This window comes from Amia ocellicauda, chromosome 11, assembly GCF_036373705.1.
Source record: "Amia ocellicauda isolate fAmiCal2 chromosome 11, fAmiCal2.hap1, whole genome shotgun sequence".
Taxonomy (NCBI): Eukaryota; Metazoa; Chordata; class Actinopteri; order Amiiformes; family Amiidae; genus Amia; species Amia ocellicauda.
The window spans coordinates 22579960-22724138 of record NC_089860.1 but is presented as its reverse complement, the minus strand read 5'-3'; the positions used below and the strand labels follow the sequence as shown (position 1 = coordinate 22724138).

The 144179-nt window shown below is 36.6% G+C and overlaps 2 protein-coding genes across 4 annotated transcripts in view; both read left to right on the top strand.

The window, feature by feature from the left end:
* gabra1 (gamma-aminobutyric acid type A receptor subunit alpha1) overlaps positions 1-23396 on the top strand; it is a 24505-nt gene extending 1109 nt beyond the window's left edge. For both annotated transcript variants that reach the window (XM_066716991.1, XM_066716992.1), the window contains 9 exons: positions 1129-1229; positions 4184-4296; positions 5736-5803; positions 8815-9035; positions 9768-9850; positions 10546-10689; positions 11760-11912; positions 17627-17829; positions 19080-23396. In XM_066716991.1, coding sequence (XP_066573088.1) covers positions 1129-1229; positions 4184-4296; positions 5736-5803; positions 8815-9035; positions 9768-9850; positions 10546-10689; positions 11760-11912; positions 17627-17829; positions 19080-19391 — 1398 coding nt within the window. In that variant the 3' untranslated portion in view covers positions 19392-23396. The remainder of the gene's footprint in view (positions 1-1128; positions 1230-4183; positions 4297-5735; positions 5804-8814; positions 9036-9767; positions 9851-10545; positions 10690-11759; positions 11913-17626; positions 17830-19079) is intronic.
* Positions 23397-60627: 37231 nt separating this feature from the next.
* On the top strand, positions 60628-100426 carry gabrg2 (gamma-aminobutyric acid type A receptor subunit gamma2). Of its 2 annotated transcripts, none has more exons than XM_066716990.1 (10): positions 60628-61162; positions 72737-72885; positions 75377-75444; positions 77258-77478; positions 78461-78543; positions 79871-80008; positions 90884-91036; positions 93217-93422; positions 94678-94701; positions 98871-100426. In XM_066716990.1, the coding sequence occupies exons 1-10, from the start codon at positions 61047-61049 to the stop codon at positions 99147-99149; spliced, it is 1437 nt and encodes a 478-aa protein (XP_066573087.1). In that variant the 5' UTR covers positions 60628-61046; the 3' UTR covers positions 99150-100426. The 2 variants fall into 2 exon arrangements, with proteins under 2 accessions (XP_066573087.1, XP_066573086.1); XM_066716989.1 differs by having other exon boundaries at positions 98868-100426.
* The last annotated feature ends 43753 nt before the right edge of the window (positions 100427-144179 follow it).

The following is a 144179-nucleotide window of genomic DNA, read 5'->3' as shown; positions in this document are numbered from 1 at the left end:
TGGCATGATGTTTTTTTTTCTCTATTGATTCATGTGAAATTAATTGCATGTAATCCTTAAGGCGTCTTTATAATGTGTTAAAGTGTGAATGCAGTTCAATGGCATCTTCAGTAAAAGGGTTTTTCATCCGCACCGTTGTCTTTGTTGAATGCATTGCCGGGGTAGTTTTCAGCCTGGGCAAATATAGGGTAAAATGATATATAATAATGGACGGGGATGCAAACGACAGCATTTACGCATCTGTGATTGCTAGTTGCTGTTTTCAACTCTATGCACGGTATATGCGTATAGTAACGAACGAGGTGACATTTTCAAATAGTTATTTGTCAGATGGATTAGGTGTCTTGTCAATGTGCTTGTGTTTATTTTCTTGTATCGCCTGTTAATACGACATGTATTATCCCCCTCAATTGCATAACCCCTTCGAAGGATGCAATTATGAAAATGCGTCTCTCTTCAATATACGCAGGTTACTAATAATGCCTTGGCTGAAAGGATATATATATTTTTTTCTTCTTCTTCTTCTTCTTCTTCTTCTTCTTCTTCTTCTTCTTGTCTCGTTGTGATACCAGATTCCTCAATAGCTGTTAAAGGGTACCGTGTCAACCACCGCTCTGATACATTATACTTACAGCAAACATTTGGAAAGATGAATTCATTTATGACACCATTTACACTAAATGCTAACAGATTTGGAGTCAGATGGTGTGTATGTAAGTGGCACATGGTTTGATTATAAAGTGTGTCCTTTGCAATGTAACTGTGACACTGTTGTGATTCAAAGGAGCTGGTTAAAAACCCACATCAGCTATACATGTAAGAGCAGGACACGTTTGTATTTCCATTTGAAAGATATTGCATCTTTGTTACAAGTGGGATAACACTGAAATGCAACCCTTCCAGCTGCTGATCTCTGGTAGGTTCAAAATGAAAGTTACCTGTCCATGCTGTTTGGTTAATAACATGGTGTTTAAATGGCTGTCTTCTAGGAAAGTACATTTGCTTCCATGTGGCGTTATGTGACATTCTCTTGATTGCCAAATGATGTGTTGTTTTCTTTTTGGAAATTAACAAATTGTTTTTGGTGTTTACTGTATTATGAAATATACCTTATTTTTTTTCTTACAGTGTAATTCTCAGCTATCAGAAACAATGATGGGACGAACTGGCATATTCACGAAATGCACATGGGCCTTCCTTCTAATAGTACATGTGCTCTTTGGAAAAAGGTAACCATTCTTAACAATCATTAAATACCCATGAATAAGAATATATCCTAGTGAATTCAGTGTTTGGATGTAACAACATGAAATACTGTACAGGCTGGTCTGGTTACAAAGAGGATATTAATCCTCTCTAAGTCCCAGATAAAGCAAAATTAAAGTAGATTTAGTGAACAGCACAATCATTTTCAAGAGAGTTCATTATGTTTTACTGCCAAGCTTTTCAGCAAACAGTTTAGTATACAGCTTGATATTGCATGCTGATAATATATTTTATTCTATTCCTCCTTCATCATCATCATCATAATTATAATAAATAATAATAATACAAATAATAGCAATAATTATAATAATAATACAAATAGTGTGAGTATTCATTATGTGTTAGTAGTGTGTCATGAATGTGGTTACAAATTGTTACTCAAAAAATCATATTGAAATATAGCTAATCATTATTATTAAATCAGTTAAAGTTAACTTGTGTTATACTGCTTTTTAATAATAAAAAAGAGAGAGAAAAAAAACTGCATTGCCATCTTTCCTGGATAGGCCTGCATTTGAAGGTAGTGCATAATTCCAGTAGGGATGATCCAGAAAGGGGTGCACAATAATTATAACACACAAATAAAGGTTTTAAGGTTTAAAGAAAACATAAAACTACTACACATACATGTGTGTGTATGCATGTGTATAATATACATATACACATGTATATATACACGTGTTTGTGCATTATGAAACTAATAAACAAAATAATAAGTCTAAAAAGAATGTTAATTTCTCTGCTGCCTTTTGAAATGATTTAGTATGCTTCTTGTTTTGTTTGTTTTTAATTTATTGTAATACATAGTATAACTATCTTGGTGTTATGTAAACTATATACTATTTCTACTTCAATATAAGCCTTAACCTTGGGAATAATCAAGTATTAGCATTGCAATTTTGACAGAAAATTCCCCTCGCAAATACATTTCACTTTTTATGGAGACGCAGGACAATCAAGTTTACTAGTTTATTCTAGTTTAGTAGGTACTAGATACATAATTGTTTGGGTTAATTCTGTTAGCTTTTTTGTTGTTGTTGTACTACAATAAACAGAGAAATGTGAAACACCTACACATCTTTTAATTTAGTGGAAATGTGACTGAAAAACAAGAGTTCACAGGAAATATGCTCTGTGCAGCCTCTTGCAGTGTTGCTGTGCGGATGACCTGTAGATGGAGTTGGTGTACAATGTTTTATAAGGAAGTAGCCTCAGTTGATAAATATTTGTATGACTTTCTCCTTCTCAATTTCCTGAAATGTATTCTTTGGATTATGTATTTTAATTGTTTGTACGTCAGTGTGCTTTAAGGGAGCTTCTTACTTTAATGTCAAATTTCTTTTAATTTACCAAAATAGTATGTATTCAGTAAATCAAAGAAATTTGGAAAAGTCTATTTACTGTTTACAATCTGTAAAATGCAAATATGACATAAACATAGTTTGTTTGCTTATTTACAAATACAGACTTTATACTTTATACTTTATTTAAGTATCTTTGTTTTGGTCAAAATTGAAACAGTGAAAGTCATTTAATATTAAATTGATTGATTTTTGAAAAATGCAGTATAAAACTGTAATTGTGTTATTGTAGTGTTGTGTAAGGTAACATATTATTACATATTGTACTTTATTGTATTTTTAAGGGTTTTAAAATTAGAATTGGGATCTCCACAGTTTAACATGCAAAATAAATTTGTTGGTGTCAGATAATACATTTGCAACATAATACTATTAATATTTTAATTCTTATAGTTGACTTCATCACTGCCTAGTTTGGTCTCTCACAATATAAATAATAATCATGTTTTTTTTTAAATATATATATATATATATATATATATAGATATATATATATATATATATATATATAGAGAGAGAGAGAGAGAGAGAGAGAGAGAGAGAGAGAGCATATTTGTGTGAATATATTTAACAATAACAATGTATCTTAAATTAAGTAAATAAAACATTCTAAATTGGTACAACATTCTTCCTTAACATATGATTTGAGATGCTGTATTTTTCAATTTAAATCTGGAAATTACATAAATACTAGGCAGGCATAGAAAGTTTTCATTTTTTGTACATTTTTACAAAATTCTGCTTACAAAATATATAAATGTAGTGTTTATTTAAATCCAGCTACTCTCATTTTCTCTTCCAAGATATGTTTGCCTTTATTCCTTTACCCAATGTCAGGTTTTTGGTGGGTTCCTTCTCTGAATTCCAATCCAGCTACAAATGTCCTCTCAGGTCTATTTGAACTAATCTTGATGACCTCCCTCTCTCATTGAAAGTCATCTACATAGTGGTTTGTTTTTTGGCCTGTGAATGTTTGTTAATGACTCTCAAGGACTGTGACATTGTCTGAAATGTTCATGTTTGTAAATGTTTTACAAGAATAGAGTAAGAACTCTGCTTTACCTATGGACAGTGTATACCTGCTTATTGTTATGGAAGGGGAGTGGATTGGAAATATGTATGGCAATATTTGAATTGGTTGTGCAGTTACATTTACATTCATCATACGATGCATGTTGAACAAATTCAGCTGAAATTGATTAAGATATCACAGCTGATACTTTACAAAGCATGCATTTTGCTCTTCCTTTGCTGTTGCTATAATAAGTGCCTTCCTCCAGGTCTCACAAAAATAAATAAATACATACATGCATACAAATGTACTTACATATACAAATAATCTATTCACTATATTCAAAAGCCTTTCTAATATGCTTTTTTCTTTGATGAAAATAAACAATATGGTGTGTGTTTAATTTACATTAAATATTGTTTTCACCTAAGCATATATTATGATAAATGGCCACTGTGGTTAAAGTGCTTCCTGGATTTGTTCCCCTTTACTATTCATATGTAAATTTGTTTCTAATAATTCTGCTATCCCATTGCTCTGTCAGTTATGGCCAGAGCTCACCATCTGATGATCAAAAGGACAACACCACTGTTTTTACCAGGATCCTGGACAGTCTTTTGGATGGATATGACAATCGTCTACGACCAGGGTTGGGAGGTATACTCATTCATATTTCAATCAATATTAAACAGAAACTGATGCACCTGAGGGCTACGGTGGCTCATTTGACTATGCAAGCCTTCCCTCTATCCATAGAGATGTTATTTTGTAGAACAGGCTTTTCCAAGAGTACAGACTCACCTGATGACTGTCAGATGTTAACACAGCAAACATCAACACCTCAGCTAAGATGTTCAAACACCACCACCCTCTGCCATTTGAATAAGACATGTGGTTCTTGAACATTTCTATATAAACGGTTCAACACATTTGTAAGGTATTTAGTGGCAACAGAAAATAAAGGCTAATGGTTTAAGCACATACAGTACATGATATGCATATGTAAAAGAAAATTCAAATTGCTTTGTATTTTCACTCAACATAAAGGGAAGTATTTGTGAGCTATAGAGGAGCCCATAAAAATGCATTTCTTTTGAGAGTAGCAGTTGGCTTTTGGTTCAAAGCATTCCTGAAGTGATGACATAATGCCTGAAACCAATGACTGAGGACATTATTTCTCTATTGAGCTCCCTAATATCCCAAGGCAACCATTTTATAGTCTTGCTATTTCAAGAACAAATGTAGCCATTAGGTTGTTTAGAATCTACAGCATATGCATATCTTGTTTTTACATCTACACACACACAAGTATAACTCTGAAGGCAAACAAATATATCACTAGCATCCCTGATAGCCTTACAAATTGAGAATCACAAAGGTACATCTCTAAAGTTAAGAATTCAGAAATTACAAATTCCCCCAATGATTCATAGCCATTGTCTGGGGCACTGTAAAAGTGTTTCTCTTATTTATGATAACTATAGGAAGTTTTATATTATAAATTGAGTGTTTCTGTTTCAGATACGTACCAGATGTTACATATTGATCATTTCTTGGCTCCACTTTACCGCATGTTAAGGGGATTTGGATTGTAAACACTGTTACTGGGTTTTATTGAATTTGCAGCCTGGAAGGTATACACAACTGAAGGGCAAGATAATTCAACAAGGGACACCTTGATTTCAAAGCACAGTTTTAACCTGCATTAACGTCTGTATTAATTACTAGGGGACCTCTTTAATAGGGAGATAACTTAATTACAGGAACTTTCACTGGATATTTAGGTAGAGTATTAAACTCAGAAACTGTGACACTATACAATGCCATAACAATGCGCTGTAAGAATGTAATTTGTAATACGTAATCTTGTACGTATTAATTTTAAATTGTATTCAAACATTGTCTGGTGCTGAAGTGAAATTAAATTAAATGATAACTGATGAAATTATGATAGAAAAAAAGTTAAATATGGGGCTTTATGACAATTTCAGTGTTGTTCCGTCGAACCATAGAGATTCAGCTCTGGATTGAGTGGTAGTTAGGCCTAACGAAGAATGTTGATAGACATTCAGTGTCCTAATTTACTGCTCCAACAGAGCGCGTAACAGAAGTTAAGACGGACATTTTTGTGACGAGTTTTGGACCCGTCTCAGACCACGATATGGTAGGCATATATTTACTTTTTTCCCCATTACCTCTTCATGTACTTGTGTGTCTGTTTGTGCAGTCTACATTGGCATTCATATAGAACCTGTTCAAATTACAATTCATTTTCTGGAATTGGCAGAATGATAAATTATCTCTCTTGAGCAAATTAAGCCACATGCCTTTTAAGGGCTAATAAAGGTTAGAGAAAAAATTGTAAAAATTGTCAAATTGTGATGAATTATTTTCATGGATATCATGAATTGTTTATGACAGACATATATATATATATATATATATATATATATATATATATATATATATATATATATATAGTACTGTGCAAAAGTTTTAGGCAAGTATGAAGAAATGCTGTAAGTAAGAATGCTTTCAAAAATAGATTATATTTATCAATTAACAAAATGCAAAGTGAGTGAACAGAAGAAAAATCTACATCAAATCCATATTTGGTGTGACCACCCATTGCCTTCAAAACAGCATCAGTTCTTCTAGGTACACTTGCACAAAGTCAGGGATTTTGTAGCCATATAGTCAGGTGTATGATTAAACAATTATACCAAACAGGTGCTAATGATCATCAATTCAATATGTCAGTTGAAACACAATCATTAACTGAAACAGAAACAGCTGTGTAGGAGGAATAAAACTGCATCAGCAAGGTCTCTCCCAGGCAGAAATTTCAAGGCAGACAGGGGTTTCCAGATGTGCTGTCCAAGCTCTTTTGAAGAAGCACAAAGAAACGGGCAACATTGAGGACCGTAGACACAGCGGTCGGCCAAGGAAACTTACTGCAGCAGATGAAAGATACATCATGCTTACTTCCCTTCGCAATCGGAAGATGTCCAGCAGTGCCATCAGCTCAGAATTGGCAGAAAACAGTGGGACCCTGGTTCACCCATCTACTGTCCGGAGAAGTCTGGTCAGAAGTGGCCTTCATGGAAGACCTGCGGCCAAAAAGCCATACCACCGACGTGGCAACAAGGCCAAGCGACTCAACTGTGCATGAAAACACAGGAACTGGGGTGCAGAAAAATGGCAGCAGGTGCTCTGGACTGATGAGTCAAAATTTGAAATATCTGGCTGTAGCAGAAGGCAGTTTGTTCGCCGAGTGCTGGAGAGTGGTACATGAATGAATGTCTGCAGGCAACAGTGGAGCATGGTGGAGGTTCCTTGCAAGTTTGGGGCTGCATTTCTGCAAATGGAGTTGGAGATTTGGTCAGAATTAATGATCTCCTCAATGCTGAGAAGTATAGACATATACTTATGCATCATGCAATACCATCAGGGAGGCATCTGTTTGGCCCCAAATTTATTCTGCAGCATAACAACGACCCCAGACATACAGCGACAGTCATTAAGAACTATCTTCAGCGTAAAGAAGAACAAGGAGTCCTGGAAGTGATGGTATGGCCCCCACAGAGCCCTGATCTCAACATCATCGAGTCTGTCTGGGATTACATGAAGAGAGAGAAGCAACTGAGGCTGCCTAAATCCACAGAAGAACTGTGGTTAGTTCTCCAAGATGTTCAGGCCAACCTACCTGCCGAGTTCAAAAACTGTGTGCAAGTGTACCTAGAAGTATTGATGCTGTTTTGAAGGCAATGGGTGGTCACACCAAATATGGATTTGATGTAGATTTTTCTTCTGTTCAGTAACTTTGCATTATGTTCATTGATAAATATAATCTATTAACATGTTTATTTTTGAAAGCATTCTTACTTTACAGCATGTTTTCACACCTGCTTAAAACGTTTATATATACTCATAGTAACAGAAACCTCACAATGAAAGCTTTGTCTGCATTCTACTCACCATGCCTTCAGTCCTTGCAAAGGTTATAGAAATATTTTTGCTATTTTTTAAATGCAAAATATAAGAAGTACAACAAATATGCAAATTACTGTCTTATCAGCCATTATGTCTAAATAAGATAGATGTATGTAAGTTTTTATTGCAATAAGGCTGCTCTTTGGCAAGTATTATAAGAATGCATATTTGAAAAAAGATACATTGAATTAATTGAATTACATAATTTAATGTGAGAGTCTTAATTTTACATTAATCTTTTTTATTATTATTCAACATTAATAGATGGGATGAAAGTTGATAGAGTGCTAGAATAATGCATTGAAACTTGTGGAAAAGCAAAAGAAAATCATTGCAACGTTCATGGAAAGTCACCATGAAGTCACTGTGTGCATCTCGGAGATAACCGCTTGTAAATAATTTGATTTGAAGTAATTACTTTACAAAACATATGGACCTATCCTTTTGCTTCTGAACTAAGTCACGCAATTGGTTGCCTGAAGGTAAAATTGTTGCATCAAGAAAAGTCTATTCTCTTTACCTTTCAGCTTTGTTACTGGCCATCTAATTAGCGCAACGAAGGAAAAAAACATATTGTAATTTATATGCATGACTCTGTCTGTCAGGCAATGCAAGTGAATTAAAGAAGAGCTTTCAGCAATTCCAATCAAATTTGTTTAGCATGACATGACTTGCTGCTGTTATGGGCGAAAGTGACAAAGGGCACCCTCAGACCTCTGGTTTTCAAGACTCATATTGTTCAGACTGAATAGTGATGTCACAATAAAATAATACCAGTTAAATGTTTTAACCTTTTCAAAAACCCACTTTCGAGCCACTTCCTTTTGTTAATTAATGTAATGCATTTATAAAGAGTGGATACACAGCACAAGTAGAAAAGACAATCTGGTATACAGACATGTTACAGCTTAATATAGGTTTCACAGCAGACTTCAGTACAAAACGGTTAAGATAATATGTGAATTAATTCATATATGTCAAGGGCTATTTTAACCAAATGGGCAGGGGTCAGTGTGTGTGTTTCTGAGGGAGGAAAGATAAGGGTGCAAGGAAACTAGCTGCAGTAGAAGTCTACCTAGTCCTGCATCTTTATTCAAATCATGCTATGGACATTTTCTTAGTGTACATGGATAATAGAAACCTTAGTAATGGGTACAATTTGTCCGGTCCTTCTTATTTCAGGAATACACCATCGATGTATTTTTTCGACAAAGCTGGAAAGATGAAAGATTAAAATTCAAGGGTCCTATGACAGTGCTCCGTTTAAATAACCTGATGGCGAGCAAAATCTGGACACCAGATACATTCTTCCACAATGGGAAGAAGTCAGTAGCTCATAACATGACGATGCCTAATAAATTGCTACGTATTACAGAGGACGGGACCCTTCTGTACACAATGAGGTAAGAACCCGTGTTTCTAAATTTGAACAGTAGGTTTGGACCAGACCAGTTGTAAAGTGCTTGGCCTTTCCAATGTGTTGATACAAGAGGGATCAAGCAAACGGAAAGACACCAATGGATAGTATGTTTTTAATTTATTAAAGTGGGTCTCATTAAGGTATTTTATTTTCAGTTTTGTGACAAAGAGTTGCCTTTTGTATAATGGTATCCTTATTTTTAAATATCATTTTTCCTAATGGTTTATGCTTAGCATGATTTTTTTTTTTTATTCAGATCATTCAGACATTAAATTCATTCCAGTTGCCGTAGAATGTCAGACTGTATTTGACTAGAGACTTCATAAATTATAGCTCAATACATCCACTTTTCCTGCCTAGAAAAGAGTGTTAATGTGTGGGTCACAGAAGGTCTTCATAAAGCATCTTTAACATGTTTATTACAAGATTAAGCCACTATGCAAGTGCATATTTATGTCAAGTGAATGACAAATGAAAGACAGATATGTCCCAGACAAAATGTTATTATATTTTTTTATCATGCTGTCTAAACGCTGCAGGACCCAGAGAGCTTCTGTCAAGCTAACCACTGTTTCATGTTTTAGCTGTATCACTCACGACACACTGCAGCTAAAATGAAAGGTAGCAAAGGCAGTTAGGAGGCATATAAATACTGTATCTTCTCTCTCTCTCTTGCGCTCTCAAAATATTTATTGATATACATTTCTAAACCTAGATTAACTGTGAGGGCAGAGTGTCCCATGCACTTGGAGGACTTCCCAATGGATGCGCACGCTTGCCCTTTAAAGTTTGGCAGCTGTAAGTTGGCCTCGGTTATTTTTCATTGCCATTTCATAACTTGTGTATGTGGACAATGAGGATTCAGAAGGCCATGTTTATTGATATGTTTTCATTCACCGATATGATGCCAAAGGATAAAGTATGTCTGTGCATATAAAATGCTTCCTTAATGTTAGAGCTTCACAGCACTTAACTGGGTTGTTACGAATCCATTATATAAAGTAGTTTTAATGCAGTTGCTGTACAAATTGCACTATATTTTGATTTCATTCCATAGTAGAAACACACGTGAGGCAACCTCTGTAAGGCTGGAGTGTTATACTGTTTCAAAGACTGTATTCATGAAACAACACCAATTTTAGAGCAAAATAAATCTGCAGAATTAACATATACGATTCTGGACACGTACATTCTCAGTAGTTGTTTTGGTCAATGTTCACATGAGAAGACTGAAGCGAGAACTACGTTGCATCGCATTACACATTTTTGCCACCCCTACTGAAACTGAGAAGCAGGCTCAATTGTAAGGTTAGCCGCAGATGTGTGACTAATCCAAAAGCAAGGCTAGGGAAAGGGCCGTGTATGTGTGTGAGTGTGTGTGTGTGTGTAGGAGGAGGTTATGACGTGTACTTGTTTGACTGATTTGCACAAAGAAGGCTTTTACAGAGTAAACTAATTCATTAATTTAAAAACGTTGTTTCCTTTCCAATCAGATGCCTACACCCGTGCAGAGGTGGTGTATGTCTGGACACGTGGGGCTGCACAATCTGTGGTTGTAGCTGACGATGGCTCACGACTCAACCAATATGACTTGCTGGGGCAGACAGTGGACTCTGGTATTGTCCAGTCAAGTACAGGTATGTTGCACATGACGGCAGAGGTCACACAGCTGTAATATACTGTACGCAGACCATCTGTCAATATTTGTCCTTAATTGAAATCCAGAGACATAGGCAGCAAGATATACAGTATCTGTAATTTGCTCATTACTCACAAAACACTATTATGGTGGTATTTGTTAATCGCTGTATATGATTAATTATTTGCACAAAATAGAATGTCTAGTTATTCTAGAAACTCCTATCAATCCACCTCCTATTACTAGTATTACAAATCATATTCATTGAATGTATAATAAAAGCAGTAACGTTGTTTAATGTCATTACTCAAAGCTTGAATTTGTTTAATACTGAACAATTTCCCATCGATTAGTGGTTAAACACAAATGGGGTGATTAATTTCAACAAACTTCATTAGTATAACATGATTATTGACTAATTCCTCATTGATTTCGTAAATGCCACTGTAATGTAAATACATATGCAGCATATTATGATGTGTGCTTGATTGTTATCCATTTATATGAAATAGAGGATGTTGATTCACAAACATTAGCTGAGTTCAGTATTATGATGATCAAATTGGATCATTGTTGTGCTTTGGTAATTCTTCAGATCAGATTTTTCATGGTATCTCCTATTTCCAAAGTAGTAAAACTGCCAACATTAGGGACTGTTACCCTCGAACACAATATAGAGATATTCTGTTCCATTCTCTGCTCGATCTTCCTAAAACACAATGCTGCAGTAAATTCATTTGGTGGTTGGATATATTGATTGTGCTGGTGCTTCCAGTCAGACACGATTTCATATTTTAAATAAGCCTTATTCTCCAGAGAACTTTCATATAGGGTTCTTTTGCAACGGAAGATGGAAATTGATATAGCGAATGATAGGAAATGTATCTCTCCCTCTCCCTCTCTCTCTGTGTGCTACAAGAGTGAAAGTTGTCATGACAACATTATTGACACGCACCAGTCTTAGCAGTTTAGACTTCAGGTTTTCACCTACAGCTGAATTAAACACACATGAAATGTTTCTTTGTATATGACTATCTTCTCATATAAGCCTTTTTTTTTTTTTTACAGGAGAGTACGTTGTCATGACTACACACTTTCATTTGAAGAGGAAGATCGGTTACTTTGTCATCCAGACCTATTTGCCTTGTATAATGACAGTGATTCTGTCCCAGGTCTCATTTTGGCTCAACAGAGAATCTGTCCCTGCCAGAACTGTATTTGGTAAGTGTTTTAATACTGAATCCATAGACTTAAGAAAGGCAAACAATTCCCTGCTAGTTGAAACACTGAAGGAGATGATATCTGCCTCTTTTCTCTGCCTACAATTGCTTAAATAAGAAGGGTTTACACCAATATGAGCTGGGTCTGAAACTGACTTTGTAACGTTTTGTTGCCATTTTCAAAAAGTCAAATGGACTGCATAAAAAAAAACCATGAAAACTATATGCAATAAAACAGAAGAACAAAACCTTAAGAGGTGTACATCTATACATAGCTTTAGCTGTGTAAGTAATGTGCCTGTGATTTATCCTTTCCAAGTTCACATCGTGACAAGTTTTGAGTCATTAGTCTAGTGCAATTGTTGTCAAGATGTCAGCTTCGCATTTCAACATTCATGTCTTTGCGATTGACGTCTGTCTGTCTGTCTGTCTGTCTGTTATCGCTGGCAGCTGCTAGAAAAACGCCTCTCACCCAATAGTGATGTGATACAGAAGTGACCGTAGTTTCTAAGGCAGCTGGAAAACATATCCCACAGATAGACAGCAGCCTGGAGGACACAGACTCTGCACGGATGCAAGCTGGCATCTTGAGAGTGGCTTAGGTTTGAAAATCTCTTCAGGATGTGAACAGTAAGAGACATATTACAGGGAAGTTGCTTCAACAGATAGGGCATGTGTAATGCTGTGTTGTTTGTATGAGCTCTTTAAACACGTTCTATAATTTACGTAAGGAGTGGCAGTATTGACTCTTGTTGGCGTCAATAGCTATTTTTCCACATTGGCTGTGGAGTGATGGATATTGTATTTCCCTTCATCTTTTACCTCAGCAGACCTCTCATTCTTTAAAGCCTGTATACTTTTGTCTGGGTTATCTTCGATTCCCAAGGTTACCATCTCTTCACTTGGTATTGTTTAAGGAGAGTATTTCCTAAGTAAGTTAATATTGTTTAGTCTTTTGTTCAAGTCAATGTGTCCCTGTCTATCTCCAGCTGTAGAGTGTAACTTGTATTGACACTTGAAAGTGTTTGGCTGTGTTTGGTAGAAGGAGGAGGGAGTGATTTTATTGTGCTTTAAGGATCCACACAGTTACAAACCCATTTCCCTCTGATAATATCACCTAGTTTACATGGTTTGATTGTCATGCTGTGAAGACACTGCATTAAATGAGTGCAGTAAATGAGCAGCGAAGTTTGACAATGTATTTATTTTTTCAATGCGTTTAGTTATTTATTGCTTTTCATTATCCAGCACTGACAAGACGTGTGGTGGAAATTAAGTATTTTGGCCTCTCCCCTGCCTTTAACTTGTCTGGTAAGATGTACCATTTTTAGCAAGTCCAACTCTTCCGTTTCAAAAGGCTTTTATTTTCTTTGTGAAGCTGTTGTTTGATCTGTCTGCCAATTGATGTACAATAGTTAAGCATTTGTCAGAGACATGATGGTACATCTGGTTCTGTCAGCGGTGGAAAAGATTTAACTGGATTTATCAGGACAGGAAACTCCCTTTTTGGCAGTGCAACCCAGAATGTAAGCTCAACCAAATGGCAGCATTTTAATCAGCTGCAGAACTGCAGCCTAGCCAGCGTAGCAAAGACAGCAGTGTGTGCCCTGCCTCAGGTGGAAAGAGGTTTGGCGATGCAGGTGAGTGTTATTGAATCCTGATGCCCGTCAATCAAAAATGGAAGAAGTGAAAGTTAGACCAACAGGGAATTCAGCCACTGCTTGTTTTTCAGTGTTTTATCTGCTCCAGTGCAGGTCAGAGGAGCAGGCATTGAGAGCATTAGATTTCCCCTCACTGTGTGGCATCCTTACTGGGTTTCTGCCAGCATGTCAATACAGTTCACTGACCCTTTTTTGTTTTCTGTTGAACACTTTGGAACCGATTGAGCCATTCCGTCAGCTCCCCTTATCTCCCTTAGGCACTTGAGTTTACTTTTTTTTTTCAGTTAGTTCTGTATATCCATGAAAGGTTACTTTCTGTTATTTTTTGCATTCATTCATTTCCATGCACCCTACAGTGTGCACTGAGGTAAACCTTGTTAAGCGACATACATTATCTAAATCATGTATCAGCATTTCCTGGTGTGAGGGCTACACTGAGAGAGATGATGAAATTGAGGTGCACTAAATCTAATCAATTTAAGAACTTTCCTGATGAGTGATTATGTTCATTAAGGATCTGTGAATACACCCTGCTATCCATTGGCACTTTCTCTCATACATAATTATTGGAGATTAGCATAAAAAAAGCAATATTCCTATAAATTACTGGGCATCCCAGGCTAGGTAATTAAAAAGGCACTGAATAGGTTAGAACAAAATACAATGGTTTCGCTCTGAGCTTTCATTGATTTTGTAATTTGCAAAATATATATATACAGTGAGGGAAAAAAGTATTTGATCCCCTGCTGATTTTGTACGTTTGCCCACTGACAAAGAAATGATCAGTCTATAATTTTAATGGTAGGTGTATTTTATTTCCCTCATTAACATACAAATCAATTTATAACTTTTTTGAAATGCGTTTTTCTGGATTTTTTTGTTGTTATTCTGTCTCTCACTGTTAAAATACACCTACCATTAAAATTACAGACTGATCATTTCTTTGTCAGTGGGCAAACGTACAAAATCAGCAGGGGATCAAATACTTTTTCCCCCTCACTGTATATATATATATATATATATATATATATATATAGAACCCATTGCTTTTCTATCAGCATCATCTCACACTGATGAATTCATACAGCACACAGAGCCACCTCTCGGGAGCCACACAGCAGTCTTTTGTATTCCAGCCCAGCACGCAAGCCTGGCCATAGGAGACTCTTGAAGAATGGGGGGTGGGGCAGGTAGCAGACTTTAACTCTAATTAAGGTGGGGGAGGGGTCGGGACAGGATGGGACTCAAGGCACATTTTATTAACCCATGTTTGGATTTGGTCAACCTCCCCCCCTTCCTCATTTCTGACTGCTAAACAAAAAACCTAAACAAGGAAAAAAAATGTTTTCCTTTTCTACATATAAAATGAAGTTACTGCTATGAACGGGTTGCCATAGCAACACAGGCTGTGTGTCTTTATTGTGTAAGATGGTGGAACTATTAGACTTGGGAGGGAAAAAAAAAACGTGCTCTGAAAATGGAGCTGGCAACAGGCTGAAGTCCCAGAACCAGGACACAGCACACCCCACTGCCAGTATCATTTAGGTATCTCCACCGCACATGGAAGCAACTGCCATGCCTTCGCTGCCATTTGTGACAGACATAGCTTCGCAGTATATGACTCAGCTTCTGTTTTTCTTTAGTTTCTGGCTCAGGCTTTAACAAAATGGTGGCTTATGAGTTTTCATTCAATTCAGCGCCCCACACTCAGCTGATCTCTTGGCATGATGACACAATAAAGACATTATTATTTAAGGCTGCATGTCGTTATTTATAGAGCCAAGGAGAAAGAACATGGGGATGCTGAACATAATCCATCATATCCCACTAGACTGAAGTAGTATTTTATCAGACCATGGCCCTCCACACCTTGATACAAGAGCTGGTCAAACCTTAGGTACACAAAACCACATGATTAAAAACTTTTGGAACGTAGTTTAACAACAACAACAAAATCTTACTTCAAGATAAATGGCACAGCTCTGGGTGGTTGGATGGATAGACAGATAGATAGGTAACACAGCCTGTTCAAACATAATGAAGCCAAGCAAACATTTGCATTGTATTATAGTATGCAGGAGAAGTAGGGTCTTTGTAAATACTTTGTAAATAATACATAATGTAAAAAGTCTCTACTCATGGATTCAAATGCAAGGGAAGATGGATAAAAAAGTGTTGGTGGATGATGCAATTGAAGGACACTCATACATATTCACTTCCCGCTGTTCTAAAACTCTCCCTGACAAAGATCTGAAGCATGAAGCACAATGCTTTCAAGCAAACAGCACAAAGTAAACGACAGACTAAAAAATGAGACTCAATTGATGCCAGTTACTTTTGTTGCTTCACTAGTGTACGCATTCCAATTACATTTTTCATACAAACTGCTTCCAGTAAAACAATGCGTCACATTGGACAGTCTATATTGAACGGGGTGTCAAGGTCACTTTAGTATATGTAAAAGAGTATGTAACTCAAGGACACAGGATTTTAATTCAATTTTTTCCCCTTAAAGTTCATTTCAATCTAGGCTTTGAAGAGGTCCCAATGTCCAGGAAAAAGCAATGTATATCAGTCTTTTTTTCATTCCTTTTTTAGCATAGTGTTGATAGAATTGTATACAGTTCTTAGATATTTATACAATCCAGGCCAAGGGTAAACTGCAGGAGGAAGCGGTGAAAGGTTATGATCTATAGCTGGAATTATTTTTTTGTGGCTTCTGTAAACATGATCATTCGCTTAAAGGACAGTCAAGATAATAATGCAGTCAAATATTGCAGTGAAACCCAACAAAAAAACAAAAAGTGGCTACCTCCCTCCCTCATTGAAAATGTGAGGGGTCATTTGTGGCTTTAATGAGAATTTTGCTAATTTATGACAATCTCCTCCACAATGAAACTAATCTCTCTGGGAGTCCTATGGCCCGGCAGATATTTCCCTCCGACATTTGCATGAGCCGACTGTCTTTTTCTGGTGAGAACATCTGTGCTGCAGTCTGCGGGGAGAGCTGGACATGCTGATAAACATGTCATGTGCTTTTTCATCCTTGACCAGTTTTAATTTCGCCCAGAGCTGCTTGTTTCTTCCTCCTATGCCAAGCTGCTAAAGGGGACACCTTTACCTGCTCCACTGACTGTTTGATTGAGATTCCATGGATATATATATATATAGGAGAGAGAGAGAAAGAGAGAGCAGAGGAAGTATCAGAGTTGTTCTTGCTGTTATTATGATTATGATGATAATGATTATTATTTCCATGCAGATCCTGCTTTTGTGGTCTAGATTTTCACAAGCCATATACCAGTGGCTTGTAGTACAGTGTATTAAACTAAGACTACCAACCGGTTAAAGTATTCTAATGTACTGTAAAAGCAGTATTTATTAATTTATTAATTAATTCATCTTATTAATTTGTTGGGGGTGCAAAACCATCATTCATACAATGCAGAAAGTAGGCTTTCAGAGTGCATTCAGGATCTTGGCAAGCCTTTCAGCGGCTAATCAAGATTTAATGCTTAAGCTACCACCATAATGATAGCTTATGCTTCATCCATTTAAGCAATTTTACTCCATGACCAACTCCACTGGTGCAGATTCAAGTTTCATAATGTTACATATGTCACAGTCAGCATGCTGGTTTTTAACTACAACATCATCATTTCAGAGAAACAAGAAACTGCCATCAATGAATATTTCCATTTTGTGTTTGGAAAAGCAGTACAAACACTGACCCCTTGCAAGCTTTTACAATGAACTTCAATTAATGGTTCAGTCGCAGATACAGTATACAGTAGAAACTGGAAATATTTTGGATATGAGGTACTCTTTCTAAAAGATAAACACGTTCATTATTGAGTTGGGGATTTATATAATCTTGGCATGCAAGGTTTATTTTCACTGTCATACATACAAACTACAATCTGCCACATGTTTATGCCATTTAGAAGCAAAACAGTGATTTGTAAGCATGTTTAAGAAAGAATGTGAATGTTGGCCAAATATCAGATATCCCCACTGAAGCCTGTGGCGTGTTTTCTTGTATTTTGTTCTTCAGGCGTGACAACTGTGCTGACCATGACAACCCTGAGTATCAGTGCCAGAAATTCTCTTCCAAAGGTGGCCTATGCTACAGCCATGGACTGGTTCATTGCAGTCTGCTACGCATTTGTCTTCTCCGCTCTCATTGAGTTTGCTACAGTGAATTATTTCACGAAGAGAAGTTACGCTTGGGATGGCAAAAGCGTAGTGCCTGAAAAGGTATGTTTTTTTTTTCTTTCGCTCTCTTCTCTGTGGATGTATAAGTCTGGATTATTAAAGGGGGGAAAACATCCTATACAGCTCTGGAAAAAATTAAGAGACCACTTAACACTGATTTCTGAACTTGGAGTGGTCTCTTCATTTTTCCAGAGCTGTATATGATTTTTTTTTTTTAAAGGGAATGTGTGGTGCCGAGTGTTTGCAGCTCTAATGTGGTGTGGCAGCTACCATGCATATACAAAAGTTTAATGTGCTAATTAGTGTCTAAGAATGCAGTGGTTATATCATTTTTTGTTGCTTTCTTTTAATTATGGAAACATGGTCATTTGTATTGCTGTCATCTTTGTGACTTGCAATTTAAATGGTCTGTAAATGTGTTTGTAGATTAGGATTTTCTTTTTAATTATTCAAAGGCACAAAGTTACCACATGTTTTGTCATCCTTTTCTATCTTTATTCCAATATCTGCTTGCTTATTGACATGAGTTTCAGTTATAATGAAAATGTTTAATTTTGCCGCTCTTGTGGAATTAATTCTGCATGTGCACTTAATATCTTTTATAAACCTGATCAATGCTTGAACTGGACAGAACACTGAAATGCATGCAAGTTGTTTGCTTGGAGGAGCCCTGTTTATTCCTGGAATTCCACAGGCAGCCGTTACACCATGGTTGCAAACATTTAAAACAGGCTGTGCAAATATTGCTGAGAGTCATTCATTTATCTTAGCATTAATGAGATTTACCGGCCATGACAAGAAAACATATGGGTTACTGTTCCTCAGATGTTTCATGTTAGTTTGTAGTCTGTCATGTAAGTCAGCATTATCAATCCAAGCGCTCTCTAAGCCGCAGCAACAGAAATGATTGAGCGTTTGATCTGGATTACTTTGCTGAAACACTGGAGCACATTCAGTACTTAATTAACCCTTATTTTACCACCTTCAATGGATGATGGATTGGTCTGTTATTGAGGGAAATAACTGAGAAGCATCATTACAACAGCAATTAAAAATAATAGTCAAGTAACCTTAAAGTGCTCTTAGTTAATCTTACTTGGTTTAGGACTACAATTTGAGATTTTATTTTCTTGTTCTTTTTATATGTCTTGAAATGTGTGACAGTGGCTAATCTCTTCATATTTTCATTTCTGCCTTGATAACTAATTATTTTATGTGTCAAATGTACTGAAATAAGGAATATGCTTTCATGACAGTGGTTTACCTCATTGAGATACTGTGATTCATTTCAGCAAAAGAAGAAGAAGGAATCCCTCATCAAGAAAAACAACACGTACACAGCAACAGCTACAAACTATGCCCCAAATATTGCCAGGGACCCTGGTTTGGCAACTATTGCTAAAAGTGCTGCCCCTCCCACTGAAACTAAAGAAGAACCAAAACCCAAGCCTCCGGAAGCAAAGAAAACCTTTAACAGTGTGAGCAAAATTGACAGGATGTCCAGAATAGCCTTCCCTCTGCTTTTTGGAACCTTTAATTTAGTTTATTGGGCAACATACTTGAATAGAGAGCCCCAGATCAAAGGGTTGTTTCAACCTCACTAATCTCAATGTTTTTTTGAATGTTTATTTTCAGAAAAGGTGTCTGAGATGGTCTAGTTCCCAGTTACTGCATTGCTTCTGTGTCATTCAAAAATAAGATTTTACCTTCAATTTTTTTTTATTAAAAAAAGGAGGAGTCAAATCCTAGGATCTTAGCAATGTGGTTTAAATTGAATGGGAAATGTTAGGGTGGATGTGCTACCACTCTTAAATTATGCTACAATAATATATATGCGAGAGAATGCTATTCTACAAAATGCACACAGCCTAACACGTTAAGGATCTCTCTTTTTTTCCCTTACTTATTTTTATTTATTTATTTATGTTTTGCATTAGATCATTAAATCTTTAATACATTTATGTAAAAAAAATACAGTTATATTTGCATGGACTGGGATTTAAAAAATATCTGTCGACATCTGACAAATGGCCTAGTTTTCCATACTTTTCCATACCTTGTAGAAACAGTTAATGTTTTTGTTTGGTTCATTTTTTAACAATCACTATAGGATTTCAGCAATAGCAATAAATACATGTCTCAGTGGATACATTTTATTTCCATAACTGGATTTTCTTTAAAATCCTTTGATTATAAACTACACCATTAAGCATAATATTAATTAAATTTTCTTGTAAATACTATCAAGTGTTACAGATGTTAATATTAAGTTTAAGCTTTGCAAAATGTAACTATGAAGTATAAATATTCCTTATCTGAGAATGAAGGAGTTTTAAGATTTATTTTGAAGCTCTGTGTATGACACATGACATTGAAAGTAATAGTGTTTGTAAAGAGAGAGTATTTACTGGTTCACTTCCAAGCGACTGTTTCTCAACTAAGTTGGTGTTCCTTTAAATGCTGATTTATAAAGTAACCAATGATTATTAATATATATATATATATATATATATATATATATATATATATATATATTATCTCACACAAATATATTTTGAGATTGGAGCAGTGGTGGTGAGAATGTAATGTAATATTTAATGTCGGAATGCATTTTATATTTAGAATTAAATCACTCTTATTCTTTATATTGGTTTCTGGTTTCTGTGGAATAGACACTTGCATATGATTCCAAAAATGTATACGGCACCCCACAACTATTTTAGATTTAGTGCTGCTATGCCTGTTTATTGCATAGGGCTAATGCACAGAGGATGGCCCCTGAAGAATGGTGCCTCTTCCATTTCCAGGGTTGAAGTAAGAAAGACAATTCCCTCATTCATCTGATTTCCATCTAGCTTTCTGTATATCCGTTTAACAGCAACTCTCCTCCATTAACATATCAAATAGCATTCAGTAAATACCAGCTACACTGCCTTCAATTTGAGACGCCCTTGTAAAACAGACAGATTTTCATTTTCCTTTTCAACTGATCTATTGCTGCTCGGCAATGGAAACACGAAACAAAAACTGACCCGATAGGTTAGTTCTGCATCCTGTGCCCAGTGTTGTCTTCTCTTTTGATGTAGCATGAAGTCAGGCCCTTACTGAAAAGCACCAACAGAAACCAAACAAAAGCAGCCATCAGAAATTTTGATTTTAATGTTGTTAAAAACAGATCTTTTTTATTTTAAGATTCAGCTGAAATTGGTTAATGCATTTCTTTTTCACTTATGTTAATGTAGCAATATCTAAATAGTAAGGGCTTTTTGCAGATAATGAACTTTAAAAATAATCTGGGGTGATTTCCATGGTAGCTTTATGTTGACCTCAGAGAAGGACGGGTTTATACATCGTGTTGACGTGTACATTGTTATAATCCAAGGATTCTGACCTTGCTCAACCAGGACGAAGGTGAAGTCTGATTTCCTGCTTGGTCTTGACTTGGTTTGAAACCTAAAAGAGTTTTGTGAACTAAGATCCAAATTGAGAAGGGTCAGTGTGAATTTTGATGTTTTGAAACTGATTATAATTCAAAGTGAAGCAGCAGTAGAGCTATTGGTGGACCTGCAAAGAGCATCACATGACTGGGGTCCCTGCAGTCAGCCACAAGATATAGCTGCCTAGGGGCTATCGAGGTGACTAGTTCTGTCTCGGTGTTGGCAAGGACTTGATTTTCAGCTGTCTTATGCAACTTTACAGTCCATATAAAGCTGCTCTAGGGATGGAGACCCTTGACATATTATGTATAAATATAAATGTATAAATATTTAAATTCTAACCTATTGTATGGACATTTATTATCATGCGTAAATATATATATATATAGCCTATATAATAAAAATAAAAATAATTATAATAAAGATTGTTTGTATCAACCTATTGGTATGCATTTTGCACATTAGCTGCATCATTTACATATAAGTAGTCTGCTTTGTGCTATGCAAGAACAGCATTGAACCACTTTTTTCTTGTTTTTTTCTTGATCATTGTATTTAAAATTAATCAGATCTTGTATAAAGCTGAACTCTTTACTAGAGACAATGTATTCTACTTAGCTTTTATACATTGTTTTGCTATGTATTTACTAGCCAAAATAGTATTCCTTTCAAGATGATATATTTAAATAGAGAGGTTAGTATTACTCATTGGGAAATTACATTGAATGTTAATTGCACATTTATTCAGAGACATGGCAATAAAAAAATAAAATAATAATAGTTTATATATATATGTATATATATAGTCTTGGACAGAAGAATGAGGAACCACATACATTTTTGCAGAGCGGGTAACACAATCAATAGAAATCAGTGGACAGCTTTAGGGATACTTTAATTGAAAATAAAAATGATTTAATATTTTATAGGACAGTGGAATCAGAGCAGATGAAAGTTGTACAAAATACTAAATGTATCCTTTTTTTATGATGTTGATTTTTTTTTTTTCAAATATTTTGCTTTGTTTATTTTAATTTAAACATCCCTAAACATATGTACATTGATTGCTGCCCATTGTATTACAGAGCATGTAAAACATTTAGGTGGTACCTCATAGTTCTGTCCAATAAATGTATCAAATGAAGATTGCTTATGACATCTCTCACATTAGAAAATGGAAATATACAAAGATGAGACTTAAGTATTTTGGATGTTCAGTTGGAAAGTGCACCTGGTTATTCTGCAACCATACATTACCCAGGCTAAATATGGGTGGGGTAAATCAAGAATTTCTGATAGAAATACATCCCAGGCAAGTCAAAACACTCTTCCTTTCCAGATTATATATTTTCATAGAGAGGGCAGTGTTACTTATTTTATAATTACATTAAGTGTTAATTGCAATTTTCTTTCAAAGATACTAACCCCATTGAGTATGCACAGATTATCTCTGGCCAACAAACAGCATCCCACTGAATCTACTCCCAGGGATGCTCTAATACCCATTCTGAGGATGACGATATAGACCATCTTGTATAAACATGGTGCTGCACCACATATGGTGGAGGGTGGCACCACAAACTCCCATTCCTATTTGTGCTTGTGCAGTGTGTGGTTCCAGAAAAACATCCAGAGGTCCCATTCAAACGAAACCATCTAGCTTACTTATGTGTAGTCTCTGTAGGAGGTTCTTGTTTAGAAGGGGACACATACAGTTACTTTATATAAAAGCAACTGGATTCCTGAAGCACAAATGTAATCATATCAGAGAATCGGTGTGCTAACCTGTCGCCAGCCCATCTCTCTCTGTGACTCTGTCTCTATGACTGGTGTGAGAATGGTACATTTGACAGCAGGCTATTCTTCAAGATAATGACTAGTTAGTCTTGACTATTCTTGAATACTTTAGTATGTCTGATATGTCAGTGTTCTTGCTTCAAAGGGCATATTAGCCCTTTGAGACAGATGCAATGAAAGCTATTTCCATAACTCCAGTAATGGGTAATATCGTACATTAACATCATGAGGATGGGGCTCTTGCACATTCTGTAATTGTTTGGTTTTGTTACGGTACGCCCCATAGAATCAGAGGCTATTTGCATTAGACTTAAAAAAAAACGTAATGTTCAAATTTTTATCAATGTTTAATAAATTCTCCAAATATGAGGCGAATGGCTGTTTTATTTTTATTTTATTTTATTTATTCATTTATGCATTTATTTGATGTGGAATTGAGAACTTGGTAAGAGCTATCTGAATGTTACATTTCTGTTTTAGGAGCTACCCAAACTAGCACTGCAACACACCATAGGATAGACACACACAAGCACTCAACAACATGACTTATAGGACTGAAGCACTTTCAGACATGATTGAGAAGAACAGGCTTTGCTGGACACAAATAAAACATTAAATTTTGCCTCCAGACATGAAAATAATAATAATAAATAGATCAATCTCAAATTATGACATGGTGGGCTTTTAAATCAGCCACACCTTTCTGATTGCAATTGAAAGAAGAAGAGATTAAAGGGTTTAAACAGATAACTATTATAGTTTGCTTTATGAGTCTATTCACTGATGCGACTCACCTAAAAATAAATGTTCCCAAAGTGGCAGTTCAACCAGAGAAGAAAAGACATAATGAAACATTTAAGCATACCAAATCACTTTCGAGGTCGGTCTGCATTGTTTCCTTGAAGTTAATCATCCTTTGATGGATATCTGGTCTGCAATATTAATATAATTAAACCGACCTGAGCCTCAAACATGTTAACATTGTAAGTGCAATTTTAGGGCCAACATATATATTATATAATATTCCCTTTAAGGTGAGCAAAATGAACTCATACAGCTACATAGTTAATCCTATCAACTTTGATAGCAGATTAGGATAATTTAAAGTTATCTGTCCTTGGATAAAACACTAAATACAAAACAAACAGAGAGGCACCCATTTTGAAAAATAGAGCATCTGACAAATAGGGAACACAAAACACACTGGAAGAGTAACCCAATCAGTTCAACTACATCCATATACAAATATTATGGCAGCTTATGTAAAAATCCAGATATTTCCATGAATAATATTTTTCAAGAAGAAATCATTGTGAAAACAGATCAACTTCGATTTCAGTGCAAATGTCCAAATTATGTAAGATGTGGTTCATTCAAATAGGACCCACTCATGAAGGCATTATCTGGCATTCATAAGAACTGTTAAATCACATTTGCCTCTCATTCACATACAGTTGTGTTCAATTACTATTTTCAACCACTGAAAGGTTGGAAAGATAAGAGTGACAAGACCCTTATGTACACATATTAATATTAAAAGGGAATCAGAAATGACTAGCTTTTAAATAATGTTGTTTTATTGGTTCCATAGGGCAAAAAGGCAATATAAAATAAAATTAGAAGCACTTTTTTTTTACTGTGTACTGAAATACAATTTAATTAATTGATAACAAAGTACTATATCAAAAAATCATAAAATATGTTTTAATTTAAATGTAAAATGCACATTGTATTAGTTAGTAATAGACACTGTTGTTAACAGCCATGACAGGATATGACAGCTTCTAGCAGAAATTACAATTAGTATTTCATGTATCTCAAAGGGTATTGGCAACCCCTAAACTTGGGAATAATCGATCTATAACATATTTCAATAGAGCCTTCAGTGATTTATGATAATAGCTGTTAAGCACTCCTTTATTCCCACATATGATTCACTGCCTTTTTTGATCACAAAGAAAATATGTCAGGTGGAAACTATGAAACTGTTTATATTATGTCATTTTCATGTCATTTGTAATGCACTGTAAAGCTTATGGGCATGGTTATGATTACTTCTTGTTCTGAAATGTGAATTTATTTTGGTGCGTCTGTGCTTCATACGATTGAGAGCCTTTAACCTGGAAATACTGAGCCAGTTGCAGAAGACGAATGACAAAGCTATGACAAGAGTATGGAAAAAATAAATATCTATATGTACTTATATGTAATATATGCTGATGATTCCTCCAGGCTGAAAGACAATTTGCATCAAGAAAGTCATATTGATCTTTATATTGATCATAATAGTTTAAGATTGAATACATTTGGATAAACAGCAATGACAAATGCAAATCTGCGTGTCATGCTTCGCACTGAATTCTATCACGAGCTCAAGTCCAGTGCATGACTTGAAATTTAGAGCAGTTTCTCATTAACATTTTCTCTTCAGCCATTTTGAGTATGGTACCCAGGTGTGGGAATTGCTTTGCAAAATGACCTACTTGGACAAGATTTTTACAGAGCACAACCAATTGAACACTGTGTTAAAGGAACATCTCTAGAAACTTGTGTGGATGACAAAATCAAAGAGAAAATAAGAAAGGAAATCAAAGTAAAACATAGGTAAAGCACAAAACAAATAGAAGCAATGCAACTGCATGCAGTTTTCAAAGTCCCATGTGCAGGGCCTGGGAACTGTGTGACAAAGCCATATTTCTGTGAAGCCAGGCACCACAAATTATTTAAATTAAATGCTTGAATGTTTTTTCAATTAGATATATATTTTTTTGTATTCTTCAATGTATACAGTTGTTTCCTTTCCATCTTATTATCTAAACAAATTATGCACTTTAAAAGATACCAAATACGTCTGAGCCATGTGATTATTCCACAAAGCTCTGAGTGCAGGAATGTTTGCAATTTGAAGAAGGCATCGATGTTCTGTTCTCCTGCGTTTCTTTCGAATCACGTCTCTGATCAGTCAATATATTCTCATTGGGCAAGCACCGGCCTTGAAATGACAAAGAGTTCAGAATTATATTCAGTTGACTGGAAGTCCAGAGGAAAAAAAGAGGCACAATAGCTCCTTGAATGGTTTCAGCATCCTTTGACTGAACAGCTGTAGGGTTTTTTAAAAGCTGTTTACTTTGAATTTTGTACTCATGGCATGCATGTTTCTGAGGTTCTTGTGATAAAGAAGTGGAATAATTTCACTTTAAAAAGCCTTCAAAGGACTGCCCAGGGAGACAGGTTGTTGAGGAAACTTGGGTGCATCCAAAGCCATGTGCAGTGAACTCAAAAATCCTTCGGTATATATCAGACATTGAGAGATTTGTATTTATTTATTTGAGAGCATTGAAATTGCTTTAATTCCGGAAAAATGTGTAATAAGAAATTACATGATTATGTGAGTTTGTCAAATTCTAAACTGCAAAGACTGTGAAATGCGAATCAGTTTTGTACATGTATGTGCTTTGGTGTGTATATGTGTGACCAATGTATGCTTGAAGAGAAAGAAGTATATGAAGTTTTGAGACATTTTCAATTGCACTCAAATGTATAATATATGCAGATTTGAACAAGAAAAATCATTAGAACAGTTCAGAATATAGCATCAGAACAATTATTCATTGATTTGGCCTTTAAAACTGCAAATTCCATAGGAGGAAGTTTTGGCGATGTCAAGTGAATCATCATTTTCAATAAGGCAAGATGATTAATGTGCATATTTTGCTGGAAGTATTATTATCTGTGATTCAGTATCCCAGATTTATTTATATGTCTTCCAATGAATGTTTTATGTGTCTGCTAACATTATTGATTGATTGATTGATTTACGCATGTAATGTCAATTAACAGCTAATGACTAATGGATACATTGTTTGAGTGCTAAAAGCTAAAAGGTCAATAATGTTTTTAAGACCCACCCATTGGCCTGATTAGATAATTTCTGAAATGGTACACCAGAAAGAAATATTAAGCAAAAGAACCATGTGCTGTCTAGACAAACTAACTGAAGTATAAGTAATACCATTTTTTAAATGGTGCAGCATGTCAGCTCCCTCCTAGGCAGTCAGAACAACAGACAATCTAATGTGAGGAGTCTACATCTCTCATGATGTATTCAATTCTAAAATTCAATTCAATTCCACAAGTTGTATATCTGACTGCTACGGTTGGATCTTCACTTGGTTAACAGGCATATTCAGATCCCTATGCAGAAGCTTCATGTTGCTGATGAGACAAGTTTACTCTAAGGCAGTCAGGCAGGGGTAGACATAACAGTAAGAAACAGTAGTGACTTATCTGTCAAGTTGTTATATACTTGCCTTCCAATTCCTACAATGAATGGAACAAAGTCAGAGAATGCTGTCTCATGAAGAGAATATGTTTTCTAATATCATATCAGATTTCCAGGAACCATCATGAGAAGTTATTGTTGCATTATTATTATTATTATTATTATTATTATTATTATTATTATTAGAAGTAGTAGTAGTATGATATAACAATACTAAAACGATCATTGATAAACCTGCATACTAGCATACATAATAATATATATTCAATAATACTCATAATGTACTGTCATAAGCAGTATTCGTTTTTTTTCTGTGATTATTATTATTAAACAGTATATACTTCACTATTGAGTCCTACAGCTAACAGTTATTAGGAAAACAGCATCTACAAACATCTGTTCCTATAAGCAGTTTAAGCTAGAGGCTGATACTTTCAGGAGATTGTGCTACTGAGGATTCTCTGGTGACTGGGATAGCTTAAATCCCATTATTGACTTCCTTCTGCACATCACACTTCCACCTAAGCTAATCCTATCAAATATATTTACAAACGGAAAGGGAGCAGAAGGTGTTGGGAGGGAAACAGAGACAATTCCTCAAATCAACAGCATTGCTGTTTCCACGTAAGTTGTAACTCAATTCACAGGGAATAACAAGATATGTTCTATTTTTAAATGATAGTAAAGACGGTTCTGCCTTCATCTTTTAGTCATTACATGACATATATGAGTACCAGTAAACACCAATATTTGATCAAATTAAAGATTAATTAGCCTTCATGATGTACAGATAGATAGAAAATAGGTTAATTGACAAGTCTAAAAAGGGTCTATATATTCACTTATCTTTATCTTACAAATGAACCCAAAATGAAACTTTAAATGTGTTGTAAAATAATGGTACATTTATGTATGTGAAAGAACAGAAAAGATTTGAAATGGCATCCAGTATACATGTATTATGATAATCAGAAGTGGGGTATTACAGGAAAGAAATAATACCAAAACAAACGAATGAGTGCAAACTCTAGGAAAGGTAAAATGACAGGTTTTCCGACAATCATGCAACAATTATCATCAGATCTGTCAGTCACATGCTTTTATGAGTGTAGCCTCCTACTTGCTGATCCACATTAGGCTGACTGCCACTTTCACGCCTTAGCTACATTCGGATAGTGTTTCTTTCCTCTCTTTTTAATCCTTCTAAAAATAAAGACATTAACAGGTAATTATAAACAGGCTCCAGTTTATCTATCTGCAGTTGGCTGTGTGAGTCATTACTGCAGAAAAGGCAGTTCTTTGGATCAGAGACACAAGGTCTAGAACTTCAGTTAAGAGAATTGTATTATTAATTCTACAGGGACTCACTGAGAGCATGACTCAATATATATATATATATATATATATATATATATATATATGTGTGTGTGTGTGTGTGTGTGTGTGTGTGTGTGTGTGTGTGTGTGTAATTTATCAGGAGACCATTTATCTCAGTATCTCGATAGTACCATTTCCTTCTCTTGTGAATTTCAGTTCATATAGCTTAGGATCTCAAGTTTATGATCTTGACATGACAAGTTTGAAACCTGGAAATGATTCCATATTCTGAAAGTAATGCCCGCCCCCCCCATATTTCTTTCTTTGATTCTTTCTTCTATTTAGTTGGAGTGATTTATTATAGAGAGAGAATTTAAAAAAACAGGATCTGTTCACTGTTTCATTAATGACAAATCTTTTACTCATAGTTCATTTGATCAGACCCTTAACCAGAATAGGGAATACTTGTTCTTAACCTATTCAACTGCAATGCAATTGCTATTATTCAGGTGTGGTTTAACATTTGCTTTCCATATGGCTTCAAAGCAGGGAGTCAATCACAGTGTTGGTTATGTAACACAAGATTTCCAATCATCAAAAATCACCGTCCTCGTACCGTTCTTGGCATCTCTTTATTGGAAAGTAGCCGAAGGGAATATTTCATTGTCAGCTTTAAACTGTGTAAAGCAAGATTTACTGTAATTCTTTGGTTTCTCATTATTCTTCCTTTCTTCAATTTTCTATTACTTTTTGTATTATTATTTCTATACTCTTACACTCAACAGTGATTGCTTCCTACATCATTTAAATGTCCCTTTTTGTCAACTACTGGAGTTTAAAAAAAGTCTTGTGGCATCTCAAAAATGATGCACTTCACAATGATATGTATATTGACACAAAGCAAACTTCTCAGTTATGAAAAATAAGTCTGTAAGAGCATACAAGCAATATGCGTAAAGTTTCCTGTTAGATCCTGTTCAATTCCCATGTTGGTTGACAGATAGGAGAGGAATTCATTTATCTGCAACCAGATCAAAATTGCAATTCTTCTGTATGCAGTGATTCAGCACAAATTACTTTGCATTCTGTGAATAATGCTATCCTGCATATGCTTGAGTCAAGACTGAGCTCTGAAACCAGTGTTGGAGACATAGCTTGCAAAAAGTTCAATTCAATTCCTATTCAATATAAATGAAAAACAATAAAAACTTGATACATTTGTATACTGAAACTTTCAGACGCTAATCTTGTGGCTTTTGGTTTTGCAGTGAATTTGTCAGTGTTGTTTTGTTATTTTGGATAATGCTAATGCTCATTAGGAAGATGTATTACAAAGGTAAAATATCAGATACATAAACATAACCATAATTTATCTCAGGATCTTAAGATCACTAGCTATTATGTCACGAGCACAAGGAAACAGAATGGTAATATTGATATCCTGCAATACATGATCTTCTCATGAAAAACAGCAGCTGGTAATATTGAATTAACAAAAACCCTGTTAATTAATTAGTTCAGGGGCTCAACAAGCCACCGTAGCTGACTTACAATAAACTCAGTCATGCAATTTTGGTCTGTGCATCTACACTGTCAAGGTAAACGAAATAAACTTTAAAGTACTTGTCTGATTACAGTGCAAATCAAGAACGTTACAAAGGCAATGTTGCCAATTGCAAGAGTTGTCCACCCTTAGGAATTCTGGATGCAACTAAAGTGCCTGGCGATTTCAACAGTAAATAGCTGTCCTCGTGCATTGCATTAAATCTCAAGTATCTCCCTTTGTGCCCATCTCTTTATTTTGAAGTTGTCACTCAGGTCAGCTAAACGGGAGCAGTATCGATCTTTTGTTCAGGCATCTCATCTGCTTCAAGTTTAATAATTGACTTTTTTTCCCTCCAGGGAAAGAGGCAAAATACCAAAGACAGGAAACTGTCACAAAGAATGCCATCCCATTGGGTGGAGGAAAGGGCTGGGAAGCCCTGAAGTCCTTGAAATATAATCTAAATCAAGTCAGATCCTCTTGCAGTTATTTTCGTCACGTGGACTAGATTTCCTGTTAACTAAGCCTCATGCACTGAAAAGGAACTAGAACAGCTGAATGAGTAAAATCTATTGATTAAATGAGTGAATGAATAAATACATAAATATACTTTCAATTAAAATGAAGCAAGTATTGTTCTGCGGCATCCGAGTAAATAGTTTGGAAATACGGAATATTTGTGGTCATGTTCCTTTTGCACAGATAGAACATTAACTATTTAAATTATTTAAAGCTACATTATCTGTCAACCTCTGCACAAAAGTAGCCTTCTATTAACTGCAAAGTATTATTGGTACAAACTTATATAACTATATTTTTAAGTATAACAGCTACATCCACAGCTGCCTGATTGAGACCTTAGCATTGACTTGTCTTGTTGCTATTTGTCTGCGGTTTGTGAGAGAGTAACAGGATTCACAGGGAGCTTTATGACACATTTATGCGGAGGTATAACTCTATAGTGGTTACGTGATTAAAGAAATTGTAAATCAGTTACCCGATTTTCTGAATTATTTCGTTTTGTACTGAATATTATTTATTGTCCCCCCCCTCCTTGTAACAGTCATTCTTTGGCATGATTATAAATAACACCTACATTTTTTGTTTGCAGGCCAGGTTTATGTAATACAACTTAAATAACATAATAAAATGTTTTTTTTAGTTGCTTTATTTTTTTGGTTTGGTTTATCTTTTTTTCTTATTCTTTTGTTGTATATAAATGTATGCCTTAAACCTTTCAATATACATGAAATGTGGCGGATTTGCAGGAACATATCAGATCAAATGTTTGCTTATTTTATACATTAACTGTAATACAAAATAGCTCAAGACAGGAATAGTAGCTCACTCCTCCTAGCATCACGCTTTTTTCCCCAGATGTGACTTCTCTTCGAACTTTTTTATTTTATATATATATATATTTATCTCAAGCAGTTGAGAGTTAAACCACCTGATTTGTAATTCCCAGAATGGATTTTTCCTTGCTTTTCCCACCTCAGGCTTAATGATGTCAGTTTTCCAGACATGAAGAGAAAACTGCTGACCAGGACAAAGATGTATGTGCAACGGCATGTTAGCAAAGGCATTGTCATTTACCATCTCTTACTCCCCTCCTTCTGTGGCTTCACACTTTTTCACGATCCAGACCCCAGAGAGTGTAGCTCGTGTAACAGGGCTGGGGTTCAATTTGAGGCTCTTACAGTGACATCCCTCCCCTGGGTTCTCAAATCCCCTGTGCTGTGGCACCCATGTTTTAGCACGTGAGTATCTTTTTTGGGCTGTGTGGTTCCCAGCTGGAATCCAGGTTCTCACTGTCTACCCTTTCAATGCTGGGATGCCTCAGGCTGACATGCTGGGAGCCAGCCTATTTTTTAAATCCAAGAACCTTCTTCAATCTTCAAAATGTGCTAATCTGCCCACTACATCTGTTTGCCGTCTCTGCTTGGTGGAATCAGTTCCAGGGAGGTTGTCTGTGGCTGAGATCACTCCAAAAGGGGGGTCCAGATGCCGTTGATAAACAGATACAGTTGCAGTGCCTCACGTCCAGTGCAGTTAAGACTCTTGACATCCAGTGAGGTGTAACCGGGCTTATTGTGCTGTCTGTTTCTTAAGAACCGGCTGCAATTGCAATTTATTAGGGGATCACCATCAGCCAGTAGGAGCTGGCAACCTCCTATCTCAGATCCTAGTAAACACTGATCTAAACCCCACCGATTCACAAGATACATAATTCTAGCTAAGATCCGAATATGACTGATCTCGAAATCTAAACATACTTTTATATATAATAATTAATGGCTAGCTGAACTGATGATAAGTTCTGTTGCAAACCTGCCCCACAGTTCTGGCAAGAACATCTGAGGGTTGTAGTTTGTTGGCTTATTTTTTTAAATTTTACTCTGAACGCAAGCTATTGTCGGAGCTCAATAGTTTTATAGCTGCACAAAATATTTTGTCTGGGAAGAAGTGATAACAGAGATTAAATATTAATTGGCTGAGTGCTCAAAATGGATGCAAATGGCAGTTGTTCCATAAAACCTAAAATTGAACAATTACATTAAACAGAAAGAGAATCTAAATATATATACAGAATGCAAAAATCACAATCACAAATATCCAAGCAGTAACAAAAGATACAAATGCACATTTATGAAGATCCAGGAGATTTTCTTTTCTTTTATTGATGAGTTATGACTAATCCAATAGCCTTTTAAATAACATTTTCATGATCACTGTAATTCCATTACAAATAGTTCACATCTTTGAAGACACGTTTGTTCAAAAGCTAATGATAAGCAAATGGTGGTTTAGCGAACAAATTAAATTTCAAGTCAAATGAGAAGTTGCATTTCTCACATGATTAGGTTCTGTCTTGTATAGATTATTATTATCGTTCTACTGTATTTTTCTTACAGATAAATGTATGCTTTACATTAAAATATGATTGCTGATATGTAACACAACTATCCTGGTTCACTGTAGGTACAAGTACAGGTACAAAGAGATGAACACTTTTCACCAATGTGAGCTACTGTAATGGCATTGCACAACCATGGGATAATGTCTTCAATTACTCAGTTAAAGACATGCACCCATAAGCATAATTGTTGCTTTAAGCTCATGGTTTATGGAAGAAGGATTAAAATACTATGCTTCAGGCATTCAATCTGCTACTTGCGAGTCACACTGGTACATAGTCCTAGTTAGCTATCAGATTTTCAGGGGGAAAGAAAGGAAAACAAACAAACAAAAACTAAAAACTAAAGCAAAAAAGTGGAATTCCAGATGTTTACCCACCTTATTTTAGACTAACAACAACATCAGTAAAATCATCATGAATTCATGTCCCAAATTAAATGGGATTTTAACATCTGTTGTCCTCTGAATATAGCAAACATGTATCACATATGTAATCAGTCAGAAGCCAGCACCTGGTGTATTTATGAACCATCATGCAATTTATTCTATGTTATGTTTAATGACATGCAATCTGAGTATTGTGAAGTGAATAACTGATCAACACTGTTAATACTCCTATTAGACTTTAGATTCAAAGATTTAACCAAACAAACATCAACACCAGAAAATGAGGTTATAACAAATAACACTTAAAAACTCAATTACCCGGTCTGTGAACCCTGGATCGAACAAGAAGCATCTCCATTTGCTCCTAAATGATTTTAAGGTTTATTTTTAATTGCTATTATTGTAGGACAAAGTTGTATTGTTCTTTCTCAAGGTGACTTCAAATAATGACTTAATTTTACAACATGACCATGAACTGACCTTTGTCTTTAAATTTAAGCTTTTTTTTTTTTTTTTTTTTTTTTTTTACAATTCAGAGACAATTTTGTCAATTCACTTTGTTTTATCTTCTTCACAGGCCCAGTAATCATGGCATGTCTCCACTAGAAGAAAAAGAAAGAGAATTGGAATCTATAAGCCTTTATCATGAGGCAAAAATCGAATTTAGTTTGGTTGTCCTTTGACTTTGTATGTGAAGCTACATTGCAGTCTGAATACAGATTCATGACTTTGACAGAGGCTGTCCGCAATTGATTTATACCACCACAGTCAGGTGACATAAACCCTCATCATGGGCAGCTTAAAAAGGCCAGAAAATATCATGTACCTCTGAATACATTTGTAAATACCACTAAAATCAACCAACTGAGTTTGTATTTGAACATTAGCAACACAAAGGCCTCTTTCTAAACTGGTATTATAAATGCATTGACGATCAAAATTTAATCCTACTAAAATGCAGGGTATTTTAAATGACACTTAATACTTCAAATGCAGCAATTACAGTGCATGCTTTCCATAATTCATCACCTTATCTCACTGCAGTAGCACCATTAGGGGGAGCTCTTGCAATATTTGGTTGTGCACTGTCTGAGCCTTCAAAGGAACAGGGAGAGGGAACGATTTTGTCAGCAAGTAGTTGTGTCTATTTTCAGGGCTGGAGCTCAACAGAAGTCCTTACAAGCACACTAGCAATCCATTCCTTTCAGACGCTTGAAATGAAAACGCAGGAGCTGTGGGCTTTGTACACATCACTTGTGAAGCAGCTGGCAACGAGACACAAAAAACATGAATTGTGTGGGAAACCGAAAGAAGAATAATGAATATGCGTTATGATTATGAAGTTTATTATCTGCAGATAAATAGAAGTTTATGCTTGGGCACAGACAATGTATATGTGTTTTTTTTTATTTCCTAATCAGCAAAAATTGAGATGCGTATGCCGGCAGATGACACTGGTGGCATCACTGGAACAGTGTTTAACAGTTGGGGGTTGGGGAATGCGTTAGGTTTCTATATATAGCCATGAAAACTCTGACATCCCTGCTCTTTTTCAGTGACTAAGGGGAGCAATTTGATTGTTGCTGCTCGTCTTTATTCACTGTATTGTCAGATATCATGGAACCGATTACTTTTCAAGTTTTGCACTTTCTTAGGTTTCAGCTGTAAAACCTAAAAAACATATAAATGTCTATCTTTAGCATGTGACTCTATGGAAATATTACCATGACATGAATCACGAGAGACTAGGATATGTTTTTATATGCACATTAAAGACATAGGTAAGCATCTACAAGTAAAAATAATACAAACTGCAATAACATATGTATGAATCACATACACAATTGTACTTATCTACTTCATGACATGTACAATGACTCTTTCAAGACTGTGCTTTTGTATGGGTGATTAATCCATGAAAATGTGCACTTATAACACTGCTGCATCACTTAGAATTATTAATCGCAGATAGGAATCTTGATTAGGAAGTTTTACATCACATATATTGCTTTTACTGGGATAGGTGAACTGTAATTCAAGATGCTCTGACAGTTTCCTTCTGTGAGTTGTCATTTGTAACAATTGTGAGCAAATGCCCTCTGCTTCAGTACCACAATGATGCTGGAATTCATGGATTTATCTTTAGCTACAGCATAAACAAGTTGAACAACGGGATCAAACTATAATGCAGTCATTCGAAACAGTTAACTTATGTCAGCTCTACAAAAAAAAGTGAAATCTACTTCTTGTCTGATAGTTTAGAAACGGCAAACTAAATCAAAGAACTCTGGCTGCATGTTTACTGTAATGTGGCTTTGACTGATGCGAGTTCACATAAACACATTTGCCTGACTGATTTATGTGACATACTAAATGCTAATTTTCAGTAGGCTAAGATGTGCTTCTGTGATGCTGCTACTTTAAAAACAATTCAATCCAGATTTGAAGCATTTCCAAAAAAGACATTAAACGTTCTAACCTAAATACATTACACACAGCTGAGCTGGCTATCTCAGCCAAAATTAAATTACACACAGCATAATCGATAGTGAGTAAGCACAACCGTCTAAAGTGAGAAACATCTGAGAAAGTAAAGTTAACGACAGGTATAGATCAATTGAGTGAATTGTCTGTTACAAAAAAACAAATCAACGTATAAACTCTTCTATTATATATAGATCGAATTGATGTTCGAAATATGGGTGTTTCACTGTTTCCAAACAAAGTATGAATTAAAAAACACTAAAACGAAAAAAAGTAATCAATTTCACTCTCCGAAAACACTAGGCGTGTTTCTTCATGAGAGCATACGCTTAACATTTTCCTCTCGGGCCCCGTGGTCAGCATAATAATATCTCATGCAAAAGAAGAACCGGCCTACGTCAGTACCGTCACAACAGTGTTTAAGTGCACTATCCTAGATGCAAAATTACTCAGAAGTAAATCAAATCAAATAAAAAATATTACATTTCACCCAAACATGTCGAGCTGAGGCACGGCAGTTGCGTATCTCTGTTCATCATAAAGACAGCAATATCATCTGTAATACAAGGACGACGGAGCACAACTCAACAAGACGAGTCTGAGACGTATGGCAAATAGAGTCCTGGTCAGAGCTCTAACCAGTTCAGCCTCTTCGAAATATTCTAATCACTCCGTGTTCGTGTGCCACGGCTCAGCTACACAAACCAGGCCTGACATCGTGTGTTGTAAAGAGTCATATAGTATAAGTTGTCGAGGCAAAAGAATGCAACAATATAGGCTGTTGCCCATACTGACCTGAAAAGCATTTGTGTCCATTCCTCTCTCATGCCACTGCGGGCGCTTTCCAAATTTAGAATAAACAAGCTTACAATATAGGTTAAACAGGGCTGGCCTAGAGTGAGGCGGAAGGCTGAACTGTGAGTGTACTTCTGAAGTGTGTATCGCTATCCTCTAAAAAATGGCTAAACAGGACAGGCATATTTTTAAATCAGTGTAGAAGTGGAGGGGGGAAAATATATCCATGAATGAATTTGTGATGGTAATATGTAATATTTTAAGCATGAATAAATGTATAGCTGTTGATTTATTTATTCATTCTTTTATTTACGGCGGCTGTTGTTGTAATATATTTGAAGTGACTTGACCACTTTACATTTGCACTGCTGATTACCCCTAACACTCCTCAGCAGAGGAAGCTGATTCAGTGCCAGTGAGGACACTTAGCTCTAGGGAAGGTTTGCGGGATGACTTGTTTGAACAAGTAAGCGTTTTCTTTCATTTTTACACAGCGGCTTCCCGCGCTGGCTCTCCGTCACAGCTCCGTCATTGGGCCACTGTGTCACCGTGCCTTTGAGGTACGGAGTGATTAAAAATAACTGAGTATTACAAGTACAATGCAGAATGTTTTCTTTACATTTCAGACATTTAAGAAAATCAAATAATCATATTTTTAATTTTGTATTGGGGGTGGCAATATAACAAAGCAGAACTAAATGGTAACTACTGAAAATAGGAAGCATTTCTTAAAATTTCTTTAAATAAAGTCATGGGTATCTGGAGCACACTGTCCATCTAAGTGGCTGAGGCTTACTGTGGGTCCTGTGAGAAGCTGCCGGGTGGGAATGTAGGATTCATTAGCTACTTGTAACCAAATATGCCATCTTATTTGTGTGCTTTTTCTTTCTTTTTTCCTATTCTGTTCTGTTATTATGAGGCTCTGCAAAACACTTGATTGCTGTGGCATACATGATACATACTTAGTCAAAGCAGATATTGATTTTCACTTTATTTTATTAGTTTATCTGGGATTATCTGAATCGAGGAAATACATTAAGGCAGCAAAACAAATCAGTGTGTGTCTAACCACAAACTATAATAAGGCATGAGGCAGAGTGAAGCATGTCTGCTTTGGCACTGTTTCTTGTAGTTTCAGCAGATTGTATCTATTGAAAATCACTTGTGTCTCTTACTGGCAATGTAAAGAGTATTACATACACTCCTATTAAAGCAGGGAGGCATCCTTCCACCTAAATAAAAAAGCTTTTAAAAAGTGCAGAAGTAAGTAACTAAATAATTGATGATCGGGCTGTATATGATTCTTAGTTTTAATGTTCATTCTTGAAAACCACATTCCAAAAAAATGATATATAATGATTATATCCCTACTGTCCTGTAGGTGTGAATAAATGACCGTGAAATATGACAGTAGGATACAGTAGATAGTCTGTAGTTAAATAATCAAATGGCCAGAATTATCTTTGACAAATTTCATAATAAAGATAGCAATTTTCAATCACTGTTACTACTGCACTGAGTTCACATTAAACAGAATCAGTCAAGTTCAGTCAGTTGGCATGGAAGCAAAACAGTTTTGGAAAAGGGCACCGGTCCAAAAAATAAAACAATTTTAACTTTCATCCTGGATGTAAATTACTCAATAACAAATTGCCTTCTGCATAAACTGAATCCATTTTAAAATGAGCTCTTCTGAATGCTACTGAGAATTCTCATGTGTGCCTGATTTTGAGGGACGTTATGATTCTAATGTAATCCTTAGTCCAGTAATACAGTACATAATGCTTAAAGAATACACTTATTTCTTTATCTAGAGCTGGAAGAAAATCTGCTACTATGGCAAAGCTAGCGTTTCACTTTCCAATAATAATACAATAATCTAAGCAAATAGTGTTCCTTTGTAACAATAACATAATAGTATGTGACCTGAGCAAGATTAGTAATTAGGAATTTATTAGAGGGCACTGAGAGTTACGCTTGGAATGATCCCTGGTAGTGATTTCTGTCTATCAGATCCTCCTGCTTTGTGGACAGTACCCGAGTTTCTCAGGATCATTTTGAAAAAGTGAAAACAAATGTAAGCCAGATACTTCTGTATACACTCATTAGACACAGAGCCGGCAGTCAGCAGAAGAACAGCACAAAAATGATCAGCATTTGATGTAATAAACCTACAAAAGTCTTGCAGTATTTATGTTGTGAAATATTACAGTCCTAATGACTTGTTTGTAAAAGTGGGGCTTCATTTGGAAGGAGATTTCACTCTCTGGAGGTGCTTTAATTGTCAGATATGTGAATATTACGGCTCAGTAGACATGCAGAAACCCAGCTGTTTATTCAGACTTGATTGCTGATTAAACGCAGTGCCTTGTTCTGTTAACTTCGGCAGCAGCCCGCACTCACACACTCCAAACATCGTCAAACACACAAGCTGGATGGGCCGAAGCCATGGGCCAGGCCTCCCTCTGCCGGCTAGGGACTGTACCAGAGGTCGTTTGATATGTAGTGCTTGGTTTCTGTAAAGTGCACTATGGCAAGCTGCTGTGACATTTAATGCATAATTGCTGATATCAAGAATACAATTGCTGATATCAGCAATTCATGGTACACCATTGTGACATTTAATCCTTAACCGGATGTTAATTAGTATGCATTTTTGATATCAAGAATACAATTGCTGATATCAAAAATACAATTCTTGATATTAAAAATACAATTGCTGTTATCAATAATTAACTGCCAATTGTTGATATCAACCAATTGTATTTTTGATATCAGAAATTGTGTTTTGGATATCAGAAATTGAATTCTTGATATCAAAAATGCATACTAATTAGCATCCGGTTTCGGCTGCTTTCCGTGTTGTAGTCTCTCCCCTTCTTCGGAAAAGCCCCCAGTAGAGTCATTGTAAAGCTGGGGTCTGCAATCCTGACAGGCAGCAGTAGCAGCTCGTTCTGAAAGCACAGAGCCGCCCCGCTTCAGAGCGTCTCCAAAGCCACGCCCCCTCTGTCACACATGCGCACACAGAGCAGAGTCGCAGCGCCAGGAGACACATGTGGGTGGAATCGAAATATAGATTGATAGACAGGAAGGACAGCCTATCATTACATTCGGACCGAATGCAATGATTGGTCGATCCTTTTTTAGTCCTGTCCCTTCTACAGAAATATATATATATATTATATATGTTACATTTAGACCACTTAAATTATTGATTGCTATCAGGATGTAAAGAGACTTTCAACCAGTATAACAAAAAATGTTTCTGGAAAACATTGCACACCCTACCTTTAATGCTGACACTGCCTGCTCACTGTGAACACCTCGGCGGTGTTGCCCTTCTCCGCTGGCATGTTTAGCTCCGTGACGCTGCCACAATTTCATTTCCGGTTAATGTTCCGGAAGTGGATTTCCCCAACTTCCGGAAAGGCGCAACGGCTCCAGCGGTGTGAGCGCATATAACGGCTTCACGATTCGAAACAATATACTGGAATCTGACTTTCAGGGGCATTTAAATCTATCCTTATAGTTATTAGTAATATTAACAACATTATTATTATTATTATTATTATTATTATTATTATTATTATTATTATTATTATTATTATTATTATTATTATTCATTCTACACGGAAGCCCACTAACACAAAAAAATATATATATACAACTTGTAATTATTATAATTTTATATTTTTGGGTAAATCTATATTACTATAACTATATGCAGTAAAAAAGGGGTAAATTACCAAAGACTAGAACGTTATTGTAATTCCAGAACTAAGTTATAGTTCTATTATTAGTAGTAGTAGTATTTATTTCTTAGCAGACGCGCAAGTCCAGGGCAACTTACAAAATATCAGAGCAATACAATGTGCAATAATATGAAAGGTCTTATCAGTAATATTAGAACAAGGACAGATGAAGATAACTCAACATGTAAGTAACAATGTAAAACTATATACATTATTGTAACAGATGTTTAGATGTACACAGTTGTTTAATATTAACTGTCATACTGGGGGTGTGTGGTAGCTTCGAATACAAAACAGACATTATTCATTACAACGTTATTTGTGCTTACAAATGAAAGAGAATCACGGTATATCATTGCAGTGCCATGATATTTACGGTCTAAAGGCTTAACCCTGAAAAAAGTTTAATGTGCTTTAAACATGACCATTACTTTTCTAACTTTGTATGTTTACATTGGGAAACTTCCTACCAATAGAGTATGGAGACATTTAAAGAAGATTATGTGATTACGACGTTAAGCGCTGCATATATATGTGAATATCGCTTAATGTGGATAGGGCTTAATGTGGTTTACTGTACTTAAAATGTAACCATTTGTGCCCAAACTGTATAAAACTAGATTGGCACCCCCCAGACTGGTACACAAAATATTGGATCTTAAAAATGATTTTAACACCATAATTTTCTTATTAAGCCCTATTGCAGCCAAGGCGAAATGCACTTAACATTGAATGCGCTTAATGTGGAAATAGCTTAATGTGTTTTACTATTCATATAACATAACCATTTGTGCCCAAACTGTATAAATGACAAGATTGGCACCACCCAGGCCGGTACTAAAAAGATTGGATATTTAAAATGAGGACCTCACAGGACCTTGCAAAATCTGGTTTAATTTTCAAACATATCAGCAGCCATCAGTACATATTTCCAATGTGTTAGTCATGTGTATACTGCTACATTTAGTTTGTCTTTCTCCACATTTACAAACATATGTGAATAACAGTTTAATACATCAAATATCATCTGCAAGGGAATGGGCAGAAATATTTTTATTTAAAAAGCCTTTAATTAAGTTCATGATTTTCGAAAACTTGTGTCTGGTGTTTACATTTGGATGTGTGCAGGCCGACTTTATTTTTTCAGTATTCAAATGTATATTCTTAAACGTAAACTTTGTAACTTTATAATGTGCCTGCAATGAAGTAATGTAACATTGTTGTATTGCTGCTGTACAATTAAGACGATGCATATAATGTTATATGTAGACAGGCTTTCTGTGCTTGTTACTAAATTTAGAGTTTTACAAATAGCCAAGTCATTACAATGTAATGATTTATATCATTCATTAATACTGACCAATAATTACCTCTATGGGAGACTGATTGCCCTACATGCCCTACATGTTGCAATGACGTAAATCTGATGCATCTAACCCATTGAGCTATTCAATATGAGTCTGTACATTGCATTTCACCCCCCTTTGTTTGAGTTACAATCCTTATTTTTTTTCTGGAATTGCACAAATAAAGCAGCCAGCAGTGAAAACTTGTATTTTTCCCTATATTTATATATTAAATATATAATGGAATATAAATAAACAGAATAAGTAGATATGTACAGAGCACCACAGATTATGGTTAAAAAGCAACGTAATTCATATACTTTTATTTTAATACGTGCTTGACCCTCGTTCAACCCTCTTCAAATCCCAAACTGGAAGTTGCATTTTGTTGCCAGCAACTGTTGCTCACTTCACTCAGGGGAAAAATGGCCGATTTCGCCAGCCGTACATATGCGAGTCAGACATCGTTTGAAAGTTCCTGGTCTCTAGTTTCTATATTTTATTTTGTTATTATTTATATTTTGATAAACATATTTAATACATGTATTTATAATGATCTGAAAATAATGGGGCGGAGTGTAAAGGGTTACGTTACACGTCAACGGATGTTAATTAGTATTCAATTTCAATTCAATTCAATTTCTGATATCCTAAATTGTATTTTGGATATCAGAAATTGAATTCTTGATATCAGCAATTATGGATTAAATGGCACAACGGCTTGCCATAGGGTACCAATATTTATTGTAAGATTGAAGATTGATTCTGCATTGTCTACCAAAATGACAACACAAACCATGTCACAACGCTGGGAATAAAACAGCAGATTTAATAACAGTCTAATAGCAGCTCCCAGAGCCCATCAGTCAATTATACTATACCCTGGCCTTCTACATTTAATCTTTGACTCATACTTTTAATAACAGGGCATACATTCTGCATATCTACATGCACGCTTCTCTACTTTTTGACAGGAATTTTGGCCAGCAAGGTGTTAGTAATGAAGCCGTTTACTGATTGACTAATTGTATGAACATGCACTTTGACCTGTGGAAACAGTATGCATGACAAAGATAATATTCTCAATGCCACTAATGAGGCACACAGAGAATGTGGAACACCATCACCCTTGTTCCAAAGGGAGCTTTGCAGATATTTAAAGTCATTAAGATGTGATTATTTGCATGAACACCTGCCCTGACACACAGTGATATTGACAACTCCAGTGCATCCCACTAATCACAGACGTCTGACGTTCTTGTGGGAGCTGAGCCCATTCTTGGAGAAGGGCATCCAGGAACTCCTGCAGAGACCCAGGTTGCATTTGAAGGGCCTTTAAAGTTACTAAATAAAATGGCACTTAATGACATTTTAAGGCTAAACTGCTTTGTGAATTTCCCTCACGCTATCTGCTTTCTGTATTGTACTTCATTTTCCATTAAGCAGGAAAGCAGCTGCATGCAATAGAGTTTGTAAAAAGTCCCCTGGCACAAAATATTACACAGAGAGTGGCACACGCTTGCTCGATCCATCTCAAGTCTGACAGCCTAGCGCTAGGAAAGACCAGAGATTCCTAAATACGAGGAATGAAAGCCATTCGGGTTGTAATAATTTGCTGAAATTGAATAAACCTGTTTTTAAAAATGTATGTATTATAAAGTTAATGGGGATTTGATTATTTTAAATTACAGCTCTATACGCATTATTACTATTATCATTGCAGATGTACATGTTTAACCACAATCCAACCCCTAGTCTGAGCCTAAAATTGAGCTAGGGTTAGATTACCACTTGTAAACATATTTACAAACATATTGTACAAATCGCCATTATTCTTATGACCTTGCAAACTATTTTCAACTGTTAGAGATTCACACAAACACAGAATTGTCCCTTTCCAGAAGTGTATACTTTACCATTTCTCTATAGCAGGACTCTTTCTTAACAAACTGTTTTTGCCCATTTTATTATCACCATTTGTATTGTTTGCATTATGAAAGCATAGTTGATCTTGCTATATATTAATCACTTATTACACTTTGTTCTCAGAGGGGTTAAATGGGTTAAATATTCATACCCATAATCTGTACTGTGAAGAAATAATTATGGAAATTATTCAAACTATTTCATAATTTATATTCTATGTAAAGTAAATCAGAGACATTCACACTTTTTTTTCCACATTGACCTTAAATGTCTCAGCAGTCACACCTATTTTGTGATCTAGATTAATAAAATACAATGTAAAGTCTATGATCAGCTGTCAATGGGTTAATCAGTTTTTCTCTCGGCTCAGTGTATATTAGAAAGCTACAGGCATGTTTCAAACAGGAGAGAGGCTATAACCCTGATTTCTTGACTAAATCCCAGTTAGGTGAAATTATGTACCTTCTGATGCCTGCTGGGTATCTCCAGTAACTAAATACAGTGCCGATCCTGAGAGTCTCATGTGTGCAAATGGTAAAATGTTGCCTGTGAAATGGAGGATTTTTGACTCCTGGATTTTACCCTCGTATTGATATTTTCCTGCATAATCAAATGTTTGCATTTCTTTGCCTGGGAAAGAGATTATTCTTAGCCCTGGCTGTACATTGTTTTTCATTTAACGTGTATACATTACATTTTCTTTTGTGTGCCATACCACTGAATATACATTAAAGTATCAAAGTGATGTATACGAGTCTGTAAAACATCTGTAATTTTCAGTTGTATAAGGTAAACACCATTACCAGTTATTCACTCTTCTAAATTCCTTAGTTTAATTATATACTTTATCTAGGAAGAAATTAAGGGATTATATATATATATATATATATATATATATCTCATCATGACCAGCCACTGCTTGATGAAGGCCTCCCCAAGTTATTTCCACTTACATATGCAATCTATTCTCCTAGTATAAAAAGGATTTTTGTATTTGCATTTGAGTAAGAGTCCCTCAAGAAATCAACTAAATAATTTTCTCTCCAAGTTGGTGATTCTGCAGTATACTACAGTATACTTCACTTACTCAAAGCCTTTGGTGCCGCAGGATGAGGACTGCAAATAGCACTTAAGCTGAAAGAAAAGCTTGACATGATCTACCTTTGGGAGGAGAGATTATACCTGCTTAACACAAACAGCCTTAATATCTGGGATGCAATTAAATCATTCTATTGACGTAACATGTCCTAAGGAGACACATTAGGAATCATAACATGCTGCTTTCATGCAGCTTTAGAAGAACACCAAATAAACAAACTTTTTTTATTTTTATAACAGAGCTGGTATATTGATGTAAATATAGAGTAAATCCAATACATGAGAACTGCAACTATTGCTTTCAAGTTTGTAATTTGAGGCAAAAATCTTTATTCCTTTTTAGGCTTTTTGAAACCAAAGTGGTTTAAAAGATTATCAGATTTGCATGGCATAATAGTTTAAACTGTCCATTTTCTGTATATAACTGGCATTTTGTTACTTTTTTCGACCAGAACGTAAGTGTTTAAAGTTTATAATATATTATATTACCTGTTCCTGTTATTGAATGTTTGGTTGAGCAACATCAACTAGGGTGTTTTTATCATCATTGCCCTAAAGGTATTCTCCCTAGTTGTCCTGTGATTTTTTTTCTTTTTCGTTTATCCTTCTAATGCAGGCAAGGCATAATGCTATTGTGCATTTCCTATTTTTTTTCTCGAATTCACATTCTAAAAAACTAAATTAAAGATAACTCAGCCCACGCAAAATAAACATATGCCCGAGTAGTACACATGACTAGCGTCTTCTCATTTCCATCCTTTACAGGCTGTGCAGATGTCAATTGTCTTCTTTGGAGAAAGATTTGTAAACATGTTGTTTATATTTGTTGTTGGTTGACATTACATTCATCCTTCAGATTTATCCAGTTGACTCTTTATGAACGGAGAGAACCAGGTAAGAAGTAGCAGCCAGGTAATTTTTGTTTGTATGAGTGACATTTTGTTTGTTCCTTCATAGTTCACCGAATGTAAATCTTGTATTGTCCAATAACCTGGGAGTGCAATGCAGCACAAAAGCCATTACTCCCTACAGATGTATGTATTTCTTTGTTTAGATGTGTCATAGAAACCTTTTGCCGGGAGTTATTATGTACTGTTCAAATATATCATTTTGAGGATGCTGTGCAATAGATGAATTCCTAGTAGGATAGTTACTGCAGACACCATGTGTTCAGATACTCTGTATAATTGAAATTTGTCTTTTGCATACAGCCTGGCAAATGGTTGCTTTAAGATAGACTGACAATTTGTCTTACAGACCAGTGACAAATTAAAGGAAAAACTAACATAAAGTGTCTCAGTAAGGTGTTGGGCACCACGAGCCCTAGAACAGCTTAAATGCTCTTGGCACAGATTCTACGAGTCTCTGGACCCAACTGGAGGGATGAACACCATTCTTCCAAAAGATATTCCCTCATTTGGGGTTTTGATGATGTTGGTGGAGAGTGCTGTCTAACACGTTGGTCCAAAATCTGGTTCAGTTGGGTTGAGATCTGGTGACTGCGAAGGCCACATCATTTTCACATCATTTTCACATCATTTTCATACTCATCAAACCATTCAGTGACCCTCGTGCCCTGTGGATGGGGCATTGTCATCCTGGAAGAGACCACTCCCATCAGGACAGAAATGTGTCACCATAGGATAAAGGTGATCACTCAGAATAACTGTGTAATGTTTTCAGTGACCCTTCCCTCTAAGGGCCAAGCAGAGGTGTAAAAAGCAGTCGGAAGTTATACTTGAGTAAAAGTAAAAATATTTTATCAAAAACTTACTCCAGTAAAAGTAAAAAGTCTCCCATTCAAACAGTACTTGAGTAAATGTAAAAAAGTAGCTACTTTCAAGAGTACTCAAGTACCAAAAGTAAATTGTGATTTTAGTAATAAAGTGAATGTGCATGTGTTTGTGTGTGAGCCTTATGAAGAGGCACACAATACATTCATTTGATGTTTTAATCCAACATCATATTTTACTTAATTTATAATGGAATTTTATTTTTATGGTTCCTCAATTTTATCTTGAAGAAAACCACATCCAACAAAAATAAATGTTATTTAGGCACATATCTGGAAATTACTTTCATTTGTATTCAATATTAACAAAGGGTAACATTGGGGATTTATATAATAACCTATTTCACTGTTCATACACACACACGCACACACACACCAAAGAGTTGTATAATAAAACACAAAACAAAATAAACAATATAAAATATGTACCCCTGCAGTGATCACGTGTCATAATGTAATCTATTGTACTGTGGTGCAGGAGACTGGGTTCGAATCTCAAAACTCCACAGGATGTTACTAAATATATTATATATGAATGAATATAACTTAAAAGCATCCGAGCACTGCAGCGTCTTCACTCCCATGAGTGAAGTGCTGGCCCAAATAAGGCAAAAATATATAATTAAAAATTGATTTTGTAGCCGCACTCATGCTTATTAGGTATTTAGACAGGACTCTTGTATTACAAAAGTTTAATTTTATTGAATAACGATGCCTTTCGACACTACTGTGTCTTCATCTGGGCTATAAATACCTAATAAGTGAGAGTGTGGCTACAAAATCTATTTTTCATTATATATATATATACAATTATAAAATGTGATGTTGTCCATCTTAAAAACTTGTTTTATATAAAGTTTAAACATCACCATGGACATGATTTCAGTACCTTTTTTCATATACAATTGTACTATTTATATTATAAAGTGAATAATAAAGTTAAAATGTAAAATAAAAATCACATTTAATTATGCATATTATTTATTAATACTGTATATGTTATGGACAGCTGTCATTAAAGTAAAGCTGCTGTGAAGTTCACCCACACATTGTCTTTTTAATGGATTTGTTTGTCTTTTAATGTACAGTGATACAGTAATGGATATTGCTGTGCCTCATAAATTAACTTCTCCTCATCAATGCTGTTTGTTATGGCACACATGCGTATGCTGATGCGTGTTTCCATGTGGGTTGACATCACTTCTGATTGGTCAGATTCTTTCCAGTCGTGGCAAAAAAATCTAGAAAGTAGACCGTTTAAATCCTAGCTATGCTAATTTTCCTTAAAGCAGGGTGGAGCTCCTATTGAAATACAGGCAGGTCTACGATTTCTGCTTGTCCAGTGTGAATCACCAACACACTTTATATTCCTGTGTGATGCAGGACGAGCCTTTAGAAGGAGGCGACTCTTACTCATTGTATGAAACTGTTAAGGTCGGAGACATGAACCACATTAGGGAGAGTGTAGCTAACCTCTTTCCAGGCCCGACGGCAGGATTAACTCGCAAGGGGGCATCAGACATGGCTGAGGGGCACAACTCTTTTTGTCGATGATAACACAGGATGTACAATAATCAATATTAAAATTACACACAATGTCTTTGTATAGCTCTCAAGTTTTCAAAACGACAATGCATGAGATTTGTCACAATGCAGTGACAGATACCGCTGCCGCTGGCAAAAGCAGGAGCCAGAGGGCGGGGTGGCCACAATTGTTTTTGGAGCAAATGCTTAAGATTTTAGGGGCAATGTGTGAGACTTGAGAGCTATACCTGCCACAGGAATGCAGGTCACTGCACCGCTTCACAACATGGACCATTCATAACCGGCTTGAAAAAAACGTTATGACAATATATATATACTAACAATACTGTACACTGCACTACACGACTTATCTGTGCCCTGCAGCTCGGACGCAGGTACAATATGGCAAGCCAAATCATCATTTAGAGATATCTCAAAATACAATTCAAGATATATTAAATTCAATTTGAAATATCTGAAATAGGACAGGAAGTCAATTTCAGATATTTCGTTTAATGCTCCATTTCAAGATATCTCAAATTCGAGCTTTAAATGAGATATCTCAAATTGACTTCCTGGTCTATTTGAGAGATCTTAAAATAGACAGGAAGTTCATACACAACATACAGCATTCTCACAGGAAGTCAATTTGAGATATCTTGAATGTAATTTGAGATATCTCTAAATGACAATTTGCCTTCCATAGGTACAGGCTCTCTCAGATCAATCCTCACCTCTCTGTGCCATGCACAGATTTTCCACGCAATTGTGAACTCTGCTAAACCATTTTGCATACCCATTATTAAAGTTAGATATATTTTTTTCAAGCTTCTGCTGTTGTGGGCATACTACTTTGAAAGCAAATTTAAATGGTCAAATTGATCCTGCCTTTCTACTGTGTGAAGGCCAATCAAAATACTTTTTTCCCCAAATGGTAAAATGTATGTGACTGACGTATGAATGGTGCTATGGAATTGCAGAATGAAGCATATCGCTGGTTTTATATTTATATCAATGACCTACCGGAAGTGAGTAACAGTAACAGAGTCGTCTGTGGGAAATGTACTGGAGTAAAAAGTAGATTATTTGGTTCATAAATGTAGTGGAGTAAAAGTAAAGTACAAATACTCAAGAAACGTACTTAAGTACAGGAACAAAGCATGACCCCTCTTTCAAAGTCACTGAGATCCTTTCCTCTTGCCATCTTGATCCAAAATCAAGCCCAACTGGACCTGTTCAGCATTTTTATACACGCCACAGAGCATGATAGGATGTTAAAGTCCCTGGACTTTCTGCCACCCCACCCCACACTCACATATTTCTCAGAGTGTTTTGTTTGCAACGCTATTTGAAAATAATTACAGTGAGGGAAAAAAGTATTTGATCCCCTGCTGATTTTGTACGTTTGCCCACTGACAAAGAAATGATCAGTCTATAATTTTAATGGTAGGTGTATTTTAACAGTGAGAGACAGAATAACAACAAAAAAATCCAGAAAAACGCATTTCAAAAAGGTTATACATTGATTTGCATGTTAATGAGGGAAATAAGTATTTGATCCCCTATCAATCAGCAAGATTTCTGGCTCCCAGGTGTCTTTTATACAGGTAACGAGATGAGATTAGGAGCACTCTCTTAAAGGGAGTGCTCCTAATCTCAGCTCGTTACCTGTATAAAAGACACCTGTCCACAGAAGCAATCAATCAATCAGATTCCAAACTCTCCACCATGGCCAAGACCAAAGAGCTGTCCAAGGATGTCAGGGACAAGATTGTAGACCTAGACAAGGCTGGAATGGGCTACAAGACCATCGCCAAGCAGCTTGGTGAGAAGGTGACAACAGCTGGTGCGATTATTCGCAAATGGAAGAAACACAAAATAACTGTCAGTCTCCCTCGGTCTGGGGCTCCATGCAAGATCTCACCTCGTGGAGTTTCAATGATCATGAGAACGGTGAGGAATCAGCCCAGAACTACACGGGAGGATCTTGTTAATGATCTCAAGGCAGCTGGGAACATAGTCACCAAGAAAACAATTGGTAACACACTACGCCGTGAAGGACTGAAATCCTGCACAGCCCGCAAGGTCCCCCTGCTCAAGAAAGCACATGTACAGGCCTGTCTGAAGTTTGCCAACATCTGAATGATTCAGAGGAGAACTGGGTGAAAGTGTTGTGGTCAGATGAGACCAAAATCGAGCTCTTTGTCATCAACTCAACTCGCCGTGTTTGGAGGAGGAGGAATGACCCCAAGAACACCATCCCCACCGTCAAACATGGAGGTGGAAACATTATGCTTTGGGGGTGTTTTTCTGCTAAGGGGACAGGACAACTGCACCGCATCAAAGGGACGATGGACAGGGCCATGTACCGTCAAATCTTGGGTGAGAACCTCCTTCCCTCAGCCAGGGCATTGAAAATGGGTCGTGGATGGGTATTCCAGCATGACAATGACCCAAAACACACAGCCAAGGCAACAAAGGAGTGGCTCAAGAAGAAGCACATTAAGGTCCTGGAGTGGCCTAGCCAGTCTCCAGACCTTAATCCCATAGAAAATCTGTGGAGGGAGCTGAAGGTTCGAGTTGCCAAACGTCAGCCTTGAAACCTTAATGACTTGGAGAGGATCTGCAAAGAGGAGTGGGACAAAATCCCTCCTGAGATGTGTGCAAACCTGGTGGCCAACTACCAGAAACGTCTGACCTCTGTGATTGCCAACAAGGGTTTTGCCACCAAGTACGAGGTGTCGAAGGGGTCAAATACTTATTTCCCTCATTAACATGCAAATCAATTTATAAGTTTTTTTAAATGCATTTTTCTGGATTTTTTTGTTGTTATTCTGTCTCTCACTGCTAAAATACACCTACCATTAAAATTATAGACTGATAATTTCTTTGTCAGTGGGCAAACGTACAAAATCAGCAAGGGATCAAATACTTTTTTCCCTCACTGTACATCATAGACATCCTCTTTACATTCCCCTGTATATCCTGCACTAACATATCATGTAAAGATCCATTCATATATTTTGGCCACTCACTGGGATCTTTTATGTTTTTTGTCTGGGATTTGGATTGAGCAGCTACACTACCACTGTCATCAGGGATGGCGAGCGACGAATCTGAGTCATTCTTCTCCACACCGGCTGATGGATATTGCTGCACACTGATACATTTCAGCAGCGAATTTCATTGGTTTAGAGATTGTGACTCTTTTCTCATTTGTTTTTTTTATATTCACTTCCTGGTAGTTTTTGTCTCTTAGACATGGTAGAAAATTGTTTCAAATCTCTATAGCTTACTTTTAGCAAAAATTATGTCCACTTGTTGTAGCTAGCTAATGTTAGCTAACGGGAAGGAAGGCAGGAAGGCCTACCCAATATGTTTCCACTGGTTTCTATCTACAGCTTCTCTTTTCCATGTCACGTCTGCAAAATGTATGATTTCATCTTCCCATCTTTTATGTGTAAAAATATATAGTCTGAGCAAGAAATTACAGCAACCCGCTGGGTTGTTTTGCTGTCAACAGCTGTGCTTCTGTACACTATAATTCCACCTTTGAATTTACCAACCTGTGTTTTGAGAATTTTACACATACTGTACACAGTATATTATTATGGTAGAGCAATCATAATTACTGTAAATGTCAATACATTTTCCTTCCTTTCAGGCAATGATTATGTCCTGTTCTCCTTCAATGTTAACGCTGTAGCAGCTATGGCTAAACCAGATGAAACAGATGTCTCCAATAAATACGAATTATGTAAAAAAACTAATTATAAATTGCCTTACACAAAATTACACTGCACATAATGGACCCCATGGTGCAAAGTAATGATGTATTGCAGCTTCCTGACCAACTGCATTTGATTTAGAAAAGAAAAAGCAAATTCTGAACAGGAACTTCACAAATAAGTAAAAATAATACAAATATAATGACTGTAAAAAATGCATAAATCATCCATAATATCCAGTCAAATAAGTGTGCTGTAAATCTACACTGTTGTTCATTGGGTAGTTTCACAAAACCTCTTGAAGTCAATAGAAGCTTCTGGAAGTCACCTTGACTGCCAGTGGGTATAAAAAGAAGGGTCATACAGAAACAATCCAGTCAGTACCATTTGTCATCATGGAGAAAGTCAGATAATTGTCCAAAGATCTCAGGCAAAAGGTTATCAATCTTCAAAAGTCTGGTGACAGAAAATAAAAAATCTTAAGATGAACATCCCAGTTCCATAATAAGGAAGTTCAAGACCTGAGGGACAGTTACTATCCTCTCAGGAAGATGTAGGATGCAGAATCTGGTATCCAGAGTAACTGGTCATACTACAAGAAGAAGTGGTGAAACATCCCTCATGAGAAGTTACGGAGCCCATTAAAAGCTTCCAGGAAATGCTTGATTCATGACATACCCATTAACAGGAAGTGAATAAATGTAGACCTGTCTGTATTAAGAAATATATACTTAACTAATTTTGAAAGATACACTATGGATATATAAGACACTGACAGTCATACTCATTTTGTATTATTTTTATTAATTTGTGTCATTGAATCAAAGCATGCAGACCTGCCTATCCTTGGCAGGGAGAGAAATATGTACTTGGGGTTTTAAGAAGACAGTTATAAGAACCATGTAATGTGATGTTTAAGTGAGTTTGGATGCCTGCGTTGCATGTGCTATGTCACGGCATTCTAAATGACACAGTTAATAAGATGTTAAGCCTCCCTTAAAGTTTTTATTGCTGATTATGTAAAATGTAATGTATTCCCCTGTCATATGTTGCAGTCATTATCAGATTCATAAGCCCACCCCATTACCTCATTATGCCAACAAAACAAATTAGATGGCCTAGCTGGAACTGTCATTGCACCTATTACAAAAATACATTTGCAAGGGAGTATGAAGTGTTTTACTTCAGATGGAAATTATTAACAGGCCAAGTAACCTCCTTTTACAGCACCAAAGAAATGTGTGTGAGCCGCAAATCAGGAGACCCAGACAATGCTCATTTCCATATCTACTGCTAATGAGCATGCCAGACACTGACATTACAGAACAACAGGGATCAGCATTTTAACAGCACGTTACTGTGATACTGAGTAGGTTTGGCTAAAGAGGAGACCACCACTGGTGGAAGATTATTACAAATGAAAAAAAGGCAAAAACGTTTGCAGAATGTCAGGCAGATGTGTCCCAAACCATGCAATTAAAAAGGGTTGGAGGACTGAAAATGATAACAACAGCTATGCAGGCACAGGTGAGATTATTTTCCCCACAATGTTTTGCACATCAGTGTCTCTACTCCTGTTAAGGATGAAGGCCTAACTCCTGCATGGATGAGCCACTCTATTGTCTGTGAGGACAGAGAAGAGGGAAGAAAGAAGTGAGGCGCAGCTGACGCATGTGGAAAGTCATGTCTTGCTCAAAGTGTTTTTGTAATGACCCACTATTTAAACTGTCTGCTCCTCTGGAAAACACAAAGCTCTTATTTATAGTCAAGGGGAGCGACAAGTTTAGACTGTTTGCTTAATGGTATAAGTCAAACTTTTCTCTCTTATACGCTATGTTTACAGTATGCTGCCAGCTGATGCACAGAATCCATTGTTTCACTTTTCTCATGTTCTTCTCATTATTGTAATTGGATTAGAAACAAAACGCTGGTGTCTTAAAGAAGGAAACAATAACATCAAAGATCATTTTGCAATACTAACGGGTAGAACACAGTGAAGGTCTCAAGCAACTGAAAGTGTAAAAAACGTGATATGCAAATAAACAGGTTTTCACAATATACGTTAGTGTCTACCATCAGCAGTTTAATCACTGAATCAAAACTGCAATGTCATCAAGTGCTATAATTGAGCCGCCTGTCAGGTTTGTAATTCAATGCACATTAGAGGTAAACAAACAAACATCTCACACAGCTAAGTGGTTCATATAAATGTAATACTTATAAGCCCCCTGTGATTGAAATTATGATTATTGTTACATTTCTAAGCAGATGCTTGTTACAATAGCCTATATCACATTATTATTTTGTATATATGATTATCCATTAATATGGCTGGGTTTGTACTGGAGTAATCATGCTCAAGGGTACAACAGCAGTGTCCCCCACCTGGGATTGAACCCACAACCCTCCACTTGGTCCAGAGCCCTGACCGCTACTGTGCACAGCTGTCTTTATTGACATCAGTAATGTTTATACCCACTTCTGTTGCAAACACATTTGACATGACATGAAGAGATATATTGAAAAATATATAGTTTATTTAGTTTATTTGTTTGTCTTTTTGTACATGTCCTGGAAATAAAAGCTTTGGAATTTAAATGCTAAATTCAAAGTCTTCTCTGGCCGTTTCCTGGCGATGGCGGTGATCACAGCTCTCTCAACACAAGCGCAGCACATGAACTTTACATTCTTTGTTTTCGCTCAATTTGAACATTTGCTTTCAAGATTAACAGTTGAAACACTTCCCTTGCCTGACTGATACACGATAATAGGGAAACATCTTTAAAGTTTGCTAACATTAATGGCCTTGTAGAGTGTGGAAACCTCATTCCAGTAGACTCTAGTAGTCCGCCAGCCTCTGGTAATCACAAGACTGGTGCATCTGTCAATCATGGTTGTGTTCAACACATGGATGGAATCTAAAACAACTGTTGGACAGGATGCCAGCCTTTTGTTAAAGTGGAAATATGGCACACAACCTGTTACTAGAAGTGAAGTGCTGAAACAGCAGAAGGAACAAGCGTGAAGTTAGGTTATTGTTTTGTGTCAGCTCTAGCTCAAACTCAAACAAAAAGGTAGTCGGCTAGAACCGTTGGCACTGCTGTTGTTTCAGACCAAGATGCTTACGAAGGAAACATTACATCATGATAAAAAGTGATGCTTAATTAAAGAAATTAATATTTTAAAGTAAAAACGTTAAGAGAAGCAGTCACTATTATTATTATATATTGAAATATATAAAAGTGATTAACTGTAATGGCCAAATGCTTCCAACATTGACAGGTTTAGTGAAAAGCAAGACTGCAGTGCTGGTGTACAGTATTAGAGGGTGTTTCGCTGATTAATACAGAGTTGGTGCAAATCTCTCACAAAATACTTCCTGCATTCATAATGAAGGGTTGCAGTGCTCTTTGTTTATCATTGTAATCTGTACTTGGTGAGTCTGGATGCTGTGGCACTTATATAATACTGAACTGAAGGGAAAGAAATCTCATTAATCTGCAGACAACAGTTAATAAACACTGAAGCACAGACATGTAATCTGCACAGAGCATGTTATTTAACTTGGAATTTAGCCTGGATGTGATCTCTCTTGTTTTGTTTTTTGTTGTTGTTGTCTTTATAATGGGTAATGAATAATTTAATTAAATCTTTCTTAGCACATTTTATAACAAATTAGTTACAGCACATACTTACAATGGGAATTCAAATTGTTCTTTAATTACTGTTGTAATTGCTGTGAAATTAATGTGGAAGCCAGTAATTACATTGCAGGTATGGGGTGTCTATACACAGAAATAATAGGATCTACCACCACCCCCAAAGATAATCTCCTGGGAATGCTTTGCAGAAGGCCAGAATCCAGCACGCCCTCAAGGTCAACATATAAATCTGTGTTTTGTCTAGAGTATCATCAGTTTACTGTTTGAGTTGTTTGATGTTCTGGTTTGATGAGCTTCACAGGTTAATATACTAAATAAATGTTGTGAAAAGACTTCAGTATGTTTTGACCATCATCATTAAAAAAGCTCAGTGTACATCGCTATGGCATCAAGCTACATTTAATTCCTAGCAGCCCATAACTTTATGTGGTAGAACATGACCTTAAGCTTTCAAAATGTTACATGCAACTCTATTTTTTGTAAAACTGGCATTACAATCAAACCTTTAGGCACTACTGGAATGACTTGGGCTTTACAACAATTTAAAGCATGACTGAAAATAGTATTATAGGCTGTTAATGGATATTGTGGTCAATATATCATACAAAACAAAAACAGAATACAAAAATTATTTTCTGAATTTGTTCAGTTGAGTTTTGTTTCAAACCTTTATTTTTTGTGGATAAATATATATCTATCTATATCTATAGAGAGAGAGACAGGGAGAGAGCGAGAGCATCATCTTGCTTATTTTGAAGTGACTGAATACAGAAAAAATCATGAATACTTTTTAAACAGTTAATACATTTTCACTAGTGTCCGCTACAGAGCCCAAGCTGTGAATGTCGTTGTGTGGGTGCAGCCATGGACTCAGTGTGCAGTAGGATATTGGCAGGGATGCCAAGAGAAGACTTTATTCTCTTTGACTCTGGATTCAACTGCTTTGTTTCCCTTATGGTAAGTAAGCCCCAGTTGAGACAATATTTTCTTCCCAAAAACATATTGTTTCTTTTAGTAAAAGCAAAACTACTCTTACCTTTCACACACTGAGCTTCATAAGTGAAGAAGCCGGTCAGCTCCTTGTGTGTAAAACTGATGTACAACACCGAGGGAGGCAGGGGCTGCAGGGGTTTCGTCTGGGATACCTGGGAATTGGAAAGAGATGAACAAACAAAGAAGAAACTAGAAATTAAAGAGAGTTCAATATGAATTTCTGTCAAACACTTTAGATGCTCCTTTGTTTATATTGTAAAAGCCATTAAACTGAATGTTTTGATAACATATTAGTGTTGGTTTCCTTCAACCACATACACATACGTGCGATCATAGAGAGAAACCTGACGAAGCAAGAACATATGGGGTGTGGGAGTTGGCAGGCAGGTACTAGCACATGGGATGCACTGTTTTGTGGAACCAAAATAAAAATGTGAGGAGCACGTATTTCAGCTAATGAAGTGGTGTGAGAATAGTGCTCCATTGTGGAAATATGGCAGTTCTGTGCCAAAACTGACAGTGAAAATCATTAATTTATTTTCCATAACAACCATCAAGTGATTTATTTGAAAGACTGTAGTTACTCCTGAGTTACTACAGTATTACCCCACTTAAACCACAGTGCCACACATTGCTAAATTTACTATTTAACTATTTTTTAACTTCAATGCTGATGATGTTTTATAGAGCTTTTCGTGGAACACAATATCTTAAGAAAAACAAAGCACTGCAAGGACACCAAATGTTGAAAATATGTTATATTTTTACACAGAAATGTGCTTCAAACTGAATCCATTTATTCCAGAAAGCCATTTATTTAACAGATCCTAATAAAAATAAATGGTTATTGGTGATTCCAAACAATATCAAATAAAAACATTTAAGTATCACTTTCCTTTTATAAAACTTTAGACAATAAAAATGCCTTAATCTATAAAGACACCAGATACAAAGCTTCTCTCTCTCAAGTTACTTAATATTCTTTGAACATAAAATACACAAGATATAGAAGCTCAATGTTTTATGACGGGAAATTTATTATAGTTAATTAATAACTTCAAAAAAGCCTTTGTGGAGAGGGACCATAGCCAACAAAGAATTATTTGTGAAAAATGACTAATGTAATCTGCTAATAAATATAGCATCTAAAATAACAAAAGGCAAGTGATTTAGGGAACCAGATACATTTTATTGATAGATTTTGGTGGCAGTAAATGAAGTTAAACTATAACTTATGATCACACCACCAGCAGATTTTAGATGAGGTATCTTTATTTGGAAGTGACATCCATATTCTTTCACGGGCAAATTTCTGAGCACTGGTAAGATCAATGTTTAGCAAAACTCAGGCATTCTATAATTAAGTACATTTCAATTGCCTCCATTTGTCTTCTTTGTGAATGTGTAACGGTATATATAGGTTACATTATGTTACCTTTTCCATATTTTTTCTGTTTTTTTTTCCTTATTTTCTTCTACTGTATCATCAATCCTATCTGTCATGAATAGGAAGATGCAATGGAAAAGTTGGAATAAGACATTCTTAGTCAAATGTCACCAGAACATCCAATAAACGGAAATACACAGTATGTGTGGCACACATGAATGGTTGTGGTATCCTAAACTATTTCAATTTTTCCTTCTTTTTCTTCCCTAAGGTTAATTTCAGGGGATTAAATGTGAGGGAGTTATGTCTCATTCACCATGTATGACTCAGATGAAAGCAAGTAATTTGAAACCCACAATGATAACAGTTAAGATATTGTATTTTGTATATTCTAAGCCTCACATCAGGCAAACAATCAAGTGGATGAGCACAAGTAAATACGTCATGTATCTGTCAATCAAGTCAGAACTGTACACAAAGTGTCTTATCAGTTTGTGATATGAAGAAAAATAAATGCTATACTGTCGAGTCTTACCAAATCCTACCTAGAAAATAAACATATGCATAAACCAATTGGTAAGTGTGCATTTCAAATTACAAACTATTTCAAATTAAAATAAAACCAGTCATTTAACAGGTATTTTACCTGCCTTAAAACCGTAACCTCTCAGTCAGTCAGAAGGCTACAGGGAGTTTTCAGAAGCAGAAATTCTCTCCCAGTTTCAACCAGGAGCTGATTGTTTAGCAAATCGGATGTCTCGCACCTTGTAACAAGAGAGCAATGTATAGATCAAGGATGAGCCCAAATGGTAGTTTGAGAGCTAGTGGCTGTTCATTAAAAAAAAAGTAGCCTGAATGATGATGAGCGATAGTATGTTACTTAAGTTACCAAGGTAAGGACATACATAACAAAATATCAGTAATAACACAAAGAAGGACATGTTGCAACAGAAGGCAAGGTCAATAGATCCAGAAATACTGGTGGCTATGTAACTGAAAAACATAAAGGGAAGACAAACTGATAGATTGTTGCATCACATTCACATTCACATTCACATCAGTTAATTGTGCCCCTAAATAGGCAAAAATATACACTGCCAATGAATGCCCAGAGGACGTGCAGTTATGTCTGCTAACAAAGGGGGTCTATAGGTGATATTGAATTGCAATATAATGCCCTTGAAATATATTGTCTGATGCATGTTCCATTGAGAAGGTATATGTAGGCTATACATTTATGAAACGCCAGATTAATAATACTTTAAACTAATTACTTTCATTCTGAATTGTATTTCAGTATCATTTGAATATGTCCCAATACTATTGACTATCATTGTATGTGTGTGTGCATGTAAAGTCAGCTTTTGAAGTTACTCCATGTATAGTATGTGTTATGAGCCTTCCGCATACTGGGGTAAGAGTAATGGACAGGGGAGCTCTCCTTGGTCCTGAAGGATGATGTAGTGAGAATGAATTCAACACAACCTGCACAAAGTGTCAGTGTATAAAAAACTATATTATAGAAGAGTTTTTGTTATGAATTTGCATCAAAGAAACAGATGGTGACTCCCATGATGTATGTCGTGATCAGCCTGAAGGAAATTACTGTTCAGTTACGAACACCCTTTTTAAGAGAGTTTAGATCATAAAGGGAATTCAATCATATTGAGTTAATTATTTAAATCTATGTATCGTGTGTGTATGTGTATATGTGTGTATTTGAAAATAATTAAAGGAAGGAGAAGAGGCAGAGAAAGTAATCAAGGGATATGAAGCTGATTTTTAGCATTGTGTAATAAACTGTATAACTGTAACCTGCCAGCTCTGTTGAAGGTAGGCATGAAGAAGAATATCAGTCAGTCACCAGGGATTTGCACACTTTGTGACATGGACTGTATCTGATATTAATAACATCCCATCCCATCAAAGGCAGTGGCGCATGAGTGAACTGTGGCAGCAGGGAACAGCTTCCAGTTCAGAATACTTTGTGTGTTATTATATTTGTATTGTTTGTATAACATGGAAACACTTGTGCAATGCAATATATTTATATCCTTATGGCGCAAATAGTTGCTGACTGTTAGCTTAAGTTGGTGGAGAATTTACTGTATGTTAAGCAAAGCATAAATTATATTTTTTTAAATGAAATGTTATTGGTTAATGTAACTCAAAGTTTAGTTTAATGCAAAGAATAAACAATTTAACATTTGAGAGTGTATGTGTGTTTTAATGAGAGGAGCTAAGAAATATATACTTTTGATATTTAACTTTATTTGTAATTGGAAACGCTGTGATAATAAACTTTTGATTTTAATATTGCATGGTCCCATTTCAGATTGTGAATGTTTCCATATTCCAAAAAATCGCACTTCAGGGGAAACGTGCCATTGCGAATGGCTTGTGAACATCGATTGCTTTGGACTTTCATGAATATTCCCATTCAATATCTCCCATATCTATCCTTGCAAACGCGTCTATTTCACATGCACTTTGTGTGTGGCGTAATTTGTCACGCTTTTCCATCGCCAAATCAGCATTTCCCTGCTATGTTGGCACTGCCTGTCTCTATACCAAGCCCTCTGCAAAGCATGGAGACATAGCATCAGAGCCGCCTCTGTGGCGTTTTGACCATTTTATGCATACATGCTTGTAACCGAGCTATGATCAGGTATTAAAAATAGAAGAGAACTAAGGTTTATTTCTCTCTCTCTCTCTCTCTCTCTCTCTCTCTCTCTCTCTCTCTCTCAACCACGCATGTGTTGATCTGTGCTGCAGCAACGTGCATCAGCTCCTCTTTGACCCCAGAGTTAATCTGCATGCAGACAGAAGCTCCAATATATTTGCTAGCTGCTGGATTTTAAGGTTTTCCTGGGCTGCTGCTTTTATGTAATTTTTTTGTTGCAATTATTTCTTAAGATCTGGGAAGCTCGCTTTGATTTGATTTGCTCCGACCGCTTCCGCAGCAGTGCTGCAGATCTCATTCTCCAACCCGAGTGCTAATGCGACCTGCTATGTGTGTAATGTATCACAGTGAAGGTACACAGTAAATACAGGGACACGTCCATCTGCAATAAAGAGAGAAACAAGAAGATGGTGATCATGGCTCCTCCAAATGTCTCATGCCAGTGCTCGACTGCGATGGCGAAGCCTGCTTACTCTCTAAAGATCATTCTGTGGGTATTTCTAATCGCTAATCTTCTTACAAGGTAAGCGGAAAACGCACCAAGGTGCTATTTAATGGCGTGAATTCATTCATTGACTGTTTTTAAAGGGGAGGGAGAAGGAGCTACATATATTTGATGTGTTTCTTCTCCATCACATCAGGGTCTTGAGGTTTCTTAAAGCAGGCGGCTGTGTCTCTATGTGGTAGTTTGGACGATAAAAACCTATACTGCATTGGATGCAAAATCAAATGGCTGTTATTTATTTGAAACGTAACAGTAAAATGATCTGTACTTGCAATGATCGAAAAATATAAATGTTAGGAAACAATATCAATGGACAGCTGTGATCCACCCAAGATTTTTTTTTTTTTTTTGTGAATTAGATAAAGCAGAATAAAAGAATCAGGGCTTGTTTGGCGTCCGGTCCCAGTTTTGTGCCTCAATCTTGCTGTTTTTACTGAAGGAATTGATGAAATGTAAGCAGTCTGGGCTTATTAGGTTGTATTATTACTTATTCATGTGTCAATTGAAACGAAAACAGCAGAGCAAAGCAAACATGCATGGACCGATACACAAATACAGAGGTACATGATGAACACAGTGCATGGATCGCTCCCCTTTTCCACTGATGTAAAGCTATGGGAAGAAGACGAGGTTTTTGTCTGTTGGTATGCGAAACACAAGCTTTGTTTCCAGTGTATTGATGAGTGTGCACTTCCTGTTCAACTTCAATGCAATACCGTTACTGTGTGTCACCACTTGACCATTTAAAATGTCTTCATTTACTGTATGCAGCTTGCTGTGTTTATTTATCTGTCTGCATCCCCCTATATATCTAACCTGCTACATCTTTTATGGGAACATGCATATTCTGTTTATACAGAATAATTCACGTTGAGTAACGTTTTGGGATTATTATATTTTTTTTTAATAAAAAGGTGTTTATATTAATATCGATCAGTTTTCCTTCTTTACGTTTGTAGCTTATGATTGAGGGGGGAGGGGGGAACCAGGAACGAAGTCATAAGAAAAGAAAACCGTCTCAAATATGTCTGACCTGGTGCCGATTCCCCCTTTGGAAAACAAACAAAAATATAATATTATTTATTATAATTATAATGATAATAATACAGTATTTGATTATGCCATTCAATCTTTTGGTGTGGGCAGCATGAATTACACCAACAAAACGCAACCTCTATCCATGCAGAGACGAAAACGGATTGTCTTCGGATTTTCCCTGCATAAGTCTGGTTTCGCCTTCAGGGTGAAAAATGGAGGGGTGATGGATCAGCTTTTTTTCCATTTTATTCAACCTAACGTGGTGGAAAATGCGGCCATACGGAAACGTGGCCTAGATTAAAAATAGCAGCACTGAATTTTTAATATTGTTCACAGTAGCTATCTGTGTTTGCTGCAAAACCCAAGTCTCACCATGTTGTAAACACACGTGTGCATGTAGAGAGAGTGGGAACAGGTTCAGATCATCAGAGATAATAATCATGTCAGGCAGGATCTTGCTTTCATTCAAATTTGTGTGGTCCATAATTTGTGTAGTTCTTATGTCTATAAATATTCTGTGTATTACATTCATATACATATTTCGTGTGGTACAATAATTCTCTTAATTTAGGATGCCAGTTTATTTTTTGTTCATTATGCTTTATAGATAACACTCAAAACTGTTTTTCATCTTACATCAGTTTTTAACTTAATAGTGGGGTCAGTCTGTTTTAAAGGGGTTGTATAAGAGTTCTTCCCTAATGTTCACTTGAGCAGGTTGAATGTCTTTGGTCTTGAGAACAGAAGCTGCTCTGTGGTTACAACATTGCATATTTGAATAGGAACAATAAAGCTCAGAACGGCTTATATAACCTAAATAATATGTTACAGGCTGTGAAAAATGAGCATTACATTCACTACACTGCTTTTCTCAATCACATGTTGGTATACCATGGATTAAATATTGAGGGTTTGAATGTCTGCTTGGTATTTATGCAAAATAGTCAATGCAATGTACTGCATTGAAAAAAAGCTAATTTCATGAATTGTTAAAGACATCATTTTATAACATTCAATGTGAGGAAAAAACAGGGAAAAATACTTCCTATTATATGTATGCCACATTAGGCCGATCCTTAAATACTCTCTTCCCATTATTGAAAGGCCCTGATGAGCTTTTGGAATGATATGGCCTTTGGAGCCACTCCACATGGGTTGTAAACAAAATGTTAAGCAAAACTAAAAAGGTGTTGTTTCACAATATCAGGAAAATATACATTGGAAATGTGGCTTAAACTGTATATACTGTACTTCTTAGTGGAAGTAGTAATTTGCAGAGGTAGTAGAAGTAATCCTTGATGCACATTTATTTGTGTGTCATTAACTGCACTCCTGTTATGATATAATACTCATCAAATTACTAAGTTCTATATATTTACACCAGACTGCCAGAAATGTAGCAATCAAAATAATATAGATCAATTTGTAATGGGGCCTTATGAATTATTATTTTCTGGTATTTATTATTATTATTATTATTATTATTATTATTATTATTATTATTATTATTATTATTATTATTGATTTAAAATAAGAAAAGTAACATTCAGGTTTATCAAAATAAAACATTGTAATACATTTACAGCACACAAGGGCTTCCAACATCATTGCCAACAACATACAGTTCTGGAAAAAATTAAAAGACCACTCCAAGTTCAGAAATCAATGTTAAGTGGTCTCTAAATTTTTTCCAGAGCTGTATTTTGCCACACACTGCAGTGAACAAACTTAGATGGTGCACAGCTAATGCAGATAAACAATACACACTGGATAACAGCATAGACACTTAATACATTTCAGAGGCAGAATTAGATCAATGCAAGCAGATGCACCAAATAGGATCAGAGCACCTAAGATAGAGTAGTACATGCAGACTAGATGACCAAACTTCTCTTGGCATTGCTGTTCTGAAGAGGTTTATTCCAACAGTAAATGCATGTACATTATCAAAGTCAATAATGTAGCAAGCAAATTCATTAACAATGCATTAAATCCATTAAAATACATGCATGGTAAATTGTTCACAAAGTAGGCTAGTGTATAGATTCATTGAAAGGAACTGCACTCTTCTGTTTATCCAGTTATACTATGGAGCATGGAGCTTTATAATGGTTGAATCTGAAGTAAACTACACATAAAAAGTGTTGATGAGAAAATGTTGTGGTGCACTGCTATATACTGCTTGTGTGTAAAAGTGGTTTTACAAACTGAATGAGAATTGTCATCAGTGTAAATCAGTGATCTTAAGCCCTGTTTTTGTCTCATTATAGTGAAATATCACAGTTGTGCACACATCAGAATGGGCTGTAAGCCATAGCTTTCTATGAAAGACCATAGGAGGCATTGGTTCCTAGAGGAAACATATGCTTTCTTGATTTGTGAATTGTATTTGTAATGATAGGACATCCAAAGGACCTGCTAGCAGGCCCAGGTCTCATTATGAGAATCTAAATGGTATCTGGTGTCATACCTGTGAGGGACCGAACAGCAGGGTAGCCTAATGAGACTGACTTACTACCCTCTCCAGGAGCACGGTGAAAGAGGCTAATTTTTGAAGAGCATATAGCTCAAAACAAATATATTTTCCAAACCAAACAAACATTATAAACATTATATAAAGGATTAAAAGATAAGTAATCATAACGCATTGACTTTTGCAGTATATAGAATTCCCCAGTATAATGTATTCAATCTTTTAAGCAAAAGCAATAGCATAGATTTATACTTAATCAGAATAAGCTATGCTGTTCTCAATTGTTCTGTTATTTTTGGAGAATCAGGATGACTTAACAGAGGACAACAGCAGTGTATACAAAACCCTCCGAACAGCACATTTTGAACCTTCTTCATCTATGTTAGTAATCACATCATCTGTTGGCAGAATGGAATAGCATGAAAAGCCAAACCCTGGAGCTGGAATAGTACACAACCAGACTTCCAAATTAATTCTAAAAAGGTGTTTGGTACAACCTTATTCTATTATTCAATTCATTATGAACAAATTAAACGATAAAAGAGGTAGTTATGCCAAATTTCTACTGTGAAATTGGTTGGAAATGGCAATTTTCTTCTTCTGGACTTGATGATATTAACATGATAGTAAAGTAGCTGCATGGAAGTGCTTTTCACTTTTGTCACAGAGAAATACATTAGCCCTAGACCTTGGTCTTTTTGAGGAACAAATTAAGGAATTGTGAGGTTTATTTTCATTTTTTCTTTTATAGCAGACATGAACATGAATTGGTTTTCTTCTCTTTTAAAAGAGTCCTGATTGATAGCTGTTAGGGACCATTTAGACATGTTTGTTTATCTTGTGGCACTGTGTTTTACTGAAAGTAAATAGAAAACACACTGAAGGAAACACATCCAAGTATACAATGAGTGGCCAATTTATTAGGTACACCAACCTAATAGTGAGTTGCTCCCCCTTCTGCCCTCTGAAGTGCCTGAATTCATCGGGTCAAGGACCCAAGGTGTTGAAAGCACACCACAGGGATGCTGGCCCATGGCGACTCCTTAGCTTTCCATAGTTGTTGCAAATTGGCTGGTGGTGGATTCTCTACTCCGAATAGTTCGTTCCATCTAATCCCACAGATGCTCAGGATGGACTGGATTGAGATCTGGTGAATGGGCAGGCCACTGCAGTAAACTGAATTCACTGTAATTGTCCCGGAACCATTCCTGGACAATCCTAGCCTTGTCGCATTGGGCATTATCCTGCAGATGGATACACTGCTGCCATGAAGGGATGCACTTGATCAAAAACGATGTTCAGATAACCTGTGGCATTCAAGTGTTGTTCCACTCGGATCAAGAGACCCAATGTGTGCTACAAGAACACACTCCACACCTTCACACTGCTTGAACATAAGAAAGTTTACAAACGAGAGGAGGCCATTCGATCCATCATGCTCGTTTGGTGTCCATTAATTACCAAGGATCCCATCCAGTCTTTTTAAATGTTCCCACATTTTCAGCTTCAACCACATCGCTGGGGAGTTTGTTCCAGATTGTAACAACTCTTGTGTGAAGATGTGTCTCCTGTTTTCCGTCCTGAATGCCTTGAAACCACCAGCCTGCATTCTTCACACCCAGCAGGATGGATCCAAGTATGCTTGCGTTCTTTGCCATATCCTAGTCCTCCCATCAGCATGAAACAGCAGGAACCAGGATTCATCAGAGCAGGCAATGGTGTTCCAGTCGTCCGTTATCCAGTGTTTGTGTTCCCACTGCAACCACAGGTTCTTGTTTTTCACTGAAAGGAGTGGAGCTCGGTCAGGTCATCGGCTGCCATACCCCATCTGTGACTATGTACAATGAGTTGTGCGCTCTGACACGCCTCTTTCAGCACCACTGTTGTACCCAGCTATTATTTGGCTGACTGTAGCCCTGTTACCCTGCACAAGTCATGTCAGCCTCCATCAGCCTCTTTCATCAATTAGCTGCTTCCGACCACAGGACTGCTATTGACTGCATGTGTTTTGGGTGGGGACCATTCACTGTTGTGCCTGAAAACCCCAGCATGGTTACTGTTTTCTGACATTCTCATATCACCATAACTACCATGCCCTGTTCAAAGTCGCTTAAATCTCTTGTTTTGCCTATTCTGTCTCTGAATTGCACACAAACAATCCCTAGGTACCTGCCTACATGGTATAAATAGCACTAAATAGTCTGAACACGTGATGATATCACTGACTGTCTTTTTCATGAAAAGAGGAGGAGTATCTAATAAAGGGGCCACTCAGTGTATAGTAAAAGATTAATCTCTGCATACTATTCATACACATGTGTTTTGGTTAAAGCAGTTTGCTAAACTACCTGCATCCCGTCACGATTAGCGGTCATCAGATTGCCCAGCTCAGATATTGCTGGGAAACGCAGACGGCACTTCGGCCGGACTGCACAAACCTGTTTGTCAGACTGCATTACTCTCAACATCAGCCAAAGGTTCAGTCAAGCAACCGTTGTGAAGTTCATTTTCAAGTAAATGTTTTTCCTTTCATTTCCACACAAACATGAAAAAGACAGCTTGATCTGTTAGAATTTTTTATAATATTTGTCTTCAGTTCACGATGACAGACACTTTAATATCACTTCACCTTCAACCCACACATACTCTAAAAGGACTAAGAATCCACTTCCCAATGGCATATTATTATGAGGAGTAGAATTGTAATTAAAAAGGGTTCATACTTTACAGCCATTATTGGCTATTTAATGGTCTGTGTGGTAAGGAGAATATAAACTCTTCCCCCAGTCACACATTAATAAATGTGTGTAACACTGTTTACCATAATCAATAATTAATGTCTCTCATGTTAAACATTACTAAATGCAATAACTATTAGTAATTGTATGGGAATAGTTCCACTTGAGCTCATTCTCATTACACATTGTTTATTTTCCAACGTAATTTAATGAAAGTACTGAAGGATAGCAGGCTGAGTGCAGAAAATGCTGCATCTTCAAGGGTATGAAAACTGACTTCAGAGAATAGGAAAACAACTTACTCTCAAATGTCATCTGTATTAAAGCCATACCGAGTACATCTGTATCTCAATTGATTGAGACACATAGAAGCATTAATGTGGATACTAGTAATACCAGTAAAACAAGCCAACAAAAAAGATACTCTATTTTCATGCATGTACAAATATTTTCATTTTATATTGCTGCTTGAAAAACAAACATGTTATGTAGGAAGAAACAAAAAGCTTACTTTTTATTTAAGCAGTTATTTTTGATTTTACATTTTGTTCTCACGTAAATAAATTCTGCTGCTGCTGCTAGTGGACTGTGCGAATGTTACGGTAGTTTACCTAGAGCTGAATACAAATGTTCAGTTCTGACCCAATGTCCTTTATTAAAGTCATTTGCATTATCCGAGAAAGTTGTTTTTATTTTATCCAGAGATAATGCAGGGTTACAAAATCTGTCCTCCGTTCTGAAAAAGAAAGCTATAAACATTGACCGATTTATACTTTACTTCTATGATTCTCCATTTCTACTGTGTTGTAAATCAGGCATGAGTTATGTAAATGGAATATTCCAAGAATCAGAAGTGGGTGCATCAGGCTTATTGATTGTGTTTTCATTTTAATGTAATCCAAAGCAAGGCCCATTTTAGATCTGAAACCATTGCCTCTTGTTTGTCTATTGAGTCGTTCTAAGAACATATTCTTCCTGCTTTCTAGACCTACTTCAAACCTTCCTGCATGTATCCGGTATTGTAAATAATGTGAAGAATACGTGATCTCCAAAAAATAAGGGTCATGAAGAGGAGAAAGCTATTAGTTGCATTTTGTTTCTCGGTTTCTTCAGCAACAACTAGAATACATCACTTTGCAACACATGAAACGCGCTCACCATCCTGCATCTGACTATGTGCTTGGCTTCCATCAGGATGCCGCACTCCCTGCATCCTGGGCTGACCTGCACCTAGTATCTAACTCGGGTTTACGTTGTTGATCTCCCATCTATTTTTAAATAACTTAATTAGGCCTTCCCTGACCTTTGCTTCTCCACAGAATTCATTAATTTACTTCCTTTAACCTGCCCTTAGAACTCTTGCATCGGATTAATCTAACGTGTCTCTCAGATGTCTGATCCCTTTGAGAAGGTAAATCGGCATGAGTGTTGGGCCAACTGAACACGCGCAGCCTTTATTTGTTTCTTTCAGCTTTTGTAATTCAAGAGCTTCCAGTCGCCACCCCTGATGGCCTCCTATGTAGAGAGTACACTGTTCTCTGAGTCTTGGGTCTGTCATTGCTAACAATGGATCATAATGCATTATGAACGGACCCAAGCTAGGCCTGCCATTTCTTTACAGTGATGCCTCACCACTAATAGGAGGTCTTTCGAAGGCTAATTTTAATCGACCGTTACACTCGTCTGTGCTGTACTCTCTTGCATTGTTTTTTCATATGATTGATCTTGGGTTTGGGGATGGACATTTCCTTACTCTTTGGAGGTGGCTGGCTTCATGGAGAGAAGCCAAAAATTGAAATTTAAAGCAAAACATTTTCCAGCGTCTACTTATCAGCCTGTAGCAGACAGAAGTGAAAAAATATAAACTTGCCGTTGCCAATGCAAATACAGAAGCTGCCATGTTCAGGGAATGGCCTCATCTGAAAATAGTTGTGTCTGCATTTCTGACAATTGCAATTATGATTCGAGTGCCAAGCACTATAATGGATTCTTCTCCAGGTAGGAGACTAATATGGGCTTTGAGAATAAAACAGTGCTTAAAAACATGCTGGATATAGAACATGCTGAACCCCTTTGTTTCACTGCAGAATTCAAAGCAATCATTAATGATTGTTCTATGTAGATTTAAAACAGCTTGTGAGCAAAAACTGAATCTGAATCACTATTTGTGGGAGGTTACGTTTACGTACACAGTCTTAGGATAGAAGATCAATACATTTACATTGCACGAGCAATTACGTAAGGGAAGCCGAAGACTGATTCATTGCTTTTGACATATTTCAGAAGTTATGGTTGTCTTGTTATGTTGTCACCTTGCTTCTGTCATTTTTTTCCCTTACTGACGTGATGTTAGCAAGATACATTTCTCTATACTCCAGTACATGTAATACAAAGGGCGACTTTGTTCAAAATATATATTAAATATAGTAAGTAATGATTACTCCTGCATTTTCCAATGGTGATCATTAATCACTTTTTGATATTACATCATCTACAAAGCTCCAGTCTGCATTTCTGTTATACTAGAATAATGAATCTTCCTTATTGAAGGTCAAAAATGATGAACTAACAGCCAGCAATGATGGATTTATGGTTCTACTATTATGGTTTGATTTAGGTACAGTACAGCCCAGTTGATCAAGGCATCCTTATGGATGATGTGGATTAAGTGGGCACTGTATTATTTCGGTTTATCTTAATTCAAGACGGTTTTAGTAATTATGCTGAGATATCCATCAGCATCCTTTTCTTTGCTAAAATGGAAGCAATGGAAACTGAAAAGTGAAAAGGGCTGTGCTGTCATTTTCTGCAAATATACATTTTCTCATATAATAAAAAAAGAGACTAAAACTAATTCTGGTGATCAAGCATTCTGTTTGATCTCAACACTCCAAAATAAAAAGGTTGGTGAAGTACATGTTGTATTTGGTTACTTGAGCCTTGTTTGGTACAAGGTGTATAAAAACTACCAATACATAGAGCAATCTTGATCAACCTTGCCTGAAACTTGTGGAGATTAATTGAAGATCTTCCTATGAACATGCATGAACTTTTAATGCACAGCCTCTGTGTTTCTGTGATCAGCCCTGTGACCTTTGCACTGAGCTCCCTTTCACTTCGCAGGGGTCAGATAATGATGAGTTACCAAATTCAGATTTTCAGAGACCCTTCCCTTATACCCACAATCACACTGAAAATGCACGAAGAGCAAGCTTTCTTTGCAATGGCTTTCTTCTGAGAAATTACCATGTTCATGCATGTTGTAGTTCACAGCACTGTTTATGATTTAATATAATAAAAAATTGACTGCAGTAGATGTAACTTCTGAGGAAGCAAGCAAGAATAATTGCCATATATACCCTTTGTAGTGTTATACTATTTATTTAAATTACCCATCTTAATCTTTTCATGCTCATATGTATGGTATAATGATGATGAGCTGTCTCTCTTAATTTACATCACCTCCTCAGTTTACTTCTGGTATTTAACTGGAGCTTTCTAAATTAAAATTGCAATTAAAATGGCAGTTATTTAAAAATAAGAGAACGAAAATATAGCCTTTAGGCACTTTATGGGGAAAACTGTTTGGTGAATATGATCTGAGAAATTTGTGAAGTGTATCACACAAGATCCAAAATTATAATGTAATGTCAGCATCTCCTGACTTTGTTGGTAATGTTGATAGTGCAATAAATTCACAACAGAGGTGTAATTATGCTCTCAGTGCACTTGTGCACCATTTTCTCCAAGCAGTTAATGTGCCTTTTGTTACCAAATTAGCAAACTGAAATATTAGATTTTCCGCCTGCATCGCATATTGCTGTGCTTTTAGTTTTAGCAGTACTCTCAGAGCACATAAAATCTAAAGAAGGCTTTAATGAATTAGAATATTGCGAGAAAGGTTTTGGTTGATGTATCGCTCATGATACAGCTCTGGATGCATTGGTCCTGTAGACTGTGTTGTGGACAGGAGCAGCCCAATCATATGTCTTCCATTTCTGACCTAAGAAAAATCACTATATGGCTATTGTTTGAACCACATGATTTTATAAAGCAATGAGTCAACTGTTTCAAGTCCAAACTAAGGCACTTTGTTGATGTTTGCCCCATTCTTGCGAGATTCCTTAGCTGACACCTCATGTAATAACTAAAATAGAAAGTAATTTAAGATATTTTGACTGCATGTGACAGTACTTCGTGCATGATATATTACTGGATATGTATTACCCAAGAGATGAAAAAAAGACCTGGAAGACAACCAGATGGGAAGATTAAATCATACACTTTGCAGGCATGATATGGAAAAGAGAAGCTGTAGATCGAAGCCAGTGGAAACATCTTGGGGAGGCCTTCATCCAGCAGTGGATCGATATAGGCTGATGGTGATGTGATGTATTATTATTATGGTAGTATGTAGATTAATGAGTGATAGTTTGTAAATGAAGTAGTAATAGTATAATTCATGTTAGAAGTAGTTTGCATGAGTAACAGTATGTAAAAGTAAGTAGGTTAGTAGATGTAATTTAAAAGCATATCAAATGTTCATGATAGTATGTAAGAAACTATATGTAAGTCTTATTATTATTACTAATACAAAGGAAATAGCCCCAAGAGTAATGAAGCTGTTTTTAAATCTTAACCCTGTTATAATATGTAAACATGAGCCCAATAATAAAAAAATATAAAGTGTGGTAAAAGACATCTTAAAGGTGTCTTAAAGGGAAAAACAAATGTCATGACGTTTCTGTCCCCTAAAAGAGAAAATTGTAAAATTGTAAAATATAGTTTAAAAAAAGGTGTGTAGTATGGTGTACAATGGCAAAAACACACTAATATATGATAAAGTGCTGCATGTTGCAGCATGGTAAAAATGTGTTAAAGTTTTTGGTAAAACTGGTAAAACTTGCAAAATCATAAAAATTGGCAAAAACATTAGAACCAAGATAAAATCATAGTACAAATGTGGTACAATCAAAGCCGTATATTGCAAAAAGCAACGTACTAGGTATCATGGTGTATCACTGTACGAAGATTTTTATGTGTAGCGCAAGAACTGTAGGAGGAGTTTGTGTTCATCCAGACGGAAGACTAGTAATAATAAAGATCTTGCAAGAGGACTTTGCAAGTTTGCACATGTAAACTAAAAATATTTTACTTGCAGTAGGAGTAGGATCTATAATACTGATACCTTCTTGTTCTATCTTTAGCAAGTACAGTTCATATTACAAAATATTTTTTCGTGGATGGAGAAGACATTTTAAAAATGTTCTGAAAAATAAAAAGAACGCTTGTATCTGTTTGTCTCTCCATCTATTTATCTATGTATAATTCTTATTTTATTAGCTCTCTACAAAAAGAAGATGATGAAGATGAAGATTTAGTGTCCAACAAAACGTGGGTTTTGACTCCAAAAGTGTACGAGAGTGACGTGACACACATTTTAAACAGCTTGTTAGATGGATATGACAACAAACTGCGACCAGATATAGGAGGTTTGTTGCTTTCTTTTGCTTTTCATTGTAGTTGAATGTTGCAGTTGTTTTTATCACAGCTATTATTGTTATTACTGCTATGATTATTTTCACCACCACCAAAAGGGAAATAAACATTGGAAAGCTTAATGGATCTGTACAGTCTTCAGAATTCAACCAATAGTACCACGAATGTGCTCCATGAAACAGGTGCGAACCTAAATCTGTGTTACTGTTTAAATTTTCCAACAGGTTTTACTGAAACTATTTAGTGAAAGCATGTTTGAGTGGAAAGCAAATACACAAATCCTACTATTTGTGGAAAATAGTTACATGGTTCTTAGAAAAATAGTTTTTTAGCAACTGATCGAGAGATTAATTGTATATTTGCAATTGAGTGGTTCAGCACAGTATTATGTTACAGTTTTGTGTGCTTTTATTAGTATTATTAAATTGTTGCTGAAGAGATTTTGATAGATTCCCTTTTAAACAGCCTTGTTATTTTGGCTCATAAGTACACAATAAATTGTTTTTTTGATCCTTCCTTATTTATTGAAAAAACAATTGGCTGAAACAATCATTATCAGTCTATATGCTCTGCAGGAAGGCTCTCTGAGGAAAGATATTATGAGCAGTTTGTCCATTACTTAAGAGTAGGAAAAACAACTCCAATATATTTGTTTTCTTCGTACTTAAGATGTACAATTTTATCACAGAATGGACACAGATGCCTAAATTAGTTTTCAGTTACCATGGCAGCTATGCAGAAAACACAAACTGAATGCAGTAAAAGCCTATATATAGCACCTTGAGCTTATAGAGGCAAACATACACATGGAAAAAGTGTTTTCTTGTTTCTTTCTTCTATATATAATAGGCTATTCAAAGACAATGCTGTACTTTCTGCTATAAATATAAAGCATAATAGCATGATCCTTTTGAGGTAAGCCAGTTTTAATAGCATTAAACTTGCAAAAACTGCCCCTGATTTTTAAAAAATAATTTGATGGCCTTAACCCTGCTACTAAATTGTTTCTTCGTTGTTTTAATTCAGTTTTATGACTCTCCTGTCAGACTGTGATCTTTTGCTCTGTATACTGCAGCCTTCTTATTACATCATCAATCTCCTTTTCCAGTAATGTGCATCATGTGATCTGGATTAACTATAAAAAGGGATGGGGGGATGAATAAATACAGCATAACAGCATCAATGCTATCATTAAAAATACTACACAAAAAAAAAGAGAGAGACAGATCCTTTCCAGTGACCGCATCCACAGTGCCGATTTTAAAATTCTGTGTAGGTTTGAGCAGAAGGAATGCCACTTGCTTCTTATTCTGCCTCTAGATTTAAATGGACTATTGAAAGTGCATGAATGAGTCTTTATACTGAGATATGTGACAGGCTGAAGTGATAAGTTAAAGCCGCGGGAGCTTCAATCATTCCCTATTTCACTATCTGTTGCTGCAAGAGGCAGACAGATGACAGGATGGCATCGAATCCAAACTAAAAGGAGAGGTTTCATATACAGGGGGGTGTGCAGCTAAACGCACCGTGGTTTCTCTAGCAAAGGTAGTACAGTTTGATCCTTTCACAGAACAGGATATTGGCAAATGTAGCAATGTCCTTTCTTTAAAATCTCCTTCCGGCCATGGGTGTTTTCTGTGACTTCCTAGCAAAGGCCATTTCTGATCATTTTTTTCCTTCCTACAGTACAGTTTTTCTAAATTATTGACAATTATTATTTGTACTTATGAGCCTCTTCAGTGACAATTATAGCAGCTGCTTTCTAACCAAATTGTTGTCTTCCATATGGTGTATCGCTTGCCTGTACCAGTACTTAATTAAGAAAAGATTAATGACATTGAAAAAGCAGCCTTATCTTTCATGCATATCATCCACTGCAGGTCAGTATGTTCCTTAAGCCATGCAATCTTGCCAGCCTTGTGTGTGCAGTGCACTACAGTGAACCTTTTTATTGATGCTAATTCAGTGTGACATGACACAACTTGCAGTCTTTCTTTTTATCTGACACAAAATAGCTGAGAGTTCTCCATCTTCTGAATGACATCCTCATAACCAGTCAAGTTTAGGCCAGGAATAACAAAGCCAGTGAGGAGAGCCGCAGCTCATTCGGTTGGGTCTGGCATTTGATTTTAAGTCGAGTGAGCCCTTTTTGGACACAATCTAAATGCTGTAAGTGCTATTGTGTTGTTGTCTTGGGCTGATTTATGACAGACAATCTTTAGTGTTATATAAAGTTTACATGGGAGGAGAACCTTGTGAAAAAAAGAACACCTGGCAATAAAAAGTTAAAGGACAATTCAGATTTCATATGGAGAACGGCTTTCAATATAGAAAGTACTGTAACATATACAATATTTGTACAATGGCATACAGTATTCACTACTCTGCTTAAAATATGTCATGTGTAAAATAATACAAAATGGTGTACAATATTTTGAATCAAAAGCTACATCATAACATGCAATTATGTTGATTTTTTTTCAGTCAAACCAACCATAATCCACACTGACATGTTTGTAAACAGCATTGGTCCAGTAAATGCCATTAATATGGTAAGTCAAGCCTTCTTCAATATTATAAAAAAATGTATTGTTATTATTTGCTGGATGTGATTTTATGTTTTGTATTAAAACTTAAAATTATACAAAGTGGTAACTTTATAAAATAGCCTTTTTTTAATTTTATAATAATGTCTGTAATGAAATGTCTTTCAAGTGAGGAATTGTATTTAAGGGAGCGTGCTTGATTTAAGACAGGCAATAAAAATAGAAAGGTGTAGAAATGTCTTACACCATTAATACTGTTAGAGACAGAGGAGAAGATGTTCATTGCATTACCCTGTTTATACAACCGCATCATGGTTTATATTCTATTTCAACGTTATACGCTACAATCACGATTACGAACCAATACGGATTTTAAATTCCCCTTAGACAAACTTTTAAGCGTGAAGAGGCCATCTTAAGCAAAGTCCAAATTTATGGGTATCATTACAAGGTCAGGCACTCACATGTTTAATCCCATTGCCATTAATCACCTTGATCCAAGTCTTGTCTATAATCTGGTTTCCGACTAAGTTAATTAAAGCAACTGGCGCGATGAGTGTGGGATCGACCGAAAATTATAATGGGAGGCTAGGGCGGATTTACAAATTATAAAAAGTAAAACAATGCTGGTATTTATTATTGGTATTTTGGATACATTTGCCAAACAAGTGTATGTATAATGCATTTTTAGAACATTGGTAAATTCCTATTTTATATATTGGTAAAACAAAATGGACAATGGAAAATGGACCAGCTTTGCTTGAATGTTAGCTGGATGTCTGAGTTTAAAAGTTGTTCAGTCTCATCTAATGTGGGTAAACTGCTGTTTTTTTTATGGTTGGGTTTTTTATTTTATTTTTATTTTTTTATTTACACTAGCCTGTAAGCAAGACTTTGCACGGAAAAAACATACTGCAGCTGTGACATTTGCAATTTAAATATGTTTAATCTAGATAAATGAAGCTTGGTTTCCTGGAGTGCTGATTGTCTCTCATTTGATTTCATTTGTTCTTCCCTGCTGTCAAACTGGAGGAAATGAAAATAGTAAAGTTATTAAAGGAAATGGTTTTACAATATGTCTCCTTAGTTAGCAGAGGTATTTGACTACTCTCCTTCAAACGCTTCAGGTTTCTTGTAACGCAGTCATATAGTGTCTCTGGCTCAGTTTGAATTTTTAAATTGTGACATTATAAGCAGGCAAGGGAAGAGATTTCTGCTGCTTGGAAAGATGAGGGCCAGGCATCTTAGATTGTATCTGAAGCTCTGCAGAGCATGGACATGTTGGGTATATTGGCTTTTGGCTTTCTAAAAAATGGAATGCAATTCATTTTAATCTATTTGCAGTTTACCAATAATTTGTATTCATACATGTTAGGCCTAGCATAGAGTAGGCTGTAGAGTAGAGTAGACTGTTTTATCATAATGGAGAAAAATAACAAATAAGTTAGGCAATGCTTCTGCTAAATAGGAAGGCAGATTTGATTTCAATTTAAATCCCTCTAATTCTGAGGTTGGAGAACCTAAGATTGGTCCACCCCATTTGCACAAAATGGTGTGAAAAGAGATCATTTTGCTTTTAGAAAACATTGTGTATGAGTGTGTGTGTGTGTGTGTGTGTGTGTGTGTGTCCGTGTCCAACATTAGTATCAGATAAACTTGGATTCAGAATACAAGGTTCTGCATCAATAAAAAAGATTATCCCCTGAAGTTTGCCAACTATTATCTTTATATAAGATCATGGGACTGTTCAGTCCTTTTATTCATATTCTGTCTTTATGACCTCTTATGGTTATGATACCTTTTCTTTCTTTCTGTATAGGAATACACTATTGATATATTCTTTGCTCAGACTTGGTATGACAGACGGTTGAAATTCAACAGCACAATGAAAGTTCTGCGGTTGAACAGTAACATGGTCGGCAAGATCTGGATACCGGACACTTTTTTCCGGAACTCAAAAAAAGCCGATGCTCACTGGATAACAACACCCAACCGCATGCTGCGGATCTGGAACGATGGGAGGATACTGTATACGCTCAGGTACATTTCAAGTCATTTTTTTACTATTGTTTTACTCACGTGCACCTGAAAAAGGCGCATTTGTGCCAAGAATTTCTAAGAATTTCTTGATTGTGTGTTGAAGTGTGAGTTTGATTTGTATTTTGGTTATTTGTTGCATTCAGTTATTCTGTTGCCATCCCATTGCCTATTGGGGCAGCTTAGGTTATAGAACAAATAATGTCTACAGCAAAATTAAATCAAATATTGATTAGGGCAGTGATGCAGTAAGGTTTGATGTCCCTGCAATATAAACCAGATGTGTATGGCAACGTTATCGTGGCCCGTAGTTTGAGATGTTGGGTGCTATAGCAGAAATGTACTCTCTGTGTATTATAATGGTGTGATGTAGCCATGTGGATAGGGAAAGGGTTTTCTTCTTTGTTAATTGGCATGCCAAAATGAATTGCTTAATCCAAGTCTTTGGCTAGGTTATATAACTGGTGCAACATCTAAAAACTCCCTCCTGTCATTTTTATTCATAGTGCTTTAAGATGTACGCTAAATACTTCCGTCACAAAGGAATAAAACTAAGGAATTAATACAATATACTTCTCATAATTATCATATTACATTTTGCTTAAGTAACCATTTAAATGCAAAATGTGTAGCTGACAGTACAGTATGGCATAGGTTGCCTTCCTACATTTCAAAATAAATCAAATGGTCTATGAAAGGTATTGAACTTAAAAGGTAGTGGGATACCATGTACCAGCAGATAAATGTTTTGTTATTAGGTTAAAATTTAAGTGGTGCTTATGGATATACAAGAAACAACATAGCTGCTGAGAGCAAATGCATACTGCTCACTGAGCAGCACAACTTTGAAAATAATGGATAATTATATCACACAGCGAGCTAAGCAGAGTGGCAAAGGGTTAAAATATAAAGACATTGAAATGTTTAGGACACAGGATGGCACAGTGGGTGGTGGTTCTTCTGTTTATACATTTTGTATCTGTAGGTTGACAATTGATGCTGAGTGCCAGCTTAAACTGAACAACTTTCCCATGGATGAGCATTCCTGTCCCCTGGAGTTTTCAAGCTGTAAGTCTGGCCATATGCTCTTTACACATTTACGCCTAGGTCTAATGCACTTCAAGTCAAGGAAGTTCTCCGCTGAGACAGACTATATGCAGAAGCCCATCCTTGCATCATTTCAAACGCTCTGTTCCCATCTCTCCGTGAGCGGAGTGTGAAAGTGAAAATGTTGCCGTTTGTTTCCCCTTAGTCCCAGAGAGCTGCTCCTTCACAGACGTTGACAGGATTAATTTGGAATTAAAGAAATCATTGTTTGGGTGGGTGGGGGGTCAGGTTTGGAAGTGTTATGGTAAAATGGTGTTCAGGGATTGTGATGTTATGTATCAGAGTTTAGTAAAGAGAATATCTTCCTCAAAACTTTCGGTAGAGGAGATATTTATTGCCCCAGTACGATCAGTGTTCCCCCCATTTTTCATGAAAGGTAATGTGCGTGTTTAGAGTTGATTCTTTAGCAAGACAGCATCACATTAAAATGAAAAGTATTTTTTCACCATGATCAAAAAATAATAATCTTAATGCTTGCAATGCTTGAACAAATTGCTCATTGGGCCCAAATGTATCGACAGGCTTGTGATACTTTATGCCTTTAAGTATTTGTATGAATTTAGAAATACCTGTGACATGCAATGATATATTTTGAGTGTACAACATAATAAAATAGTGAAGTATTTTGAAAGGATTTAAAGTGAAATGAGGTTCAGTGTCACATGCTTTCCTGTGGTTAATGTGTGCCTTTTAGAGGAAAGGGCTTCAACATTTTACAGTGCAAAGGCCCCTGTCCAAATGGTTAAAAAAAAAATATATATATATATCTCGTCAATAAACTGTACGTCTCCAGCTCACTTATTCCTTAAATGCACTTCAGTCAGCTGGGTCTCTCCCCACTCATTCATCAAGTGTATTTTCTCCCCCTCACTTCAGTCTAATTGGTGAAAAATCTTTTTGTTAATAGCACAAGGGAGGTGAAACCCTATTTTCCTGTAGTTACTCTATTGTTTTGCTTGGAAAAGTGAAATGTGCACAGCATTCAGTGCCCCTATGTGAGAGAGAGAATACAAATGACACAGCAAAGTGCATTGAAATGCCTTTGAAGACATTTAAACTGCCAGGCACAGCATCGTTCTGCCTCATTCTGTTTTATATATGTTTTACACTGCATTGGTTTTACAATGTTCAGGTCGGGATGTTTTGATGAATCGTATGTGCATTTGACCCTCAGTGTGTACCAATGCCAATTTCCATGTTCAACATCTTTAAGGATAATTCATGAATCCTTCCTTATATGAATGAGTTAGGACATCAGCGTTGTGTGTGATTGGACTACTTCCTCTAGATGGATATCCCAGAGAGGAAATCGTCTACAAGTGGAAGAAGAGCTCAGTTGAGGTTGGAGACACGCGCTCATGGAGGCTGTACCAGTTCTCCTTCGTGGGGCTGAGGAACGACACACAGATTGTGAAGACAGTGTCAGGTAAAGCCAACCGCAGTGCGTGCCTTTACTCTGTCAAAAGGCCTGCTGAATTGAGCTACAGTGATGTACTGCAGATGTAGATGTGTTTTACATGCTAGTGCTTGGATCTACAGTTTGCAGACAGTAATAGGCTTAAAGTATTTCCTGAAGTAACATTATAGGTTGACATGTTCAAAAATAGGACAAACATCATCTCAGTCCCTTGGAGAAAGTGCAGACTGTTTAAAAAGATATATAGTGTATTTGGCCTATTTGCTTATATGATTATTGATTGAAGAAAGAGATCTTTCTTGGCTCTGATCCAGTCTCTCTTGGGATTTTCATCCTTTTAGTGAAATCTCAATATACTTTTAAAAGTAGAAAACAACTGTAACCACACATCACGCAACGATTCCTCCAGCAGTCAGTACATATCAGGGTTTTAACTTTCAATTACCGTGTTTTTTTTAAACAACAGACTTCAGATATCTCTGAAGTGGCTATACAGGAAGAAAGTGGCGGACATTTATTAATAAGTTATATAACATAGTGGAGCCATTTAAACAAATAGATGCATTAATGAAGTACAGCAACTTCACATTATATTCAAAATACCTCTATCAACTTTATAATGGTTTCGGAAGGGTTAGTTTTGCTTTAAAATATATATAAATAAATAAAAACAACTATATTATATATATATTAAAAATACACTGAGGATCCTATAGTCAGTATCCATATTTGTTGAATCTCAGTATTAATGATACTGACATATTTTGGAGAGGGGGGCAAATTGAAAATGGTCAGATGGGTAGTGAAAAATCTAATGTACAGAGTTATAATGTTTTTAACCAGTGGCTTGATTTTGGGGTGAAAGTGGGGCAAGGTCTGTTTGCCATTTTGTTTTTTTTAACGTGCAATTAAATAATATGAGCAGTAACAGCATCAGCCTTCGATCAATACACCCCAGCAGCCCCTGAGAGAAGTAGGTGCAAGTTAGCTCAGATTTGCTGCTCTTCCTTTCCGATCCATCCATGTCTGCGGGATTTGCATTCTGTCCACAGGTGGCCAGGTGAGAACACACTGGTAGCTCGTGCTATTTAACTGTTTCGAAGAAGGTGGTTGTAACAACACACTGAAGCGGTTCTGACAGAAAATATATACACTACTAATAAATAAATAAAGAGCTCTCGTGTATTTCGGCGGAGAAGAAAGGTTAAACCAGTAGGACGCCTTTCACAGGAATGAAGAATGAGATCTGAGGCCTTGAGAGGGGTTCAGTTGTAAAAACAAAAAATCTATACACATTTTTTTGTTTGCAAGTAGACTAGATAAATGTTCAGAGTATACAAAGAATAGCAGTCATACTGAAGTTCTTGCTTCCAGATTGTATTATTAAACCTGAGCCAAATGTATTCAAATTTAGATATTAGATTTATTTTTGTGCAGCATTAGATGTGCCATGTTACCTTTTACAGTGACTGTTGAATATGTGGAAATACCTAACGTTACAAAATGAAATGGTCATGCAATACACAGTATAATACAATACCATATAACTAATACCTTTAAAGAGGAACGGGCACTAATATGAAGGCACTTATGTAACACTAATGCTTTTAGTTACAGATCTATTATACAATAGGTCAAAAATCTAATGCCAGAGCATTCTTTTATAATGCATAAACAAGCAATGGAAGTTTGATCAACCAAAAAGAAAAATCTGGGCCCTAATTTGGTTATGGGCCAAGTTAACAGATTGGCTTGCGGTGTTCTACAAACTGTTCCCAACCCATGATTCAAATGTATTTGTTATTACAAATTTAATTTTGTGTTTTTTACATATGTAAATGAAGTTGTTTTTGTGTGGCCCTTAGCCTTAAAAGAAAAGCGAAAACTGTACTCCAGCACTTTCTTTTGCTCCCTCTGGTGTTATGTTAATGGCAGTAATGTTTGACTGCTGACTCCATGCTACTTTTCCACATCCTCTCAGACAACTTGAAAAGAGTAGGAAACAAATCTTGTGTATGTTATGCAGTGGTTTGGTCTCGTAGGCACTGATGGCATTTTTAGTTTTTTCTTTCTTTGTCAACAGCAAATAAAGTATCATGAGGCCAACCAGTTTTGTGGTGTCTCTGGGATGTCAATTACCTTTTACCCCTCACTGACATCAGGGCCTCGTATAACCTTAGGAATTCATAGCAAAACCCCATCTGGCTTACAGCAGATCAGGGAGGATCAGGGCTTGTCAAGAGAGAGTGCTTGGTTTTCCATTAAGTTTGTTCTAAATACAGGCTGTTCAGCAAAGCCAAAAGCAATCTGTGGGTACAGGCAACCCCCGCACATACGACCTAATTGGTTCCTGGAGAGCCGTGGTTAGTCGAACTCTTATTTCCCATAGGCGCAATGTTATAAATTATCATTCTGTTCCTGGAAACCCATTCCATACCCTACAAATACAAAAATGTACTATGGAAATGGAGGAAAACTAAATAAAACAGAAGTATATGCCTTTACAAACCAAAAACAAACATGTAATGTATATATACTAGATTACTGGAGAAAAGCAGAAGAGAAGGTGACTGTGCATCACTTTTCCTTTTTTAGACATGGTGCACAGCACAAATAGTTCAAATAATAAAAAATAAAACATTATAAAGTGAAGACCGTTGTGTTGAAGATGCGCATGATTCAAGCAGCAGCTGTAAACTGGCGAGTCTGGTTGACGTGTGTTTCCTGTATTAGGATGACGCTCAGAGTCTGCATCTTACACCATCTTAAATGCGAGCTACGGACATAAATGAAGTGGTTTTAGGGACTCTCACATTTAAAAATGGTTGTAAATGCGGGGGTTCATTAACAAAACAAATAGGCTGATCAGAATGTCTCTCCAGTAAAGCTGAGGTAACCTCTCTCATGTTCATAAATCAATAATTGGCTTTTTTATTTCGCAACAAACAAAGACTGCAACACCTCTGTGTGTTTCTCAGTATGTAATGTTACATTTATATGGTGAGAGCTATTCTTAGAGTGACCTTCCAGTTTCAGTGGCTTGCAACTCTCTGCTGTCTGTGTGCGTCGGTGTGTGTGATCTAGCTTGAGTCAAGAGAGCCTTAGGTCACGTCAGCTACCTTCTCATATTATGAGGGCCCACATTATCCAGATGAAAATTTGACAAGAGAAATCTGGAGGCACCATGTATGACCTAACGGAGCAAAGCAAAGTCTATGTCTGTGAATACATTTAATTGGATGGGTCATTCTTTTTATTTTATATTAGTTGCATATATATAGTTGTACAGCAAAACTACTAGTTATGTGATTAACAAGAATGCTATAATGTATTCATCTGGTATATTGCATTTTGTTTGCGTGTGTGTATTTGTGTTAAAACATTACAATTCAATTGTAGAAAGATTGCTTATTTTGTTGGTGCCAGCCCAGATCTCTAGTTCCCTTCCTGAAATAAATTGGCAACGTTGTCAGAAATATTTTGTAGACTGACTATCAAAATGGATGGATAGGAGTTGAAGTTTTGTTCCTGTGAAGCATGCCAATCAATTGATATAAAAACACTTCTTTCAAGAGAGGAAGAAGAAAAACTGTGTCACTATGTGTGCTCATGAAATCTCTTGAGGGGTGAAGCAAAAGTAGTGTAGAAAAGGTAAGATATTCGCCACACAATTGGTTTCACAGTCAGAGGGTTGCAGAATCCTGGACAGAGTAGACCTGATGTCCATGTTCAGAATCTCGCAAATGACAGATCAATTTGTCCCGACAGTGGTGAAGTGTTAAACTTGTTCAGATCAATAGATCTGTTTGGCAACATGATGCCTTGTTGCCCAACCGCAGCGTGCACAGTGTTTGTGTGACACGGCAGTTCAAGCCATAGAGACTGAGGAAGTGAAAATGGTAAACGAAGCCAGAAATGGTCCAATAGAACCAAAGAGGTCCAGGCTTGAGCAGAAAGGCATTAGCCGCCTCGCAGTGAGTGGTAATCAGTCACCTAAGGGAATCACAGGGAGACACAATGTCGGCGTTGTGTACAAAGATTAACAAAAAGGATCTATCTGAACTCTCCCTATGAGCCAGACTTGTGTTCGTGGCAGTAAGCCATGTGACAAAGTTTCCTTTTGTCAAGCTAAACACCCATTTTCCATCTCGGCCTTTCAGTCTCTGAGTGACTGCATTAGAACATAGTACTTAATACCTGGATATAGTTAATCCTGAGAAGCCAGAATAAAACAGTGCTGGAAAATGACTGCTAGTTTTCCTCCTCATTGAACACCACCTGCACGACAGACATTCCTGCAATTCTAGCTGGGAACCGTGTACCAAATGTATTTGCCACCGTCTGGGCTTACAGCTTTATATAACTTGTTGTTATTAGAAGCGAAAGCATCCTACCATTCATCATAACTGTAGTCAGTGCTTTTTACACAAGCTAAGAGAAGCAGATCTCATCTGCTGGTGTACAATTTTTCAGGCTCCAAAAACTCCAGGCTCCTTTCTGAATAACTATACTATCAGGTAGAAGTAGCAAAATAACAAATGCTTCTTTGTGTTTGAGCGATGACCCATACCCAACTTAAAATATTCCCTATTCATTCCCAATTACTAACCATGTTCAAATAGTATCATAAATGAACATCTTATAGCTTTCTATTGAACAAGTGTACTATTTTCTACCTTTTTATTTTAGGCACACCACCTGTTTTCATAATGAATGTATCCACTATTATAAATACTGCAGTAAAACTTCCGCTAATGTTGCTGTCTGAGTCAACATCCATCCATTATTTTGGGCTTCACACCATCTCTTTTCCCCCTGGGTATTGACTCAGCACAGCCCAGTATATAAATGACTACAAGGATACCGTATTTAGGGAACAGACCTTAGGCAACTGCCTCATTTTCCTAATAGGTTTCTACTCAGAGGCTCACATGGCAAAACATTCAAGCACTGTCAGTTTCCCTCACAGCCTACCATGCACATGTTAAAAAGTTCAAGCTGCTGATAATTTCTCGGTTGCTGCTCGGAGCAGGGGCTCAAGAATGGAAGTACTTCACTTGTTATAATCAAATTAACTGGGTGCACTGAGTCCGCAATGAATAAATTGCAAATCGCTATCATATTTCAGAGAGCTGCAGTCCAGTGCACTTTACTCACTGTTTTCTAATTTAAGCACCCTTAGTGGATGCTCCTGTTCTGTGTCAGTTACAGCAAAGTGATGTTCCATTTTACAGCCAAGATTACTGTCAGATTGGGATGCCAAGGTAAGGGTTTGACAGATCACTCCTCCAGAGCCGGCAAGATTGTTGTGCAACTGCAGTGCCTAAGAAATAAACTGTCAAAAGTATAACATAAAGATTCAAATAAAAAAAATACATATTTTTAACTTTGGCAGGTTTATTCAGAGCAAATGGAAGAGCCTGGGAAGGAAATAAAAAACCTTGTCCAGGCTGAAATGTACATTGGTGAATCTGAGCCCCAACTGCAGAGTCACTTCTCATCTAATAGGTTGTTGGTTCATAGTTCAAATAAATTGTCAAACAATCAGAAAGATTTACTTTCCACTGATGTTAAGCTACCAAACATATTGTTTTTTTACAAAGATAAATTGACTGGATGACTATGAACTAAAACCATAATAGGAACAGAACTATTAACTCTAACTGATTGTAAGATGCAGCAATTCTTGAGTCAGGGAAGGCAAAAACCTTATTTGAATACCTACTACAGAAAATATATTCTAATTTATGTATTAACTGATTTCTTACGATATCTACTGAAACTCTTGGATTGTTTTAATGCCCCCAGGTCACACCGTCAATGCAAAATAATGCATTTATAATGCAAATTCTGTAGTTAAATACTCGCTTGAGTGTGAGGTTTTTTTTATGTTTAGCTGAATATAGCTTTCATTAAGAGGGCTTTCTACTGATATATATACATCCATCCAAGAAACCGCTTATCCTGGTGAGGGTCGCGGGGAATCCCGGCAGGCATAGGGCGCAAGGCAGGAATACACCCAGGACGGGACGCCAGTCCATTGCTGGGCAACACACACACACACACGCACACACACACACACACACAGGGCAATGTAGAGAGACCAATCAATCTAACTCGCATGTCTTTGGACGGTGGGAGGAAACTGGAGTGCCCGGAGAAAACCCACGTGGATATGGGGAGAACATGCAAACTCCACACAGAGGCAGGAGGGCTAACCACCACGCCACCGTGCCACCCGTCAAATATACATGATTTTAAAAAATAATTTTGTAGCCATAGACATAAGATTACATTTGGTGGTTTCTGAGACTACTCAAGCAGTACTTTGAAAGTAAAATGGTTAAAGTGGCATTTCTGTTATTTTCTTCAATATATTCCAGGAACTGCAATGAAATATGTCTAGCATTGAAGTGCCTCATATTTACAGTGAAATACTATTCCCTCATGACCTTACCATACAGATGAGCTTCTATTTTATTAATCCTTCTTTTCTGTGAGGATTAGCAGGACAATGCTCAACATCAGGACTATAAACCAGTCAAACATCCTTTGTATTTCTGTTTATTATTTTATGGCATGCCTCAAACAAAAGGGATACCAATATCAAAAAATCAAATATCAAAATGCATAGGACTATTTCATAGTAATAGGTTGCATTTAAATTCAAAGGAATTAATAATGGTCATTGTTTTGTTTTGTTAATGAAAAGGTAGTGGAAGTTTTATTTTTATGAGGCAAGGTAAAGATGTTTGTCATACATGTTGTGTAACTCTCTGTAAAGTGGCTACTTCGTTCCTACCGCTGTAATGCCCGCAAAACGATTTCTTTGATAGTCTTATTTAAATGACTTGAACCAAATTCTCCAGAGACTGGGTCCAATTCCTTTTCTCGTCATTACTCACTTGAGACGTAAGCCTCAAGAAAAGGATTTTCCTCACCGTGTAACACAAACGCTGATTGTATTGTGTCTGAACTCCCCATCCGAAAAATAACGCCAATGCTGTTAATAAGTTTGCATCACTTTCCCATTTAACAGACTGACAAATATCTTGGTGATTTATAACCCAGCAAAAATCATCACAAAATGCCCACATTTCTTGAAAGAGACATTGAGGGATGCAAAATTACAGCACAGATGACAGCAGGCAGAAAGCATTTTATGTAAACATGCTCAGTTCTCTGCAACCCTGTAAAATATATTTGATTAACTGATGTGTTAGAAAAGATGGCCCTGCACTCTTTCTAGAATTACTGAAAGCTTTAGAGAAAACATCACATGCAAAGAAGGTTATCGGTTTCATTTTCTAAGCCATGGTTGTGATGCAAGACTGCTGTCTCTCCCAGTTGTCTTCTGCAATTAGAGATTTTCCTTTTGAAATGCAGATTATTTTATTTTATTGACACATCCGGGATTAGGAATTGTTCAACAGCATTCAGATTGTTCCCCAAAGATAAGCCTTTCATAAGCCAGTTATTTGGTCGCCAATGATTGGTCTTCGGGATGGCATTTAATGCAGTTCTGCTAAGTTATGTAAGCTAAAATCTAAAAAAGGTTTTTAAAACTGATTAGGAAAAAAATAAAATAAAAAAAGAAAGTGTCACCTGAGTAGAAGGAAACAAACATAATAAGACCTGTAAAAAACTAACGGCCATGCAAACACAACATGAAACGAAATTTAGACCAACACAGTACACAGTCCACCCATGGATAGAAGGATGGCTCCCCTCTACGTTATTTAATCTAGACTGGCTCTATCAGAGACATGGAGATCAGTAATTATTTGAAACTTTAATCTAGTGAGGAGGATACAGCTTGGGCTACAGCTGGTTTATGTCACTCTAAAGGGGCTTGATACTGAACTATTGCAAGTGTTTCACAGCTTTAAAATGTAGCAGTTTTTAATGGTTTTATTTTGGTTCTAAGTGTTAGGATTGTGTTTAGGTCCCATCAATACCTGTATGACACTGCTGGCAATATATAATTTCAAATTTGCTATTCAAAATGAATAATTCAAATTATAATGCAAACTTTAAATAATAACAAGACAGTTTCGAAAAATATAAAATAAAAAACTTAAATACCGTCAACCTATGCATGAGAGATGAGATTTTAAAACGAGAATACTCACAATGAAATGCTCAGATATTAATATATATTTCTGAAGAGCTGTTACAAATCAATGCTCTTGACTGCAGCTGTAGTGGGGGGTCTGGCTCAATTCCTGTTTTTTTGTTGTGAAGTATTTTTTTCTAGGTTGGGTCTCACATCCCCCACATTTCTTTATCTGCCCAGTTAAATAGATTATTCGTATGCATGAATTCATGGGACAAGATGAAGTGTGAATTGACCAACCTAATTATTCACTACCTTTCCCCGTCGTGCAATAGGAATACACAGGCCTCTTGCTCATTAAAACCGAGTATCTCTGCTCCCCCAGTTGGGAGGGATCATCTGTCAGCACTAGATATAGCAGCAATATGTTTCTGTGAAAAAAAAAAATGGCGTAGGTGTAAAATAAGCATTTCATTTCAAACATCTGTAGGTACTCCCTTTAATCTTTTAAAAGCAAGACTGTAAAGGGAGACATTTTATGCTGAGGAAAGCAAATTATTCTCCTAGACAAGACTGAAACCTGCAGAGCCTTCTACATGGTTTGTTACTTGAAAGCACCAGCCTTAATGAGATGGAATTGTCAGTAGATGATTGCTTTAAAGCACAATCAATTAAGACTAAGGTATGTTTCAAACTGATTAAAGATGCTTGAGCCACTTTTTTGGGGGGACTTTTTGAAGAAATGTATGCGTCTTGAATGTTGTTTTTTAAATCATCACCGGCAAAGCTTGCTCAGGCCATTTAAAGTGATAGCATTTCCTGCTGTCATGCATATTGTAAGACTGAGATGACAATTTACAATAAAGGGAATTCAAGACAGGAATTCAGAGATGACTTTAAGGATAAGACCTAATTCATAGTCATTGGAAACGCCATACATTCTGGGGCTGTCATCAAACAGTATAAAAGGGTTACATTAATAATATAAAAAACATGTATTAACACATCACATTAACACTTAAGCACCCTCAGGCCACAGATCAAAATAATTGCTCATCGGGGTGAAAGAATATCTCTGAAAAGTAGGTTTAAATATGCTATTAATTTTAACATGACTAACCTCTAAACTTTTCTTGGCCTTTCTCTAGTGCAGCCAGTGTAGAAAAGATTAAGTTCCCACGTCATAATAGAAAGCAATCAAAATTGCTTATGAAGGTCTGTGCTTTAATTAACGACTAGCTGCCCTGATAGACTCATGCTTCTCTCTCTGTCTCTTGCTCACACATTGGCGGCCTTCAAAATGTATGTTTTCCGTTAGATAAAAGCCTCAGCCATTATATGTTGAAGCAATTACACTCCACAAACAAGCTGCTGGAGTGGAATAGCAGACCCTGTAGCACAACCCAATATTAATAATTGTGATGGACAATACAATGTGGTTGCAGCCTTGCTGACAAAGCTGAATAAGAGCATTAACCTGCAGTTTCAGCTGGCAAAGGCTCGTTATGCTGTTGTACAGGTTAAAGTCATGTAAAGTTGATAAAAACAGATGTCACACTGTAGCACTCCATGAAACCTGCACGTTTAACAATGCCACCTGGAGGCATATACAATACGTAGAACTGCGAGTTTCTTTCATTATTTATTAAATAAGATACATGAGCTGCATGGATTGTAGAGCAAAATATGTCAGTGATTTTTGTCTGCGTGTGTTTGTGGCAGTGAATAAATGGATCACGTAAAGCATCACATAAATAACAATAGCCCATATATGTTAAAATGCAGACTGGAGAAATAGGCATCTCACGGTTTGAAAAGGACCGAACTGCTTTTTCCTAAGAATGTGAGGGTGACAAAGTCAACGCTGTCTTGTTGTATTTGCAACACAAATGCTTCTGCATTCGCAATTAAGGTTTAAATGGACCCAGGGGGCTGATCCATTATTCTACTCTGTATCAATATATACTTTTTCATTCTTGAACACTGTTATGAGAATTTTATACAGAAGTATTGTAATACAGTTAAATCATAATAATAATGCAGTAGTAGTGATACATATTTAACTTCTGAAATGCAGAAATTGTGTTAGCTTTACTAAGATTCATATATTAATTCAGATAATTAAAAAACTGTGGAATTTCTTCAGGAGAAAAAGCATGATTACTTTGTCCATGAAATTAGGAATAATCATCAAGAAACTTAAATCTTAAAGTCTGTCTCTTGGCATTGTTCCTAGCTTGGTATTGGGCTCTGTTGTTTAAAGAGTGCAGCATTTCAGATGACAGGATGATCCTACCTTGTTATGTCAGATCCCAGTTAGGATAACCTAGACCCAATCAGACAGAGCATCTGGACTGGTTTGTAGCTGGCAGAGATGGTTTTCAGCATGTGGCATCACCTTCCAAAAAGGATTTAGGACGTCATGGTTTTGTGCCTAGAGCGATCGCTATAGACTGTATAATATGCATGTTTACATCACATCATCGTCAATGTTATATCTCAGGGGCCTTTGGGTAGCTGCTGTTGTTGTTTTTTCTTGCTCCTCACAAGAGAAGCATGAATGGCTGCAGCAGAATGAGAACAGACATCTGAAGTCTGCTTGGGGAGGTGCAAGTTCATTCAGTCCATGTCAGTGTTTAAAGGAAAACACCAAAGACGTGACACACACAATTTTAATTACACACTGACAGAAAAAGTAATGGAACGCTTAACAGTTGATGTGATTTCAAACATCTAAAGCAAAAACAAAAATGTAAAACAAGTTGTTACTTTTCTTCCCCCTCTCTCACTACTTTCTTTCCTCCTCTCTCCTGCTTTCCTTCTCACAGGAGATTATGTTGTGTTGACAGTCTTCTTTGAGCTAAGCAGGAGGATGGGGTACTTCACCATTCAGACGTACATTCCCTGCACTCTAATTGTTGTGCTGTCCTGGGTATCTTTCTGGATTAATAAGGACGCAGTACCAGCCAGAACATCCTTAGGTAAAACAAAAAAATTACACTATGCTATTTTTTTTCTTTGAGGTTTTGCCAAATCATTATTTTTTATAATCAGTGAACCAAGTCCAAACAAACATACAATAGACATCAGTGGAATTTATGAACTGAGTTACTGCTAATTAATCTTTCTTTTAATGATGCTGAAATACCACTGGTGTGAGATGACCCTCTGCGAGAACAAAGGCTTGATGATTTATAATAAAGTCAGCCTTGATTGAGCTCTCTCTGGTAAATATGTTTTCCTGCATATTTTAATTAGACATTAATATGCAACACAGCGGGTGTTGCTTGTTCAGCATTTAAAAGCTGGTGTACCCTTAGCCAAAGGCAAAGTAGCTTAATGGAAGTTGAGGGTTTCCAGATTCTAAAACCCACATTTGTTTCCAAATGGGAACTTTCTTCAAAGAACCTCTGCCTTCCCTGAACCCAAATTTGAAGACAGCTTATTGTCCCCCAAAGGATTCCCCTAACACAAATCCTTACATTATAGCAGGACTATTTTTCAGCAGCAGCAATTTACACAACACAAAAATTATATTATTATAAGATAATTATTATCATAATTCTACTTCTACTGCCTACATACTACTATTAGCTAACTTGTATCAGCATTGCCTTCCATCACAAGAGTGAAAGGATTCTGTATGTTAGCAAATTGTGATCAGAGTAAAAAAAAAAAAAAATGCTGACGGCGAGTGTACGCTTTGAAAGTAAAGTCGCTCTTGGGTGTCTGCCATTAAAGATACAAAATATAGACTTCTCATGTTCAAGTTGGATGGGCACCATGCAATATTTCAATATTTTATATGGAAACTATTGTGATAAATTGATTTTAATATAAATGTATTTTCCTAGAGATAGGATGGCTTTTGAGTTATTAGTTTTGGAACATTGCATAATTATCTTTTATGAGGCAGTACCTGAATAGGCATTTGTGAGAGTTGGTCATGCTTTCACTACTCTGGTATCTTCATATTTAGAATACATATTGTCAGCCATCACTTTATAAGTCTAGTATTAATTGACTGCAGATATTAACATTGATTAAAAACTGCTTAATTTCCTTCGGAAAAGCATAGGGGGGTAAATGAGTATTAGTGTGAAGGATTAATGACTGTGACATAACGATTTTTAATCCTTAGTGCCATCAGACAAGATCACAATCATGCCATGCTCTGGCATGAATATTATAGCATTAATCTTGATTGCCAGTGTTGCATTAAAGATGTTGATTCCTCCATTTTAAACATAAACCATGTGTAAATTAGGGATCTAGGTTGATAAAAAAAAAGATTTCTAAATCATCCACAGATTAAAAGATGTCTGCAACAGACATGATGGTCTAGCTGTTTGTCCACTGTGTGTCTATAATTCATTCTGTCCTGTAATGGGACAGTCCTCTCTCTCTCTCTCAATCTGACATGGTCATGCTCTCGCTCTCACACACATATCCATGTAAACACCAGATGGTTTCCAGTAATGCCTCCTGGGCTTACCTTAACTCGACCACAACATGGATCAAGAGAACCATAGCAGTTGGTCAATTTACTCTTGTGGGAAATCATATTCCAGGCTATCGCTCCTTTAAACAGAAGAGTTCCGTCCTTCCCGTCGCTTTAAGCCATTCCATCTCCTTAATCAAATGCATGCGACACACTTTTTACACTGATAAATATTGTGTGTGATACATGCTTGTGTGTATGTTTGCACTGTATGTCAAATCAGTAGCATTTCTGAATGACTATCACTCTACACAGATGTCTTGGATTGGTTGATAAATCTGTGTCTTTCTTCGGAAGCTCAGAGAATGTAGCAGATTCAACTTGTGTCTTCAGTGTTAGCATCCACAAGTTTAAAACGAGTTTAAATGGCTTAAAATGACATTGTCGAAATTGAGAATGTAGAATGTATTAATGTAGAAAACTTATACAAAAACAAGATAAGCTAACAGATAAGCCAAATAGGAACATCTACTTTTTGTTACCCATTCCCTTTTTCTCTCATTTTAATTCCTTGCTTGTTTTTCATTAAATTGAAATTGCCTATAGAAGGTTCCCATAACATTTAAAGGTATAAATATATTATCCGACATACTTTTCCCCATACGAAGGATATTATACACTAAATCATATGCGACTGATCACTGGTTTGTCCATTCACAGGCATCACAACTGTCCTGACCATGACCACGCTGAGTACTATTGCACGCAAATCCCTACCCAAAGTCTCCTACGTGACTGCAATGGATTTGTTCGTGTCTGTCTGCTTCATTTTCGTATTTGCTGCTCTGATTGAATATGGCACACTGCACTACTTTGTCAGCAACAGGAAACCAAGCAAAGACAAGGACAAGAAGAAGAAAAATCCCGTGAGTACCTTGGCACACTAAGGTGTAGTACGTGCATTCATGTAGAGAACACTTTTGTCAAGCCAAATAAAATAATCTAATACCAAACTATTTGCCATCGTAATAGGAAAGTCTGTTTAGCATGCTACTTCTTACTGAAGAGCATTAATGTGTCATAAATATATTGAGTTTACCACAGAGAGAGAGACACTGTGTTTGTGACATTTAAAGGGAATGGAAAGATACAAAGCAGGTTTTGGATTGATTTATTGTGAATCTCTTGATAGCAAAGCACTGACAAACACAAACCATTTCCTTTGTAAGAGATTTTATTCTAATCGTTTTGAAAGCAGAAAAATTAAGTTCCAAGATGAAATGTAAGATGGCAAAAGACACTTCAGGTCAGATTTACTGCTTTACTCTTGATGTGCTTTTCCTTTTGCAACATATATATATGTTTTACAGTTATCAGTTATCAGTTACCAAACTGTCCAAGTTTTCAGACTGTCTAGGCCTGACAGTGGCACCCAGGAGGGTTGCGTTCTGCGTTGAGAATCGATCCTTACTCATGAACCTTATTTATAATATTTATTTTCTCCCTACAATCCTTAGTCCTAATTCATGCTTTAATTGGTAACTAAATAAATAGGTTATATCACTTTGTACTACAGAAGTTGTGTATTGTGTGATCTTAAAGCCTACTATTCAGTCTCTTCTTAAACTATAGACCGTAAAGCATTCCAGCCATTTCTGTTTGCAGACCTGTCTTCTAACCATAACGTTTTTATGTTATGTTTTTATTCTAATAGTGATTGTTATACATAAGGTGAACATTACTTCCTTGCGCCTAAGCAGTAGTTATGTGGCAGGCTTTTCAGTCTCAGGGCTGCAGTTTCTTCTGTTAGTGGATTGCTGTGTCAACACAGGTACATTTGGCTTTTAAGATGAAAATGACTAAACAATGTAAACATGTGTTAGCTCTCAGAGTTGGAGTACAGCAGTCTGTAGCTCAGCCAGGTATCAGGACATCAGGATCAACATCAAAACTGTTCCATGTATGCAATGAAATGTCTTTGAAAAGTAAACCTGGTGTAGATTCCAGTGTATATGTTACATTTTTCTGCATGTGTTTGTGTGTAATCTTCTCTTCTCACCTTGAGTTAACTTCTTGAATTAGAGGTAACTACTGTCTTTAAGTTCTGTTTGTTTTACATCTGTTCTTTTTTTTGTTTTCTTTTAATTCTACATTTTCTTTGTTTCCCGTTTCGGATTAAAGCTCCTTCGGCTGTTTTCGTCAAAGGTATATTGCTTGTGTCTGAATAGAAAATATTGACTGCATGTGTCTGCTGCATTTAGCCTCTTTGGTAAAGCACAATTCACCATTTATTTGTGGGCTAGAACACATTTCTCACAAAGAGAAATGCACATGTTGATCTTCTATTGCTGATTCACCATAGAGTAACTTCCCTCATATGAGCTAATGCAGCGATGCGTATTCATACAGTGACATAATCTGTGCATTATGATTGGCCGATATACTGTAGCGCTTCATAGACCCTGCTGGTAAAGAATAAAACACCGTTACTGTGGTGTTTTAATTACCATATGGGTTTTGCACTGTTCAGAAGTTTTGAACAGGATTATTGGCGGCACTTGCTTTTTTGTTTTTTGCTCATTTCCAAGCCAACCTGTCTGTGTCTCTTAGAGGCTCTAAAACTGATCCTTTCCACACAGTCAGCAGAGCCTTAACAGATTGAAATAGACAACCATACAAAGTGCTGAATCACTCTAGCCACCAACACTCGTGAACTTCATTGAGGTCATTTTCATAGTAAGGAGTTGTCAACCTTCTTTTTTTACCATTATTATTTCTAATGCACACTGAAAGTAATTTTATTAGCCCAGAACTGCAATGCTGCAGATGGCAGAACATATCAAGAGATTACATATCTCCTTCTTTGATACTGTCCAGAAAAAATAAGTACAGTGGTTAAAGGGTCATCGATCCTAATTCATACACCTATAGGAGCACTTTATTCAAAGACTTAAAGAGCTTTTGCTCATGCTGCAGAAGTGCCTGAATGATAAAGGAGAGTCCTGGAATACAGTTTGTAGATGTTATATTACCCGTGTAAAAGCCTCAAAGCAGTCTTTGAATAAAGTTACAGGAGCAAATGTAGTGTCTAGCCTTTCAACACATATAGGCTATATATGCAAAGGTTGTCTAATTTCATCCAGTTAAAGCTGCAGTTTTTGCTGTGTTGTTTGTGAATACAGTACATGCAGCAGGTTTTGTTTGTGTCATGTGCTTTCACTTGCTTTCTGTGTAACCCTTTGAGAACTGAGTCAAAATATCTAATGTGAAGGATTAACATGAAATCCCAGATTGCATTGTTCTTTAATCCGAGTGCCATGCTGCTGAAACTCTAATTAAAATCAACACATGCATAAAGAAAAACAACTGGGATGCAATGTTTAGTTTTCAAAGGGAGATTAAGTACACCTTGAACTAGTGCTGGGCAGATTCTAGAGAAATATACTGAAATACATGTTAATTCAGTTTAAAGTCAGGGATTTTATCCTATTGACAGAAAAGCTTAGCAAATATTAACTAAATTGGCACTTTATTTTAAAATTATATACATATATTTTATAATATATAATGCATCATAATATAATATTGTTCACACTAAAATAAAATATATACTTCAAAAAATGAACTGACAATGTTCGAAACCCACTGTTTTATATATGAAGCTAAGAAGCTATACAGTGAGGGGAAAAAAGTATTTGATCCCCTGCTGATTTTGTACGTTTGCCCACTGACAAAAAATGATCAGTCTATAATTTTAATGGTAGGTGTATTTTAACAGTGAGAGACAGAATAACAACAAATAAATCCAGTAAAACGCATTTCAAAAAAGTTATAAATTGATTTGCATGTTAATGAGGGAAATAAGTATTTGATCCCCTATCAATCAGCAAGATTTCTTTTATACAGGTAACGAGCTGAGATTAGGAGCACTCTCTTAAAGGGAGCGCTCCTAATCTCAGCTCGTTACCTGTATAAAAGACACCTGTCCACAGAAGCAATCAATCAATCAGATTCCAAACTCTCCACCATGGCCAAGACCAAAGAGCTGTCCAAGGATGTCAGGGACAAGATTGTAGACCTACACAAGGCTGGAATGGGCTACAAAACCATCGCCAAGCAGCTTGGTGAGAAGGTGACAACAGTTGGTGCGATTATTCGCAAATGGAAGAAACACAAATTAACTGTCAGTCTCCCTCGGTCTGGGGCTCCATGCAAGATCTCACCTCGTGGAGTTTCAATGATCATGAGAACGGTGAGGAATCAGCCCAGAACTACACGGCAGGATCTTGTTAATGATCTCAAGGCAGCTGGGACCATAGTCACCAAGAAAACAATTGGTAACACACTACGCTGTGAAGGACTGAAATCCTGCAGTGCCCGCAAGGTCCCCCTGCTCAAGAAAGCACATGTACAGGCCCGTCTGAAGTTTGCCAATGAACATCTGAATGATTCAGAGGAGAACTGGGTGAAAGTGTTGTGGTCAGATGAGACCAAAATCGAGCTCTTTGGCATCAACTCAACCTGCCGTGTTTGGAGGAGGAGGAATGACCCCAAGAACACCATCCCCACCGTCAAACATGGAGGTGGAAACATTATGCTTTGGGGGTGTTTTTCTGCTAAGGGGACAGGACAACTGCACCGCATCAAAGGGACGATGGACGGGGCCATGTACCGTCAAATCTTGGGTGAGAACCTCCTTCCCTCAGCCAGGGCATTGAAAATGGGTCGTGGATGGGTATTCCAGCATGACAATGACCCAAAACACACAGCCAAGGCAACAAAGGAGTGGCTCAAGAAGAAGCACATTAAGGTCCTGGAGTGGCCTAGCCAGTCTCCAGACCTTAATCCCATAGAAAATCTGTGGAGGGAGCTGAAGGTTCGAGTTGCCAAACGTCAGCCTCGAAACCTTAATGACTTGGAGAGGATCTGCAAAGTCGAAGGGGTCAAATACTTATTTCACTCATTAACATGCAAATCAATTTATAACTTTTTTGAAATGCGTTTTTCTGGATTTATTTGTTGTTATTCTGTCTCTCACTGTTAAAATACACCTACCATTACAATTATAGACTGATCATTTCTTTGTCAGTGGGCAAACGTACAAAATCAGCAGGGGATCAAATACTTTTTTCCCTCACTGTATATATAAATATCTTTGGTCATTAGATGATATTGGCTTAGGAACCATTTACTAAAGAGGGAGTCTATTTATGGGATCATATGTATAAGCCCCCATTTAAAGCGCAGGGGTCTGGGGGCGTGGACTCCATATGTTGTTATGACAATCTGTGGGAGTTCTCCCATCAACCTTTATTAAAACGAGAAGCGTCAGACACTGAATGGCTTGTACTGTTGTCTTGAAGTAAAGAAGTAATAGCATAAGCAGCTCCCCCTGTTGGTAAAATTAACATCACAGAGTAGTATTTCCAGGGATACAGAATTTAATTTGGTTTTCAGTGCTGGAAACACTTCTGAATATGCTACATGATTATTTATATATAAATGTATGTATAATATACTTTTCTGAGGCTAATTAAGAATACAAAATTACATTTCTATATATAGACTCTGGATTTGTGTAATATTGAAATCTGTACTGAACCTAAACCCACAAGATGGACATATTTATTTAAGCTCAAATAAGAACTGCCATCCACTGACCTCCCTTCAAAAAATTATGATAAAAAAGTACATACTGCAACTTTTCTAAGATGTGCTCAGTTTTACTGGAAGGTCAGAAATGCAGCCGTATTAATGAGTCTCTTTTAAATTGGACTAATTAATCCAATAATTAGTTGAATTAGGCAGCTCAGGTGGTTTGAAGATCTGAAGGAGTTACAGACCTTTAGGTCCAGGATTATACAGCCTGGTTTAAGAGGGAAATCTGAATTAAAGTTACAGAGATTGCTGTGTATCAAATCACATTCACTCTATCTGGTATAAGTATTATCATTCGTTTTGTGGTCGAATAATGTATTACAGCAAGGCTGTCGAAGGCTTGCCCAGCACTAGCACAATCACCCACTTGCTAAACAAACAAAAAATAATAATAATAATGGTTGTCAGCTTTATCACGCCAGATTTATCATGGGTTTTACCCAGTGATGTAATTTGCATATTTTTTTGCAAAAGGAAAAAAATCCATTCACTTCACATTTAGCCAGCTGTAAATCATTCAAATTCAGCACCTGCGATCAGTTTGGAAATTGTAATGCTGAAGTTCATTCATGCTTACAGATGTGTTTTTTTTCCATTTGCAAGCTACAGTGTGAATTGCATTCTTTAGAGAAAGAAAGAAAAAGAAAAAGATAAATCGGGCCAAAGCGTCTACCATGGCTTTGAGACACTAACTCGCTGTTTCCTTGCAAAAGCAGACACCCACTGTGGACATTCGCCCTCGTTCTGCGACTGCCATTCAGATGAACAATGCCACACACCTCCAGGAGAGGGACGAAGAGTATGGGTATGAGTGCCTGGACGGCAAGGACTGCACCAGCTTCTTCTGCTGTTTTGAAGACTGTCGGTCAGGGGCATGGCGGCACGGCCGATTGCACATCCGCGTCTCTAAAATAGACTCCTACGCTCGCATCTTCTTCCCCACCGCTTTTGGTTTGTTTAACCTGGTGTACTGGGTCTCATATCTCTATCTTTAGATTGAATATGTAGCTGGCCTTAACATACAATTGCAAGACCATATCTTTTTTGGCCGACTGAAACCTAACAAAAAAAAGCTTGCAGTCTTTCTGTTTTTTGTTTTGTTTGTTTGTTTTCTTATATATGATTTTTTTTTTTTTTTTTTAACAAGCATCAGTTTAGATTGATTAAGCAAAGTTGTAGCATATTCCAAGAGAATGTTATTCAATGGGTGTAATTTTTAAAATGATTAGAGGCAGAGGGAGAGAGAGAGAGATGGAGAGAGCTGCAGTTAGAATCTATAGTGCTTTACTGTCACAGCTGGACTGTTTTGCTGTCTTATAAATACCTCCATGTCGGAGACTGGTTTGGATTAATAGGACACAGTCAGAAGCTGTAACCTGAATCCAGTACTTGTGAAAACTAGAATAGAGACAGCTCTGGGCTGTGCTGTGATGCAGCTCAGGTATGGTTACAGTTAGGAGCTGAAGACTCTTCAGCAGGGTTTCAGCCATCTGCAAATGGGATTCCTCCCATGCAAGATGCCCCTCCTCAATGCCACTCCGTGTGTTTTATTTCAACCAGTGGCCATGCGATAACCCAAACAAGAAACCAAAAACTGGTTTCAGAAGAGAAAGAGTGATTTCTGGCAGTCAAACTGAAAATTATACAAAGGTTTTACTACATTTTAAAAATGTGAGCTTTTCTTAAGAGACTGATTACATTGTAATATCAAGAATTCTAATGTAGGAAGCAGATAAGATCAAAGAGGCTTCAACTTTCTCCTTCAGTAGTCTTGTGTTTTTATGATGATGATGATGCCAATTGTCAACTCGTGTCTAGGTCCCATTTAGTTTTTGTTAATATTTCTAAAACAGTAGTTGTGATTGAAATGTTTGCAATACACAAAAACGAAAGAAGAGGGAAACTGAAATATGGAAAATGGAAAAATAAAATCACACCAGTACGGTAAATAAGCACTTTAATAGTGGTACGGAAATGTATACAGTAAGTATATTTTTAAAACTTCCATTGATCATATTAGACTTACAGAAAAGACTGTGTAAAAGCAGTGGCTTGTTGCTTTTCAATGTATGGACAGGGCTAGAAAAATATATGGTCTAAGATCAAATGTAAAGACACTGTAAATATTTGAATATATTGTAGTGGTTTACATTTATTGCATGCATCTTTCAGGCCAAAAATGAAAATATGTATTATGGTCTTTTATTCTGTTGTCTATGGAGAAACTGCTGTAAATGAAACTGGACTTGATTTTAGTTTTTTTTTTTTTTTTTTAAAGAAAACAAGAAAATCAAAAAGAAAAGAAAAAAGAAAGAAAAATAAAACTCAACCAGTGTCCCACGCGCATGAGATCTAAGCAGGAAATAGTATCAGCTGTAGATTGAAACTGATCAAAACCAGACTACTCAACTACACAAGCAAAACAAGTTGCATACTGTACAATGTGACAATGAGAGTATGCTCTATTCCTATAGACTTTGTCCCAATGTCACTTGCATTACTTTTTTCTCTTTTTCAACAAATACTGGCAATGGTCTTTCAAAGAATCACAAAGAATATTTGGTCTGCTGCATCAAAGCTTGTCTTTTTGGCTGTTATTGCATAGAGAAAGAGAATGTTATTGATTTTTTTTTTAAGAATGATTTTTAAGTTCTCTGTATTCAGCTTTCCTGTGTCCTTCAAATGAACTTGCCAATAGCATTCGTTTTCTCATTGTCCCTATCTTTCCAACATGTAGAAATGAAGATTATTCACTGTGGCATGGTTTACAGTAATCCATCTCGTACACGTTACACATCTGTACTGCAAGGGACTGAATGAATGCCTATAGGTACACTGTGTACCTTAGCAAACAGACTAATAATAAGATAAATAGATAAACTGTCATATTACTCCTGCCCAGAAAAGGACATAACAAATAACTTGGACAGGTAAGTATTAATGTGTGTCTGCAAACAGTGTTGGGTTTTTTATGTTTGTTTCGTTCTCTTTCCAGTTTGTTGCCCTTATTTAAAAAAAGAAAACCTCTGAAGGAAGCCTTTATTGGCTTTATTGCTACGTGAAAATATCTGTTGGGAGCTGGATTGATACTTAAGCCTTATTCTTGCCGAGGAAAACACTGTGGAAAACCACCACTGGACTGTAATGTTGTACATAAGGGAGTGCCAGTGTTAGAAATATACTTTTTTTTTTTTTAATATCGAAATGCTCCAGTATTACCCTTCCAGAGTACATACACATATGTATTGCCAATTGGGTTAAATACCAGCTATTTAAATACCATCTGCAGGACGTTTTTGATGCATCATTAATATCAATAATAATTCATCACACTATTAATTACACTTGGGGTTTTTTTTAATTTAAATTTTTTTAATTAATGGCTAGAAAAAGCAACATGTCCCAACCAATAAAATTGTGTAGAAAAACCTCCCAAGTCCAAATAAAAAAGCTCAGTTTAGATATGCATACACGTAAATGCAAACAAAGTCCCCTTATATGACAGATATCAAAGTGGAAAAAGTCCTTGGTCAGTTGATTCTATTGATCCTTTCTTTCTGTTAAATGTAAAGTAATAAATCTTGTTATATTTTGTATTTTTTACATTGTGGTCTGCATACACACTATGTAGTTGGACCTGTTGGATTTGTTTTACTTGTTTGTTTATATAAAGATGAATTGTCTTACAATGTCCTCATTCAGCAGGCAATGAACTGAAAACCTGTAACGTATTTGTACTGTATGGAACTGTTCTATGTTGCTTTTTTCCCCGTTTGCGAAGCCTTTTTTTCCCCATGTAAGTCACTAGCAGCTTGTGAATCCATGGTTTAATATGACTTCTTCTGCCTGACAGTTTTCCAAGAATTATTAGTGTGATGTCACTTCCTTGTGTATGAAATGGACAAGAGTTTAAATTATCTCCGCATTGCTACGAGAATTGTACAAGGAAGATTCATCATACCGCTAATCCCTAGAAATGTGGAAGTCAGATCACCTCTTCAAAACACTGAAATCTTAGATAAATGCTTGTGAAGGAAACACAAGAATAGCTCCCTCTGGCATTCACTGGTGGTCCTGTGTATTACGTTCATATTTCCCAGCATTCAATCTACCAGCCTGGGATGTCTTTGTCTTAAGTAGAAAATTATCTATTTTCATATTCTGAACCAGATGGGATTCTCTGTGCCGAAATTGTGATTACAGGGGTTGATTGATTGCAACCTGCTTCAGACAATATTGTTTTCTTTCTTTTAGAAAATAGGGTATAAGTGTATGGGATAGATCCTAAAGTGCCAAAATCGAATACAATCATGATGATGTTTGCTGATGGACTACCATACACTTTCAGTGAACAAAATTAAGCCTTTGAATTTGAAAAATCGAATTGGCTTGAGAATTCTTCAAATAGTAAGTGTGGAGCACATGTAAATAATTTCTACTGTTGCCGATTTTGTTGTCAGACAAGTACAGAACATATCTCACTGTCATTACAGTGTTGGGCAAATATTATCAAAAGGCAAAATAAATCAATCTGAATCTGAGTGATCTGTTAGCTGTTTGCTATCAATGTATAATTCTTGAGTAGTCTACAAAAAGGACACTGATTTATGATTGTTCAGGTCTTCATGATATACTGTATGTACTAAAAAAAAAAAAAACCTTTTCATAAGGGAACTGCACACAGCTGTGGAATTTTACAATAAAATTGTTGCATTTAACAAAATATGGTGTTGGTGCAATGGAAGTGCTGTGCCATAAGAAACCCTTCTCTATCTATCACTATGTATACATAAATAAATAAACATACAGCACAAAACATACAGAAGACAGTGGGTTTTGATGATCTCTTTCCACTGTCACCCCCTCATCCTGTGAACAGTGCTGCAGTGGTTTGGTTTCGCAAATAAATGGTTCAACTAAGAAATTATGAGAGGAGGTGGTACGGACACTAGGAGCCATGGCTGGAGTAGTACCACTACACACAGCCCTAGTAAAATAAAGAAAGAACTTCCTGATCTGCCTTTAAAATTCATCCCAGAGATGTTCTAGTGTTTTAATAGGACTGGACTGTTGTGGTGACCTACGGATCCCTTCACACTAGGTAAAGAAATTATACTGTACAGTACAACTGAACGAAGAACTTATTGCAAACACTGCAGATGTATTATACACCTTAATATAATAAGTAATAACTGCAGAACAATTCAACAGTGTTGCCCCACACCTCTGGACACAGGTGGACAGAAGAATGACCATTCATGCTTTGCTAGGAGTAGCACAACACATACCTTAATCATCCACCTTTTAAAGCCGTGTAAATAATGAGTTATGTTGAGGATCTTTAGTAGAATTAAGTGTAACTGTCTCTGCACGTCAGTGTGCAGGTTCTACAGTATTTTCACATCAAATTGATTTAAACCTGGGTAAAAGAATATCAAAATGGCCGTGCCCGTTCGGTTTAATTAAATCCGAACAAGGGTATTTTGGTATATGTAGGATAGTATTAGGTTTTGTCTTTGAAACACCATGCGTTTGATGTTTTATCACAGCTCTGAAAAATGCACTGCACTGGCAAAAGCATGGCCCTTAAGCAAAGAAGCAGCTGGAGGGGCAGGGATGGCAGCAAAATCCCCTGGTGATTACAGGATATGGTATCAAAGGTAACCTTTCATCAGCTGAGGTAGTCTCTACAGAGAAAACCTGAAACTACAAGGGCCTTTCATAAATTATGCAATATTGCACTAGATCTCAGATTATTATGCGGATGCCATCCTGAATTAATATAATAAACTTATAAGTAACTTTATTTCTTACACCACTATTAAGATTAAGCACTATCTGTTGATTTTATCTTGAAGGAAAGGTAATGGATATATTTTTAAGCATGTGAAAAAGATGTGAATCTGTACAGCGCTATAATTGGGTAAAACATTAGGCTACATTTATTCGCATTGCAATCATTAAGTAATGGTATGCTTCAAAATGACTAATGAATGGAATTCATTTATGCTTTGAAATTAATTATATATGTTCAGCAAGGTTGTATGTATAATGGATTTTTATTTTGTGTCTTGAAGTGTACTGGGAATTAATCATGAACTGAATTTTAAAGACTGAAAAAAATAAACAAGATATCAGTACACATATAGACCACCAGGAAGTTAACAAATGGTTTAAGCCTCTCATTTTCTAAGCATTTCAAAAAGAAAATAGTTAAACTGTATATATATTTTGTGCACAAACAGGTATATTCATTCTAGGATTGTAAATGGTATGGATAAAGCAATCAATTATATTGCATACAACTTAAAATGGAAAATATAACATGCCTGAAAACAAACTCAATCAGTAAAGGGTCCATTACAAACTGTAGTAACACAACATGTAAGTTTCCATTTCTCTTAATGGTGCTTCAACTCTTTCATTTACTTATCAAAGGTCTCACTATTAGTAATTTTTTCCAGTATTCCAATGTATTACTATTAACCATACTAGTAAAGTCTTCTTTGAATTTATCCTTAAAAATGTATTTATTTTTATAGCTAGTCATGACAATAATAATGTTATATTCTGTATTCTTGGGGAGTATAAAAACAATACAAATAGCATGTATTAACACATTCTCTTCAGTGATATACTAACTGGGATTGAAGATGGCTATCTTTACAGTAAGCTTTGACACAATCTCTGTTTACTCAGATGTCTGTAGTGCAGCTTGTGTGTGCTTGAGAAATAGTTTTATGCAATGGGTCTGCTGTGAGTTCCCAGAGAGAAAAAAGATATTGCTGGAGCCAAGCAGCTTAACACAATTCAGAGCCGAAGCCAAATAATCCTTCCAGAAAGAAGTCTTCTGTCAGACGTCAATTCAGCAATTCAGGACTACTGTCCATTTTGTCAATACAATATTTTACTGCTTGATTAAATACAATATTTATTTTACTGCTAAATACAATATTTTACTGCTGATTTATGATAGTCTTTGAACTGATAACCAAAATCACACACTGTAATATATAGCCTAAGACAAAGCTGTTTAAGAGCTCTGTTGCACTTTTAATTAAAGAAGAAACAGGTCTGGGTTATTACAAGTGAGAAAATGTATTAAACTGTGCAGCTTCATTGAGATCCACACTGAAACAAACACTGTTGGATTGGATTACCAAATCTATTTCTACATATTAGGATTATATATGTACATAGCACACTTATTAGCATTGAAATTGTATACAATCATAATATTCTGTAAATTCCATAATAAACATACAAGTATTTGCACAGCACTCACTAGTGAATTAAAAAAATACAATTCTGATTTCACACATTCACAAGAGTTTCACACTAATTCACTTAATTTCTTACTACTTCTACTACGCCACCTCTTAATGTTCCCTGGAGCAAGAGGAACCCCAATATTTTGATCACACACTTATGATCAGTCCTAACCAAAACCTTTGTTCCCCGCTCAGACCCTGTTCAAGTGAATGACTCAAGGAGACAGGTATTACGTTATTAAAAAAAGTACAAAATGTTTTATTAACAAGGACAAGTGCAGTTGACTCAGCAACCCGGCAATGGCAGTACTGCACATGTCCAAAGGGAGAGAGAGATGTTGTGGAAAGTAGAAATGGCAAAATCAAGCAGTCCTTAAAACTGTCAAATGGCTCCAAAAAATAAGGTGCAAAACTGAATGTATTGAACACAGAACACGACCCTGCAGCATAAGGCAGGTCAAAAGGAAATGCACACTGGACATTACACAGTCATCAGAGAGGAAATATAAGTTAGCACAGTGGTTGAAAAAAAGTGACGGTATACAAGTTTTGTTGTTGTTGTTGTTGTTGTTGTTGTCGTGGGGGGGGGTCTGCTTTTTTAAAATATATGACCTTGAAAATGATACATCAAATACTTTACAGATCACTAAATAAATCATTAAAGATACAATGTAAAAGTGACTTCTCGCAAAGGCATGTCTTGGCTTCTGTGCAGAAATGGACGGCACGGCGCTGACTGCTGTACTGTGACGTCTGCAACATCTGCACCTTCATACTCGTCTGTCGGTGTACGTGATGTTTTTGCTCATCTTTAGAAAGTTTAGATTGCCAGGAAGGCTATACAATGAACTTATGCTGGTTTGTAGTTTTTCTTGTTTCGTTTTAATGAGTAGCTACTGTATGTATAGTCAATCAATTGTGCAGGTGGAGCTCCCGACTTGTTTAATGTTAGACAGCTTTAGCCGCAGGTTGGTTAGACTTTGCGTAAGTTCGTCCCATAATGCATCACAGTACGTAGGAATACTGTGGATAGGGCACTTGATTTAACTCTGAAGACGGAACTGTGTACAGATATTTCCGGTGAGGGCTCATGGTTTTTTTTTATCTTCGTTTGTCATTAAAAGAAGCAAAACCTCCTGGCAGGTTAAAGTATTGATGCCCCAATGAGCAATGGTGCTGGCAAATACAAGATGTACGAGCAGGGTGCAACAATAAAAACGTAATTTTATGTGTGTGTTAGCGAGTTTAATAGTGTTTTTTAACCACTGAGAATATTTTATGTATTCTGCTGCAAACCTTACTAAACAAAATAAATAGCCTACATGACCAAAAAGTTTTACCCATAAAAAATTATATTAATATGTTCCCATACCCTTAAAATCAGTTTTACATGTAACGTATGCGAGTCAGTACAAATGACTGTGATATTGGAACGCTAATGACATTGGTGATTATTTAATTAAATAAATTATTGATAATAATTAGTCTACTCTTGATAATTGTTAATATGCATTTATTATTATTATTATTATTATTATTAATAATAATAATAATAATAATAATAATAATAATAATAATGCAATGTACTTTGACTATAGTTTTAGTCAGTGATATAGGCTGTTGTTCTTCAGTGTACGAATATAACTGAAATACAGAATATAATGATGATTTAGTTAAAGTGCTCTAGACTGTAAAGGGAGAGAGCTGGGAAAGTATGGACCATGAAGCTAACTTTATGGCTGTTTTATTTTGTAATAATAACCTGCTTCTCTATTATTGTACTTAATGACTTAAAACAAATAGAGGGGCTATGTATTGCTGGTAGGTGCAGGACATGAAATATTAATCTGACTCGTCCTGTTCTGCAGTCTTCTCCAGTACTGCCTTCTCCACTACTACAGCACTAGGTAGAACTACTAGAAATTAGCCTATATTTAAATAGCTACAATTTAATCCAGTAAAACAATTACATTTGTGTATTAAAAAAGAGAGAGACTTTCTCAGAAGGACTAAATTCCCTCAAAAGATCTTAAATACTCATAATCAAGCTTCTTTTGTTATCGTGCCCATCATTAATGATTGAGAAAGATAGGTGCTTATGCTGTGTTATTTAAATAATTTTGCATAAGGAAGTAACTGTGCAGAAATCTGTAAAGCTCATTAGTTCTTATCTTAAAGGAAGCAGAAAACCTTCAAAATGTGCAGCAGCCTTATCTCACCACTCACCACCATTACTGTTCATTTAATATCCCAGGTTCTCCAGGGCATGGCGAAGGAGTAAAGGGTTTGAGGAATATGGGACAATCAAGGAGAGTTGGCAGAATTGTGTCCTCAAAACCTCTGAATTAGTAAAGATTTTGAGCCGTTGAGATTCCTCCTCAGACCCACATTTATGGTTATGCGCCACAGACTCTTATCAAAATTCTGCTCAGGTACCATTCACTTAAATTTTCGCACATTTTTAAGAAGTGATGTTTGCAGATTTTGTTGGGTGAGAAACTGGAGCAGGCCCATATAGAGATGAGTGTTTGGTTTGATAAATAAACAGAACAAACGTCATCTGTCCAGAAATAACCAGCCTAATCACAAGGCAGGTCTCATTGTGAGCAACTGAAACCATGAGACATAGCTTTGATGGTTTTTAACTTAAAATAGTTATATTCTAAGGGACTTTAGAATATAAGGGACAATGTTCATCTTAGAAATTCTTCATATTGCTGCATAACTGGATTATATCTTCTATGTAGGAAGTTTATATCACTTAACAGGGGGATTTAGTCACTAAATACAATTATTTTGCAGTCTATATATATATATATATATTTTTTTTTTTAATTATTATTTATATTTCTTGGCAGACACCCTTATATATATACATGCCTTGGACACCATAAATAAACTTTGGTTAAACTGGTCTATATTAATTTTATTAATGCTATTTACATTAGTTTACTATACAGTGAGCACACAAGTATAGAAAATGTGTAACTGAAATGTTAGCTAACAATTGGGGGAAAATCATATAAATTAGCACTGGAAACTTAGGAGTCTAGTCTATCTCCAGATGAACAAACTGATGGTGTGACTACATTCTCTGGTTCATAAATCATAGGTATATATGACCTGCCTGAAGGCCATTGTGCATCCACTTAATTATTGTGTTACGTGCAAATTACTTTAATGAATCACTACGTACAATTATTGCTAAAAATAAATAAAAAATGTATAAATGAATGTTCATCTCTAATTAACACAACTATACTGTGACATCTGTGACTCCAGCAACTCTAGTCATATCTGCATTTCACCATTTTCAGTTTTCTGTTTGTTTGGTTTTTTGCAGTAATTACATTTAAAACCACAAAGCAATCCTTAATCAAGTGATAGGAGTGACTCAGAATGACTGACCATTTGTAAGATTATCACAGCAATAAGGTTAGCAAACACACATTTCCTTGGGGAGCTTTTGTGCATCTCAACATTGGCATCAGATCAATAGATCTCCACAGGATTTGTTTTTCCCATTAGAGTTCAACTCCTACGGCACTTTGCATGATCCAGCAGTGAAAGGTCCTCAGAGACATATTCAATTACTCTCCTTTGGATCAACCTAATCGACATTTTGCCATTTAAGAGGAACATGTTGCTTTTGCTTTGCACTGACACACTGCATGTAGAAACGCCCTGTCTTTTATTATTATTATTATTATTATTAATAATAATAATAATAATAATAATAATAATAATAATAATAATAATAATAATAATAATATTTTAAAACTTTTTTTTTAAATGGCCACTTTTGTCGATATACATATATGAAACAGACACAGCAAAGTACTTGGATGTACATCACAAACTGATATTTATGGAAAAATATGGAATGAGAATAGCAAACTGTTATGCACAGCATCTAGTGTTGCTCCTGGCAAAGGTTTAATGATGGAGGTCCCTGATGGTTAACTGTACAATATTCTTTATTCCAAGCAGCTCTGGAGGTATTCACTATGCATATTTTTACTGAGCATACAAGAAACCTCAGATTAGGCAAGGGACTTCGTTAACACTGCAAAGGCCTGGATTAAATTGTGCAAATAAAGAAGGGATGCATGTTCTACACTTAGTTATGTAAAATAAAAGAAAGAAAATTCAAGACTTTTGGGGGAACTTTCAGTATAAATAACTTTAGAAATCTCAGTAATATCAAGAGCGACATTCACATTTACAATTAGTGTGAGTAAATCGCTAGATAATCTAGACATAGATTAGCAATGTAAGAGCATGTAAAGGAGCACAAGCCCAGCTCTTCTAAGTGTGTTAACTGGCTATAATATTAATTCATTTCACCCAGATGGTTTTTGAACTGTGTCTATGGTGTGATTTGGTATTCCATGCATTGTAATGGCATTCAACGACCATTATTCCTTGGCACCAGCATGACAATTAATGCAAAGGGTTCATAAATAGAAGTAATGGCTCAAGACAATTTGATTATCCTATATTTTCCTTTTCACTGGCTTCATTAAATATTTCTACTTGGAATGTTTGACAGACAATTGTCCAGAAATTGTAAAACTTTTGAAATGTCTGGACCAAGAAAGAGCTGTCATTTCACACAGTTTTTTATTTCAATCACTTCAAACATAAGAACCTACATTAACCCTGAACACCTCCTACCGTTTATAAATACCAGTTTAGAGTTCAGTTTCTTGTGCTCAAATACATTTACACTGGGGTTTCTTTTAATGTGTGTCATTAATCTAGGCACCTTGCACCCTTATTACTTTTAAATCTACTGTAAATTGTTTGCCAAGGGAGCAAATCATAGGAAACCTGGGTACATTACTAATGAAGATACACATCTCTTAAAAGTAAAAGTGAAATAAGAAATTAGGAGGAATACAAGGATACATTGAATCTTTCACTAAACTTCTACTGCTGTAGGAAAATAAACAACTTGTTTAATATCGGAAACTTCATCAAGACGTAGCATAAACCGCTTTGCCATAGTTCATGATGTCAGTATCAATAGATATCTCCATGGTTTAGTAAAAGTCCTTCAGTTCTCCTGCTATAAGGAACATTAGTATGCTTAATGTGCATGTTATCTATTTAATTCATTAGTTTAATTATGTTGTATGTCATTTACCTACTTTACAAATTATTAATAGGAATCCCTATGTTCATATAAATTGAATTGGAGATGCATTTCTTCACATTGTAGCATAAGGTACACTTATAAATTTCAATTAAAGAAGTGAATTTATAGTATCACTTTATCACGAATCCTGGAATCTTGTAGAACTCAATTTCTGTAATAATTGGACGCAGACACCAATTCCAAAGATAAAAATTGTCAAATTTATTCAAAAACAAAGACTAAATGTAGCACTACACTAATTATACAAAAGGGAAAAACTAATTAAAATTCAACTCTAGATCAGCAAATCAAAGACAAATCACTTCCGTGACCAAATCAAAGACCATGGGATCGCATATGATAACACAAATCGTTAAACAAAAAAGGTTATAAACACATTGACTACAATACCGGTTAGTAAGACGAAGGTGAGTCTCTCGTTAGTATTGTTAGTCAGACATTAAATAACTACGCAGGTTAGTATTTATGTCAGGTAACTTCTCGTTATATATATATCAGTCTCATTTACGTTTAGGTGCCGAGAAACATCCTATCATTACTTGTTACCACAATTTCCCTTAACTGATTATTATTCAATGATTAAGGATAGGCAGGGCCACCAATAATCTAATGTCTATTAACTTGGGTCAATTTCAGACTAAACAGTTAAACAGGAATGAGAAGATATTTCTCGGTGTTGACAGATTTTATTTCTAAAATTATCAACAAAACAGTTTAATGCAACACACATTTATATTTAAGAAAACTAAATGATATTACACATTCTAAAGTTATGAATCACAGATTAACATTTCTAATTGATTTCTCAAATGTCATGAATCACAAACTCCAAACTGTTAAACTTATCTGAACTTCGTCGCAGAGAGGCCTCTCTGTCTTTGGGCTCAGATAACAGCACACGGCACGAGGTCCGTGTGGTTGGAATAAAGGCAGTCCGGTTCGGCTTTGTCCAAGAACTTCCACTCAGTCGATGCACCTGGAAGTTGGGGTTTCGCGAATGTAGAGTCTTTTCCAAACAGATTTTCCACTGGTTTGAAGGCTCCAAGGTTGTGCACAAAATCTTCTTTGTAAGCAGGGTTCCACCGTAGTTACTTGAAGACAAAGTCTTTGAGGAAAGCAGGGCCCTGTTTGTTCCAAGGGTCAAGTTTCTTAAGACTCAAATAGCTATTTAAATGACTGACACTTTCGTATACAGTCGTCAATTGTCCAGCTGTAAAACTCCACTGATCAGGTGGGCACAGGCGGGCAGCGCAGTCTGTAAAGTTCTTTATTTAATAAAGTCCTTTAAAAGAATTCTTCTTACAGCTCAATCTCCTTCTCCCAGTTTAACTCTTCTGTTGCCAGCAAAGACTTGGTTGGTTTCTGGTTCCGGTTCGGGCAACAGAGCTACAGGTTGAGCTGTGGCAGCGAGTTACTGGTTCAGGTGAGAGAGAGAGAAAAGGAGGTCGTGTGCTGTTCTTTATACGTCTGTCAGATCAATAGGTGATTGGTTCTTGAGTTTTTGAGATTGGATTTCAGTTTCAGCCCCCAGTGTCCTATTGGAGGGGGGCTTGATTTATGACTGATGTCAATCCATGCCATCTTTTGGAAATGCCGGTTGGCCCGGGTTCGTAGCTCTGTGTCTGGATTTCGGCTCTCGTCCATTTCAAAGAGTTTTTATCACCTACAGGCCCCCTTCCCCAGACATCTCACAGCAGGATTCCAAACTATTTGGCCTATTCTCGGTGCCATTCTCCCAGACTGTCATTTTGATGCAAACCAGTTCCCAGCTGATGAGTTAAGGAAATCTGATAACTTTGGGGGGGAGAGGTCTTCTTTAGATCAGTGCTTCAGCTCAGAGCTAAAATGCTCTTATCAAAATACACCCAACATAATGCTACAACATAATAGCACAGTTGACTAAAATATATAACAGTAACACTTTACATTCTTCTGTTTAGGGTTTTATCATGTTGAATATAATCACTGCGCTGCACAGACAGCTTCCACAGGTTGCTCTGCATGGAATAGCATCGCTTTGTGCAAACCATGTGCACTGAAACGTTTGAATGGTCAAGTTAAAAATTATCTTTAACCATGTTATTTTATCAGGGGTTAGCTTTTTCCTTTATTAAGACTTAGATCATAGATCCCGATGGACACGTGAGACCACCAACTTCAGACACACTTATGCTTTGTGTATGCTTTCTACAAGCCAATAACCAAGAAGAATATAATTAATCCAGTTCTGTAGTGTGGGCTGATTTAAATTTGTATAAGTTTAATAAAATGACTTTCATTGCAAATTGAACTAAAACCAAAGCCTTTAAAAATCATCTTAGGGAATTTTCATTATTTACAACAAGTAACACAAACGTAGAGACTGTGTTTGGATTTCCTCCCCAATGATTGTACTATGAAATCCAATCATAGCTTCACAGCATTTAATTGGTATAATTTATTGATGAAGGTGACACACCAGCTACTTAATGGGGTCAATGAAATATTAAAATGATCTTTCAATGGAGAAGTTGAGAACGTATTGCTTGGCTCATTAAAATAAACACATTTAGAGGGCCAAGCTTTGCACTGTATGTGCCCATCTTATTAAACTCTGAGGGGATTTCTCCTCAATTCAATTCAATGTTTCATATTATATAAAATATATTATTAACCTTTTGGAAACACATTTGTTTAGGCTATTTCCTTTGTCACAATCCTGTTATGCTTTGTTGGTGTTGGCTTGAAAGCAACCGTATTGTAGGAAGCATGGTCATTTTAATTTGTCTCTAAAAACATACATTAATACAATTTATAGAAACCCTCATTTGAAGAGAGGCTTTTAGGTATTTGTATGGGTTAGATAATCGTGTATGTGAGTAAACATACTGACACCGATATACATAACTGACTCCATTCTGACACAAGACTGTGCTTGGCATTTTTATTGGGGCTTGACATAGCTGAAAGATAGGTGTAGTATTGTTTCCCTGTTTCCTCTCTCTTAAAAAAAATGCTTCTGAGGAAGTAAAAAGGCATTGGGGTAATTTATCCATCATTCTAGCTTCAAAGAAAGAAGACCCACGGTGTTCTCCTATCTCAAAAGTCTTTCATTTATCTGGTAATTGAACCTCTGGCGGCTACAGTCAAGATACCAAAATTATATCAACCTGATAACTGATACAGTATCCATCCTCCCAAGCAGCAGCCAATGCACTGTCGGCCCAGGTTATGAGATTTAATGAGATGGTGAAAGTCTAGCGGAAAACACAGGTGATTTCTGTTTTGTGTGGAATTGATTACAGTCCATTTAGGGGAACATAGGTTTGAAATTAGGCCACAGCAAAGAAAGGCTGGAAGTCATTAGTGTAAATTAATAGATTCTTGACTTGCCAGCATTCTTAAGTAGCTCCGTACCGCTGGGTGTTGATGTACTCTAATGTTGTGCTTCAGTCTGTGTTTGGCTTCCTGGGTAGGCAGACAACACCTTTGGAGCACAAAGACTTCACAAATGCCCCCTAAGAGCACATGTTGCTGGAGCTTTTCTGTGAATGTCCTGGGAGACTGCAGTTAAGTGTCCCATCTCTTCATGATGATGCCAAGCCAGGTGGCAGATTCTGTTTTCTACACCGCTGCTTGAAAAATATGTCAGACATACTGCATGGTCCCAGATTCCCTTAACTCAGGTGACATTCAGTAGACGTTGTGCACGGACACGATCTGAATTTCATGTGCTGATTTTTGTGTCACTTTTAGAACGTGAATACTGAAAAGGGACATGTTACTATATGGGGTTATGTCACACAGGAATAGCTAATGATGCATTCGGACATGAACAGACCGATAAACACATCAGTAAATACATTTGAATCCCAAAACAGATTTCGAAAGCCATCATCGTTTTGTACAGTAGAACCTTCATGGTTAAATAATATATCTTCACTGTTTTATATCTGGTCTTCCCTGAATAACATTCCCAATCCATACGTTGTCACCTCAAGCCGGTAAAGATAAATCTCCATCATTATGCATTTAGCAGTAATCTGTGGAAAATGCTTAGTGTGCTACATGGATTATTAGGTTGCTGACAAGCAGTGCCTGATCTGTTTATGCTTGTGTTGTTCAAATCATTTTTGGTCTTCTTTGTCACAACTTGTTTTCATGCTACCTTGTATAGGTTATGACAAAACCACAGTGATATGCTAACTGAAAGCATCCGAAGGCTAAAATAAGAAATAAGAACGAGTAGGTCAGTTAATTCACCCAAGTCAGTGATTTTACTTTGAAATGCAGATTTACTGGGCTCAGCTGTGACTGATTATATAGTTACACCTGGGAAAAGCAGAGCGCACAGTTAATTTGAGATTTAGCTCTGATAATACATTGGCATATTATAACTCTTTACTTTTACCATTTAGGGGTTTAAAAACTCTTCCTATAAAAACTGATGTATTTGTTGTAGTTCTGTTGATTTTTTTTCTTTAGTATTATTATTTTAGTAAATTACTGTAAGATTCTCATTAGGGCAAAGCTAGGTGGCTGGGTGGGTTTACCTGGTTGGCTCGGAAAGCCATACTAAATCAGCCCAATGGAAGTCTCTGCCTTCTCTATTTATCCACATATCCACATATTTATGGGCTTGTTTATTTAGTCTTTATATTTTTCTGCAAAACATAAATCACATTATTTAGCTTCAGCCTGCCCATGTACATCCTGTTTCTCAATCATTATTTATGACTAATGGAATAAGACTTTAAAAACCTGGTCTGTGCTGACATTATTTCATGCTTGATGTCCAGTGACTATTAAAGATAATCAAAGTCTGATAAGGCAGGCTGACACCATTACTAACTGTTTCACAGTTTGGGTTTCAGATGAACTACGGCAATAGGGTTTGGCAGGATTGATGGTGTGTAATGGCTGGAGTGACAGACTGCTTTACACCTCCATAACTGGCAATGTTTTTCAGCGAGGGGGAAATCCACAATGCATTGAAGCAGACTGCTTTTATTTTCAGTGCAGGATGAGGGGATAATGGTTCAGGTATTGACACATGACAATGCCAAGAAGGCTTAGTATCATCTCTGCCAGCCTGCCCTGTCATTCACTCGCAGTCAGATGTTCTTCAGTGGCCGTGGCCGTACAACCAGCCGCCAAACTTAAAAAATTAAATTAAAAGCTTAAATATCGAGATAACAACTTTGCTAAAAGGAGCCTTGAACAAGGTTGGCATTGTTTGCTTGTACTGTGCTGTAAGTGCTGTTATGCAGGAAAAGCATTTCTAATATGAATTGCAAAGCAGATGTTGGTTTATCGAAGAACGTTTTAAAAATCCCCATCTCCACCAGGGATGTCCAGCTCAAGCCCGTTAAAGGCATTTCATTCCAGCTCAGCTACAATTAAATGAATTTGATCCATATGTAACTTCACTGGACAGGTTTAATGTTTTCCCCACGTCTGAAACAGGTTGGTCAAAAGCAGAGATACAAGCACAATATCCAGAAATTGCTCTGGTAAATATTTATGTTCCGGGAAACTGTTCCTCTACTGATTTTGTAAAAATACAACCCCCCAAAAAAAATCTTAATTGTGTCTTAGGTACAGTGAGAGAAAACAGGGGGGATATCTTGATCCTTCTTGTTAGCATCGGACATCTTGCTACCGCTGCCTTCCTAAGGTGCAGTGAGAAAACGTTTGGTAATCAATGTCAGTTGAGGTTAGGGCTGGAGTCAAGTTAATTAGCAAGCACTGCACTTCAGGATGTGCAGGGTTTTTTGTGCCAAAAGAGATTGGGATGATTGAGACCTGAGGGGAGGTTACCTGTATAAACAAAGTGCACAGACACATCTCCCTTGGGAGTTTCTCTTTGGCTTTCCTGTGCCCTCCTCTCTTGTTCTCTGCTGAGCTAATCAGAAAGATCAGTCATTTTCAGACGGCTATTGTCTTTGCAGCTTTATTGCTCTATAAAAAGTGAATGTCTTGTTTTTCTTTAGCACAGTGTCTGTTCTTAAGAGATCATTTTGCATAGTTCACTTTGCTTTGACAAAAACATTAGGCAACCTATCACACCTGAAAAACTGTCACAACGAGCACACTTCACACAGATAGATACACTTTTTTGGCCCCATGTGTGAAATCAGGTAAAAGCTCAGATTCAGGTAAACTATCACACACATTTAGAATGGATTAGAATGGATGAGAATATTTTCCGCAGTAATTCCTCCAGGTGTGGCCACTTGACCAGAGGCAGCACATCATTAAAAAGTACTAAGGCATGAAATAACTTTAGAATTAGAGAATATTTAAACTCACTGGATTACTAGAAAAAAAAAGCTTTTGTCTGCAATGAAATCAGAATGTCAAGTCCTCGAAATTTCGATGTAGTACAGTCAAGACATATCTATGCAATTTGACTGCAAATGTATTTACTTACACCGATTTACATTACCCTTCAAACATGCATTTCTGACTTAACAGGGTTAATTTTTTCCCCCCTCGCACTGCTACGTTATCACAACATTATTTGGGGGAAATGTGAATTTAGAAACATGGCATTTTCCTTTCAGGCTTCAGTGACTTCTACTTACATGTACAATTGCTAAAGACCCCAGTGGAGAATACCCATGGGTCACTGTTTGCATGTTGCAGGATTCCTTCAGCAGCGGCCTCTTGTGGCCAGAGTCATGTGGTCTGACTTACAGTGCGGTGTCTCCGCTTGAGTAAACACAGCTGTGTATTCCCTTGACGTGCACCATGCTAAAACACAATTTTGGGGGGAAAAGCACCATGTGTACTGCACACCTTATTTGTCTAGCTTTTAATTTATTTGCCACCCTCAATCCACCTGAATTAAGGATAATTATTTGGGAAATACAGTCAGATTCTGAGCAAATTAGACATTGATTATCGTACTCTTCAATGAATATCAGGGCCACAGTGCTTTTGGGTTTAACAAGCTGGGGAAATGCACAAAGTAGATGTCAACCATTTGCATGACAGTGCCAAAAAAAATCTACCTGCTTCTGATATTAGTTCTGAGGTAAAACGTGGTCTCTCTTTTCCGAATGTTTCACTGCCTCTCTTTTATTTATTTTTTTAGGAGAATGCCAGGAGAGTCAGAGGTAAGGATGAAGAGACAAGATTGCCTCTGATTGTGAGTGCCTCTGACAGGCTCATTCTAGGGACTTTACATATAACGTGTGTGCCCTTGAGTGCGTGTCACACTTCATCGGTAGGGCTTCATGTGCAGACCTTAATACGAGTCTATAGTTGTCACTCATGGCTTCGTTACCTATGTCAGATGTTTTTATAATTTTTTTAATGCAGGGAGGAGAGATCTCAAAGGAAAGTCATCTACCGTCAGTGTTGTTTAGGATATATTTCTGCATTTAGGTTTCAGTATTTCGGGCCAGCACAGGGAAAAGGTTTAAACTTAAAAGAAAGTTGCTGAAAATAGTATATATATATATATATATATATATAAGGTAGGCATAACTGAATAACTAAGAGTGTTTTATGCAAGAATATGTAAAAGTAGAATTGAAAAAGATGACCAATGTCCTAGTTAAGTTGTGTGTTTCATTAGTCCAATGAGCTACACAAAATCCCCTCTTTTACTTGTTAAGAACTAAAAAAAGAGTGTATGAGGCATTTCAATTCTTACTGCTATCTGGTTCAAAATTGGAGACTACCTACAAACCAATGAATGCCTTTTTCAAAATATTTTGTGTATTTAATGTGGTAATTTCACCTAGATACTAGTTAGCAGCAGTGTGTAAGTGTCTTCATAAGCCTAAAGCCTTTATGCCTACAATTGATCAGCAAACTCACAACCCTCACATCATACGCATCTAAGGGCGTGCTTGCAGTCATCCAAGTCTACATCATGTGACCCAGTCAGAGTGATGTGAGGGTCAGCTGATGATAGGTGCCACATGGTTGTCAATCACATATAAGATAAAGGATGTAGACACAGAATATTAAAAGCTCCATATCTAATGTAGAATATATACAACAAGTATACAAACTAGGTTGTAACAAAAAAATGAATTAAATATATACACTGAGGGAAAAAAGTATTTGATCCCCTGCTGATTTTGTACGTTTGCCCACTGACAAAGAAATGATCAGTCTATAATTTTAATGGTAGGTGTATTTTAACAGTGAGAGACAGAATAACAACAAACAAATCCAGAAAAACGCATTTCAAAAAAGTTATAAATTGATTTGCATGTTAATGAGGGAAATAAGTATTTGATCCCCTATCAATCAGCAAGATTTCTTTTATACAGGTAACGAGCTGAGATTAGGAGCACTCTCTTAAAGGGAGTGCTCCTAATCTCAGCTCGTTACCTGTATAAAAGACACCTGTCCACAGAAGCAATCAATCAATCAGATTCCAAACTCTCCACCATGGCCAAGACCAAAGAGCTGTCCAAGGATGTCAGGGACAAGATTGTAGACCTACACAAGGCTGGAATGGGCTACAAAACCATCGCCAAGCAGCTTGGTGAGAAGGTGACAACAGTTGGTGCGATTATTCGCAAATGGAAGAAACACAAATTAACTGTCAGTCTCCCTCGGTCTGGGGCTCCATGCTAGATCTCACCTCGTGGAGTTTCAATGATCATGAGAATGGTGAGGAATCAGCCCAGAACTACACGGGAGGATCTTGTTAATGATCTCAAGGCAGCTGGGACCATAGTCACCAAGAAAACAATTGGTAATTGGTGAAGGACTGAAATCCTGCAGTGCCCACAAGGTCCCCCTGCTCAAGAAAGCACATGTACAGGCCCGTCTGAAGTTTGCCAATGAACATCTGAATGATTCAGAGGAGAACTGGGTGAAAGTGTTGTGGTCAGATGAGACCAAAATCGAGCTCTTTGTCATCAACTAAACTCGCCGTGTTTGAAGGAGGAGGAATGACCCCAAGAACACCATCCCCATCGTCAAACATGGAGGTGGAAACATTATGCTTTGGGGGTGTTTTTCTGCTAAGGGGACAGGACAACTGCACCGCATCAAAGGGACGATGGACGGGGCCATGTACCGTCAAATCTTGGGTGAGAACCTCCTTCCCTCAGCCAGGGCATTGAAAATGGGTCGTGGATGGGTATTCCAGCATGACAATGACCCAAAACACACAGCCAAGGCAACAAAGGAGTGGCTCAAGAAGAAGCACATTAAGGTCCTGCAGTGGCCTAGCCAGTCTCTAGACCTTAATCCCATAGAAAATCTGTGGAGGGAGCTGAAGGTTTGAGTTGCCAAACGTCAGCCTCGAAACCTTAATGACTTGGAGAGGATCTGCAAAGAGGAGTGGGACAAAATCCCTCCTGAGATGTGTGCAAACCTGGTGGCCAACTACAAGAAACGTCTGACCTCTGTGATTGCCAACAAGGGTTTTGCCACCAAGTACTAAGTCGAAGGGGTCAAATACTTATTTCCCTCATTAACATGCAAATCAATTTATAACTTTTTTGAAATGCATTTTTCTGGATTTGTTTGTTGTTATTCTGTCTCTCACTGTTAAAATACACCTACCATTAAAATTATAGACTGATCATTTCTTTGTCAGTGGGCAAACGTACAAAATCAGCAGGGGATCAAATACTTTTTTCCCCCACTGTATATATAGAGTGCACTTTTCTAATGTATCCAGCACAGAAGAATAGGCTTTCATTATGAAATTGTGTATAGTATGAGAACCGCAAGAAAAAAAAAGCTGTCTGTGATTACTGGTGACACAATCCAGAACTCCATAGTACAGCAGCCCTGAGACAAGGGTTATGGACTTCAATCCATCTAAATCAGGCTTCATCTAAGTGATAAAGAGAAGTTTGTGTCTCGGGGCTATGTGAATCATAAAGTGCTCTGCATAGCGAGCCCCATACTGTACCCAACCAGTTTTCTAAGCGAGCATATGTGTCAGAAAGAAATATTAGCATTGATGAGGCAATTTTACCATGGAAGAATGAGTTTCCTTCTGTGTCTATAGATCTGTGGTAACACAATTGCTGTGAGAAGATTTACGTTCTCCCAGAGTGTACAAGTGGTTTCGTCTGGTACAAACTGAATAACATCACAAACATCAGAGACACTACATCCGTCTGCAGCTGCTTTATGCAATGGACTTCTGCTGGATCTCTATGAAGCTTCAGCATAATCTTGTTTCCCTTGAACTGAGAGCCCTTGACAAGGTGGGTTAATTCACTAGCATTGAAGAAACGGATGATGGTGTGGGTCTAATGCACTGAAGAAGAGACAGCTTTCCTTCTGTCCTCTGCAAATGGGTTTTAAAGACTAAAATCACTTGCAAACAGGCCTGAGTGTAAATTAATTATACACAATTGAAGGAAATACTGGTTGACACTAATATCTTAATGTATTTGTCATTTAGTTTAGGCAGATCTAGAGTGTATTGTATAATTAATTTACTCTATAATGTTAATATAAAATTTGATTAACGTCTGAATTAACTGAAGTTTCCATGTTGATATTAAGCCTCCTCTCTGTGTCTGAGATGCTAGGATTGGGCACACCAGAAAATAACTAAACTGTATTTACAGATTTCTCATAAACATTCAATTGTAGTTTCACAGTAACTACAGCCTAATTTATTGGGACTAAGGGCAGGTGCATAGTAATTTTACAAAACATTACACTCCACATTTACTGCTTTTGCAATGCTGTTGAGGAGTCTTTTATGACTTTTCTTTATATATCCCTTCTGCAATGACATTGGACGGCAGATTTCATTGCCCTTGCATAATTGATGCAGCCCTCCATGTAAATATTATCATTTTTTAAAGGCACTCTCATTTCCATGGGCCTTCTGTTCTTCAAAGCTTGAGCCTGAAAAAATCTTCTTATAGACCAGTATCCATACTGTATGTGCAAATCTCAGAGTTCAATCCCAAAATGTTTTGGAGTATTGGGAATTTGTTGGAATACCTTTTGCAGGGGATATTAAGGATCTCTCTGCAAGCTGCTGAGAATAATTCCTGCTGTGACATTAGTATGATAGAAAGAGAACAGGTTTATCAGAGCGTTACAGGCTTTTTCTATCTCACTGCTCCCATGAGCTACAGCCGCTACTAGTCTGTTCCCCAGAGCATCAATTGTCTTCCATGTCGACCGACTGACAGACAATACCAATACCAAAAAAGACAAGGAAGGAGGTTTCGCTTCATCCTTTCTGTGCAATCCTCCCAATTTAAGTGTCTGTTGAGCAGAAATGCTACAGTGGCTCTTCAGTCTGGTAATCAATCGCTAATGGAAAAGATACACAATTACACACAGTCTAGTATGAGTTTCAGTGATGCTTCCAGGACGATATGCATTAAGCTGGAGTCTGATTTTGGATTGTGTGTTTAGGAAAACCAGTAATTCCTGCTTTGTTGTATCTTTCCAGTCTGGTGTTTATTTATCAGCATATATGTCTTGAAACTGCTATCTGACAAGTTACTTAATGAGTTTCATTATTAAAAGAAAACAATCTTCATTAGCAGCATCTTCTTTAAAGGTTTTAACTAAAATGTTGTTGCATATTTACATTCATCCAGTCTTTCGGACACAAATTGGCTCAGAGGAGATGACAAAATAGGACAGCTTTGTTTTAATGGACGTACAGTATCTGGCAAGCCTCCAGGCAGTGCTGAAAATGTGATTGATGTTGGCGAGAGCAGACAGTGACTGAAATCAGATGGTCTTCTTTCATCTTAGGTCTCTCAGCTCAAATATAACTGCTTTTTTTCCTTTTTCCTTTTTTGTATTCAAGCCTCTAGCTCATGGAGTCTGCTCTCACAGTCCTGCCTGCTCCTATACTGCTAGTCACATTTAAAACATACCTTTTCATTGTATTGAACAGATATGCCTTACATTACAACTGCTGAGTACTTACACATTTAAAACACAAAAAAACAGCTTCTGCAGTAGCAAAACTCTTAATGCAGGACTACAAACATTACAGACATGAATATTAAATACTCCACAAAAGCCAACGGTTAAACTTTAATCTCCTTTACTAGCAGGTCTTGAAGGAAAATAGAAAAAACACTGTGAAAAGAAGCTTGTTTATAAAACAAAGGGGGCATCTGCACCAGGTACTTTCATTTTAACAGGAAAATATTCAACCATTTTAAAGAATCTGTTTAAATTCACAACATCTGTGAACAGCACTCCCCCTAGCTGCCTGTCTCTCGAAGATAAAAGATGTTTCTTGTGAGGTGCTGACAATCCAAAATGTGCAACAGATGGTATTATGTCGTGGAAATTATCTAGTTTAACTTTGTGTTCCTGTCAACTTTTCAATTAATATTTTGAATACATCAACTGTATTTTTATTTGTATTATTATAATTATTATTATTATAAAACATGTAAATATATTAAGTGCCTTTTATATATAATGACCACCTTTTTTAATGTTCTATGAGTTCTTATAATGTGAAAGCTGACTAAACATCACAATCCTCATTTCCCTGAGCTTCTAATGCATTTTTCCCCCACTGCAGTAATTTTCAGTTGAATTCACTTGCAAACTGCATGTGCTTTCACAAATCTGCAGTATGAGCACAGATCTTTTTGTGGCCTAGCCATCACTTGGGACCCCCAGCTAATCCCAAACTCTTCTGCTAGGTTACTGAGCAGAATATCAACAAACGTTGCCAAGAATGTGAGCTGACAATATTAATGTGCTGCTGGGTAGATGTGCATTTTAAAATTCTATGTTCGTCAGACTTCGAGACCAAGGTACATTGCACAGGGCATACAATATTCGTGAATCCCAGCAATCATGAAAAGCCAGGGGTTTTTGTATTATTTTTTAGGACAAGCATTGCCATTTACCGAGGAAAGATAAATATAGAACACATTTAACATTCAGATTATAAATGTCTTTACACATGCTTGTAAAGGTTTTACTTCCTGTAACATCATTATTTAATTAGATTTTTTTTTTTAAGAAGAACTGTGCTAAGAGCGTTTATGGAGCCCTCCCAAAAAAGAGCTTTAAACCTTTCTATGTAATACACAGCTAACATATAAATTAACAAATACATAAAGCTATGAAAAGAAATATAATAATGATACTTAAACTCCAGATTGTGCTACTGCAGTCATGAAGAAATGGGGAAATGCTATTTACCAGTCCTCCACAGCTCTTCTTCATTACGTTATAGTGACCTTTGTAGCACATCAACTGCATATATTATATCTGCTGTGATAAGTGCTAAATTGAGTTCTCATTCATTGGGTCTACTGTAGGTGTGTTGATGACACCTGCTTTAGGAGCTCACAACACAGATACAGAAACTGGAGAAGGACTAGCTTTGGCACCTTTACCACATGAACAGTCAGTCGGTGACAGGATTTAGTTTTCATCACAACAATATTTTTTTTTAAATGCACTGAATGTGGGATCAGAGTCAGCCATTTCACCAGACTATGACATTCAGAGCAAAACATATTAAATCAAGGCATATTACCTTCAATACAGTATAGAGAGAGGTGATAGGGCACAAAGGATGAGTTAATATTTTCATCTATCTATATATATATATATATATATATATATATATATATATATATATATATATATATAAATGTTCATATGCAGTTGCTGAGGTAAGGAGTCCTTCATGCTTCACATAGCAGGGTATCTAATAACCTCCTCAGCAGTCACTTGAAGTTAAATCGGTTGATTGTCATAGAGGAAAATGACTGAAGAGCGCAGCGCAAATATTCTACTTCACATGCTGACCCTCTGTCAAATTAGCAAAGAGAGCCAGGCTCCTTTAGTGGAGATGACAATTTTCTTACTGGACCAACAGGACAGATTCATCCTCTGTTCAGGTGGAAAGGGAGTTCAAATTCCACTCTTCGGGAGCTTAAAGTTGAGTAGACTCCATTACAGATCTAACCCATCTAAGTAGGGGTCAGAGCTTCTTTACAAGGAGAAACTTGAATTTATTTTGTACATGTACAAGGTTTCAGCCCCAACGTAGGCCTAAAGCTGTTTGTGTTCCTGGTGTCCAGAAGTCAGTTTTTAGAGGAAAACAGGATATTGGTTCAGGCACCGAGATACAGGCCACCTCTCTGGCTGCAGACTGTGAGTCACCAACCACAACCAAGTCAAATAAATGTATGTGAAGGTTACATGAACCAACACCCAATTAAAACTGGTCTGCAGTACATCAGGCAAACCCACTGCAATATAAACATGGCAGTTTCATCCCGTTTCATATTAAGCACTCCAAAAAAACAAAGCAGTTCATTCCCAATTGTATTCCTGCCATACTCGTGCATTTGTTAATTTCAGCAGCTTGTGTACATTAAAAAAAATCAGTTCTAATTAAGAAAACCAAGAGGTTTTTAATCTATTTCTTTATTTTATATCATTGCCGTTTGTAACTCGAATTGATTACTCTTCAGTAAAATGTTTGTCCAGTATTACTCCCTGAAGTGATAGATAGATGGATAAAATATATTCACACCCTTCATTTCAAACAATGTGATACGAGTACTTTATTAAATATTGTTCATAAATGCACAGACTAACACACAAATATAAAAATAAACATGTATGGGGAAAAATGCATTGCACACATGCTAACCATCTGCATAGTTCATGATTTGCTGTAGGCTACATAATTAGGCAAGCTTGAAATATTTAAATGCATTTTTTTTGTCTGGGCTCAGATTATTAAACAGCATAAGTGTATAAACATAGTTTATTAAAATGGACATAGACAAATCCATATTTAAATAAAGGTATGGACACACACCATCTGTACAGCTTTCATATGGGATGGCATTACATTTGTTTTCTAAAGCTTTGGTCTAAAATAAAGTGCACTAAACATATCTGTTTCACAGTATAATTCAACACAAAATAAACTATAATCAAAGTACACATAAAAAACCAACTGCTCATGCAATCTAGGTCACACACCTATTAAACTGTCTAATTTGCAATAATATGTTCATGTTATTATGCATGTTAAACAACTTCTGAATGGTTCATCTGAGAAAAGTGAAGTGCCCCATGCGACATCTGCTGAAAGCAATTGCATACTGTATTTTTTTTCTCTTATTTATTTATAATCTGAGGTCTTAGAACCTCTTGCACTTTTCACTTAAATATTTAGCAGATCTCTCACGGCTCAGTACACTTTTGCATCCTGAGTCATTAAGCATGTTTGAGCAAATTTCAGTGCAACCATTTTAAGTAGTTATATTTCCCACACAAAACATTTCCTGACTCATTTATTTTCACACTCACATTGGTATACAGTATTGCATACAATTCACCACATTTCTCATGTCAATAGAGATTGCTGACGATGTAAATGTTATTAATATTTGATAGGATGACAACTGGAATTATGTCTGTTGAATGCAATGGGGGGAAACTTAACCCTTTTCTTGCACTCCCTAAGTCTTAATTTCTTAATCAGAATGAATAATGATCACTTTTAACATTGCCCTGGATATTAACAAGTTATTTCTCAAGGACACACAAAAAACAAACAAACAACAAACGAAGAAAAAAACTCTTGACAGAAGTCACCCAGCAAATATCATACAGACGTTAGTTTTGGTTGTTTTTTCATTCACATGAAGTCCATTTCAAAAGTGAGATAACTCTACTGCCGTAACAAGAATAAACAGAAGTCATCTACCTCTACAAGGAGGTAGAGTAAAATACAGTCTTGTGTGGTGAAAATGTTTGCTGAACTTGAAACCACATCATTTGTATTGAATAATCATATGCAAGAGTGAAAATATCCATATGTTCAGCATCAGTGAACTGTTACAAAAACAAGGAAACATTAAATAATACAATAGTCCATTGGTCAGTAGATTATAAGGCATATACAGTTCTCCCCAGACTAGCAGAACTAAGTGGATATTGTAGTAGTTCTTTCAAGGTACAGTAAATGTGCTGTGAATTACTTGTAAACTAAATCTCTCTGTGGACGTAGGGTACTGGGTGCAATGCAATGCAAAAAAGAAAAAAAAATCAATAGCACTCATTTGATAACTGGTTCTCAGCACTAATGTAATATTCTGTTTATAGTCTGTGTGAGTACAAGCTGCAGGGCGGACAACAAAGTTCATAATGAACATGAGTGACCTGTTGTATAGCAATTGTTCGAGCCCAAAAATCAAAGTGTTTTTCTTCTTGGTCTTGGTCCTTGTACCTTGAGTTTCCCAAATCAATGTTTCCAGGTATTCTAGGTGTAAGTTGAGCACTATAGGTATGAATTAGACCAATGTATCAATTACTTGCAGAACAAAATCAAAACTTTGGGGATCCCTTGTGCAATTAGCTGCCAGACACCTCTACATTACTGGAAGCACTTCAGTGACAAAACATATATATTTACCAATCAGAAAAAATACTAAAATAATAATATAATGCACTTTTTTTGGCAGGGATATTATCTTTCAGTAAGGGGAGTCAGGGTTTCAACAAAAAACTTTCTCAAAGCAGTCATTTCTCATACATGGGAGAGACAGTTTCGTAATATGTCTCATAAATTGGAATCAAGCTAATGATATGGTCTCAAGATTTGATTTAAAGCTGCTGCTAAGACTTATCTGGGTCAGAAATATAGTCCTATCTATTAACATGCAGCCTACTAAAAAGCCTTCTATTAACAAGCTTCCTAATAACAAGCTGCCTATCATCTCTCTGTCAAGACACCCTGGGAGAAGCTCTCAGGTCTGCACATGGGCCTAATAACTGTCAAACCGCAATGTGCAGAAGGCCAGCTTTCTTCACTTGGAGGACTTCCAAGTGACTGCTCTGGCATGTTAACAGGGAAAGATGGGAAGGTTGGGCAGAGAGGATTTCTCATTTCCGAACTGGAAATCCGGCAAAAAGTCAAAAGAAGAATCTTGCAGCACAATCACTCCCCCCGGAGCAGCAGGTAGAGTGTTAACAACCATGTGTTTATGAGATGTATTTTGCACACCATGACATGTGGTTGACGTTGGGGTTAGGTTGGCAATCAGATTGGGTAACGGCGTCAGTAAAGTAAACCAGGTGGGCACTGCAAAAAGTGAATCGAAGGCTACACAAAACGTATCCATTATCTCAGTGTTAACTGTAGGGATCGTCAATCGTTGCCATTTGTAGGGAATTGGGTCCCAAAGGCATCCATCTGTGACTCAAGTGATAACTTTTTTTAAAGCATCTTGTGCTCAACACAGAAGCTGCCAAAGAGAAGTTCATCAACTTGACCTAGTGATGGTTTCCATCATAGTGCACAAGCCCTAGTGACTCGCTGTAGTTTTAGCAGCTTGTGTATGTTATGAGCCACGCTGCTCTTTCTGTCCAGAACATTTCCATCAGCAAGGTGAGTGATATCATGACAGATGTCAGGCAGTCAGTCTGCACACCAAACAGTTTTTAAAATGAGGCACAGTAATCTCAAAGGAGATGGAATGTATGTATGCATGCATGTGTGAATAGTATGTGCGCATGCACGTGTGTATACTATGTATGCACGTGTGTGTGTATAGTATGTATGCATGTAATTTAAAGCAAGGTGCATTTTTAAAGAGATGGTGTCTGAATGTCAAAACAGGGAATACATTTGATACTTCAACTTTTTTTCTATGTTTTAAAAATAATTAAATATTACATATTTACAAATCTTTAAATATGTTAAAGAGCTATGTTTCTTTAAGAAACTTAAAACCAAGTACAAGTGTCTTTTTTTATCTTTTCAAGGTACAAACACAAAATCAAAGATTCCCTCTGATCTTTTTCTTTTTTAATCATCTCATCTCTTGCTTCTCAGTGTCTCCAAAACTAGAAATGGCTTTTTTAATGATGAATATGTCATGTTTTGTTCTTAAGTGTCTTGTTCATACTAAAGTATATCAAACAAATGAATAGAAAGTGACATAAATCAACAGAGTTGCCATTGAATATTCCCCCTAATTGTGGCGATAACAATCTGAAATAATCAATATGCATTACAAAATCAGCCTGGTGACTTTGTAGGAGTGTGTGTGTGCGTGTGTATGTGTGCGTGCGTGCGTGCGTGCGTGTGCATGTATTGAAAGACACCGTGGGGCGTAGTCAGGTGTACCTTCCCTTCCCCAGCTATCAGAAATTAATAAGGGGCACAAGTCAGTCGGGGGTGCTGGCGAAGTGCGGTCCAGGGGGGTAGAACAATAACAGCATGTATTGACGGCAACACACGTGAGTTTTTTTATATGCAAATTGTTATAAGACATTTCTATATGGACAATTAATAACCAGATTAAAACAAAAAACAGGGCGGCACTGGATCTAAACTCGGGGGGCAAGGCCCCCTAAGGCCAGCCTATAGCAACGGCCCTGTCCAACACTGAGGCCTATATAAGGAGCTAACGCAGCTCACAACCCACACCCCACAGAGTGTCCGAGATATATATATATATAATCTATCTCGGATATATATATATATATATATATATATATATATATATACACTCACCTAAAGGATTATTAGGAACACCTGTTCAATTTCTCATTAATGCAATTATCTAACCAACCAATCACATGGAAGTTGCTTCAATGCATTTAGGGGTGTGGTCCTGGTCAAGACAATCTCCTGAACTCCAAACTGAATGTCTGAATGGGAAAGAAAGGTGATTTAAGCAATTTTGAGCGTGGCATGGTTGTTGGTGCCAGACGGGCCGGTCTGAGTATTTCACAATCTGCTCAGTTACTGGGATTTTCACGCACAACCATTTCTAGGGTTTACAAAGAATGGTGTGAAAAGGGAAAAACATCCAGTATGCGGCAGTCCTGTGGGCGAAAATGCCTTGTTGATGCTAGAGGTCAGAGGAGAATGGGCCGACTGATTCAAGCTGATAGAAGAGCAACTTTGACTGAAATAACCACTCGTTACAACCGAGGTATGCAGCAAAGCATTTGTGAAGCCACAACACGTACAACCTTGAGGCGGATGGGCTACAACAGCAGAAGACCCCACCGGGTACCACTCATCTCCACTACAAATAGGAAAAAGAGGCTACAATTTGCACAAGCTCACCAAAATTGGACAGTTGAAGACTGGAAAAATGTTGCCTGGTCTGATGAGTCTCGATTTCTGTTGAGACATTCAGATGGTAGAGTCAGAATTTGGCGTAAACAGAATGAGAACATGGATCCATCATGCCTTGTTACCACTGTGCAGGCTGGTGGTGGTGGTGTAATGTTTTGGGGGATGTTTTCTTGGCACACTTTAGGCCCCTTAGTGCCAATTGGGCATCGTTTAAATGCCACGGCCTACCTGAGCATTGTTTCTGACCATGTCCATCCCTTTATGACCACCATGTACCCATCCTCTGATGGCTACTTCCAGCAGGATAATGCACCATGTCACAAAGGTCGAATCATTTCAAATTGGTTTCTTGAACATGACAATGAGTTCACTGTACTAAACTGGCCCCCACAGTCACCAGGTCTCAACCCAATAGAGCATCTTTGGGATGTGGTGGAACGGGAGCTTCGTGCCCTGGATGTGCATCCCACAAATCTCCATCAACTGCAAGATGCTATCCTATCAATATGGGCCAACATTTCTAAAGAATGCTTTCAGCACCTTGTTGAATCAATGCCACGTAGAATTAAGGCATTAAGGCGAAAGGGGGTCAAACACAGTATTAGTATGGTGTTCCTAATAATCCTTTAGGTGAGTGTATATATATACATATACACATGTGTGTATGTGCAAAACTGTAACATCAATGATTTCCATAGCTTGTGCATGTAGGCTTTATCATAAAATTATGTATATATATGATTGTGTTTTGGCAGGGGAGAATAAAAGAGAAAGAGATTCAGGTCTTCAAAAAATGCACATTGGTCACATGGTCATTCTTAATCCATGCTGACTAATATCTTAATCTATCCTGTGGTGTAATTTATTTTCTTAATTTGTTTGCATGTATGTTAGTCTGTTATCTCATTACATAAATCACAACCATGCCATGGCTTTCCAAGAGAAGCATTAACCCTTTCAGTGTGTCACATTTGCAAATTATACGAATTAATTATGCTTTGTCATCAGAACAGGTAATCAGTTTTGAAGTCAAGTACAGTATGATCCTCAACATAGTTCATGTGAATGGGGGGGGTAGTTATTGCTACCGGATTCATAAAATTATATGACATTTTGTATTTCTTACCAATATATAATCTCAGATCACTAACACCTTGAATGTGAGTTGAGGCATCAACCTACATTAACTACTACTACAAATAATAATGGTAAAGAGTACGATTGTTTGAAAGAAAGAGTGCACTCTTCACTTTTTTTTAATGTACTGAAACGTGTTAGTTGGATACAAGTACATATTCTTTCCCACTGAGGCACACTGTGAGCGAACCGCACTGAGTACAAAGCCAGACCACTTCCCTCAGGTGGTCTCACTGCAGTTCATCCTAATAGTTTCTGAGAACAATCGAGGATTTCACGCTGAATGCTAAAATGTGCTGAGCCCCACTCTTCCACAGGATTTCAAGAGAAACATTCCCAGTGTGACAGGCCCCTTAATTGTTGCAGTTATGTGGGGAAGAAAGGGTGAGAATCCTACTAGACAAACCAATTGTATGTGCCTGAAAAAACAATAGTTTTGCAGCTTGCCTTCTGGGTCTCATGCGGAGCTCGTACTTTAATTGAATACTCAAACTTTAATTTGAAGTCCTAGTCCATGTGTTTGTTGTAATACATCAGTATTGCATGTTAGTGTTTATACAGATAGAATATGCAAGCCTGAATTTAAAAGCTTATTAAAAACATGCAAAAAGCTCATACTTTGGGAACCTAGAAAAAATCACAATCTAATTTTGCGACAAGATGGATTATTATATTATTACTAACTAATTTTACAATTTTCTTCCATCACCTGGGATTTGGACAATATCAAAATCCAGATTCCTATCTATAGCCGTGCAGTACAGAAATCAAAGACTACCAGTAGCATTTTTTGTCGAAGATGAACAATTAAAAAATTATCTAAGAAGCTATCTAAGCTATCTAATTATCTAATTATAAGACAGCTGGTGAAAAAATCCAAATCTTCACTTCAAACAGGAATAAAACATATTAATCACTTAACAATAATCATAATCTGTAAACTGAACTGTGAAATTGCATTCCAGTGTTAAATGAAGGACTTGAAGGTTACCAACCACATTTTAAGGCCAAACCCCAACCTTAGCCAACACAATAATTTGAAGGTAATATAACTCTTAATTTAAATGTAAAGGTTAGCTAAAATATTAAACATAATGCTCTCTTAACAACCTAATATGAAATCTACAGCCAGCCCTAGCTTCATCTGTATCCCAAATTAAAACTCAGCTTCGCCAAATTCTTTCATTTGGGATTTTCCATTTTGTTTTAGTGTGAGTTTTACATCTCAATGTTCATTCAGGCAGATATGCTGTCAATCATTAGCATATCACCTAATCTTGATTCTGAACTGTGAGCACTGCAGTTTGGGAGACAAGACCATACCCAATATATCATTATCAAACTATCAGTTGTGCCACAGAAATCTGAAAAATATCTCAATGTAAAGATGTTCTGTTTCAAAGTCTGAAATGGGGTAGGTAAGCTGAAGGGGTTGGTATACCTCCCAAAAATGTATGTCAAGTTGGTAGGCTGACTTAGGCCTGAAATTGTTGGCAAACACATTGATTGATAAAGTCCTCAAATGAGATTTGTTGAGAGATCATGTGTTCTAGCTTTCCCATGTTTTAAACTGCAAAACTTAAAAGGAAAAACTATAAAACCAAAACAGTCTAAGCCCATGCACGATACAGTACAAACTGAACATCATAATAACCTCTTCTTTTTGTGTTATTTATTTGAGATCTCATGTGGGATCCCTTTTTTCAGCTGAATACACTCCAGGTGTTAGGAGGACAGTTTTCTTATCCATAACAGAGGTTTCTTTGATCAATGCCCATCAGATTTCTAAAACAGTCTTCCTGAGTACACTTGAGGAGCCCTGGTGCTCATGAAACCGCAAGGATCTGCAGAATTAAGAACAAAATAAATCTCACAACTGTGGCAAACTGTAGGCTTAAACTATGTACAGGCTCCCTCCTAAACAGTTGTGTTTTATTTCCTATTTTTTCTATTTTTTATTAGCAGACACCCTTAACCAGGGTGACTTACAGTTTACATAAGAAACGTGTATTTATGTGTGCGCCGACTCTCTCTCTTCCTGCACATTATCTAAACACTGTATATGGCAAATCTCTTTTATCAAATAATGGTACCTCTGTGGTTTGTGGTTTGATTCACATCTTAATTACTTCAAGGGCAGAAATATTGTCCTCCTGTGAACATCTGGATTAAAGCAACACTGCTTTAGAGTGTTGTCTGTATAAGATGCCGTGACCAAGCCGTCGAAGCTACAGACTTGGACATAGAAAAACAAATCTCCATTTTGATTGCCCCGATGAAAGATGTGTCAAAGGAATTTGATGATCTTGCAATGATGAGTTCAGTTGAACATGTCCAAAAGCATCACAACTAGAGCAGTTCAATTGAGTGAGGGAGCCTCTAGTGGTAGATATCAGTACATTTTTCCTGAAAGTGCTGAACCCCCTAGAGACTAAAATACAGAACATATTGGTTAGCCATAGATAATTGAGTCACAAACAATACACATGGTTGGGTAACAGAATCATTATGTTTCTTTGCAAACAATAAAATACAAAACATTCTTATTCCGTGTTAATGAAATATAACTTAGGTTTTACTTTAGGTTGTTATTTAACATTGTATGTTGAAAAAATATTCTACAAGCTTGCTTATATTATATTGCAAATACAAGCCATGAAAATGTTTGGCCCCCAATGTGACTCAGTTTGAATATATTATGGTAAATTAAATAGTATACTCTTTATTTATTTTTCAGTTGTATTACCCTACAAACAAAATACTATATTTGACAAACAAACAAAAAATCTGTACAGTTTACCGATTGTTGCTGCCTGCAAATGAGCAAATTATGTATATTGAAAAGTGTCATATTCTGCAGTAAGAAGCAGACTGCAGATCTACTGCACTGCTAACTGATTAGCAATAAAGGTTATGTAAAGCAGATAATAGCTGTAGTTGTGTAAATTCAAAGTAATTATTGGTCAAACACAATAACTCTATTCAACTCAATAATTCTGGGCCTTGTATGCACAGAGGATTATTTCATATTGAATTCACTTTTTATCCTTTGTAAACAGCTCTGGAAGTTCATAGACATATATTTAAATTCTCTTTATTAGAATTTAAAAAAACCTGAATGTGTCAGTATGCAATCTAAAGTAATCAAAAAAGTATATATATATATATATGTGTGTGTGTGTGTGTGTGTGTGTATGGGGGGGGTGTTTATATAGCTTAGGTAAATATTTACTACAGAGTTTAATAAAAATGCAAATGTACCCCCAGAGAAACAAAGATAATCCATGAAAGTGCAGGAACGGGGACTAGCTGCAGCAGTGAGGGGCTGCAGGGCTTTCTGGTTTTTGTTCCACCTGAGATTTCGATTACACACTTGAACCAATTACTTGCTAAACGGAACAAAGTAAACACTGTTTCTCAATTGACACAGGTGCTGATTTAAAGATGTCTCCAGATGCTCGGACAGGGCTGCCTATAACTGGACCAGGGGACAAATATTAACAAGTCATTTAAAACAGACGGCTGGGGACTAGGAGGAGTGGTTTACAATGATGTTCTACATTGGGGGTAATGTATTCCTTGCAGAGGCTGGCTTGTCCTATTACTTTTGGGTAATATAGTGTCCTTTCATACTCGCATATCAAAAGATTTCCCATTTGTTTGTACTTTGCATTCATATTGTCATACGTTTCCAGAATGACTACTACAGTAATACAAGATAGACTCCATTATTCAGCTTTTCTTTTTGTGCTTCAAAGCTGTATTTGATTTTCTGTATGAGAGAAGCATTGATATGCTATTACAAACATTTAATTTAATTTGATGTTGCCTCATAGCCATATTGCAACCTGAGGAATGGGTTATTTTTAATTAAAGAAATAGGTTATTTTGTAGACCATCAGCCTGAACATGAGGGTAACAGCATACAGAATGTCAGAAATGAACACATGTGCTTCTGGAACGGCTCATGAAAATGAACCAATTTTATTTCTTGAAGGGAAATTGGAAACTGGAATTTGAGGTGCGGTGTGCCTGTGAAACTGTTATACTCATGTACACAAGCAACCAGCGGTGTAATTGCCATTTAGTGGGGTCAATTCAATTGATCCACACAGTGGCAGATCTAAATATCACCATCATTTACTATACTGCATATAAATTGGTCTTTTGTCAAATACAGCTTAAAATAAATAAATAAATAAAAGCCCTTGACTTTTAACAGTTCGTGTAGGTCACACAAAGAGCTTTTTCTTCAGGTAGATATTCAACCTGTCCAGCCTCAGCAATATGTTGTAGATTTCTATTGAGTACCAATAATTAGGTAAAATGCTCCATATTATATGAACAATTCGTAGCCTGTGAAGGAGTAGTACCTACAGTTTTGTGACAAATTGATCTCTCAAGTGTAGGATTGGGTTTTGAGAGATCGTGTATATAAAACCAACAGTACAGAACATGCAACAAATAATGCTGCAAACATCTCAGTACTAATCTCACTTTACACGGACCGGGTAAATCTGTGGCTAAACAGTGTACAGTAGGAGTTGACAGGCTTATCGATGACATTGCACCTGTATGTCATAGGGCATTAAACATCAAGCAAAAGCAAAGCTCCAGTAACGTATGTTAATGTCAGTATGTTTCAAGGTCCAGGAAAACTTAAATCGGAAATGCAAAAAAAATGCATATTTTTTCACTGAGAAATTAAATATTGTATATTACTGTTTTACCTTTTTTTGGCCTAAAGACAGAGACAGTAGTAGTGGTTGCCTTGCTCAACTAAGTATTCATTAAATAACAAACCATAAAGATGACAATTAATGCACAGTGTATAATAAAGGAGCAAATACAAATGTACAAATGGCAATAACAATTCAGTTACACTTTATACATTTGTAGTTACTCATAAGAACAGGGTAATTATGCATTATTACAGTACTTAATGTGTAAAAATGATTAATGGTATATTGAAGTACACAATTGGAGATATACTGGGCATGACCCACTTTTTACACATTACGTACATTGTAATAATGCATATTTAGACTGTACTAATGTGTAATGACAGATGTAGTTACTGAGTACCTACTATGTAAATACACTGGTACTAGGGAGACTTGTTGTAAAGTGTTACCAACAATTCTATATAGTGAATTAAATTAATAACAAGCTGTTCATTATTCTGTTTAATACGTGTCAGGGCTTATATATCATTAGGTATGGTAGGTGCTTATTCATAGTGCTGTCACCTACTGTTTTGGTTTTTGGACTGCGGAAGATAGTCATAGATAGAAAGATAGATAGAACAGTGGGATGCCAGTAATTATTATTTATTTGAAGGGCGGTAGTGTTCTTCAGTTTGTAAATAAGAATAATATTACCATATTCTAAATATATACTAGTTACTATGTTGTTGTTGTTTTTTCTTTATTGGAACTATCCCATTGTTCCTGTCTTTTAAGTAGATAATTAATAATTCAACATCCGGCTTCTTTAATGTGAAATAAATAATTAAGATACACTATTACACATTTTCATCCAGACTTTTTTATCGTTCACTGTTATTTCAGGATTTAATAGATTAAACCACAGACACTTTCTATCAATACATTATAAAACAAATTAGCATCTCCCTTGATGATTGCCATATTAGTAGTGGGGACTGTCTGCAATCAAGAAAAAGAGGGGTACATTTGGCAGTAGAAAACAAAAGGTTCTGTAAATGTCCCTATCAATGTGTTTCTGCTGGAAATGCAGTAGATGAAACCAGTGGTGTTCATCACGGGCTGATAGGACTCACGTCAATATTTTGAACGCTGACAACCGTCTCTGTTTGAATGAGACAGAACTAATGAGAGCATGCGAGCGAGCCACTTATATAAGCAAACAGACTTCTAAACTCAACATCGAAAATGGTTTCTTTAGGATGGTGTCAAGAATCAACGGTTGGTTACAGGCTCCAATTATCCCACCTTCTGTGAGCGGGTAACAGGATGGCTCTGCTCCCGTCTCTAATGAAAATCCTAATTATTTCAGACAAAGCACTGAAGTGGCACTGCAATCTCTTAAATGAATTGATTCTGCCTTTGTCTTTCTGTCTGCAAAGTCAGGAATACACTGTCGGATTGTCTCCCAAAGGGGCAGCTCTGTCACACTGACAGCACTGTGCTGAGTCCTCGGTATCGTGTAGATGCCAATAGCGCTCGGTGTATACAAGGTAGCATTTCTCTGTTATGACTATGCCCATGAGGATAGTCATTGTGCTCAAGGTGCAACTCCTTAGATTCTGTTACATTTTTAAAGGCGGAAACAATACAATGAATTGATTATACTTCAGCTAAGGGGCCTCTTATGGATTAGGGAAGCCAACAGAAACTGTCATTTACTGCAACATCACTTTGCACAGTCTCTTCAAAATGTGATGGAGCTACACTATACAGAAGAAACCCAAGAGGTCTATTGTGCAGTGATGGCGACTGAGATGGTTAGAGTGAATCCCCTGCACAGAGGTATCCTGACTCCCTGTCTAACTGTTAAAACACTGAGGTTTATTGCAGACCCTTATTTCAGCACATTTGGGAATACTTCCTTGCCTGCACAGGGAAGCAACACACTCTTGTCCCAGTTTTCTACAGGATTAGGCTGGACAACAAAAAATGTACCCTTAATCACATCCATTTTTACACCAGGTACTGAAAATAGACTTTCACGGTGAATTATCACAAGGAAAAGGGACGGCAGGAAATGAAGACTTCGGTCTTTGTTAGGGGTGAAGGGGTATAGGGGTCAGTCTGGTTCAACTGTTAATGAGATATTATATTAAATATCTATAGTAAAGACTTTTAATATGTTACTGCTGCATAATAGACCTACAAATTATTCTGAGGAATTGCATTAGAGTGAGATATGATTCCACTGTCTGTTCTGGTTGTTAATGTAATTTTTCTACAGCACAGAAATAAAAAGTGTCTAAATTAAGTGAGATAGCCCTTTTATCTGAAGGCTGGAACTCTTCTGTTCGATCTATATTCGCTTCTTCATAACAGGATAGTAGTTTTCACAATGCCAGGGATGTTAGGACTAATTGTACTTATGATATAATTATCTCGGGCCATCTTTTCCCCTTCATACTCAGTTACTCAGAAAGGGTGTGAAATTACAAACTTAGGCGCCTGTTTTACTGCAGGTGTTTCATGTGATTCATATTTATTTTCAAAATGTGCCTGAATAGATTTAAGACAAATCAGTAAAGAAGAAATAAAAGGCAAAACATGTATTGCAACTAAGGTACAGTACATATCCATCCTGTTGGCATATCAGGTTCAGATCCCAAAGCAAACAAAACTACAGTAAAATTCTGAATTGAAACTCCCGTCATTAGAACAAATTATCTTATATAATTTCCACTGTAGCACATTAATCATACCCAGACATATCATCTAAAAAGGCTTGTCCAATTCTTTCTTTGGTGTAAAGATATTAAAGATTTCCCTTGTAGGCCTCGTTAATTAAGTGGAGTCAATGGAAAAACACTCAGCACTTAGCATTAACAACCACTGCACATTCACTATGACAGTCTGGAAATTGCTGCATGTCATGGGATGATTCTCCTTCACTGTAACTGGTTGTCTTCAAAGTTGATCTATCTGAACTGACAGTTGTATCATCGTATAATTAGGGCTTCAACAGTTGGTTCCCCTTTAAAGCACAAACCGGTATGCTTGGCAGTTTCACTCTTCAGGGATATGCTAAAAAAAAGAAAATGGAAAAAAAACAGGAGGGGTGGGCTGTTCTTGAATGTACCTTAAACAAAACAGAAACAACTCTACCAGAATACAAATCTTGTTTTGGGAGAACGTTAAATCATTACCCAGGTATACTACATAGAATATCAAAATGGATGCTTATATTAATGCTTTATGAATGCCAGGATGTGATGTCATAACTCAATAAAAAAGCAAGCTGAAACAAAACATTTGTTTCATTATTATTAAGCTGGCATGCATTAGGTCAAACATCAGGACTTCTTCATTTACTATTCTTTGCTTTACTCCACCTATCTGCCAATGAGGATGAACTAATGCTAGGACTGTCAACAGGGCACATTTCTTTATTAAAGGTCTTCCTATTGGGAATGTAAGATCAGGAAGAACAGTGTCATGTTAAGTATGCATTAAACATAAAGCAGACTAGTCTGTTGCCATGGGCATTTGCAAATAAAATGAGATACTGCTCCACCAATATATAGCTGGGATAATTACAAGAATAAGTGTCCCCTTTTATACGAGGTTTATAATCATTGAATTTTATTGTAATATATTTAACTTTGGTTAAGTTCTCTTGTCCTACATCATGAACAACTGGACTGATTAAATCAAAAGTTCTGCTCATCTGTGAATAAAGACATATGAAAAAAGTGCAATCAATTATCTAGCCTCGTCTTGCATAAAATAAAATGTAACACAGAACTCAAAGTATAACACCAATTGTATTTTCCTCCAGAAGTAGTGCACTGTGCAGAATCGCTAGTTATTGACCGAGAAGCATTTCATCTTTGCTATCAAGACACTACGTAAAGTCACCCATGAAAAATGAGAGGCTTTAATGATGTTGCATTGAACCTGAGATGAAAATTAGTTTTTCACAGCACTAATGCATTCTTCAATATGGTATGAAATCTACTATCCCGTAAGTGATATATACGGCATGTTCCATTATGAAAGATATTTGTCTCAAAATGCATCTGCGCTATTTGGAATGTTGAATTGAATAGCACCTAACATTTTAATGTAACAGACTCTTCAGTCATTGTACAGCAGAGAAGTCACTGGCAAATTGATTGCCAATTTGTTATGGTGAAGACAATGTCAGGGATTAAATGTAAGTAAATGCATTAGTTTTGCTCTGGAAAGATCAGGCCACCATAGTCAGATACAGTACTGCAAACATGTAAAATGCACAAAATGAATGCAGATGAAAAGACCTACATTTAAGCACATTTATTCATATTTCAAAGGAGCAGAATAGGTGTTAAACAACTATAGAGCCTGACTATTAACATATGAGAAAATAATATGTAATATGTGATATGAAGGTGTACCATATGTAAATGAGAGAAAAAATATTCAGAATCATACAGCTGTCCTGCAACGTTTAAAGGGGGTTATGAAGTGCTATCATGATATGTTAAAAGCTTCTAAAAGGGATGTTTTCATAACATATTCCTAATGGAGAGGAGTCTTCTTATGGGATACATAATGAAAAATCCCTTTCTAACAAAGCATCACAAAAATACAACCAGAAATTAGTCTTCTTCATGTATCTCTCCCTTGAAGACTGGAACCAAACACCAATCATACAGTGATTCATTAATTAAACTCAACTATGTCACTGGTGATGCTAAAATTATAAAAGCGCACCTCCTGCAATTGAATATCATCTCAGTGTTACATCTGGAATGACATCAGAGGGATTATCCGTACCCTGTTGAATTTATCTAATGTGTTATGAAATAAATGTGTATAGGTTGTTGTTATTAATGACACTCAATTATTTATGCAAACGAATATGTATTACATATTCACTGTGTGGCCGGATTCCAAAAGAAATTAACTTAATTCCATCTGTGCCGATTCCAATATCCACTGTTCCATGCAGTGTTTGTCGAGAACTATTACTGAACCAAATGAAGGGTGAACTGGAGTCTGTATACTGCAGTGTTTTCTGGGATCATGTCCACTGAAGAGTATCTTTAAAACAGTGTGTGATAAAGTATTCAGTATTCAGACACTAGTTTACTCAGCAAAATACTATTTTTACTGTGCACTGTTTTCATATATTTACAGTCTTTCAAATAGTTAGTCTCTACCCTCAGACAGTATGCCAAGCTTGTATAGACTATTCTGTGGAATATCTACCTTAAACAGTAAAGCTAGAAGGGAAGGGATCATTTCCCGAACAATAAATGTAAGATCAATTCGTCCTGATGATGAAAAAAGATCAAATCCTTAATATCAGATTAGAGGTAATCAATAAATCATCCATGCATTCTTAAAATGGCATCAACAAATCATACATTTCCTCTTAAAACTAATTTGGAAATTTAAATAAATAGGCAACCCTAAAAACAAAGGTCAACTTTAGCATTAGAAAAAGCTTTGCCAGTTTCAAATAAATCCTGCGTTCAACTTCCTAGAATCTCGATTTATTTTTTAATTAACCAAAAGCCCAAAGAGGTATGCCCTTATACATGAATTAAAAGACTTTGATTATGCAGCCATTCATGTTTAATTTACAGAATATTTTAATGTCAAAAGATACATTGCACAGTTATAAAATATTAAGAAGCCCCTAGGGTGTAGATAGCTTCCTCTCAACAAGATCAAAAATAAAATAACATGCAGACTCACAAGCAGGGCACTCAACCGACTTCTTAACACTCTTATCTCTCAGTGCAGTGGAATGTAATATTAGAGCATTGGCAGGGTTTGGCACGGTCTTATATATGGGATTGTTTGATAGAATATATATATATATATATATATATATATATATATATATATAACTCACAGTTACATCTGTATTGTTGCATTGTGAAAAACATTTAGAATACCAAAATGTCACACAAGCTTTGGTTAGCCTTTCAACAAAACAAAAGTTAATACATAAATCATACCTAGTTTTAATTCTTTGCTCTTGGGGAACGCATCAGCAGGGTACATCTTTGATAATTAGGCTCTGTGCTATTTGTGTGGTATACATAAATGTTATGCATTTAGCCTGGGGTAAAAACATATCATTGATTTCTAATTCCAGATTCCTGAACACGTCCATCATTTCTTCCCCCGTGGAAGGGAACAGGTTAACTCTGTCTTTGATTCCGGGCACTTACTATAATCTCTGAGCTAGAAAAAGTAAATTATTCAATACAAAGCTCAAGAATACTGATAAGGCACATGTTCCTAAATAGGACATAGACTTTACATAATATTAAAAATAATCGACATGCAGCCCATATTAATCAGAAGAAAGTTTATTTTTGTAAATTGTTTACTTTCAATGTTGTGCAAAAGTAAATTTTAGTACAATTATATAATTATATTGTACTATTATAGAATAAAACATTGTACTATAATGTTTCACACAATCACACACATATATACACTCACCTAAAGGATTATTAGGAACACCATACTAATACTGTGTTTGACCCCCTTTCGCCTTCAGAACTGCCTTAATTCTACGTGGCATTGATTCAACAAGGTGCTGAAAGCATTCTTTAGAAATGTTGGCCCATATTGATAGGATAGCATCTTGCAGTTGATGGAGATTTGTGGGATGCACATCCAGGGCACGAAGCTCCCGTTCCACCACATCCCAAAGATGCTCTATTGGGTTGAGATGTGGTGACTGTGGGGGCCAGTTTAGTACAGTGAACTCATTGTCATGTTCAAGAAACCAATTTGAAATGATTCGACCTTTGTGACATGGTGCATTATCCTGCTGGAAGTAGCCATCAGAGGATGGGTACATGGTGGTCATAAAGGGATGGACATGGTCAGAAACAATGCTCAGGTAGGCCGTGGCATTTAAACGATGCCCAATTGGCACTAAGGGGCCTAAAGTGTGCCAAGAAAACATCCCCCACACCATTACACCACCACCACCAGCCTGCACAGTGGTAACAAGGCATGATGGATCCATGTTCTCATTCTGTTTACGCCAAATTCTGACTCTACCATCTGAATGTCTCAACAGAAATCGAGACTCATCAGACCAGGCAACATTTTTCCAGTCTTCAACTGTCCAATTTTGGTGAGCTTGTGCAAATTGTAGCCTCTTTTTCCTATTTGTAGTGGAGATGAGTGGTACCCGGTGGGGTCTTCTGCTGTTGTAGCCCATCCGCCTCAAGGTTGTACGTGTTGTGGCTTCACAAATGCTTTGCTGCATACCTCGGTTGTAACGAGTGGTTATTTCAGTCAAAGTTGCTCTTCTATCAGCTTGAATCAGTCGGCCCATTCTCCTCTGACCTCTAGCATCAACAAGGCATTTTCGCCCACAGGACTGCCGCATACTGGATGTTTTTCCCTTTTCACACCATTCTTTGTAAACCCTAGAAATGGTTGTGTGTGAAAATCCCAGTAACTGAGCAGATTGTGAAATACTCAGACCGGCCCGTCTGGCACCAACAACCATGCCACGCTCAAAATTGCTTAAATCACCTTTCTTTCCCATTCAGACATTCAGTTTGGAGTTCAGGAGATTGTCTTGACCAGGACCACACCCCTAAATGCATTGAAGCAACTGCCATGTGATTGGTTGGTTAGATAATTGCATTAATGAGAAATTGAACAGGTGTTCCTAATAATCCTTTAGGTGAGTGTAGGCCCTATATATAAATCACATCAATTAAATATTAGTTCCCTTTTACTGCCTAGTTCACATGTTCACTGGTGACACGCTGGATGACAGGGAGCCCTGCGCACGCGTTTCCCTGTCCTCTTTCCCTTTCATTCGCTCTGTCCATCTCCTCTGCTTCTTTCTGCCATCACTGTTCTTTCACAATGGTTTAAAACCCAAATCTATATAAAACGCCTACAATAGAGGCCAGATAAGTGAGGAATGATTTACATTTGAATGATAGTCTTTGAAAATCGACTGTAAAGTCCAAACTGATGATTTGATATTTAAAAAAAAAAATACATCTGTGTGTATATATATTTGTTCAGGAAGGAACTTCATCATCCTAGTTAATAAAACACTCTTTTTGGACAATATTTTTTCCAACCAGATGATTGATTAATTCTCATAATAAGTACAGCTTAGAAATGAACAGATTTATATGGGGAAATCACCTTTCAGTAATCTATGTAATATTGTACTTTTGTCAGTACAGCTAGAACACAGTAATTAGTTAAGTTTATTTGTTTTGTTCTTTCTTACTGCTGGGCCCTTTGAAATCAGGCAAAATGAAGAGCATCGATTGATGTATTGGCTGTCACTGTATCAAGACATGATTGCTTTACTAAATAAAGCAAGTGAACAGGATTGATTTTGTTTCTCTTTGAGCAGGTCTTTCCTTCACCTTTCATCACATTATGGCAGCAGAAAGAGATTCTCTGTTACACTTCTGCAGGACGGTACCTTTAAAGATGCCGGCAAGACAAACAAAAATAAAAAAAAATGTTGATAAGAAGACTGAATTGTGTTTATGAGTTAACCAACATGAAATTCCTCCCATCTCCATAACCGCACGTTTCGCTTTCTTGGGAAGACAAACCACAGGGACAGTATCAAGTGTGGCCAGTTTTAATGTTCAGTTTTACAGTTCCTACTTCCTTCAGAGTGGCCCCTGCTGTCTGCCCCCTCACCTTGATCATATTGGAGGCCTTCAGTTTAAAGACAAAGAGGA

What these genes read in the sequence shown, in the direction of transcription:
- gabrg2 (XM_066716989.1), top strand. Translation starts at nt 61,047, where the DNA reads ATGGTGATCATGGCTCCTCCAAATGTCTCATGCCAGTGCTCGACTGCG. An exon ending in ACTGCGACCAGATATAGGAG is followed by an intron (nt 72,886 to 75,376) that starts GTTTGTTGCTTT and finishes ATTTTTTTTCAG; the next exon opens with TCAAACCAACCATAATCCAC. An exon ending in ACAAGAAGAAGAAAAATCCC is followed by an intron (nt 93,423 to 94,677) that starts GTGAGTACCTTG and finishes TTCGGATTAAAG; the next exon opens with CTCCTTCGGCTGTTTTCGTC.